The sequence below is a fragment of the Oncorhynchus nerka genome, linkage group LG15, assembly GCF_034236695.1.
Source record: "Oncorhynchus nerka isolate Pitt River linkage group LG15, Oner_Uvic_2.0, whole genome shotgun sequence".
In the NCBI taxonomy this organism is placed as follows: domain Eukaryota; kingdom Metazoa; phylum Chordata; class Actinopteri; order Salmoniformes; family Salmonidae; genus Oncorhynchus; species Oncorhynchus nerka.
The window spans coordinates 38,012,135-38,156,313 of record NC_088410.1 but is presented as its reverse complement, the minus strand read 5'-3'; the positions used below and the strand labels follow the sequence as shown (position 1 = coordinate 38,156,313).

At 44.2% G+C, this 144,179-nt stretch overlaps 4 protein-coding genes and 1 pseudogene across 4 annotated transcripts in view; 2 read left to right on the top strand and 3 right to left on the bottom strand.

Moving 5' to 3' along the window:
* Positions 1 to 33,702, bottom strand: part of LOC115104416 (cytoplasmic phosphatidylinositol transfer protein 1-like) — a 115,028-nt gene extending 81,326 nt beyond the window's left edge. The window contains exon 1 of the mRNA XM_065001569.1: positions 32,994 to 33,702. Coding sequence (XP_064857641.1) covers positions 32,994 to 33,041 — 48 coding nt within the window. The 5' untranslated portion in view covers positions 33,042 to 33,702. The remainder of the gene's footprint in view (positions 1 to 32,993) is intronic.
* Positions 33,703 to 39,208: 5,506 nt separating this feature from the next.
* Positions 39,209 to 46,584, top strand: LOC115103835 (26S proteasome non-ATPase regulatory subunit 12). The gene is made up of 11 exons (XM_029624815.2): positions 39,209 to 39,430; positions 40,080 to 40,139; positions 40,283 to 40,411; positions 40,726 to 40,833; positions 41,760 to 41,864; positions 42,656 to 42,805; positions 43,219 to 43,353; positions 43,632 to 43,744; positions 44,210 to 44,384; positions 44,637 to 44,714; positions 45,954 to 46,584. Exons 1-11 carry the CDS (start codon positions 39,305 to 39,307, stop codon positions 46,161 to 46,163), a joined length of 1,389 nt encoding a protein of 462 aa, XP_029480675.1. The 5' UTR covers positions 39,209 to 39,304; the 3' UTR covers positions 46,164 to 46,584.
* Positions 46,585 to 47,278: 694 nt separating this feature from the next.
* LOC115103833 (probable helicase with zinc finger domain) lies at positions 47,279 to 116,649 on the top strand. The gene is given in 35 exon segments (XM_029624814.2): positions 47,279 to 47,378; positions 49,194 to 49,222; positions 52,827 to 53,001; positions 53,004 to 53,056; positions 53,706 to 53,742; positions 56,900 to 57,024; positions 58,053 to 58,109; positions 58,296 to 58,344; positions 58,637 to 58,712; positions 59,098 to 59,296; positions 59,792 to 59,899; positions 61,801 to 62,107; positions 63,033 to 63,300; positions 66,492 to 66,828; positions 73,157 to 73,287; positions 78,395 to 78,574; positions 79,589 to 79,690; positions 80,757 to 80,935; positions 83,438 to 83,556; positions 88,410 to 88,555; positions 89,271 to 89,418; positions 90,526 to 90,709; positions 91,678 to 91,906; positions 95,135 to 95,271; positions 95,274 to 95,407; positions 99,754 to 99,805; positions 101,244 to 101,431; positions 103,710 to 103,932; positions 104,069 to 104,151; positions 104,889 to 105,390; positions 109,435 to 109,654; positions 109,831 to 110,006; positions 110,009 to 110,415; positions 112,316 to 112,601; positions 113,153 to 116,649. Coding segments are annotated over 33 exon segments (5,958 nt in total). The 5' UTR covers positions 47,279 to 47,378; positions 49,194 to 49,222; positions 52,827 to 52,844; the 3' UTR covers positions 113,512 to 116,649.
* LOC135560283 (toll-like receptor 13) lies at positions 105,582 to 106,710 on the bottom strand (annotated as a pseudogene).
* Positions 115,510 to 137,102, bottom strand: LOC115103562 (voltage-dependent calcium channel gamma-1 subunit-like). Its single transcript, XM_029624399.2, has 4 exons — positions 136,536 to 137,102; positions 129,847 to 129,921; positions 121,197 to 121,334; positions 115,510 to 121,025 (listed from the first exon to the last, which is right to left on the bottom strand). Exons 1-4 carry the CDS (start codon positions 136,768 to 136,770, stop codon positions 120,796 to 120,798), a joined length of 678 nt encoding a protein of 225 aa, XP_029480259.1. The 5' UTR covers positions 136,771 to 137,102; the 3' UTR covers positions 115,510 to 120,795.
* Positions 137,103 to 144,179: the final 7,077 nt, after the last annotated feature.

The following is a 144,179-nucleotide window of genomic DNA, read 5'->3' as shown; positions in this document are numbered from 1 at the left end:
GTTCTGCTATGTTCTTTAAGTTGGTTAGGGCAAGACAGAGTAGGAAGGTAATGCATGGTGTTAGGGAAGAAAATGGTAGTATAGTTAGAAAACCAGAGGATATGGTCAGGGTGACAACTGATCATTTCCAAGGTTTATTTAAGGAAAGGGAAATAGATGTAGAGCAGGGAAATGTGTTTTTAGAACACTTGTCCATGCGGTTGCCATTAGAGAAGTGATGGAGGCCCAGATCTCACTAGAAGAGGTTGAGAGCGCTCTTAGGAGGATGGGAAAAGGGAAGGTGCCCGGGATAGATGGGCTGCCGGCTGAGTTTTATCTCAAGTTTTGGGGTATACTTGGACCAGTGGTCCTCGAAGTCTTGAAGGCCATCCTTGAGACGGGGGTCCCGGGGGGATCAATGGCTGTTGGTGTGCTGTCACTTTTATATAAGAAGGGGGAAGTAACAGACCTTGGCAACTGGCGGCCGTTGACCATGCTGTGTGTAGATTACAAGCTACTTGCAAAGGTTTTAGCAGACCGGTTGCGCACAGCCCTTCCCTACGTCGTTCATGAGGATCAGACGTGCGGGGTAGAGGGCCGCTCTATTAGATGGAACCTACAGTTAATCAGGGACTCCATCGCTTGGGTTGAAGATAGAGGTCTGCCTTTAATGGTAGCAGCGCTAGATCAGGCGAAAGCCTTCGATCGCGTGAATAGATCCTTTTTATTCAGAGTGTTAGGTCGATTAGGATTTGGGGAGAAGTTTATAGGATGGATTCGTACATTATATGTCGGAGCGGGGTGCCGAGTTAGTGTAAATAGTCACTTGGGTGATGTTTTTGACCTCTCGTCTGGGGTCAGGCAGGGGTGCCCACTCTCGGCTCTCCTCTTCGTTCTGTACATGGAGCCTCTGGGGGCTGCCATTAGGGCAGACACAGGGGTGGAAGGTTTGCTGATCCCTGGAAGTGGTGGGCTGTGTGTTAAGATGACGCAGTACGCCGACGACACTTCCTTGCTGTTGTGCAAGGACTCGTGCCTGACAAGGTCCCTTGCCATCTTTGGGGATTTCACCCGAGCGTCGGAAGCAGTTCTGAACCATGCAGTCTTCTGTCAAGTTTTTCGGAAGATGGCGCGGTAGAACGGATGTGCCTGGTGGGTTATCTCTCTGTGAGGGGGCCCTGAGGATTCTCGGGGTCCATTTTGAGACCTCCGGCTCAGCGACGCTAAACTGGAACATGCGTATCGCAGTGGTACAGAGGAAGCTAGCAATGTGGAAAGCTAGGTATTTGTCTTTTATGGGCAAAGTCCTGGTCCTAAAGGTGGATGTGTTGCCGTCTCTTTTGTATTTGGCATACATCTACCCATTGCCGGCTTGTCTGAGGAGGCCTCTAGTGAGGGGTGTAGGGAGAGCGAGAGGGACGGATAGGGACAGGTTTCTGCTCTGGCTTCTCATGAGTCTCTTTAAACGGGGGCTGTGGGAAGCAAGGCAGAACATGGTGAAGACAGGGAAAGATTGGGGGGTGGAAGGGATAGTGAGGAGGGTGGAAGGAGATTTGAGGGGAGGATGAAGAGGGAGGAGAGGAAGTGGGGGCAGCATGCTGCTCGGGAGAGGTGGAAGGGGGGTTTAGGGCTGGGTGTCATTTAGATTTGTAAGAGGATAGATTAGGGACGGGGAGATAGGGAGAGGTATTTTGTAGGGTAACGGGGAGGGAAGATGCTCCCCTGAGGTTTTGTTTGGTTAATGTTTTAGTTTAATTAGTTTATTTAAAATACCATTATTTGTGTATGTATGTAAATTATGAGTTGTAAAGAATGAATGGTATTGAAGATAATAAACTATTTTTATAAAAAATATTTAAAAAATAGGGCTGTTTCGGTTTTTCACGGTTCTTGTTTTTTGTATATTGTTCATTTATCATCTTCATTAAAGATGTATAAAGATAACCACGCTGCATTTTGGTCCTCCTCTCTTTCACAGGAAGAAAACCGTAACAACGCTGTTACGGTGTGCTAGGTACGGGACCAAAACAGCAGGGAAGTTTAGCTTCGCGCTTCAACGCTATTAGTTGTTGCGGAAATTCACCCACTACGCTGTTAACTTTGTGCATAAAAACAAGCCAACTGTACCCTTCACTCTAAAATAGAGCCTATAAGCCAAGAGATATAGTGTACGTAGACTCCTGAGGTAGAGGTAAGTCTGGCCTTGGTGTTGAGTCTCTGTGTCTATGGTGTTTTACGTGGTCTTGGTTGTCTAGTCCTGAAGTGTGTCCCAAATGGCACCCTATTCCTTATTTAAAGCACTACATTTGTGGGCCCTTGGTGGGCCCTAGTCAAAAGTAGTGCAATATATACGGAATAGGGTGCCATTTGGAACGCAGGCCTGGTTCCCTTCCCAGTGGTCAACAAGGTGATATGATGGGCCTGGTTACAGTTACTGTAGCTGCTGTAGGGTCTTTGGCCAAGAATAATGGAAAGTATTAAGAGTGGAATGACTGGGCAGACAGACAGACATACAGACAGACTCCACCTTCAGTGCCCTCTCTCCTATTTGTTCATCGTCATCAAATTAACAATCTTCGTCATCAAAATAGCAGGAAGAATAACTTAAAACAACAAACTCCCCTTTGGAACAGTGATGTCACACAGGATAACATAAACTAACGTCCACTAGTAACACAAGGCTCTGCTCACAGCTCCAGTTCCCACTTCCTAAACTGGGGCTTGCGTCATCGATCGCAAACACAGAGCCAAGTGTGCTTTTCGCACATCTTGACCGGATCAGGGACAGACGCACATACACACAAATCCAAGAACACACACACACGCTAAGTGCACAGGCATGCACATACATATAGGCACGCACACAGACACACACACACGTTTTCTGCATTAGGTCAGGTATGTCCAACCTTTGCCAGCATCGTGGAATGCCAGTCTACGCAAACAACAGCTGGGCCTTACACAAACCGACCGTGTTGGCATTTAAAAGGGATTCACAATTCACTCATTCAGTCACGCCAGTCAAATACCCTCTGGCCCTCACAAAAATTCCCCTTCAACTCAAACCAGCCCAAAACACATAGAAACCCTCCAAGTATGCACGCACACACACGCACACACGAGCACACACGGCTCCAAGAAGGGCTTTTTCAGTCCAGTCTCGTTTGTCTCTGACGTCAAAACCCAGACTGACCACACATGAGTAGAACACCCTACTTAAACGTCCTCTGAGAAGGTTAACTCTTGTCCACAATCCCTGTGAGTGTGTGTATCTGTGTGTCGCCACATGTGAGTTTGTGTGCGCGGGTGTGTGCTTTTCTTGGATGGGCTCGGGAGTGATGGCGTCACGGCGTTCGCAGGGGAAGGAAGCGGGGGAGAGTCTGTTTGGAGAGCAAGCCAGCTCTTATTAATTACCAAGCAAAACATTCCTGGCTTGGAAACGGTCAGGGAGAAAAGAACCCGGCAGTTATGAAGTCAACAGTCGAAGCCCTGATCTCTCTCTCTCTCTCTCTCTCTCTCTCTCTCTCTCTGACTCTCTCTCTCACTTTCTCTGTCTCTGACTCTCCCTCTCTCTGGCTCTCTCTCTGTCTCTCTCTGTCTCTCTCTCTCACTCTGACTCTCTCTCACTCTCTCTCTCTCTCTCGCTGACTCTCTCACTCTCTCTCTGACTCTCTCTCTCACTCTCTCTGTCTCTGACTCTCTCTCTCTCTCTGTCAATTCAATTCAATTCAATTCAATTCAAGGGCTTTATTGGCATGGGAAACATGTGTTAACATTGCCAAAGCAAGTGAGGTAGACAACATACAAAGTGAATATATAAAGTGAAAAACAACAAAAATTAACAGTAAACATTACACATACAGAAGTTTCAAAACAGTAAAGACATTACAAATGTCATATTATATATATATACAATGTACAAATAGTTAAAGGACACAAGATAAAATGAATAAGCATAAATATGGGTTGTATTTACAATGGTGTTTGTTCTTCACTGGTTGCCCTTTTCTCGTGGCAACAGGTCACAAATCTTGCTGCTGTGATGGCACACTGTGGAATTTCACCCAAAAGATATGGGAGTTTTTCAAAATTGGATTTGTTTTCGAATTCTTTGTGGATCTGTGTAATCTGGGGGAAATATGTCTCTCTAATATGGTCATACATTGGGCAGGAGGTTAGGAAGTGCTGTCTCTGACTCTCTCTCTCTCTGTCTCTGACTCTCTCTCTCTCTCTCTCTCTCTGACTCTCTCTCTCTCTGTTTCTGACTCTCTCTCTCTGACTCTCTCTCTCTGACTCTCTCTCTCTCTCTCTCTCTCTGACTCTCTCTCTCTCTGTTTCTGACTCTCTCTCTCTGACTCTCTCTCTCTGACTCTCTCTCTGACTGACTCTGTCTCTGACTGTCTCTCTCTCTCTGACTCTCTCTCTAAGCAACAATTTCCAAGGACGAGACGGGAACAGACAGATCTAGACAGGACGTCAGGACTGATAAATCGGAGAGGGGCAAAGTTGAGTGGAGCTAGCACACACACAAACAAACACACGCTACGACAGAGACAATGGGAGAATGTAGTAAATATTGACAAAGGATGAGATCCTCTAAATCTGGCCATTGATCATTGGGGATGTTTTCTATAGCGCTGACTCATGCGTTTTATTAGCCAGGTTTAAATAGACACACATCCCAGACACACAGGCATACTGCAGAACACAGACACATGGACACTGATGCCTGGTACATCAAAGTCCATAAAAAGTGCTTACATGTGAACCATAAGGATGTACACTAGGATCAAACCAGGGTAATCTGATCTAGGCTCTGTGGTTACTGGTTAGGGGCATCGTCTACCTACTCTTCTCCAGAGGGCCCAATGGCTGAGATCCATTGAGGACGTCTAGCAGCCACACAAAATGAAGGGTTAGAATGGGCGGATTGGCTCCTCTGTACAAGTTAAATGGGTGTGGGGGCTCAGTTGGAAGGCTGAGGGTGTTGATGGGCTCCACAGCTGTGTACCAAAAGCCACCCTGCAACCCCTAATAAGAGGGAGTGAAGTGGGCAGCGAGAGATGTGTCCAAACCCCTCCATTGGATCATAATTACAGCCCTGTGTGTGTCCGTACATGTATATGTGCGTGCCTGTGTGTGCACCCACTGCCCACATACACTTGCCACAAAGCAGGTGGGGGGGGGGTGATGATGGGGTGGTGGCAAACCCAGCTGACATCTGCAGAGAGAGAGTCTGGGAGGGAGGCTAGCTAGCCTGTCACTGAGGTAGTCACGACGACGCTCACACAGCGGAGAGCTGGGCTGTAATCAAGCAGAAGGGGGAGGGGTCAACGCCCCCAGAGCATGCTGGGCAGGGAGCCAAGGGCTTTAAATACCAGCGTCTCCCTGGAGGGAATACATTTTCCAAAAACTATACATTTGGGGTCAGAGAGCACCGGGAAACCACACCGAATAATCAATGTGTAATGAGTCATCATGCTGTGTCAATACACTGGTACATCAGGACCTCTATATTAGATCACATAATCATTCCAACCCGCAACCCTGCATCTGTCATATAATATAACATAACATATAATGCTTATACATACAGACAGTAGTAAATCGGAACACAAAGCAGCTCAAATCAAGACGGCCCACGTAGAGAGAGGAGCTGAGAGGCGCTTTGAGGTCTTTTCCCGTAGCTCTGTGAATGTTTGTCGAGTGATTTGGATCTCAAATGCTATCGAGCAGGGAACCGCACACCACAGATTACAGTCTTATCAGTGTGTGTGTGTGTGACTGTGTGAGAGAGTGAGTGAGTGAGTGTGTGTGTGTGAGAGAGTGTGAGTGAGTGAGTGAGTGTGCGTGCGGGTGTGTGAGAGAGATAGCGTGAGAGTGCTCGTGCGTTTACCTGAGGTCAACTGGAATGAGGTAACTAATCCTGTGGGTTTGAAAGTCTAAAGACCGGTCTGTGTCGAGATAGCAGCAACAAGAGTTTTTAACTGTCGTCTTTGGCCATTCACTGTGATCTCAGACGGAGTTAAGAGCAGGTTTGCTGAGGCACGTTCAACCTCTGCTCAAACAATATCAGTGACCACATTAAAAAAAACATCTGAGGGCAACAATCTTTACTCTATAACTACAACCCATCCACGTCACAATCATCACCGTCCCGTATGTCTGGTGGGTGTCTGTCTGTCTGTGTCTGTCTGTGTGTGTCTCTGCCTGTTTGTCGGTACGATAAGTCAGTCTACTTAGGCTGCCTGTCCTGTCTGGCATTATGACCCCTTGTCTCTTCTCCAGCCCAGTCTGAAGCGGCCCTATTGTGTGAGGGCATTGCGAGGGGCAGCATGACTCTAATTTGAGTTGAATGCTCCTCATTGATGACCTCTCGCAGTCTATTTAAGCAGTTGCGGCACCTGTTTGCCTTTCCAGGGCCGTAGAGAGTTAAGAGGTCAAACTCTCTAACCCCAATGTTGTCAGTCCGGGCCATTGTCTCTCTTGTCTGCGAGTGTGTGTGTGTGTGTGTGTGTGTGTGTGTGTGTGTGCGTGCGTACGAGCGAGCAAGTGTATGCATGTGCATATGTGCATGTGTCCTGAATTAGACTGACCGAATGAATTGCGTTTTAATTGGGTTTGGGTTTTAATGTGCATGTTCTACCCAAGCATGTTCTACCTGTCAATCATGATACCACTCAAAGCTGCCCACCAACTAATCAACCAACCCCCACCTCCTGTCATCCATGGTCTCGTTCACTCCTAACAAGCCATGATACACACATCATACTAATAGGGGATCTTCATTCATTAGCTTTGTAAAAAGCCTCAACGAGAGGCTCAATGGGAAGCGCAATGAAAGGCTCAATCAAGGCACAATCTAGGCCCAATGCCATCTGGGCAACGCTAAGGCTCCCTCTTTGCTTCTGACCTTCTATACAGACTGGGACCTACCAGTGGATGGGATAGGCCTATTGTATGCTGACCAGTGTGTCAGTTACTAAGTTTACTAATACCGATTCAAGTCTTCTTCTCCTGTCTGATGTACTGCAGTTCAGTTCATCTGGTCTGAACTGACTCAAGTGGGATGGATTAATAGACACCCCAGGCATGTTCTACAGTAGGGGAGAGTGGGGTAAGTTGAGCCATTTTGTTTTTTACAATCAGCATCACTCCGTCAAGGGAAATATAGTTTTCTTTCTAACAAAGATATCTACAGTACCAGTCAAAAGTTTGGACACATCTACTCATTCAATGGTTTTTCTTTATTTTGACAATTTTCTACATTGTGGAATAATAGTGAAGACGTCAACACTATGAAATAACACATATGGAATCATGTAGTAACCAAAAAAGTCAAACCAAAATATATTTTATATTTGAGATTCTTCAAACTAGCCACCCTTTGCCTTAATGACAACTTTGCACAGTGGCTTTGCACAAGGCAAACACTCTGACTATATTATCCCACACAGCTACAAGGACCCACTTTCATGTTGGCTTTAGGACCTCATATTGAAGCTTATAGAGAACCCAACTGAAGCACAGTACAATCTTAAATCAGTTTTTTTGGACTTAACTTTCTTACCACTTTTTACATGTGGTTTGACCCTTCACAGACTCCATGAAATGATGCCTTTTTCCTAAATATTAGGTCAAATGATACATTTTGTGTACGGTTTCCTAGAAAGAAGGGAGGCTCAACTTACCCCATTCTCCCCTACAGTGTGTGTTCCTGCTTACACATCCTTCCTCCACGAACCAACAAGGATCCATCAAACCCAAACAAGCGTGACCAGATAGGACAACGTCAGCCCTCTTCCACATTCGTCAGAAACATGCACGCATGCACACTCACGCAAAGTTGATTATGTCTTTGAAACATGGACCAATTCCTGGAAACATTCACCCAAGCCACTTTTTTTGGGGCTTCATTACCATGGGAACCTGGTCACCAAACCTTTCAAGGGAATGACATTGACCGTCCCATTTCAAAGCTAAGCCACCAGAAAGTAACTGCCTCAGTCAGTACTTGAGACAATTGGGTACCACTTTATATAAAGGTAGCCTTTATTAAGGTTTTGTAAAGACTTTGGAATGGCACCTCATTGAACCAATCAAGGACTTGAAACATTTATCACACAACCGTTCTCAATAGAAGACTGTGCTCTTTTTAAATGGACTGTACTCAGGACCAGCGTCCAGGGGTTGGACTTGTACACCAAGCTGCCTCGTGCTACAGAAACAGAAGAAATGCTCCAGTCCTATTGGCCGTTCTGGCTCGGACAAGTCCCCCTTTCAGCTCATATTGCGCAAATGAACAGTAAACCTGGGTTTCAAAGAAACGATAAAACAACACCTCGTGGCACAACGCCTCTCCCCTATTTGACCTAGATAGTTTGTGTGTCTGTATTGATATCGAAGCTATGCGTGTACCATTTTTAAACTGATGTAGTTCTGTCCCTGTACTGTTGTCGTCTATTAACGTTCTGTATTACGGCATGTTTCGTGTTTTGCCCCACAAAGAGTAGCTGCTGCTTTCGCAAGGATCGGGGATCCTAATAAAGTGCAAAATACAAAACAAATACTTCATTACTATTCTAAAGGAGAGGATTTACAGTTAACCTTTCTTAGCGAGACCTCTATCCCCCTCTTTTCTGAATAAATAAACAGGCACTGCTCCCTCGCTCTCTGCTTCCCTCCCAGTCGATACATCTTAGCAGGCGTTTTCACTCCCTAATCCTCTAAATCACACTCCCAATCAGACAAGGATTCAGCTGAGTCAGCCAGAGAGGACATGGACCGACAAGCATGAAAACATGCACACATACACAAGCACACAGACACTTAAGGGGAGAGCACACCACACACACACACACACACACACACACACACACACACACACACACACCGGCTATGCAGTGACCCTGGCTATGCAGTAATTAAGACTAACAGTCTATTAGCTCCATTTGAGGAGGCTGACAGGACGGATGTAGGAAGATGATGATGTTGTTAACGCTCCTAAGTTGAATGAACCACAGCTAATGAACCACAGCTAAGTCAAAAGGGATAGTTCACTCCAAAATCAACATTTGACAAATGTGCCCAGACCTTAAAAGGTGGTTATATTGAGATGAGTCCATGTCTCAGCCATATGTATATCGAGCTATATGTTTCAATCACAAATGAATGGGAAAGATAGGGACTGTCTAATGTAATCATTTTAGTCAGTGCCTGCGTATTTTTCCCGTTCATTTCCAATTCTCCTTCCAGTCTGTATCAAATGTCCTTCTAAGCGTCTATCACAGCTACCGAGATCTCTATCAATGCTTTACCCCGCGACCTTGTGAAAGAATCTAAGCCAAACGCTTGGCGGTGTAGCGAAATACATCAATCTTTGCCGCGAACAAATCAGGACATCCATAAACTGACTAATGGAAATATTTACCCTGACAAACTACCCCCAGAGCCAACAAACATCCAAGCACATCAACTGCTCATGTCCTCAAAACTTGTTTACCGATTGAGCTTTGGGCGGCTTTGTAGAGGCGCACTAAATAAATGTACCACTGCTGTGACGCTAATTGCTACACAGTAGGTGGGCGAGAGCGAGAGCAAAAGGCATAACTTTTTCCTTTTGACGTTATTGTAAGACTCAATTTGGCTTGATTTCTCTGTAGGAAGCCTGACTGAAAAGCACAAGTGGGAGTGGTCCCCTGTAGCTCCCGTCTGTTCAGAAAGATAGTGTGCATTATTTTAGGAGATGAGGGGTTGACTATGAATTGGAATATGAATTGTAGCTATTGAGGGAATGATTTCTAGTCCTAACCAATCTCAGTCATTTTTTTGTTTGTGACAAAGTAGCCTACATTTGGGACTGGGAGCAATTTTTACGTAACATTCACTGTTCAAATGTTATAAGATAGATTTTTTTTCAAAAGGATGAGATGTGGCATGGATGCATTTCATTCTCAAGACCTCCATCATGGACTACTTGCAGTAGCAGTTCAGGTGTAAGATATGAAGCTAAAATCTACCACTTGGTTGTCAAAGACATTAGGGACTGGGTGACGACACACACACACACACACACACACACACACACACGGTTCGCTGGCCCCTGCTGTGAAGGCAGGCAGTGGCACTAACAAGCTCCTATACATGCCCTCCTATCAGGAGAGGGGTCCAGGACACGGCAACGACTCCAGCCAACCAGGGACTTGGGATTGCAGTGGCGATGTTCATTTTACCCATCAACCTCTGGGGTACTGTGGGATTACAGTCGCTTGAAAGGAATGGAACTGTAATCGGAAATGCAAGGACTTTTCTAGGAAGGACTTTTCTTGGAAGGATAGGGAATCATAGTGCTAGCAGTATGATATTATCGCTAACATCCCGTAGAGCAAACACAAACGGATGAAGTTAATGAAACACAAACTAAATTGTACTGTTTTATTTAAAAAGCACACATACACATGGGGCAATCATGAAACTGGATAGCATATGGGGTATTTGGGGATACTGACAAATACATACATCTTTATTTTTACAAATGTATATTTTGTAGAACGTGAGTGGAAGGAGCCAAAAACTCTGTATGTGAACAACAATTTACCCATAAGTAACACTGTTCTCTTCCATGATCCACCTGGTACAGTGTTGGATTTCACTCTGTATCCAAGTCTCCCCACTGGAGAGTAGAGCTCCCTACTAAATCCTGGCCTTTGGGGAATGTAAGACTATTAAATATCTCATTATTTGACAGCCCTGAAATAGTCTTAAATGATCAACTGTGTAATCCTATCATCTACTCTTGGAATGGATAAACTGCCGATGGTTGCCATAGAAACGGCAATGATGGTAACAGATCCAGGCAACATAGACAGTAGCTATCTATAGCCAGCTATCGATGGCCACTCCAATATCTTGGCTTTGTTGTCCTTAAGCTATTTTGCCACAACTTTGGAAGTATGCTTGGGGTCATTGTCCATTTTGAAGACCCATTTGCGACCAAGCTTTAACTTGATGTCTTGAGATGTTGCTTCAATATATCCACATAATTTTCCTTCTGCATGATGCCATCTATTTTGTGAAGTGCACCAGTCCCTCCTGCAGCAAAGCACCCCCACAACATGATGCTGCCAACCCCTGTGTTTCACGGTTGGAATGGTGATCTTCGGCTCGCAAGCCTCCCCCTTTCTCCTCCAAACACAACGATGATAATTATGGCCAAACAGTTCTATTTTTGTTTCATCAGACCAGAGGACATTTCTCCAAAAGAGTACGATCTTCGTCCCCATGTGCAGTTGAAAACCGTAGTCAGGCTTTTTATGGCGGTTTTTGGAGCAGTGGCTTCTTCCTTGCTGAGCGGCCTTTCATGTTATGTCGATATAGGACTCGTTTTACTGTGGATATAGATACTTTTGTACCTGTATCCTCCAGCATCTTCACAAGGTCCTTTGTTGTTCTGAGATTGATTTGCACTTTTCGCACCAAAGTCTGTTCATCTCTAGGAGACAGAACGCGTCTCCTTCCTGAGCGGTATGACGGCTGTGTGGTCCCATGGTGTTTATACTCGCGTACTATGTTTGTACAGATGAACGTGGTACCTTCAGGCATTTGGAAATTGCTCCCAAGGATGAACCAGACTTATGGAGGACTACAAAAAAATTCTGAGGTCTTGGCTGATTTCTTTTGATTTCCCCATGATGTCAAGCAAGGAGATACGGTGTTTGAAGGTAGGCCTTGAAATACATCCACAGGTACACCTCCAATTGACTCAAATGATCTCAATTAGCCTATCAGAAGCTTCTAAAGCCATTACATAATTTTATGGAATTTTCCAAGCTGTTTAATGGCAAAGTCAACTTAGTCTATGTGAACTTCAGACCCACTGGAATTGTGATACAGTGAATTTTCAGTGTAATAATCTGTCTGTAAACAATTGTTGGAAAAATTACTTGTGTCAGGCACAAAGTAGATATCCTAACCGACTTGTCAAAACTATAGTTTGTTAACAATACATTTGTGGAGTGGTTCAAAAACGAGTTTTAATGACTCCAACCTAAGTGTATGTAAACTTCTGACTTCAACTGTACATATTGGTTTGAAGCATATCAGAGTAGCATGTCATGTGTGTGTATGCGTGTTCATACGTATGTTTGTGTGTGCGTGACTCTGACTGCGACCCAAACGGTACCCTTTTCCCCATATAGTGTACTACTTTTGACCAGGGCCCAAACCTGCACAGGCGCACGCAAACATGCACCAACGGCACACGCAAACACAGACTGTCTCAGAGTCCATTACAGTTGTTAACATCACACTAGCGGAGTGCAGAGAAACATTCTCGCAATTATGCTTCAATTTGGTTTAATGGCCACTCTGCCAGACCCATCTGCTGCTGGAGAGGCCAGATGATGTTCTTTACAGCTGATACGGGGCCTGTGGGCAGGTGAATACGTCAAACATTCCACTCCAAGCTCTGGGGCTCAATACCTCCTTTTACTGCTGCTTATTCTCTGCATCTTCCTCTCTCTCGCCCTCTTTTTCTCTCTCTCTCTCTCTCTCTTCTTTTCTCTCTCTCTCTATGTAAATCGACATTTATGACAGCATCTGCAAAAATCTCTCTCTCTGTCCCTCCCCCTCTCGTCCTCCCTTCTTATGTCAGTCTCTCTATAGACTAGAGAGCATCTGCTTAAATCCCTCCATCTCTTTTCCTCTCTCGACAGAGAGATTAGAAAGCAGGAAAAGCCACAGAGGGTAGCTGAAAAGCAGGCAACCAATCCCCCTCCCCTCTACCTCGCGCTCTCTCCCTCCCTGCACAGGTTAAACTAGAGACCAACAGCTACCCGCGAGGCTTACAAAAACACCAACGATTCTCTCAATCCCATTAAGTCTGGGGAACACACACCCATTTCACTTTCAAAACACCCATCACCACGGGATTTTAAATCGACTGGGTAATAAAGGTGATGATAGAACAGGGGACCAAATGGAGTCAGTAGCCTTCACTCCATAACAAGTAGCCTGACGTCGACACTGTGTCAAAATACAAGAGAAGACCAAGCATGGGTTCGGGTTGACTCTGAGGCAATAGAATGATCAATGTGACATTTGTTGTTGAATAATGGTGGTATTATGCTACAGTCTACGCCAACTTTCGTTTCGTTCAAGTGGGCAGTGTGATAACAATTTCTCACCGCCCCCAACTGAAGGTCGAAACACTGGATGACTGTGACAAAGCTTACACACACCACACGCGCACGATGAAAGCCCGACACGGGAAAGGGTAGTGAGGCTCCCAGAAGATGCCTCGATGACAATACACAGCCCCGTGCTTGACTCTAAAGGGTTTAGCCTTTAAGATCCAGAGGAGGGGGGTCTGGGCTGAGTTCCACCAGAGCTGGGGAACAATAACCCCTCTGTCCTTAGGTCTAGATACAAGTACAGTCCTCGAGCAACGGTGGGGAGAAGCTTAACCAGGACAATACAGCAGCAGGAGAGCAGTCCTCCAAACCAAGCCTTGGGGATTCAGCCTCTCTGGAGCCATGGGTCACCTTGTGTGTATGTGTGTGATTGGGACACAGGAAGGGGACAATGGATATGGAGAGGGTAACAAAGCTCAGGTGGAGGGAGAGATGGGGAAGTGAGTGAGAGAAAGCGAGAGAGAGAGAGAATAAGAAAGACGAGAGGTGTGATGTAGAAAGTGTGTGAAAGAAAAAGCAAAAAGAGAGATGTGTGATAGAAAGTGGGTGATAGAGAAAGGGAGGGAAAAGAAAATAGGGATGTCACCGAATAAAAATAATATTGGTCGACTGGAAGTCGTCTGTTTAATAAAATCAACTATATGCATTGAGCTTGTCTGATGTTAAGCTCACTGTGTGATGAAATAAAACACACATGACTCAAGAGGGACCCAGAGATCAAGATAAAAAGGAAAACAACCTGACCCGACCATCCTCCTTCCGCCCCTGCTGGCTTCGGCAGATTCTGCCATCACTCTCCTGAAGTTGCCTGTAATAGGCTACATGAGGAGTCTGAAACCTTTCTCATGTGGAATGGGAATTTATCTTCCCATTTCTACCGATCTGCGTGCCAGTTATGGTTTTCATGTGCACATTTTCGTGGAACAGTTTCATTTATTTTATAACAATGTCTTCATATCTCAAGATTATTGTGCTGTGGTTAATCAAAATTCTATCCAAATCTAAATGAAAATGATACAAACCTAAAAACCAAAACGTTTCTCACAAGTGTAGCATAGGTTGGGCACTCTGCAAACAACGTGTCCACTCCGATGATAACGGTAAAAGACTGGAATAATAATATATTGAATGTATTAAATTAAATTACCATAACCAAACAAATATTGTAGATTAGAAATTATATGAATTAACGGTAAATGTACTACTGGGCTCCCAAGTGGCGCAACGGTCTAAGGCACTGCATCTCTGTGCAAGTGGCATCACTACAGTCACTGGTTCAATTCCAGGCTGTATCACATCCGGCTGTGATTCGGAGTCCCATAGGGCGGCGCACAATTGTCCCAGCGTTGTCCGGGTTGGGCCGGGGTAGGCAGTCATTGTAAATAAGAATTTGTTCTTAACTGACTTGTCTAGTTAAATAAAAGGTTAACTTAAATGTTAAAAGAATACTGGTGATATATGTAATGGGGAATTGATAGACACTAACAATCAAACAATTCACACAATGAAGTTATGAAACAATGAATGTGCCCAAATTGGCGGGAGAGAGCTCCACTCCTTCTTGGACTGTGCAATCTCCACGGATTGGTCTCAGCCTCCGCAATGGATTAGTTCACTAGATAGGCGCAAATCAGACAGGAGTCTCGCGTGCCAATTCTTTTTACATCTTGGTCGACCATCAGTATATCGACCAAAAAAATGGACTAAATGGGGTCAGCCTAAAAGAAAAGCAGAGAAAGACAGGGAGAAAAGGAGAAATGAGCGAGAAGAGACAGACAAACACAGAGAGAGAACAAGAACAAAAACAAGAGAACAGAGAGGCAACAATAGAAAAATGGAAGCTCCAAATGAACTCATCAAGCCAAAGGGCCCATCCCTCCTGTCCTAAATACTCTTTGAAGATGTGGCTTTAACCCGACTGTAATTACACTGCCAATGGCTACGGGTTGGGGCCAACATTTCTCAGAACGAGGACATGTTTATACATTTGTCTTCTCATATTCTATTAATTTCAATCCCAAAGCAACGGATTCAGCCTGTGTGTGTGTGTGTGTGTGTGTGTGTGTGTGTGTGTGTGTGTGTGTGTGTGTGTGTGTGGGGGGTGTGTGTGTGTCTGTGTGTTTACTTGTTCAGTTCCCAGCTCCCCTATAAACTCTTCTCAATAATTCATTAGGGAAAGTTGGCAGTTAAAATTCACCATGGTGCACAAATAATGAAATTGGGCATGGTATGACCCATTTAATATTACAAGGAAATCAGATGGCTCGTCAAAGTGGACTGTGATTTAAGGTAAAGTAAAATAACAACTTGGTTGGCTGCTTGATTGTCTTTAGGCAATACAAGAGTGCTGAATTATAAATGTGAATGATGTGATGTTTGTATTGGGGTTGATAATAAAGTCATTTTATATGAAAGTCTGACAGGAAAGGCTGCGGGAGTGAAAGGGAGACCTGTAATGGAAACGCTAAAGACAGACCACAGCTACTGTAGGATGTATGGACAGAGTAGGGAAACGCTAAAGACAGACCACAGCTACTGTAGGATGAATGGACAGAGTAGGGAAACGCTAAAGACAGACCACAGCTACTGTAGGATGTATGGACAGAGTAGGGAAACGCTAAAGACAGACCACAGCTACTGTAGGATGAATGGACAGAGTAGGGAAACGCTAAAGACAGACCACAGCTACTGTAGGATGAATGGACAGAGTAGGGAAACGCTAAAGACAGACCACAGCTACTGTAGGATGAATGGACAGAGTAGGGAAACGCTAAAGACAGACCACAGCTACTGTAGGATGAATGGACAGAGTAGGGAAACGCTAAAGACAGACCACAGCTACTGTAGGATGAATGGACAGAGTAGGGAAACGCTAAAGACAGGCCACAGCTACTGTAGGATGAATGGACAGAGTAGGGAAATGCTAAAGACAGACCACAGCTACTGTAGGATGAATGGACAGAGTAGGGAAATGCTAAAGACAGACCACAGCTACTGTAGGATGAATGGACAGAGTAGGGAAACGCTAAAGACAGACCACAGCTACTGTAGGATGAATGGACAGAGTAGGGAAACGCTAAAGACAGACCACAGCTACTGTAGGATGTATGGACAGAGTAGGGAAACGCTAAAGACAGACCACAGCTACTGTAGGATGAATGGACAGAGTAGGGAAACGCTAAAGACAGACCACAGCTACTGTAGGATGTATGGACAGAGTAGGGAAACGCTAAAGACAGACCACAGCTACTGTAGGATGTATGGACAGAGTAGGGAAACGCTAAAGACAGACCACAGCTACTGTAGGATGTATGGACAGAGTAGGGAAACGCTAAAGACAGACCACAGCTACTGTAGGATGTATGGACAGAGTAGAGAAACGCTAAAGACAGACCACAGCTACTGTAGGATGTATGGACAGAGTAGGGAAACGCTAAAGACAGGCCACAGCTACTGTAGGATGAATGGGTAGAGTAGGGAAATGCTAAAGACAGACCACAGCTACTGTATGATGTATGGACAGAGTAGGGAAATGCTAAAGACAGACCACAGCTACTGCAGGATGAATGGGCAGAGTAGGGAAACGCTAAAGACAGACCACAGCTACTGTAGGATGTATGGACAGAGTAGGGAAATGCTAAAGACAGGCCACAGCTACTGTAGGATGTATGGACAGAGTAGGGAAATGCTAAAGACAGACCACAGCTACTGTAGGATGAATGTGCAGAGTAGGGAAACCACAAGAATGTGCATCTGTGAGAATCAAATCAAATCGGATTTGTCACATGCACCGAATACAACCTTACAGTGAAAAGCTTACTTACAATCCCTTAACCAACAAGGCATGTTTAAGAAAAATAAGTGTTAAGAAAGTATTTACTAAATAAACTGAAGTACAAACATACGTGTGTGTGTGTGTGTGAGAGAGGGTGTGTGTGAGAGAGGGTGTGTGTGAGAGAGTGTGTGTGTGTGATAGTGTGTTCGCTCTCCAGTTAATTTAAATGGCTTCTGTCCAAGGAAGAGAGAGTGACTGTCAGCAATGCGTGACGATCTCACGTTTCAGTGGGGTTATGGAATGTGTGTGTGTGTGTGTGTAGTGTGTCTGCTACGTTATAGTATGGCCACTCGTGCATTCACATGTGTACAGATTGCATACATTCGTGATAGTATGCGTGTGTGTGTGTGTGTGTGTGTGTGTGTGTGTGTGTGTGTGTGCGTGCGTGCGTGTGTTCGCTCTCCAGTTAATTGAAATGGCTTCTGTCCAAGGAAGAGAGAGTGACTGTCAGCAATACGTGAAGAACTCATGTTGCAGTGGGGTTATGGAACAGCCTTCCGTAGGCTACGCTCACACACACCATCGAGGAAATGAGAGGAGGCCTCATCCGTGGATAACGGTCTATCAAAAGCCATGATGGTACTTCTGCTGGAGCAGCAAATAGCAACAAATGCCATCTTATCAAATCACAACACTGTCATCTACACCAGATGACAACTGTGTCTTGCACCGATCCACCCATGGAAAAATGTTAGGTCCATTTCCTCATCATCAACACAACATTGAATATCCACAATTAACTATTGATGGACAATTTCAAACCAGGCGCTGTATGTGTCAAGCGTCTCAGAGTAGGAGTGCTAATCTAGGATCAGGTCCCTCCCTGTCCATTTAATCTTATTCGTTATGATCTAAAAGGCCAAACTGATCTTAAAATCAGGACAATTCCATGGTAACGGAGTGATGCTGAAACTCACGTTTTCACTTTAAAATGTATGTCAAGGAAACACCATTGATTACGAAGTTGAACACTTATATGCAGAAGTATACTTTTAACAATTGCCACTGAAAATGTCAATAAAACACAACGTCTCCCTCAGTTTTTTGTGTGACCACGTTTTCCAATAACTCTGTTAAATATCTACTTTGAATTAAGATTCAAAGATGTCTGCAGAATGTGGTGTCCGCTATGACTTGAGTTGAACTACAGTCAGTGAAGTGGATCAACACCCGGTAACAGAATGACATCATGGGTCCTTGATCTGTACTAAACAGAAATGCAGAATTATGAATGTCACTCTCTTCATGGTGATGTATCCTAATTATGTACACAAAAGGTAGAAAAATGCAATATCCTCCTTATTCTAATGAGCTCTGACCCAAACAAGTCCAAATTTGTTTGGTTCAGACAAGACCAAATCTGTACCAATCATAGACGTCTATGTTTCACAAGTTTGGACTTCACAGTACAGCACAGTAGAGCACAAGGGGGTACAGTTCCGCACAGCCCAGTACAGGGGGCAGCAGGTAGCCTAGCGGTTAGAGAGGCGAGCCAGCAACCGGATGGTTTGCCAGTTCAAATTGTGCCCTTGAGAAATGCACTTATCCTTCCACAAGAACATCTCTCCAGGCACCCAGTGTGGCAGCCTCCCACACCTCTACAAAACTACTCTACTGTACTCTACTGTACTCTACTGCAACTGTGGTTTGTGACTACTATGATTTCTCCATTGTGGCTAATTCAATTGCAGTCATTCTGTTACAGATTTTCTTTCACTGTTACCGATTTGGAGTGATGCGTTTTAAACACTTAATAATTCATAAACATAATTATATCAGTATATAACACTATAATTAATGGGTAGGTCTACCTTTCCTTGTTACTTCTGTGAACTTTCATCATCCTCCCTCCTCATGAGGGAGAAGGATTAGAAAATATCTTAAAGATGTGTGGGTTTTTGGTAAACGAATGACAAGACACTAGGCAATATTTCTCCAATTTACAGAAAGCAAACTATTTCTGCAAAATTAAATATAAAATGTTGGCAGGGGCCTTTATCAACATTATTGAGTTTTGATGTATTTCTATACAGAACAAAAATATAAAAACACAACATGAGCTGAAATAAAAGATCCCAGAAATGTTCCATACTCACAAAAAGCTTATTTCTCTCAGATTTTGTCCACAAATTTGTTTACATCCCTGTTAGTGAGCATTTCTCATTTGCCAAGATAATTAATCCACCTGACAGGTCTGCCATATCAAGAAGCTGATGAAACAGCATGATCATTACATAGGTGCACCGTGTGCTGGGGACAATAAAAGGCCACTCTAAAATGTGCAGTTTTGTAACAACAATACGCCACAGATGTCTCAAGTTTTTGGGGAGCATGCAATTGGCATGCTGACTGCAGGAATCTCCAACAGAGAATTTAATAAGAATTTGAATATTTGGCAGTACATCCAACCTGCTTCACAAACACAGACCACGTTTAACCACGCCAGCCCAGGACTTCCACATCTGGCTTCTTCACCTTCGGGATCGTCTGAGGGGGGGTGCCGAGGATTATTTCTGTCTGTAATAAAGCCCTTTTGTGGGGAAAAATAATAATTCTGATTGTCTGGGCCCGGCTCCCCAGTGGGTGGGCCTATGCCCTCCCAGGCCCACCCATGGCTGCACCCCTACCCAGTCATGTGAAATCCATAGATTAAGGCCTAATGCGTGTATTTCAATTGACTGATTTCCTTCTATGAACTGTAACTCAGTAAAACCTTTGAAATTTCAAATATTTCATATTTTTATTCAGTATACCTTAAGACTTCATCTAGTATAAGTATTTTAAGACCCTTTGACCAGAAATCAAAGTCTTTGCTTATTCCACATTTTCAGGAATGAAAAATGGTTGGAAAATATATCTATACATTTCTTTCCAAAAAATATAGACTTGTAGCTTTCATTTGACACCAAATTTGATATGGTCCTATAAACTGGTTTGTGCTCATGGATCCTTTTACATGGAAATGACCATCAGTTTTCCTACTCTGGGACGCTTTATACACACAGCCTCAGGACACACTGCTTTTAAATGCTGGTAAAACTAAGTGCATGCTCTTCAACCGATTGCTGCCCGCACCCTCCCGCCCAACTAGCATCACTACTCTGGACGGTTCTGACCTAGAATAAGTGGACAACTACCTAGGTGTCTGGTTAGACTGTAAACTCTCCTTCCAGACTCACATTAAGCATCTCCAATCCAAATGTATATCTAGAATTGGCTTCCTATTTTGCAACAAAGCTTCCTTCGCCCATGCTGCCAAACATACCCTCGTAAAACTGACTATCCTACCGATCCTAGACTTCGGTGATGTCATTTACAAAATAGCCCCCACACTCTACTCAGCAAACTGGATGTAGTCTATGTCGTGGTAATTTCCTGTACTAAATGATGAGAGTTACAAACCACACACCAGTCAGAGTTATACTTAAACTTAATATTTTAATAATATGAGCTTTTGCAATAGCAGTTGACTTTCAACATTTCAGTATCTCTAATGAAAAGTTGAGAGGGGTCAACATAATGGCAACTGAGATCTTTTATAGCAAAGATCCACCCCCTAGTCGACATGACAAAACACATATAATAGGAACTGTTCACAAAGAAAGACTTTTACTTGAGAGAGGAGTATCCCATAGCCAGACAGCATTCGCTATAAATTATTGTTCATTTTGGTCTCCTAAACGAGGTTCTAATCTCGTTCTTGGTACTTCATAGTACCAAAACATTACCTCATCCAATGGCATATATCAATGGTCAATTCTAGATACTCCCATCTCAAATACACCCCCTCGTGGACAATCTCACGGAGGGGAGTGAGCCTCTAGGTCATATACTAGGTCAAGAGAAGGGCAACATCAGAGTGGACATACAATGGTTTCAGACACTGCCATACTCCTCCCAACAATGAGAAAAGGAGGGAGTGACTGGCGTACAGACATTGTGGAGATAACTAACTGGTTCCCCATTACTCACGCCATCCCTTCACATGGTTTAGGAATAGTTACAGACACATTCCCATAAGAAGACAATGATCCATTCTGTCCTCCTCCCCTTCTGATATTCTGCATAGCACCACATGGTTTAACAGATACATTCACATATGAAGACAAGCCTAACTTCTCCCCTCTCTGGGCCCCTAGTGACTAAGCCCTAGCTGAGAAGGGATAACTGCAAACTGCCAACCCTATAGTCCAAAGGAAAACATTCGAATGACAAGTATCTCACAAGCATTTTATGAAAATAAAACATCTATGTTACCCAGCTAATTATGATTCAGCTACGATATCTATCACAGTGCCATCCGTTTTGTCACCAAAGCCCAATATACTACCCACCACTGTGAACTGTATGCTCTCATTGGCTGGCCCTCACTACATATTTGGTCGCAAAACCCACTGGCTCCAGGTCATCTATAAGTAAATAGCAACACCCACCTGTAGCACGCACTCCAGCAGGTATATTTCACTGCAAAGCCAACACTTCCTTTGGCCGCCTTTACTTCCAGTTCTCTGCTGCCAATGACTGGAACGAATAGCAAAGTTTGTACATTTGCACACACTGTACATAGATTTTTCTATTGTGTACGTTTGTTTATGTGTAACTCTGTATTGTTGTTTTTGTCGCAGTGCTTTGCTTTATCTTCTCCAGGTCACAGTTGTAAATGAGAACTTGTTCTCAACTTCCTACTTGGTTAAATAAAGGTGAAATAAAAAAATAAAACACTCCCAAAAATCAGCGAGAAAGACAGACAACCTATTTTGAGTAGTGGGGGGGGATAATTTGGTTCTTAAACTTCTGAACACGCTTGACAACACCTTGTGATGTTCACAATATCGCTATTCTCATCTCACCCTGAAAGTAAACACCCACGGGAATAATATTTTTCAAGTTTGTGCCGTAAACTGACGACAGCCATGAAAGAGACTGACTTCCATTTCAATACGATCCTCTCTCTCTCTGCCTCTTGCTGTCGCTCTCTGTCGACCATTGTCTCCTTATCTCCGTCTCGCTCTCTCTCTCTCTCTCCTCATGTCTGTTTCTATTATTGTTTGCCTCTTTGGAGTAGCAGCATCGCAGCGAGATGTGAAATGAACTCCCGGCGTCATGGAAACAGGCTGGGGGATCTAACAATGGCAAGCCATCGAGTTAACGAGCCTTTAAAGGAAGTTGAACAAAGTCTTTACAGAAACTTGATGTGGAGGGAGACACATCATGATGAGGCAACTTGAGGCCACGGAACTACTTTCCAGACATTACATTTACATTTAAGTCATTTAGCAGACGCTCTTATCCAGAGCGACTTACAAATTGGTGCGTTCACCTTAAGACATCCAGTGGAACAGCCACTTTACAATAGTGCATCTAAATCTTTTAAGGGGGGTGAGAAGGATTACTTTATCCTATCCTAGGTATTCCTGAAAGAGGTGGGGTTTCAGGTGTCTCCGGAAGGTGGTGATTGACTCCGCTGTCCTGGCGTCGTGAGGGAGTTTGTTCCACCATTGGGGGGCCAGAGCAGCGAACAGTTTTGACTGGGCTGCGCGGGAACTGTACTTCCTCAGTGGTAGGGAGGCGAGCAGGCCAGAGGTGGATGAACGCAGTGCCCTTGTTTGGGTGTAGGGCCTGATCAGAGCCTGGAGGTACTGAGGTGCCGTTCCCCTCACAGCTCCGTAGGCAAGCACCATGGTCTTGTAGCGGATGCGAGCTTCAACTGGAAGCCAGTGGAGAGAGCGGAGGAGCGGGGTGACGTGAGAGAACTTGGGAAGGTTGAACACCAGACGGTAAACCCAGACATTAAACCCTCCCCCCTCATGGGCCTCATTGGACAAAGTAGTCCCTTGAGGTAACTGTATAAAAAATACTGTATGCCTACAATACACTCCTTTTTAATTTGTTTACTAACATTGCACCAATGGAACACATAACACTTGTTTCACATTACCGCAACGGTGGTGGCTAGTTATCAGCACAGGGCTGATTGGCAATGCCCAGGGGACTAGTATCCTACGCCAGGCTGGGACAAGACCGCAAGCAGGTAAATGCAGCAGCTTGCCGAGAGGGAGGCTAAATCCCAATTCAGACGGCAGATAAAGGAGCGACTGATTAACTCAACGTAGACAGCAGATGGGGCACAGAGAGCAGCGTTTGACACACCGACTGGGAGCCAGTTGAAATCCCCTTGCTAATTTCAGGGGATGTTAGTTTAAATGAAGCCAGGGTCATGTTCATTAGGGCATAGCGGGAATGCATTGGTTCTGTTGGCTCTGAAGGTTGGACTGTAGCTCTTCCAGAAGTTACGAGGTTTGATTCCCACATGGGTCACATTTTTTTTAATTTTTTTTTATTTCACCATTATTTAACCAGGTAGGCTAGTTGAGAACAAGTTCTCATTTGCAACTGCGACCTGGCCAAGATAAAGCATAGCAGTGTGAACAGACAACACAGAGTTACACATGGAGTAAACAATTAACAAGTCAATAACACAGTAGAAAAAAAAGGGGGAGTCTATATACAATGTGTGCAAAAGGCATGAGGAGGTAGGCGAATAATTACAATTTTGCAGAATAACACTGGAGTGATAAATGATCAGATGGTCATGTACAGGTAGAGATATTGGTGTGCAAAAGAGCAGAAAGGTAAATAAATAAAAAATAAATAAAAACAGTATGGGAATGAGGTAGGTGAAAATGGGTGGGCTATTTACCAATAGACTATGTACAGCTGCAGCGATCGGTTAGCTGCTCAGATAGCTGATGTTTGAATTTGGTGAGGGAGATAAAAGTCTCCAACTTCAGCGATTTTTGCAGTTCATTCCAGTCACAGGCAGCAGAGTACTGGAACGAAAGGCGGCCAAATGAGGTGTTGGCTTTAGGGATGATCAGTGAGATACACTTGCTGGAGCGCGTGCTACGGATGGGTGTTGCCATCGTGACCAGTGAACGGAGATAAGGCGGAGCTTTACCTAGCATGGACTTGTAGATGACCTGGAGCCAGTGGGTCTGGCGACGAATATGTAGCGAGGGCCAGCCGACTAGAGCATACAAGTCGCAGTGGTGGGTGGTATAAGGTGCTTTAGTGACAAAACGGATGGCAGTGTGATAGACTGCATCCAGTTTGCTGAGTAGAGTGTTGGAAGCCATTTTGTAGATGACATCGCCGAAGTCGAGGATCGGTAGGATAGTCAGTTTTACTAGGGTAAGCTTGGCGGCGTGAGTGAAGGAGGCTTTGTTGCGGAATAGAAAGCCGACTCTTGATTTGATTTTCGATTGGAGATGTTTGATATGAGCCTGGAAGGAGAGTTTGCAGTCTAGCCAGACACCTAGGTACTTATTTACTTAATGTGTGAACTGTAAATCACTTTGCATAAATGACTGCTAATGATGAATCGTCAGAAGACACCTAACACGCGTGGATGATGTTTGATCACACAGCCCTACCCACAACACTGACGGAGTGAGCGATTGTGAACGCGTGTGTGTGTGTGCCACTAAAGCAGAAAGACAGATGACCTCTCAAAGGGTCAGCAGAGAATTTCATCAACATTACAATTGCCTTTGCTAATTGACAGGCACAGATGCGTTCTATATCACCGTTTCGGGAATATCACATCAACTAACATAACATACACGAAAACAAATGAGCTTCTATCATCCACTTCTAGAGAGTACATTCCCTGTGATGGCTAGCAGCCATCCATATTCAAATTCCAACAGATATAGTCCACGACCTGAAATAACCTTCTCTGCCAGAGAGTAGAAATAGACAGTTGGGGGTAGAAATAGACAGTTGGGGGAAGAAATAGACAGTTGGGGGAAGAAATAGACAGTTGGGGGAAGAAATAGACAGTTGGGGGTAGAAATAGACAGTTGTTACACCTTTGGGCTTTACTCACATCTACTCACACAGATGGTCCTGAATACGAGCGTATGTCCCAAAACCAGAAAAAGGAATTGGATTCTATTTTTTGTTGTTGCAATGAATACCATCCACAGCCTTAGCATTAGTGAGGATTATAAGCTTTTCCGTCAGACCAGCGCTATAATCCCTTCAGTTATTGCCGAAGCTGGAAAGCAGAGAAATTTCAAGCACGGCAAAACGTATTTAATTTTTCACCCCCCCGAAATGGATAGAGAAAACTGCATCTCGGCTATTTTAAAACCTCCACAACGGGAGAGGAAACAGGCTGTTATGAGGTCACAAGGTGTGTTTGAATGATTCACTGCGGATGCATCACAAATGGCATCCTATTCCCTATACTGTTTGGGATGCATAGCATGTCTTTCTAAAGCTGTCCATGATCCTGAATCACTGTTCAGGGTAAAGGAAACAGGTTTCTGGCGAAGGCGGAAGTTGGCCCTAGACACTGCTCTGAGGTCAGTTAATCTTATTTCCTAATGATTCAGGAAATAAGAGACACCGTTTGGTGAATTTTGCCTAAATGCCTAAGATCATACACCCACAAGTATCACATATCTGCAACATTAGCAAGTGTTGAGTAATGGTGAAAATCAGGTGTGTTGCCCTAGGTAATAATGATGAATGAATCATCACCCTTTTAAATGCCAACAGATCTGTAGGAACTAGATGGGAGGAGTGACACCTTGAGAGATAGTTCATTAGTCGGTCTGTGTTCTCTGAAATGAATCACTATTCCATCCTCTGACTGGAATAAACAGGCGTGGTTGCTGATAAATTACTATGGGAAATGGCAAAGCATGACGTGAACGGCCTAGAATATGAGCCAAGGTCAATTTTGCATTTCCTCCCTAATGGTTAAAGTTAGGATTTGGAGTGGGTAAGCTGATCCAAGATCTGTGTCTATGGATGACAGGATCTGATTGGCATGGGGGATAAGATAGGAGTTGGGGTTCACAGAACTTTACTTATAGGTTATCCAAACGTTTTCAACCCACAGTAGTAACACATGAACATACATGCTTTCGTGAATTGAAACATGCTGTAAAAACAAGTTGTAAAATTCCACAATAATAATTTGTCACATTTCCAGTGTTACCATTTGCACTATGCTGAGGTAACATGTCACTAGAGGCCGGAGCCAGGCCAATCACTTCACAGAAAGAGACAATGCAAAGAGAGGGGTGATCTCGCATGTCCCCATTACCCCCCCCCCCCCCCCACACACACACACACACACACACACTTCATTAACCCAGTGGCCCTGGGGTTTTCAGACAAAACAGACTTGGCCGGAGAAGATATCTGGCCTGAAGACACTTCCTCCCCAAGCGAATACACCCCTCCCCCGGTCAGGAAGCAGCCATTCATGTTATCAGGGACACAGACGACTCCAAACTCAATATGCAGTCCCGATAAGTGCATTTTATTTGAATGAGAGAAGGAAAGAAAGCAATCTTCTTGACGCCAAGGTGAGAACTGAATGGTAGTAACAATGGGTGCCAACTGTCATTGTTGACAACGTTATGTGCCCTTCCAATGACTCCTTCACATGTGTTGAAAACTTCAAGAGACAAAGATAGCTCTCTCTTTATATTATCTCTGCCCTTACATATCATAGTACAGGCTCAATGTTAGTTGAGCCATACACACAAAGTTCAGAAGCAAGTATAAAAAATATTTTACTTTCTTACACCTTGCGGTTGTGCTGCTCTGTGTCCTAATGGCCTATTAGGAATAGGTACTCCTTCATACCTTGAGTGCCTTCAGTGACACTATTTTGCACATTAGTCAGCAAGCTATTAGTGTCTGATGTAATAAATAGATCATTGAAGAGAAAACACACAAACCTATCTTTTTAATCTCTTCCCAGACTCACACACACAACAAAACGATTCAGTCACTGTCTTAACTTTGACCATACTCTAGGTCAAAGTGACTGTTGAAATTACTAAGTGGGTGCTGATTTGAACCCATGCTGGAAGACAAAGTCTTGCTTAACGCCAAACTGAGAAATTGAGCCCTCAGTCAATGAACCTATGAACCTGTCCTTCTGTTATGAAACTGCTGATACCAAATAAAGTGTTTTGGCTGATACTCGTAATTAAATGTTGAGGGAGTTTATCGAAAGTACATGTTTTTTTATGAGGCCCGAGTTCCATTGGGTTGTAATTCTGAGAAGACCGGAGGCTTGTAATTGTGTTGAACTAAAAAGGCAATGGAATAGCAGTGTTCTAAGAAAACCGATCAACACTCAAGCATTTCTAACGGACAATGTGGCAATGATGAAGGCAGGAGGAATGCAGAAATGCCCGAGATGGCATAGCAGTTCAGACGTCTTTTGTCCTCGTCTTGTCGTGTATATATATATATTTACAACTTTTTTCACATACATTTTATTTTTATTTTCCATCAACTCATCTTCAATACACTCTCCTGCAACCTGCCTCACCAATTGATATGTATAAATACGTATTATTTACCTCAAATCTGCAATCCTCCAAGAAGCTAGCCAGAAGCTAGCCAGAAACTCCAAGAAGCTAGCCAGAAGCTAGCCAGAAGCTAATCAGAAGCTAGTTAGCTTCTTTACTGGCAACTCGTTAGTATTCAGCTAACCACGGTTTGTGGTCATCAGCTATCCTTTAACTCGAAAATCTATCGCCAGTTTTGTACGGCGCAGCGCGGCTCGGAACGGAACATACCGGACCGATTTTTCTCTCCATGTCCCTGGATTTCAACTGCTCTCTGGACATTCACTCCCGGATCTCACAGCTAGCTGGCTGCTATCCGTGTGTCTATCTGCTTTCGTCGATTCCGGAGCAAACATCAATTACTCCGGAGCTAGCCAGCTCCGTCAATCACTCCTGAGCTCCGTCAATCACTCCTGGGCTGCAGTCACCTATCCGGACCCGTTTTACTGCCTACGCGAGCCCCACCGGGCCTTCACAACTGGACTGCCGACGTTATCTACCCGAAGGAGATCCGGCTGGCTCCTCCGTCGCGACGTTACCTGAACGCCCATCTGCGGCCTGCTAACCGTTAGCTGTCTTACCGGCTGCTCTCAGAATAGACAATCGGACAATTTATTTATTTTTATTATTATTATGTTTCTTCTTGGGCCTCTATAACTATATCTATTGTTTTTATTTTTTTGTTGTTGTGTGATTTGGACTAATCCCCTCTACAACACGGAACTCCACTAATCTACTGACGGAACGCAAGAGGTGGCTAACAACAGACCTCCATCCTATGCTAGCTTGCTACCGATGTCCTGGCTAGCTGTCTAAATCGCCGTGACCCCCAAACCAACCTCTCCACTCCCTGGACCCTTTTGATCACTCGACTAAGGATGCCTCTCCTTAATGTCAATATGTCTTGTCCATTGCTGTTCTGGTTAGTGTTTATTGGCTTATTTCACTGTAGAGCCTCTAGTCCTGCTCACTATACCTTATCCAACTTATTAGTTCCACCACCCACACATGCAATGACATCTCCTGGTTTCAATGATGTTTCTAGAGACAATATCTCTCTCTTCATCACTCAATACCTAGGTTTACCTCCACTGTATTCACATCCTACCATACCTTTGTCTGTACATTATACCTTGATGCTATTTTATCGCCCCCAGAAACCTCCTTTTACTCTCTGTTCCAGACGTTCTAGACGACCAATTCTTATTGCTTTTAGCCGTACCCTTATTCTTCTCCTCCTATGTTCCTCTGGCGATGTAGAGGTGAATCCAGGCCCTGCAGTGCCTAGCTCCACTCCTATTCCCCAGGCGCTCTCTTTTGATGACTTCTGTAACCGTAATAGCCTTGGTTTCATGCATGTTAACATTAGAAGCCTCCTCCCTAAGTTTGTTCTTTTCACTGCTTTAGCACACTCTGCCAACCCAGATGTTCTAGCTGTGTCTGAATCCTGGCTTAGGAAGACCACCAAAAATTCAGAAATTTTAATTCCAAACTACAACATTTTCAGACAAGATAGAACTGCCAAAGGGGGCGGTGTTGCAATCTACTGCAAAGATAGCCTGCAGAGTTCTGTCCTACTATCCAGGTCTGTACCCAAACAATTTGAACTTCTACTTTTAAAAATCCACCTCTCTAAAAACAAGTCTCTCACCGTTGCCGCCTGCTATAGACCACCCTCTGCCCCCAGCTGTGCTCTGGACACCATATGTGAACTGATTGCCCCCCATCTATCTTCAGAGCTCGTGCTGCTAGGCGACCTAAACTGGAACATGCTTAACACCCCAGCCATCCTACAATCTAAACTTGATGCCCTCAATCTCACACAAATTATCAATGAACCTACCAGGTACCCCCCCAAAGCCTTAAACACGGGCACCCTCATAGATATCATCCTAACCAACTTCCCCTCTAAATACACCTCTGCTGTCTTCAACCAAGATCTCAGCGATCACTGCCTCATTGCCTGCATCCGTAATGGGTCAGCGGTCAAACGACCTCCACTCATCACTGTAAAACGCTCCCTGAAACACTTCAGCGAGCAGGCCTTTCTAATCGACCTGGCCGGGGTGTCCTGGAAGGATATTGATCTCATCCCGTCAGTAGAGGATGCCTGGATATTTTAAAAAAATGCCTTCCTAACAATCTTAAATAAACATGCCCCATTCAAGAAAATTAGAACCAGGAACAGATATAGCCCTTGGTTCTCCCCAGACCTGACTGCCCTTAACCAACACAAAAACATCCTATGGCGTTCTGCATTAGCATCGAACAGCCCCGTGATATGCAGCTGTTCAGGGAAGCTAGAAACCGTTATACACAGGCAGTTAGAAAAGCCAAGGCTAGCTTTTTCAAGCAGAAATTTGCTTCCTGCAACACTAACTCTAAAAGTTCTGGGACACTGTAAAGTCCATGGAGAATAAGAACACCTCCTCCCAGCTGCCCACTGCACTGAAGATAGGAAACACTGTCACCACTGATAAATCCACCATAATTGACAATTTCAATAAGCATTTTTCTACGGCTGGCCATGCTTTCCACCTGGCAACTCCTACCCCGGTCAACAGCACTGCACCCCCAACAGCAACTCGCCCAAGCCTTCCCCATTTCTCCTTCTCCCAAATCCATTCAGCTGAAGTTCTGAAAGAGCTGAAAAATCTGGACCCCTACAAATCAGCCGGGCTAGACAATCTGGACCCTTTCTTTCTAAAATTATCTGCCGAAATTGTTGCCACCCCTATTACTAGCCTGTTCAACCTCTCTTTCGTGTCATCTGAGATTCCCAAAGATTGGAAAGCAGCTGCGGTCATCCCCCTCTTCAAAGGGGGGGACACTCTTGACCCAAACTGCTACAGACCTATATCTATCCTACCATGCCTTTCTAAGGTCTTCGAAAGCCAAGTCAACAAACAGATTACCGACCATTTCGAATCTCACCATACCTTCTCTGCTATGCAATCTGGTTTCAGAGCTGGTCATGGGTGCACCTCAGCCACGCTCAAGGTCCTAAACGATATCTTAACCGCCATCGATAAGAAACATTACTGTGCAGCCGTATTCATTGATCTGGCCAAGGCTTTCGACTCTGTCAACCACCACATCCTCATCAGCAGACTCGACAGCCTTAGTTTCTCAAATGATTGCCTCGCCTGGTTCACCAACTACTTCTCTGATAGAGTTCAGTGTGTCAAATCGGAGGGTCTGCTGTCCGGACCTCTGGCAGTCTCTATGGGGGTGCCACAGGGTTCAATTCTTGGACCGACTCTCTTCTCTGTATACATCAATGAGGTCGCTCTTGCTGCTGGTGAGTCTCTGATCCACCTCTACGCAGACGACACCATTCTGTATACTTCCGGCCCTTCTTTGGACACTGTGTTAACAACCCTCCAGGCAAGCTTCAATGCCATACAACTCTCCTTCCGTGGCCTCCAATTGCTCTTAAATACAAGTAAAACTAAATGCATGCTCTTCAACCGATCGCTACCTGCACCTACCCGCCTGTCCAACATCACTACTCTGGACGGCTCTGACTTAGAATACGTGGACAACTACAAATACTTAGGTGTCTGGTTAGACTGTAAACTCTCCTTCCAGACCCATATCAAACATCTCCAATCCAAAGTTAAATCTAGAATTGGCTTCCTATTTCGCAACAAAGCATCCTTCACTCATGCTGCCAAACATACCCTTGTAAAATTGACCATCCTACCAATCCTCGACTTTGGCGATGTCATTTACAAAATAGCCTCCAATACCCTACTCAACAAATTGGATGCAGTCTATCACAGTGCAATCCGTTTTGTCACCAAAGCCCCATATACTACCCACCATTGCGACCTGTACGCTCTCGTTGGCTGGCCCTCGCTTCATACTCGTCGCCAAACCCACTGGCTCCATGTCATCTACAAGACCCTGCTAGGTAAAGTCCCCCCTTATCTCAGCTCGCTGGTCACCATAGCATCTCCCACCTGTAGCACACGCTCCAGCAGGTATATCTCTCTAGTCACCCCCAAAACCAATTCTTTCTTTGGCCGCCTCTCCTTCCAGTTCTCTGCTGCCAATGACTGGAACGAACTACAAAAATCTCTTAAATTGGAAACACTTATCTCCCTCACTAGCTTCAAGCACCAACTGTCAGAGCATCTTACAGATTACTGCACCTGTACATAGCCCACCTATAATTTAGCCCAAACAACTACCTCTTTCCCAACTGTATTTAATGAATTTATTTATTTTGCTCCTTTGCACCCCATTATTTTTATTTCTACTTTGCACATTCTTCCATTGCAAAACTACCATTCCAGTGTTTTACTTGCTATATTGTATTTACTTTGCCACCATGGCCTTTTTTGCCTTTACCTCCCTTCTCACCTAATTTGCTCACATTGTATATAGACTTGTTTTTTTTACTGTATTATTGACTGTATGTTTGTTTTACTCCATGTGTAACTCTGTGTCGTTGTATGTGTCGAACTGCTTTGCTTTATCTTGACCAGGTCGCAATTGTAAATGAGAACTTGTTCTCAACTTGCTTACCTGGTTAAATAAAGGTGAAATAAATAAAAATAAATAAAAAATGCAATCAACATGAGTGACAACAACACAAGGTGTTATGACCACAATTTACATTGAAGACCTCACGGGCATGACAGCTATGCAGGCCTATAACTATATTATCTCAGCAACGGTGGGGGTGGAGGACAAACTGGCACATTGACTGATCAGAGAAGAATGATTCCCCCTTGTCACCGAGACCTACAAGCATGCAGGGATGACTGGCTGAGAATTAAGTGTAACTGAACAGATTCTTAGGGGAGGTGCTGCTCATTCCTTTGAATAAAGACGAGCATTGTGCACCAAACAGTGCTCGAGGAGGAGCAGAATGATACTAGACCAGCAACCTAAAACAGCATTAGGCCTACAAAATAGTTCACAAATGATAGCAACCTATTATTAAGAATGTTCATAACAGTGGCCTATAAGATTATGGTTATGGTGCAATATTACAGTGTCATCATTCTTGATTTATTGATTTTAATTCACCACACATTACTAGGCTATACGCTATAAAACGGTAGTTACAACAGCCCCATCCAGTGGTACAGTATCAAAGCTATTGACAAATAACAGTCCTCTCAAAACTCATATACTATTTAATATAAAGTTTAAAGTTTGAGTCAATTGCCTTTGGATTGCTGAAAACACAAGTAGGTGTTTATATGTTCATCGCAGATTATAAGTGAGGTTAAAGGCTATCGTTTTTCTCAGGTGTCGTCTAATAAGAATATATTTGTGGGTGTTCATCACACATGGCACCTATGACATATGGACATGGAATTTACTTTCAAATAGACTGACGATAAAGGCTATGGGTGGATCGGTTAGGCGGGCTTACTGTACGACAAAACATATATATTTTCTAAAATGTTACACCCTGCCCTTCCCATCTGTTCTTTTCTCACACGAGAAAGTTAGCTGACAGTCAAATTGCATGTTGTTTGACAATATCTCATTAAGTCAAAATAAATATTAAACATCATCAAACAATTGCAATGATAGATAACTACATGCTAACGTTACAATGTAAGACAAAACTGTTTATACACTTACCTCCTCAACAGTCAGCGGCATGCATATCCTGTACTCCTTAAGCAACATCTTCTTTGATAAGTCTCTTCTTCTTCTTTGTTTACAATGTAGCCTGTCTAACAATTTATGACCGAGAAAGCTTTAGCTAATAAAAACGCAGAATTTGGAAATGCATGTGGATTGCCTTGAAAACAGATGACCACTGTGAGTTGTCTTGTCACATCGGAACGAATGGAATCTTAACTAGGAATTTCTCACGAGCAGCATTCAAAAACTAGCCGCTCCTTTTTTATTTGGGACAGGACGTGGGTAAAAGAAAAGCACAAAACAGGACCTAACTAGGATATGCCCTCACCGAAATACATGAGATTCGATTGAAAATCTGCCAACCAGATGTTGCTTTCAGGAGTGGGCGGTAACAAAACGGTGAAATTGCTTAAACTGCAGCTTTCTCAAACCAAAACAAACAAAAAAACGAGGTTTATCTATATAAAAAAAAAGAAGCGAGGGTCAAGTCTGTCCTTGCTTAGGCTGCTAGGCGAAAATGTGCTGTTCCTCACGCTTCTGTGTTCCTACACATACCAGTCTCCTCTAATAAGGCTTAGCTTTATGTTGCGGTGTCCTCTCTTAGGATGTGAAAAAAATGTAAGCAAATGCTACGGGTTCTCCCTTTGACTGTCGTTTCTCACTCAATGCAACGACGAGCTACTTTGTCGCTGCCACGGAAACATGCAGCCAACACAAACCACGCGGACAGGAAACAAGGAGCATGAAAGCAAGCACATCAGAGTTCACTCTCCCTTGCATTGTCTCGGGTTCTATTCAACCATGAGCTATTCTCTTGCCTAGAAAGTGCATGCAACCACGTCAAGAGATTGGGCTACATGAGTCGACTATGCAGCCTGAGTAGCATGTGTTATTTTACCTAGGCCTAAATAGCGTTTTTTTATTACTCTTGTGTCCATCATCCATAGACTGCCTGTTCATAGCTCTTTGCCCTGACTTGGCCATAACAGTGTTATAGGCCTTATGACAGAGATGTAGGCCCACAAAAAAATACAGATCAAATAAAATGCTTTTCTTAAAAACCTAGGTTTAATTGGAATTAAATAAATAATAATAACCGATGCAAATCATTTACTTAGCCTACAGGCTATTCTCCAACAAAACTATGGTGACAGAATTACCAATAATAATGTCTATAGTATTTTCTCTGGTGTGCAATTTGGTTTCCGCTCAGGTTATGGATGTGTCACCCCAATGATGTCGTGATGATGATGATGTCACCATTGCACTTGATTCTAAGCAATTTATTGACTTGGCCAAATCTTTTGATACGGTAGACCATGAGGGGTCTTTGGCCTGGTTTGCTAACTACCTCTCTCAAAGAGTGCAGTGCATAAAGTCAGAACGTCTGCTGTCTCAGCCACTGCCTGTCACCAAGGGTGTACCCCAAGGCTCGATCATAGGCCCCACGCTCTTCTCAATTTACATCAACAATATAGCTCAGGTAGTTGGAAGCTCTCTCATCCATTTATATGCAGATGATAGTCTTATACTCAGCTGGCCCCTCCCCGGATTTTGTGTTAAACGCTCTACAACAAGATTTCCCTGCCCTTAACCTTGTTCTGAACACCTCCAAAACAAAAGATATATGTTTTGGTAAGAAGAATGCCCCTCTCCCCACAGGTGTGATTACTACCTCTGAGGGTTTAGAGCTTGAGGTAGTCACCTCATACAAGTACTTGGGAGTATGGCTAGACAATACACTGTCCTTCTCTCAGCACACATCAGAGCTGCAGGCTAGAGTTAAATCTAGACTTGGTTTCCTCTATCGTAATCGCTCCTCTTTCACCCCAGCTGCCAACTAACCCTGATTCAGATGACCATCCTACCCATACTAGATTATGGAGACGTAATTTATAGATCAAGGGTGCACTCGAGCGGCTAGATATTCTTTACCATTCGTCCATCAGATTTGCCACCAATGCTCCTTATAGGACACATCACTGCACTCTATATTCTTCTGTAAACTGGTCATCTCCTTATACCCGTCGCAAGACCCACTGGTTTATGCTTATTTATAAAACCCTCTTAGGCCTCACTCCCCCCTATCTGAGATATTTACTGCAGCCCTCATCCTCCACATACAACACCCGTTCTGCCAGTCACATTCTGTGAAAGGTCCCCAAAGCACACACATCCCTGGGTCGCTCGTCTTTTCAGTTCACTGCAGCTAGCGACTGGAACAAGCTGCCACAAACACTCAAACTGGACACTCAAACTTTATCTCAATCTCTTCATTCAAAGACTCAATCATGGACACTTACTGACAGTTGTGGCTGCTTTGCGTGATGTATTGTTGTCTCTGCTGTTGTCTGTGCCCAATAATGTTTGTACCCTGTTTTGTGCTGCTACCATGTTGTGCTGCTGCCATGTTGTGTTGCTACCATGTTGTTGTCATGTTGTGTTGCTACCATGCTGTGTTGTCATGTGTTGCTGCCTTGCTATGTTGTTGTCTTACGTCTCTCTTTATGTAGTGTTGTGTTGTCTCTCTTGTCGTGATGTGTGTTTTGTCCTATATTTTTATTTAATTTATTTTTAATCCCAACCCCCGTCCCCGCAGGAGACCTTTGAACTTTTGGTAGGCCCTCATTGTAAATAAGAATTTGTTCTTAACTGACTTGCCTAGTTAAATAAAGGTTAAATAAACAATTTAAAATAGGGGGCAAACTGATCAAGCAATAAGAATTGAAATAAATGAACCAGTTGCATGTTTCATTAAATATGACTTGGTTTTATGAATCTTTTAGGATTTTATTCCAAGTTCCAATGTCAAAAGGGCTTTGTGACAATTTGGTTCAATGGACAAGAACCATGTCTGTGTCGCAAATGGCACCCCATTCCCTACACACTGCACAACTTTTTACAAGAGCCCTATGGGCCCTGGTCAAAAGTAGTGCACTATACAGGGGACAGGATGCCATTTGGGACACAGAATAGCTTTTCATGTGATCTAGTCTGTAATTTGACCAACATTACAATAATGATGTAACTCCAACATTTGAATAACGTCAGTTTTTTTTATTAAAAAGGGTATTAGGCTCCATGTCAGATATATGACCTTCTCAACACACACAATAGCCCTGTATGTAGGACTATCACTGTCGCAAATGGCACCCCATTCCCTACACACTGCACAACTTTTTACAAGAGCCCTATGGGCCCTGGTCAAAAGTAGTGCACTATACAGGGGACAGGATGCCATTTGGGACACAGAATAGCTTTTCATGTGATCTAGTCTGTAATTTGACCAACATTACAATAATGATGTAACTCCAACATTTGAATAACGTCAGTTTTTTTTATTAAAAAGGGTATTAGGCTCCATGTCAGATATATGACCTTCTCAACACACACAATAGCCCTGTATGTAGGACTATCGCTACATAAAGATCCAGCTCAGAACAGCACATTCTCAAATGAAGTCATGTTACGCAATACCTGTGGCCCACAGTGGACAATGGGCATGGGTTGGACTCAAGCTCTCACCTGTGTGTTTGATGAGAGTGCTGGACGTGGTTTCATCTTCAGTCTGTCAGTGGATCTCAGATCATTTCAGTTCAGGGTAACAAAGAGTGGATTCATTATGATTTGCATGGTCACACTCACAATTGATTTCTCATTCTCCATATAACTTTAAACATCATGCTTATAAAAGTGATCAAACGAGTTCTCAGGCAGTCTCTTCTTAGGCAGTTTATTGGAGACACAACTTCATCATAAAGATGACAAGGTTGTTATCGATGGAGGCTTGATCGGTACTGTTGATATTTGCCCTACATTACTTGAATGAGTGCTTTAGGATCCTGTAAATACTTGGATGCCTCTTCAACCCTGTTTTATTCATTATTATTTTCATTATTTCATACTTGGTCTCCTGTCTGAGCTGATACCGGCCATGTTTAATTTTCAAGCTGTTAAGGTTTAGACTGTGTTGGGGTAATCTGATCCTAGGCCAGCGCTTAGTGGCAGCCTCTCCCCGGAGCAGGAAAATCACTGACCTACATGAGTTGTATGTATTTCTCAGGGAAATCTTTCAAAGCAATGAACTGTGGGAATGAAACCAAATATCGAACAGTAATGTCCTAGTGACATCTGCTGGTAAACTAGAGTCAATACATGGAGATTAGGCCTACCCAATTCATTCATTGTTTCAGCCTAGTTGTCAGCAGCAACATGCTGCTAAATTCTTTGTTCACCATTCAAATCCAAGGTCCTAATCCAGGCACTTGTCATCTCCCATATGGACTACTGCAAATCTCTGTTGGCTGGGCTCCCCGCTTTTGCCATCAAACCACTGCAACTTATCCTGAACGCTGCAGCTCGCCTGGTGTTCAACCTTCCCAAGTTCTCCCGTGTCACCCCGCTCCTCCACGCACTCCACTGGCTTCCAGTAGGAGCTTGCATCCACTTCAATACCCCTTTCTTTACTTGCCTACGGAGCAGCAAGGGGAACTGCCCCTCCCTACTTTCAGCCAATGCTCAAACCCTACACCTCAACTCGAGCACTCCATTCTGCCACCTCTGGTCTCTTGGCCCTCTCACTCCTATGGGGGTCAGCTCGCGTACAGCCCAGTCAAAGATTTTCTCTGTCCTGGCACACCAATGGTGGAATTAGCAAGTTGCATGAACTGCAATAATAGTGCTTAACATGATTTTTCAATCACTACCTCATCTCTGTACCTCACATATACAATTATCTGTAAGGTCCCTCTGTCGAGCAGTGAATTTCAAGCACAGATTCAACCACAAAGACCAGGGAGGTTTTCCAATGCATTGCAAAGAAGGGCACCTACTGGTAGATGTGTAAAAATAAAAAAAGAAGACATTGGGTATCCCTTTGAGCATGGTGAAGTTATTAATTACCCTTTGGATGGTGTATCAATACACCCAGTCACTACAAAGATAGGCGTCCTTCCCAACTCAGTTGCCGGAGTGGAAGGAAACCGTTCAGGGATTTCACCATGAGCCAATGGCGACTTTAAAACAGCTACAGAGTTTATTGGCTGGATCAAGGATGGATCAACAACATTGTAGTTACTATACAATATTAACCTAAATGCAGAGTGAAAAAAAAGATTTATTGGGCTCCTGAGTGGCGCAGCAGTTTAAGGCACTGTATCTCAGTGCTAGAGGCATCACTATGAACCCTGGTTCAACTCCAGGCTGTATCACAACTGTCTGTGATTGGGCAGTGCACAATTGGCCCAGCGTAGTTAAATAAAGATATTTTAAAATATATGGGGTATTAAATAATATATAATATATGTTGTAACACAACAAAATGTGGAATAAGTCAAGTGGTATGAATACTTTCTCAAGGCACTATAAGTGGTGTTGACATTTCAAGCTCAGGAAAGGAACTTAATAAATATATTAATTTAGTGTGAATTATTCACAACATTGTGTCAATAGTGTGAAAGTGGGCAGTACTTTTCAGAATCATAACCACAATATGATAGGCTTCCTGAGGCAGGGTTCTCTCTATCCAGTTGGTTTGATAATAATAATAATTCATGACATTTGTAAAGCGCTTTTCATTATACAGAATAATCTCAAAGTGCATAGGGAGTTGTTTCCTGGGCAGGCGGGAAAATATTCTCATTCCACCATGGGTGTAAGCCATTTGCAAAGAAAACACATTCTTCACTATCTCTTCCTCAATGTTTTTAAAACAGGACTGTCTGTGTCTGAAATGGTACTCTATCACCAATAGTGCACAACTGTCTTGAAACTTTGATGGTTGAGTCAATGAGATGAGATATGGAAGGATGGCCTCGAGACTACATCATCATCATCATCATCGTCAATTAGACCATTTCTTACACAATTGGGTTTACATTCACTTTACTTAAAATCCCTCCTTCACAGACAGGGTTCTTTTTGTTTGTGGTCCACTATTGTAATGCTTAAAAAAAGATACCAGAATAATCTAGAAAATAATTCTGGAAATTATAACGTTTCAATCTGAGCACAGTTTCCCCCCATCAACAACCTATTAATGGGAGGGAAGCTGAAAAGGTTAAGTTGAGAGAGAGATGCTTTGTGAATAACTAAGTCTTGACTCTCAAAACGCCTGACACAAATAACGATATTTTTTTATGGTCCTTCTCTGGGTCCTTCTGGCAGCCTAGGTGGCCTTTGCAGTTCATTGTGATTGGCCGGTTTTCCTTCACTTCCTGTAGTTTTGACACAACAGCAGCAGGCTAGCAGTTCTTAGCACTTAGCAGACATTTCGCTTGTCAATTCGCCGTTGTATTCAACTTACGATGTCGGAAAACATGTCAGCAGAGGTGGAGCGATCAGAAAGATCAGATGGCAAGCTTGTGAAGATGGAGATTGACTACAGTTCAACTGTAGATACACGTCTACCGGAGTGTGCCAAAATGGCAAAAGTAAGTTGAGTATGAATGAGGCCAGCGCTGGCTGAGTCATGGTGCATCACGAATGTTAGCAAAATGGCTATCTAACTTGTTCGCAAATAAAGTGTTTTTAATCATATGCAACATTGCGGCTTTATTATAACAACGTATCACAAATATTGATTCGGTTTACTTGTAAGTTATATATATATTGATTAGTTATTTAGCTAGCTACGGTAATTGTTTTCGTCATGTAGCTTCTCTAGCTACCTACAGACTACTAATACAGTAGCTCTTGGTGTTATGTTATGCTAACCAGCTGCTTGGTCGTTTCAGTCGGGTTTTAGAATAATTTATCAACCAACTACTAACGTAGGTACCACAGTTATTGTTTTTCTTAGACCCCGTTACTTTACCTGTAACTTTAGTATATTTCTAACTAACGTTAGCTAGTGAAGTTTCCGTTTTAATCATGTGTCAAAGCTGACAGAAATGTGTTGTTGACATCTTTGGCTTTCTCAAATCAGACTCTGATCATCAACAACGTTATGGATGATCCAGTTTTAATTAGTATTTTTGGTCATCTGTCTTGTAATTTGATCGTGTGTGGTCATTCAATTGATCTTTGTAACGATTGTCTGTCATTTGTCCTGACTGTAAGATGTGTCTCCTGCTCTTTTAGGAAGGTAGGCTGCAGGAGGCCGTTGAAAGCCTCTTGTCGCTGGAGAAGCAAACAAGAACGGTGAGTGTGAATTCATAAATGTATTTCTAATTAAAAATCATACCCATTGAGATTAAACTATAATCTCTATGATCATACTCCTCTGACTAATCACATATCTATCTTTGTGAGTAACATTGTCCTCTTTCTATCCATCTACACAGGCTTCTGACATGGTGTCAACCTCCAGAATCCTGGTGGCCGTTGTGCAGATGTGCTATGAAGCGAAGGACATGGATGCCCTGAATGAAAACATCATGCTGCTCTCTAAAAGGAGGAGTCAGCTCAAAGGGGTGAGACTTGGGGCTCCTTCTTTGAGGGGATACTAAGGGAAGATAAAACATTGAGGCAGGGGTGTATTCATTAACTCAAAACGTCTTGCAACGCATCAACCATTTCTATTTGACAAATTAATGTATGTCCCTCCCTATTTCGTTCTGTTTGCCAACATTTGGTTTATTGTGAATACACCCCAGGTATGCACCAGTAGGTTAAGAAAGGTGCTTTACCATTAAAGCAATGTTTTCTTCATTCATGTAAAGTGTTGCCTGATGTTATCTCTTTCGATATATATACCTTCTCTTTTGCTTTGTTTCTCTCTTCTCAGGCTGTTGCTAAGATGGTGCAAGAATGTTACAAGTATGTAGATACCGTGACCGACCTGACCGTTAAACTGAGACTCATTGACACACTACGCACAGTGACCGCTGGAAAGGTACGTGGTGTCATGAACTTTCTCTGATTATCCTTACTTGGATCATCCTAAAATGACATTTTAAGATGATACCACCAATCATGCATATTTACATTTACATTTAAGTCATTTAGCAGACGCTCTTATCCAGAGCGACTTACAAATTGGTGCATTCACCTTAAGACATCCAGTGGAACAGCCACTTTACAATAGTGCATCTAAATCTTTTAAGGGGGGTGAGAAGGATTACTTTATCCTATCCTAGGTATTCCTGAAAGAGGTGGGGTTTCAGGTGTCTCCGGAAGGTGGTGATTGACTCCGCTGTCCTGGCGTCGTGAGGGAGTTTGTTCCACCATTGGGGGGCCAGAGCAGCGAACAGTTTTGACTGGGCTGCGCGGGAACTGTACTTCCTCAGTGGTAGGGAGGCGAGCAGGCCAGAGGTGGATGAACGCAGTGCCCTTGTTTGGGTGTAGGGCCTGATCAGAGCCTGGAGGTACTGAGGTGCCGTTCCCCTCACAGCTCCGTAGGCAAGCACCATGGTCTTGTAGCGGATGCGAGCTTCAACTGGAAGCCAGTGGAGAGAGCGGAGGAGCGGGGTGACGTGAGAGAACTTGGGAAGGTTGAACACCAGACGGGCTGCGGCGTTCTGGATGAGTTGTAGGGGTTTAATGGCACAGGCAGGGAGCCCAGCCAACAGCGAGTTGCAGTAATCCAGACGGGAGATGACAAGTGCCTGGATTAGGACCTGCGCCGCTTCCTGTGTGAGGCAGGGTCTTACTCTGCGGATGTTGTAGAGCATGAACCTACAAGAACGGGCCACCGCCTTGATTATATTTATATATTATATCATATTCAAATGGCATAAAACAAAATATTTTACTTTTGTGGGTCCAAGTCATGTCTCCATTCAATTCAAATGCGCTAACGACTTTGTTTCCCTCACTCAGATCTATGTGGAGATTGAGCGAGCCAGGCTGACAAAAACATTGGCAAACATCAAGGAGCAGCATGGTGAGGTCAAAGAGGCCGCAGCCATCCTCCAAGAGCTGCAGGTAATGGGCTTTCGCAGACATTACTTGGCAGTTTTCACAATTTCTTATAGACTGGAGGTAAGAGGTTTCAACCGTCCACGTTGATTGAAGCTCTTTGACTTACTGGACTGAACCTTCAGACATGAGCAGAACTCAAACTGGTGGCCAAATCCCCTTCACATCAAATAAAAGGAAATACATTTAAAAAATCAACCTCATATTCATCTCCAGCACCACCCCAACATATGTGAGCGTGGTGTGTTTCTATGTTTTGTAGTAAAAAAGAGAGAAGAAGAAGAAAAGTGTTTCCAATGATATCGGTGTCCATTGTGGGATTTTTTTTTTTTTTAAACCAATTATGAGTAGGCATTGCCTACTAATTGGTGGATGATGTCATTGGAAACACTTATCTTGTCTTCTCTTTTTACTACAAAACTTAGAAATGTGCCATTTTCACATATGTTGGGGTGGTGCTGGAGATGATGAATATGAAGTTGAAAAATTGTGAAATTTCCCTTTAATCATTTCATTGAAAGTTGACTGAGACACCATAATAAAATCTAGTGTCTGTAAAGTGTAGTGCACTCCATCATTATGTCCTTTATTGAGGGCAGAACCACTGCAACAGATGTTCACACACCATTTTTCTTCCGGTCCAGGCTGTGATGTAGCACAGCTGGGCTGTGTTCAGTAGGCACAAAATGGGAGTGGTATTATGAGAAACGTTTTGATACGATGTGCCCTAATGAACGTGACCCAGGGCTAGAGTAAAACATTCTGCCTCTCACAACATGCACTCTTTCACTCTACAGGTGGAGACATACGGCTCCATGGAGAAGAAAGAGAAGGTGGAGTTCATCCTGGAGCAAATGAGACTGTGCATCGCTGTCAAGGACTACATCCGCACCCAGATCATCAGCAAGAAGATCAACACCAAGTTCTTTACAGAGGATGGCACCGAGGTGAGAGAAGAGAGGAAAGCCAAATCATTTATTAAGGCTGGGTGTTATGATATGGCCTCCCTCCCAAATGGCGCCCTATTCTCTATATAGTGCACTACTTTTGACCAGGACCCATAGGGGTCTATGTATTGAATAGGGTGCCATTTGAGACGCAGCTATGGTTTTGTCTATAGGGGGGAGGTGGAACTACCTAAACGTTCAATGTTCCAATCAAAACGTTCACTTTTGTTTCCTATTCCTGGAACAGTTTTCTACAGAAAACAATATTTATTTCCTGCAAAATACTGAAATCAGATTTAATTTTTGTCTGGTTGGAAAAAATGACTGTTAGTTTTGGCTGTCTACGCTGCTCCCGATGAAGAAACATACAAGCTGCAATATTATTAACCATTTACGTCACTATTTTTCCATAGGAGTCTAAGCTGAAGTATTACAATCTGATGATCCAAGTAGACCAGCACGAGGGATCCTACTTGTCCATCTGCAAACACTACCGTGCCATCTATGATACCCCCTGCATTCTGGAGGATAGCTCCAAATGGCAACAGGTAAACACTGGTCTCAGAAGACTGTTTTAGGCATCAGGATGAGTCTTTTGATATGATTTGATGCCTTTTTAAAGGCACACGCTGTACATTTAGTTTCTGAGAGAAATATTGCTCTGGCAGCAGGACTTCGTTGGAGAGGGGTCTTAGCGAGTGGACTGCACACTGATTGGTGTAAATGGAACTAAGATTGGGTCTGCCTTCACGGGGGACTAAGACGTTACAGATTGCACCTCTTAAAATGCATAACGATACAACGCTAATGTTCTTTCCTGTTCCAGGCTCTGAAAAGTGTTGTTCTGTATGTGATACTGGCTCCCTACGACAACGAGCAGTCAGACCTGGTGCACAGAATCAACGAAGACAAGAAATTGGAAGAAATACCCAAATACAAGTAAGACATTCAATCACACTACATTCCGGTGCTTTCGTTTCTCCCTCAAATACCAAGAATGTAATCTAGCTTCAATGGTTCATTCCTTACAATCTTCAATGGTATAACACATTATTTCTCATCAGCAATGCCCAAATATTCCTCATCGGAACAATGTAACCTTGAGATGATTCATTCGTGAAAATCTTAGCATTCAATACTGTTTCACAATATTCCTCATCAACCTAGCACGACATCCAATTCTGTAACACAGTAATTAACTATATATTCACCAAGGTACCATATAACCTAGCCAATTCCCAGGGGTGAAACCTAGCTAAGCTACCAAAAGCATATGCTTGGTCTCTGTGGTACGGTGAAACCTAGGCTAAACTCTGGTGCCTCAACTTCATATCATTGTGAGGTGGCGCTATTGCCGTGCTGTGGTTCGTCTCATCGTGGTTTCCCTCTTACCTCTCCCTCCAGGGACCTCCTGAAGCAGTTCACCACCATGGAGCTGATGCGTTGGGCCTCCCTGGTGGAGGATTATGGGAAGGAGCTGAGGGAGGGCTCCCCCGACAGCCCGGCCACAGACGTATTCAACTGCTCAGAGGAGGGCGAGAAGAGGTGGAAGGACCTCAAGAATAGAGTGGTGGAGCACGTAAGTAGTTTATGGAACTGCTTTCTTGGAATATCTATAGCTAGAATATCACAATTACTTTAGTGGGTTTGTTTTAGCAAAGGGTCTGTGGTGGCATCGCAAAGCTGTCTTTCGTTGGAACATAGTTGCTGAAAAGATCTGGAAACATCCCTTTCCCATCTAGAATACTTTCATGTAATTGGTATTTTTGATTCCAACTGTGTTATGTTCCACCGTTGCTTATTTTTGTGTTTTTCTTAATCTCTTCTTTAGAATATAAGAATTATGGCCAAATATTACACAAGAATCACAATGAAGAGGATGGCTGGCCTCCTGGACCTCTCCATTGACGTAAGCACCACCGATCTACTCTTTACACCTGTTACATTTTTGTCAGGGGATGGAATACTTACTGGCCCTTAACCCTAATGAATGCAGCCTTAAAGGGATAGTTTTCCCTCCAAAATAAGGTTGAAACTTCTGTGCCGCTCCATATGATATGATGTGGCTCTGTTCACGTCAGGGGAACTGAACAGGAGTTAACGACTTCGGTGAAACTCCACACGATTGTTGCATTTCCGTTTCCGTGTGTGTTGCACTTGCATTCAATAGCATCTATGAATCGCATGATTATGCACAGTGTTGACGTCAAGTTTCAAGTTTTGTTAGTCGTATGTACGGGATACACCGTCCAACGAAATGCTTACGCAAGAACCAAGGACATGGATGGTTCCTGTTGTTGTGGGATTATCTCTGGTGTTTACAGAACAACTGGTGCTGTGAGATTAGGAAGCCAGAACCGGCTTAGACAAAGCCATTAGAACAGTAGAGCAAAGGAATGTATGAAAACCTGTATTCTTATTTTAAATATATGAAGTTCTGTCCCTGTGCTGTATTTGTCTACTCATGTTATGTATTACGTCATGTTTTGTCTGGACCTCAAGAAGAGTAGCTGCTGCTTTAGCAGTCAATCACCACCTTCCGGAGACACCTGAAACCCCACCTCTTTAAGGAATACCTAGGATAGGATAAAGTAATCCCTCTCACCCCCCCCCCCCCCCCTTAAAAGATTTAGATGCACTACTGTTCCACTGGATGTCATAAGGTGAATGCACCAATTTGTAAGTTGCTCTGGATAAGAGCGTCTGCTAAATGACTTAAATGTAATGTAAATGTAATGGGGAACCTAATAAAATACTAGAATTGTTCGTAGCTTAAAGGTCAAATCGAAGGTAGACTTAGAGATATGATGTAATGTATAAAGTAAACAGCATAGTGGGTCAATTTCCATAACAACTAAGAGCGTTTAAGTGCAAGGCTAAACTTCTTCCGCTGTTTTGGTCCCGTTGCCGTAACGGTGTGAAGCGAACCCGCGCACATGCGCAGCTACTGTGTGAGAGCGAGGTCTTTGCATCTCTCATCGCAATATCTGCAGCTCTCCTCGTGGCAACGTCATTTTCGCAGAGTGTGAAAAACATAATTTTTTTTGTAGAGTTATCTATAGATGTACTATAGTACCCTAAATGAAATATGTGATTAGTTATTGATGGTTTTTGAAGACACAGGTTCTGGCATCTCTATGTCTTGCAGGAGTCTGAGGAGTTCCTCTCCAACCTGGTGGTGAACAAGACCATCTACGCCAAGGTGGACAGGCTAGCCGGCATCATCAACTTCCAGAGGCCGAAGGACCCCAACGACCTGCTCAACGACTGGTCCCACAAACTGAACTCCCTCATGTCCCTGGTCAACAAAACCACACATCTCATCGCCAAAGAGGAGATGATACACAATCTGCAGTGATGAGGACCGAGTGCATTGTTTTCATAAAAAAATAAAATGTTCTTCTGAATTTATATTGATGAATGAACCGTTATTCCAATGTCAACTACTCCAATTTTTTTGGAATAACAAATACCACATCCCTTTCTGTTTCTTACGGTCAGCAAAGTTGAAGCATTTACAATAAACAAGTCTTACGGCCATATGTTGTTACTATCTCTTGTCCCACTGATGTAATGCAAATGACATTGTTTAGAGTGGTCTCCCAAGTTTATCTACTACAATCTGGGCATGTACTTTGTTCTAGAACCCAGACCACAGAGGGGCATACACTGTTAATGTTTTCTCTCCTGTTCCAACTCTCTTTTTCATGTAACCGTCATAAGGGATTTAGTGTTAGAGCATTTGCGTGCAACTTGCTGTATTAAAACATTTACTGTAAGTTCTTGATGTCTTTTTATGTCTACTTCGCAATGTAAACAAACTATTCTCACCTTGCATAATGAATATTATTTTGAGTATTGTAACAGAAAATTTGATTATTACAGAGTTGTATGTAACTGTTGTCAGATCAAGTTAAGAATACTTATTTAAAAGCTGTGAAATGCAAACCTGACATGCAGCTTTTTGTTGTTGGTTTGAAAGGTTCTGGATCCTCTGTAGCCATCTAGGGATGACTATAAATGTTACAGCACGCACAGCTGACACTAAATCAAGACTTATTTAGTGAGTTTATGCAAGATGCTGAATGTTTCTACCTTACTGTGTAGTTATATCCACATGAAAATAGAAAAACAGCAGTTATTCAAAAGTAAAGGCATTGAGATATTATGTAGAAATCATTTAAATGTAGTAATGTAAGATTAAACATTACCTTTCTATTGTTTGAATTATCCAAATCATCTATACGTCAAAATATCTCTGAAAATTGTCCACATAGTGGACAAAATACTCGACAGAATGTTTTGTTTGTGCATTACTGTTATATAATTGTCAGTGCTCAGCTAGGCAAACACTGGAAAACAGTTTGTGCAATTATCTAGGGAAATATATGAAAACTGGACTAATGACTTGCTATAAAGGCTGCTATATGACTAGGTTCGAAGTCCACAGTCGTCAAACCCCAACCTACACCAAAAATACCCAAATCCCCTCAACCTTCAGATGAGCTACATCCCACTATCCTTTGCGATGGGCTGATAAGTGGATCCAAGATGGCGTAGAAAGTAAAGCTAGGTAAGTGTAGACTTCCCATTTTCAGTCCTTTCAGTTGTCTTTTTTAGAGGCAAGGACACCGACTTGACTCCCGTCTGTAACACATTCCGAGAGTAATGAAGGTATAACATTTACGCCGAGACCACAATATAATGTCAATTCACTTTTATACGTCTGAAAACCGAGCCAAATTTACAGGCCCGGGCAATAACGCTAACGATAACGCGCTAGGTGTGAATCCATTCTGCATACGTTTTGGTCAGCTTGCTAGCCAGACGTAGCGTTAGCAAGCTAGCTTGGTGCCATAACCAAAGCGATGGGCCCTATTTTGGCTGATTTGCAAACTGCCTTTTCTCACTATGTACTCATGATGAATTCAGCGTCAATAATAATATGTTACTTTTTAATGTTTATTCTCGTAATGTTGTGCCAATGCAATGGTATTGGCTACCATCGCTCAGTGAGTCTTGAGTCTATCACAATTATTGCTAGCCCTCCTAGCTAGCAACATGTTTTGCCAATCTCATTAATTTGTTTTTAAAGTTAGAAGCAATACATTTCCATGGTTCAAATAACTCCGATATTTAATCATGTCGTTGCACACCGATATGTCGCAATCTGAAAGCTGAATGCCTTGATACAAGCTAATATGAGCCAACTAGCTAGATCGCGCCGCACGACTATTTCACCGTGGTCCCACCAAACATGATGCGAACGAACGCGGAGTCAGCCACAGCTAGCGTTGCTTCTACGGTGTTGTTTTAGCAAATACCTATGATGGACAAGTAACAAGCTAACGTTAGTGGCTTGCCAACAGACATGGTGCATCTATTATTAACTGACCCGGAATCTCAAAATAGACTTTTATATTTGTATTAGTCTATAGGAGTGCCCTTTTTTGGAGCGATCATGCCGAATAGGGCAATGTGTTTTGATCAAACTTGCCGTTAGGTAAGCATCTGCTAAACCATAGATGTAGTAACTAGCTATCTAACAGCCTAAATATCCAAGGTGTTAGTAGACTACTGCTGATGAGACTAATTTTACCTGGTATTAATGTCGCCCCTTCATTCATCTTTGTTTATTTGAAATGAGGCGTTTCATTTTACAGTAAAAGTATCATTCATACCACTTCTGGCCATTACTTGCAAGCCACATGGTTGTCATTTTGCTCTTAAAAACGGCCATAGCATGCTCATGTCATGTCTTTGGTTGTCTCAATTTCTTGTATATTGACTGATCCATAATAGTAAACAAGTTAAAGCTAATCGATTTAAGATGCCAAACAAAAAGTTTTGGCCCATATTTTGGTCATCATGCACTGTATTTGCATTACGTGTTCCAACGTGCTGTGAGGGATATTTCCACTACAGTAGTTGTAGAATTTCCTAACATGCTTTGATTGCTCTGGTAACCTGCCTCTGAACCTTGACCTTATCTGAGGTATTCCTTAAAAGATACTGTTACACACACATTCTGGGGGGTGGCCTTGGTGTTGGTTTAGGCTGGCACTATGGGATGACTAAAACACAGCCTACGTAAGTAACCTAGCTTATACACATCTTGGTCATCGTGAGGCAATTGAAATGTGATTCACTCTGTGGAAACTCTACGTAAGACACTGAGTGGGGTGTTCACTCACTTTGCCCAGAGTGGGTGAAAACGTGCTTCATTATGTTATAAAATACATTTTGCCAAGACAAATCTGATTCTTCGTGTTCTGAATTGCTCAGTTGGTCTTTCTCTAACATATCAATAACCTTTCCAAAAAGTCAGAGAATGCTACATGTCTCAAATTCGATATCGATCTTGCCTCTTTTGTTTTATGTCCTCCAGATTCAAGAAGAAAGATGACGAGTTCAACGGTGAGCCTGTCAATTTGCCTTAATTCTCGCACAGCATCCAGCCTAGCTGATGCAATTCTGTTTTACCACTTTTGTCCCCCTCTGGCCTCCATAGATGTTTAGTCACCCTAGGATACACAAGGGTTAAAACTCCAAAAACATTTGATCGGATTATGATAGAGACCGGTGGTTTGGGCCATTTTAATTAAAAAAATATGTTTTACCCATTGGTCAAAATATGCATTTTTGAGTGGACACTCTACACTGAGAGCTGACTCAGTCAATGATTGTCATTTTAACAAAGACTAGCCCCACGTCTGCTAAAGTAGAGGTGGTGTGTAGTAGGCTACTGTCCTTAGATATAACTGCTGTGGCGTAGTGTGTTTCACTATGGAAGAACTATATCAAACCCTGATAAGGAGAAATAGGGCATTTGTTATAAGTTGCTCCTTGATCCCGGAGGCCTTTTCTGTTTTTAGTCAAAGCAGAGGCTATCTCAAAGAGGGACGACCGTTCACCAGACACTGCATGTCAGGTTTAATTTCAAGCCTCTCCATGTTCCTCCCAATTTCTGGCTTTGTCTAACGTACATGAAAACAGATTGTTGACCATCAGCTAGTGGCCCCCTTCTCCCCTCCAGCTATTTGTCATTTCACTCTGTTGCGGGAGGGTAGCGTGTGTTTCTGTTATTGACACTGTATCCCTTGAATCCTCGGGCGCCATGGCCAGGCATAGTTCTGTGCTGTGAATAACGCTATAGGACACCACACTCTCTGCAGAGGACAGACACCACCACAAGTTTTAACAGCCGCAAGTGTCCGGTAGTGAACTCGACTGCCCTATTGCCTGTAGTTGTGCCTATATGCCTATTAGGTTCAGAAATACTCCAGTGTCACCTGTAGATAGCATAGAGTGCAGGCTATTTTGGAATTGATTTAGGTGACATTTTTGCGCGGCAAGTGTAGACCTCTCAATGCCCCTGTTGCCTGTGTGCTTATAGCCTAGGCTTATTGGGTGTAAAAGTACTCCAGTGTCACCTGTAGACAGCATACAGTAGTACCCAATGTCGCAGCTGCACACATTTCTTCTATTAAGTGCCCTTGATGGGTCCTTTGCTAACCATTCAATTGTGGCTTGACGCCGCCAATGGATAACTCCAGTGGCGTTGGCTGCGGGGCCTTTTTGGCGCCTATATGTTACTTTAAAAAACCTGCCTAAAACAAGCTTGTGATATGACTTGCGCTTTTATTATTGAGTCAACTGTATTAAAATGCCTTCGTCAACAACTAAGCCTATATATAGACTTACTGCCACAGAGGAAATACTGCTCGGCCTCTCATCACATTTGTGATGACATCAAAAGAGGATGTGGTTCTTGCTTTAGGGAACCCTACATAGTTATTTTTCTCTGACCATATTCCAGGCTGTATCACAACCGTCCGTGATTGGGAGTCCCATAGGGCGGCGCACAATTTGCCCAGCTTCGTCCGGGTTACTGTTTGGCTGGGGTAGGCCGTCATTGTAAATTAGTTTTCAAATCTTTCCTCATGGACCCCAAGACAGGTCACAATTTTGTTGTAGCCCTGAACCAGTTCGCTTGATGATTAGTTGACCATTTGAATCAGGTGTGCTAGCTGTGGGATAGTTAAAATATTTGACTACTATATTTGACAACCCTAAACTTTGAATCACTTAAAAAATTGCTGCCACTATATGACATAAGTACATGGCCTAGAATGCTGTGGTATTGTAAATAGTGCACACCACCTGTGCATTGCTGGTTGTTCCCTAAACCCGCCACTTTCAAAATCCTAACATCGCCAAGCCTCACGTTAAACAACAGTCTTAACTGTAGCTTTTTGTCTTGCCAACGTAGTGGTGCGCACCCTAAACCATGTGGCACAGACAAGAGCCACACTGTACACGATTCTTCAGTTGGTCGTAAGGATTCTCGAAACCACGCTGTTTTGCGAAAAACAATGTGATTGGATTGTAAACCTGTGGCTCAAAGCAGCCTCACATTTTCAGTCAGACATTTGCCCTTGCCATAACAGTTGAACTATATCTAGCCAACATTTTGAATTGATTATCACTGATTGTGAACTTCAGAACTGTAACGATTTGACACTTTGGTTAAAGGCAAGTTTAAATGCATTCTAGTAGTCATCGCCCCTGCTAGAGAGTCTACACATTCTGGTTGATTCCAAACAACGTCATCTCACTGGCTACTTCTCATTGGCTATTGCTATTGACCATTTTTTAATTTAACCTTTATTTAACTAGGCAAGTCAGTTGAGAACATTCTTATTTACAATGACGGCCTAGTAGCAGTGGGTTAACTGCCTTGTTCAGGGGCAGAACGACAGATTTTTACCTTGTCAGCTCGGGGATTTGATCTGGCAACCTTTCAGTTACTGGCCCAACTCTCTAACCACTGGGCTACCTGGTGTTGCACATCTCACATTACAAGAACAAATTGTAGATTTTGTCAAACGTGTTTGAAAATATTGGGATGATGGAACTGTTCAAAGACAGGATGGGTAGCCCTCAGATTGCATCTCTGACCTGCTCACATTAAACAAGCGTCAGTGACCACCGCACGGCCCAAGTTGCCAACGACATGGGGATTTTGTCTCTGATCTCAAACTTGTCTGGGACAGCTAAAGATTGTCATACCTTTTATACCGATCTTGTGCCATCCCAGGATATTCTGTAATACCGGCACTGAACACACATTTTCAAACCCCACTGAGCCTCTGTAATCCAAAGGTTAGCAATAACAAACAAGTCCATGTAAAATCTGCTGTTACCAAGAGAAGCATGATTTAGGAAGAAGCTAACCACTAAATTAGCAAACCAAATGCAGAACTGCAGAGCATTTAGCACAGTTAACTTAATAGTTCAAAGATATTAGTTGTATGGAATTCACATTTAGTTGTGAATTCCATACTGTAATTCGATCACCTGGCGCATGTTGCACGACAGATTGACTTACAAGGCTCTGGTCTCTTTGTGTGTTTGTAAACAAATACCATGTGACTGGGGACTACTGGTAAGCTTCATAATGAAAAATTGTGACGGGTTAAATTAAAAATGCGATCTTTATCTCCTAACGTATTCCACAAGTTGACTGCAGGTATTTACTTAAAAAGTAGCTACAAATATTCAAATGTATAAATAAAAAAAACTTAAGAAATAGTTTTAACGGTATTGAAAAAACACCACTTGGCTATTTCCAAATACGATATACCGCCCCAGCCTAGTGTACACCCAGCTTAGGAGCCAGTAGGACTGACTTAGGTTTGTAGTGCCACACATTACTACTTATTTTCTTTAGCTCTGTGAGGAGAATATAGGTCTATGAACCAATAGTTGGATTCCAAGATATTTCAACTCGTCAAAGCAAGTGTCTACAAATAGACCTACCAGTCCACTACCCCAAGTACCCATCACAGAAATAGCATTGCCTCCCATCTCCCCCTGTCTCTCACTCCGGGGTGAAGTTTTCACTAGGTACAGATCTAGAATCAGCGATTACCATTAGTGGGGAAAATGCTAAACTGACCCACGATTAGTGTCTAGGTGCGACTTAATCCCCATTTTTATCGCTCCCCCCTCTCTCCAGACATTCTGTCCCTGAGTCATGGCAGACAGGAGAGCGGAGAAGTCATGTGAAGAAGCCAGCGGATTGTTAGCCAGGCGGGAGTACGAGGCGGCAGTGAGCCACTGCACAGATGCGCTGCTGGCCCTCGCCCCTCCCAGCTCTGGACCCCCCGCATCCAACGCCCCCAACGACACGGTTACCCCCTCCGCAGCCGCGCCCTGCTCTACAGGATAGCCGCCCTGCTACAGCTGGTGAGGCATGAGACTGACCCGGGAGGCACACCTTTCGGCCCACACCCGTACCCACTCCCTCAGTGGGCATATGGTCCCCTGACCTCTACCCACACAAAAATGGCACTTGTGCACGCATCAAACACAAGTTAACTGATACAAACGCACTCACACCAGTTCTCTCTCACACGGAAAACTAAATTGTGGCCTGTTTTGCACAAGCAGTCATCTAAGTAAGGCAAGACGAGCCAGTAAGAAGTACTCTTTGCTCATATTCCTTCACATTATGACTTAACCAACATGTTTGAATTTGATAAGTGTGTTCAAGTCAAATGTCATAAGCCCACCTTGACTTCGATTTGTTTTCAGAGAACCAGATAAAACGACCAAGGTCCCGTCCCGCCTCCTTTCTCTGCCGCAAACTGCACTGTGCTGTTATCTCCTTCTAGCACTAAAATTATACCCCACTACTTAAGCCTCACGATTATAGAGACTACTTAAGTACTATAATTATATTGCGAGTGACTCTGCTCTGAGTAGCGAAGATATCCACTCTGCTCACTTATCTAAGACTCAGTCAGGACTTCTGTCATATTAAACCCTCCTTTATGAGGACAGTCATTCTGCTGCTTTGACTTTGTCTGTTTACTTGTTTTCTTTCTACCTCCAGAAAAACTATGATCAAGCAGATGAAGACTGCAAACATGGTGAGTTGGTAGAGTACTTATCATAGTGAGAACGTGACCCATTGTATTGAAGTCCCATCTCCCGGGTTACACAGTCATATACCAACTATAGAGTTGGATAGAGGATGCACTTGCCATAAAGCCTGTTTTTGCATGGGCTACGCCATGGCGGGCTTTCACCATTTTAAAACTCATAGAAGAAGATGACATTGACTACTTTACAATCTGGGCTGGGAATTGCCAGGAACCTAATGAGACGATGTTATCACAATACTTGGGTGCAGTTATATGTATTTTGATTCTCTATGTATTGTGATTTGAATACAATGATTTTATTGCGTTTCGTTGTTCCAAACGTATTGCTAAGCCTTTGTCAGCTGAAGAGAGAGCGTGAGAAAACACATTTTGATCCGTTAAGGAAATAAAAGTGCTAAAATCAAATTGGCTCCCTATTTTAATTTTTTTTATATATATAAGTAAAAAAGATAAGCTATGAAAAAAAAAATCCTGGTGTTTTGGTGCAGGTACAAAATTTTGTATTGAAATATTGTTAAAACACTAGGATATATCGTCAAATAATAGCCCAATATGTACAGTTGAAGTCGGATGTTTACATACACCTTGACCGTAATGACCATTGTTAGCCAAATACATTTAAACTCAGTTTTTCACAATTCCTGACATTTAAATCTTGGTAAAGAATTCCCTCTCTTAGGTCATTTAAGATCCCCACTTTATTTTAAGAATGTGAAATGTCAGAATAATAGTAGAGATAATCATTTATTTCAGCTTTTATTTCTTTCATCACATTCCCAGTGGGTCAGAAGTTCACATGCACTCAATTAGCATTTGGTAGCATTGCCTTTCAATTGTTTAACTTGGGTCAAATGTTTCAGGTAGCCTTCCACAAGCTTCCAACAATAAGTTGGGTGGATTTTGGCCCATTCCTCCTGACAGAGCTGGTGTAACTGAGTCAGGTTTGTAGGCCTCCTTGCTCGCACCTGCTTTTTCAGTTCTGCCCACAAATTTTCTATGGGATTGAGGTCGGGGCTTTGATGGCCACTCCAATACCTTGACTTTGTTGTCCTCAAGCCATTTTGTCACACCTTTGGAAGTATGCTTGGAGTCATTGTCCATTTGGAACACCCATTTGTGATCAAGCTTTAACTTCCTGACTGATGTCTTGAGATGTTGCTTCAATATGTACACATAATTTTCCTTCCTCATGATGCCATCTATTTTGTGAAGTGCACCAGTCCCTCCTGCAGCAAAGCACCTACCCAACATGACGCTGCCACCCGCGTGCTTCACGGTTGGGATGGTGTTCTTCGGCTTGCAAGCAACCCCCTTTTTCCTCCAAACATAACAATGGTCATTACGGTCAAACAGTTCAATTTTTGTTTCATCAGACCAGAGAACATTTCTCTAAAGTACGATCTTTGTCCCCATGTGCAGTTGCAAACTGTAGTCTGGCTTTTATGTCGGTTTTGGAGCAGTGGCTTCTTCCTTGCTGAGTGGCCTTTCAGGTTATGTCTATATAGGACTCGTTTTACTGTGGATGTAGATACTTTTGTACCCGTTTCCTCCAGCATCTTCACAAGGTCCTTTGCTGTTGTTCTGGGATTGATTTGCACTTTTCGCACCAAAGTACATTCATCTCTAGGAGACAGAACGTGTCTCCTTCTTGAGCGGTATGACTGCCGCGTGTTCCCATGGTGTTTATACTTGCATATTATTGTTTGAACAGATGAACATGGTACCTTCAGGCATTTGGAAATTGCTCCCAAGGATGAACCAGACTTGTGCAGGTTTTTTTCTGAGGTTTTGGCTGGTTTCTTTTGATTTTCCCATGATACCAAGCAAAGAGGCACTGAGTTTGAAGGTAGGCCTTGAAATCCATCCACAGGTAGACCTCCAATTGACTCAAATGATGTCAATTAGCCTATCGGAAGCTTCTAAAGACATGACATCATTTTCTGAAATTTTCCAAGCTGTTTAAAGGCACAGTCAACTTAGTGTATGTAGACTTTTGACCCACTGGAATTGTGATACAGTGAATTATAAGTGAAATAATCTGTCTGTAAACAGTTGTTGGAAAAATGACTTGTGTCATGCACAAAGTAGATGTCCTAACCGACTTGCCAAAACTATAGTTTAACAAGACATTTGTAGAGTGGTTGAAAAACGAGTTTTAATGACTCCAACCTAAGTGTATGTAAACTTCCGGATTCAACTGTAACTATCACCAACAACAACAAAAAAACACCATTTAAAATGGATGTAGCCCTGAATGTCATTTGCTCGGAGCCATTGCTGCAAAGATGCCTTCTATTCAAGTCTATAAGTATAACAGTCCTACTCAACAGACCTTACATTCTGTTTTTATTGGCAATTAGTGTCAGATAGTTTCATTGCTATTAAAATCATTCCAGACAAAATGATATGCTTAACAAATGTTACGGTTAGAAACGTGTCAACGTTTTGGGTAAATGTCAGCGCTAAGGTTCAGGCTTAAGTTAGAGAATTTACAAGACAAGCGGTTAGCATAACATTTGCATTCATAGCTGTGTTTTTTTATTTTAAATTTAACCTTTTATTTAACTAGGCAAGTCAGCTAAGAACAAATTCTTATTTACAATGACGGTCTACCAAAAGGCTTCCTGCGGGTGCTGGGATTAAAAATAAATCTAATTTAAATATAGGACAAGACACACATCACGACAAGAGACAACACAACACTACATAAAGAGAGACTTACTAAGAGAACATGGCAAGGCAGCAACACATGACAACACCGCATGGTAGCAGCACAAAACATGGTACAAACTTTATTGGGCACAGACAACAGCACAAAGGGCAAGAAGGTAGAGACAACAATACATCACGCAAAGCAGGCACAACTGTCGGTAAGAGTGTCCATGAGTGGGACTTCTCCATGCCTGCTTGCTGTACCCATGTCAAGACAAGCGGTTAGAATAACATTGGTGGTCATAGCCCTGTGTAGGAGGACTTTACCACACCATGCCTGCTTCAGTTCAGCAGTTATGCCCATGTCATGTGACTTGGGTGGAGAGAATGCAGTTTGACGTGAAAGGAGTGAGCAAACGTTCCATGCAATGTAGTGCGGTGCAATCATGCACAGTTACGTTCCCCGTCATTCTGTGTGTGTTTATTGCAGTTCTGGCTGAGGAGCTGGCCAAGGGAGACGGGTCGTTTCAGGCCAGCCTGCGCTGCATGCTGTTGGACGGCAGCCTGCACGAAGTGGCCGGCCTCCTCTCCAAGTCCCTGTTTGGGGAGCCTCTGGTAAGACTGGCTCCCGGCCTTGCTCCACTGTTAACTCTGCCTCTCCAACACCTTCATCTTTTTCACCCTCCTAGTTCATCACCTCCTCCTATTTCCCCCTCTTATTTTTCCCCACTCCCTTTTCTCCTCCTTTTTCACATCCCCCTCTTTCTCCTTCTGCCTTTCTCATTTTCCTCCTCTTCGCCTTTCCTCTTCTCCCTTCACCTCCTTTTTCCTCCTCCCTCCTATGACTGATCTATGGAGACAAACACAGCCATTTAGCTCTGGGAGCAGCTGGAACATTTTAGTTTATTTGACTTTTCCAGGAAATGTCCTCTGGGTTTTCTTTATGAAACAAGTTCTCTCAGCACAGAGTTGTTCATGTTGACTATTGAATCGATATGCTTTTAAGGGTTTGTTGCCATGTTAGTCTCCAGCGTATTTGCATGAGGGCAAATGCCAGAAAATAGCCAAATATTAGTGTTAAATCTCAATTGACTTAACTTTGTTTTTATTGCTAAAATATGAATTACTTTTCAGAATTAACTGACCGTTTCAATTTTATGATTTTATTTTGGCAGTGTGATTTGACATAAGTGTAGTTGAATGAATGGACAGCATTCTGGTGTCAGGAAACAAGTTTTCCTATCACACGAGGAGACTGTCCGTTAATTCAACTCCCAACAACAGATAACATTCAACTGTGAAACGCGAAGCCTGAACACTGGTGTCTTATCTGGCAACAAAAAAAGCATAGATATGAAATCAGTTTATTGTTCTCAAGTTGGCTGGAACCAGGGAGAAACAACCATGCTACTGCAGAAGGTATAAGAATCAGAAGCGGCACTTTTATTTACCCTTTTTAGCCCGCCTGTACATTTGGTTTTGGGATAAACAAATGCGTTATTCCGAGAATTTATTTATGGAAGAATATTTTGAATTGACCAGTGACTGTGCCAAGTCTCTTGATATAGTCTAAAAAACCTTTTGGATATGCTTGCCGATATTGTATGTGTTGTAATGTATTTCCTGTACCTTCTCTTCCTCAGAACGGCATCGTCACAAAGGACTTAACTAGATTAAAAATGCTTCTCTCAGAAATTGAAGTAAGTGTTTGTGTGAGGTGGTCTGGCCTTATGTTGGACTTTTGGCTATGAGTATTGATTATATTTAAAAGTGAATGACACTGCAGATGATTCACCTGTTGCAGTCCCCAGGAGGTCAACTAATTGTTTGAATAGACAATGAAATGTTATTGTCTTATGAATACAATACTTTCTCTCCACCCTCAGGCCATTCGTAGCGAGATGGCCACAGAATATACAGACGACAACGAGGAAGGTGAGCAAGTCATCCTCACTCGAAAAAATGATTTGGATGCATTTATTTATGTAAATGTTTGGACTTCACAACTTGTGCTCAACACACAGTCAGGCTTAATGCTCCGATTTGCTTCAAAAAGGAAAACTCATTTAACGCCTGGTTGCGGAATATTGAAAGACGAAGCCTTTTAAAGTTGGATTTCATTTTCACTTTGACTCAAGTCTCAAAAGCTTGACACTCAGTCCATATGTAGGTGGTTATGTACTGTGGGTGGGATGTTTTGTTGATGCAACGATGTCTTTGTGGTCAGAAGTACGGGATGGATGGCAGTTTCGCCCCCCGCCTAGAGGAGTCACCAGCAGTGAGGAGTACACGCTGTGTAAAAGGTAATGCTATTGTGCGTTGCTGACTACATGTTAACAGTGGCATAAGACCATAGTTCATATAATATATTACAAGACTAGTTTAACAAGTAATTGGCATGTTGTATGCAATCACTTAGTCACATATGTACATTGAGTGGCCTTCATTTAAAGCCATTGTTATTGTACCAGTATTATGTCCATGCTGCGAACATGGGTTTGCTTTACATGCAACTAAACATTAACACTGTTACCTAGCTAAGCAACTGACACAGGTTTTCAGTGTTGCTTCAGAGGGTGAGGCCCTTTGGCTTCAGGCCCTTGGGTTGGTTTCTCAGACACTATTAGAAATGAAAACCATGTAACAAGTTGACGCCACCTGGTTGAATATCCTGTTGTCCTCCTCCAGGTTCCTGGAGCAGGGCCTGTGTCGCTACGGTGCCCAGTGCACGTCGGCCCACTCCCAGGAGGAGCTGATGGAGTGGCAGAAGCGCTACGCCTCGCGCCTCATCCGCCTCAAGCAGCAGCAGGAGAGCAAGCACTTCACCGAGAACTACATGGAGGCGCTCATTGAGAAGTGGATGAACTCTCTCTCCCCTGAGAAAGTGGTGAGTTAACCCTAGTCTAGTCACTTATCTATGGCCCTGTTAGAATATTATTAAAATACACCCCCCTTACTGGAAGTAATCACTGATTTAACTAGTGGACGATAAGCCGAGAAGCTGGTCATTTTGGGTCTTGTTCAAATACATCAAAACAAGCGCTTCCTTCCTTCCTCCCTTGAAGTAATCACTGATCTAACACACATTGACAGGTGGTCAGATCAGGGATTAGTCCTTCAAAGAAGGCAGGAAGTAAAGATGCTTGTTTTGGAACAGAGCCCCCGAGGCTGATACAGGTGGTAGATGCAGTGCTGTACTTTCAGCATATATTGTTTTTTTAGACTCGTTGACCCTTTCATCTGTCTACTTATCTCAAATACACTGCCCATTTTAAATGTACATTCTATTAAGCTGTTATGTCCTCATTTTAGCCTGGCTTTTATTTTGTTAAAACTCTCCTTAACTTGGCATGGATGGTCTTGTGTTCTGTTCCTGCCGTAGCTGAGTGACTATTTGGACGGCGTCAGCGTGGAACACAGCTCCAACCTCTCCGTAACGGTCACCACCAAGAAATCAGCTCACTCCTGGACCTTCTCCCTGTTCTGCAAGGTAACAGGGGCTCTGTCTCACTCAATGTCAGTACCCCCAAATACCACCCTATTCCTTATACACGGCACACTATTCCCTATGTAGTGCACTAGGGAATAGAGTGCTGTTTGGGATTCATCCAATGGGTTCAAATCAAAAATATATTTCCAAAAGCACCTCACAAGTAGATTTTGATTTGAAATAGTCTGGCTGTTATCCGTAGGCCGTACACGGCCATATCATTATAAGCAGCTTTGATAAAGACTGCTCCCACACTTTTATTTATTTATTTTTATTTCACCTTTATTTAACCAGGTAAGCAAGTTGAGAACAAGTTCTCATTTACAATTGCGACCTGGCCAAGATAAAGCAAAGCAGTTCGACACATACAACGACACAGAGTTACACATGGGGTAAAACAAACATACAGTCAATAATACAGTAAAAAAAACAAGTCTATATACAATGTGAGCAAATTAGGTGAGAAGGGAGGTAAAGGCAAAAAAGGCCATGGTGGCAAAGTAAATACAATATAGCAAGTAAAACACTGGAATGGTAGTATTGCAATGGAAGAATGTGCAAAGTAGAAATAAAAATAATGGGGTGCAAAGGAGCAAAATAAATAAATAAATTAAATACAGTTAGGAAAGAGGTAGTTGTTTGGGCTAAATTATAGGTGGGCTATGTACAGGTGCAGTAATCTGTAAGATGCTCTGACAGTTGGTGTTTAAAGCTAGTGAGGGAGATAAGTGTTTCCAATTTAAGAGATTTTTGTAGTTCGTTCCAGTCATTGGCAGCAGAGAACTGGAAGGAGAGGCGGCCAAAGAAAGAATTGGTTTTGGGGGTGACTAGAGAGATATACCTGCTGGAGCGTGTGCTACAGGTGGGAGATGCTATGGTGACCAGCGAGCTGAGATAAGGGGGACTTTACCTAGCAGGGTCTTGTAGATGACATGGAGCCAGTGGGTTTGGCGACGAGTATGAAGCGAGGGCCAGCCAACGAGAGCGTACAGGTCGCAATGGTGGGTAGTATATGGGGCTTTGGTGACAAAACGGATAGCACTGTGATAGACTGCATCCAATTTGTTGAGTAGGGTATTGGAGGCTATTTTGTAAATGACATCGCCAAAGTCGAGGATTGGTAGGATGGTCAATTTTACAAGGGTATGTTTGGCAGCATGAGTGAAGGATGCTTTGTTGCGAAATAGGAAGCCAATTCTAGATTTAACTTTGGATTGGAGATGTTTGATATGGGTCTGGAAGGAGAGTTTACAGTCTAACCAGACACCTAAGTATTTGTAGTTGTCCACGTATTCTAAGTCAGAGCCGTCCAGAGTAGTGATGTTGGACAGGCGGGTAGGTGCAGGTAGCGATCGGTTGAAGAGCATGCATTTAGTTTTACTTGTATTTAAGAGCAATTGGAGGCCACGGAAGGAGAGTTGTATGGCATTGAAGCTTGCCTGGAGGGTTGTTAACACAGTGTCCAAAGAAGGGCCGGAAGTATACAGAATGGTGTCGTCTGCGTAGAGGTGGATCAGAGACTCACCAGCAGCAAGAGCCACACACAGGCAGGCTCTACATGTTGATTTTGCCGGCGGTCTGGTCATGTCGACCTTTATCAAGACTTTCTCATATCACAGAATAATTGTGCCGAGGTCGTGTGTGGGAGTAGTTTGTGGGAGTAGTTTGTATCATTGACTGTAGTAGTATTTTTTTTAAATTTTATTCCCAGCACCACAACAGGAGACCATGTACATGTGCGTCTGAACATTCCCTCTCACAGGCCAACGTTTTCATATATCCATTGATATACTCTTCGACTAACTGACTGACTATGCTTCCGAAGAGCACCCACATGAGACGGAAATGATCTGCCTTTTATTTGATTGCCCACTCACACTTTCTTCCCCCTCCCCACCCAGCCTGTGAGGAAGCTGTACCGCATCGCCCTGCTCTACGACGCCCACCGACCCCACTTTTCCATCACGGGCGTGTCTGTTGGCGATGCCGGCGCCCAGCGGCTGCAGGCGGCGGCCGAGGGCTGCCAGGAGTGGACGGCGGGCGAGGAGGCGCTGGCGGCCAACAACGGCATGGACCACTGCGTCTACACGGTGGTGGTGGGCTTCAGCACCGAGATCTTCGGCACCTTCCGCCAGACCATCGTCTTCGACTTTGGCTCGGAGCCCGTGCTGATGCAGCGCATCATGGTGGACGCAGCCTCCATAGAAGGTTTTCAGTTATGACATACAACCTCAGAGAACCTCCCACCCCCCCACCCTACCTCAGTAGTCCAAGTTTCTAACATCTAATAGAAAATAAAACTAAAATGACTTTCAAAGAGAAGTTTGGTTATATTGATAATGGGTTGCATTTATGACATTTCTTATAAGGCCTCAAAGTGCTTAGCAATGTAATAGGAGGTAACTGAACTCACCTGATCCACCTCATTGTGTAGCACCAACCTGAGAGATATGGCAGCCATGTACAGAGCCTTCTGAAAGTATTCAGACCCTTTACACCAGTACTTTGTTTAAGCACCTTTGGCAGCAATTACAGTCTTGAGTCTTCTTAGGTATGACACTACTAATTTAGACTTATTTTACTCACTATTTCAGAAGTGCAAATGCAATGTCCAATGTTCTTCTTATCCTTTGGTTATGTAAAAAAAAATCTGGTTACTGGCCAGTCCTCATAGCTTTAGTAGCAGGCCAATATTTCCCATGATTTGGGCCAGGTGGAATCTGCGTGGGCAGAATTTTCCTAAGCTCCTCTTCCTGAACTGGAAGAGGATTTGAAATAAAGTAATACTTGTATGAATCAAAACATTCATAACACTGTTAGACATTATGTTTACAGACAAATGCATGAAAGCTATTGATAAGGTTCTATAGGATTGGAATAACAATATCAGGATTATATAGATCTCTGTGTAAGAAACCTGCAGATTCTGTCTAGCCTTACCCAAAATCCCCTGTGACTTAGAGTAAAATGTATATATGGCCCATGCGGGAATCAAACGCACAACCCTGGTCTTACCAAGTGAGCCATCAGAACCACTCAAGTGCAGGCCAATATTTTCTGATAACCCTCATGATCAAGTGTCAATATTAATGTTGGAAGGTGTGGTTTTCACAATAAACCCTCCCCTCTCCAGACCTGGAGCACCTAATGCAAGCCAGGCAGCAGCTCCTGATGACAGCCAAGCGCTGGGACCCGTCCTGCAAGACCATCGTGGAGTTCAGCCCCAACGAGACGGTGGACCTGGACCGCAGCCTGCTGGCCCGCTACCAGATCCCCCTGTCGGCCGACCAGCTCTTCACGCAGTCGGTGCTGGACAAGACCCTGACCCGGGACAACTACCAGGCCCGCCTGCACGACCTGCTCTACATCGAGGAGATCGCCCAGTACAAAGAAGTCAGCAAGTGAGTGAGAGCCTCTTTGTTGTTGTAGTCTGTTTCCAATCGGTTCTATTCTGAAAACCTTCAAGCACTGACAATGGGTTGTATTACTAAAAATAAACTTTTTAAATAGCACTTCCATTGCTGATGATAATTGTCTTTTAATTGTAAGGAGTGTGTACTGATTTTTGAGTCTTTTCTCAGAAGGGTTGGAGGGTTATTCAGTCACACCTCTTGATACCTGCAAATAGACATTTTAGTGTAGGCAGTACAGAGCGACAGTCTGGATTGAGTGGAGACTGGCCCACCACAAGGTGTCAGAGTTGGTCTTCCACAGTGAAAGGGGTTGTGTGTGTGTGTGTGTGCATTGCACACGTGGCCAGGCACACAGCTAAAGCCCTTTTTAATAATGCATATCTCCTTGGCATCCCCAGAGATTTCCCCAGAGCAGGAAATTTGTTTTAGAATAGAAGTAATTTCTTGTGTATAAACTGAGGCGCCTCCCCAAAACCCCCCTGTAATTCAGCACCTGCTGCTCTCCTCAGTGGAAGGTGAGGAGGAGACCAGGTTATCACAGCAGTCCAACCCTGATTTAAGACCAAATCAAAGGCCCCCAAGCCTTTGGGTTGCCCTCCTCCACTCCGTCACTGTTCCCCCTCATCACTGTTATTGTCATTTGCCTGGGGCTGTGGAATGATAGGTTCCTTTTAATCTTCCAATTTAACATTGAGGGACGGTTTCCTGGGAAACAGATTAAGCTGAGTCGTGGACAAGAAGCATGTTCTATGAAGATTCTCTAGTTTAAGGGCTTTTATGTCCAGGACAGGGCTTAATCTGCTTTTGGGAAGTGTGGCTTCGTGGGGTGTTCTTCAAGGGGAATCTGTTCATCAGAATAATCTGATCTAGGACCTGTGAATTTCTTGACTTTTTCCACATTTTCTTACGTTTACAGCCTTATTCTAAAATTGATTGAATTGTTTCCCCCCCTCAATCTACACACACTAGCCCTTAACACGTTTTGACATTTTTTGCACATTTGGAAAAAATAAAACTGAAATATCACATTTTACAAAAGTATTCAGACCCATTACTCAGTACTTTGTTGAAGCGCCTTTGGCATAAATTACAGCCTCAAGTCTTCCTTCAGATGACGTGACATGCTTGACACACCTGTATTTGGGAAGTTTCTTCCATTCTTCTCTGCAGATCCTCTCAAGCTCTGTCAGGTTGGATGGGGACCACAGCTATTTTCAGGTCTCTCCAGAGATGTTTGATCGGCTTCCAAGTCCAGGCTCTGGCTGGGTCACTCAAGGACGTTCAGAGACTTGTCCCGGAGCCACTCCTGTGTTGTCTTGGCTGTGTGCTTAAGACATTGTCCTGTTGGAAGGTGAACTTTCACCCCAGTCTGAGGTCCTGAGCGCTCTGGAGCAGGTTCTCTCTGTACTTTGCTCTGTTCATCTTTCCCTCAATCCCGACTAGTCTCCCAAGTCCCTGCTGCTGAAAAACATCCCCGTGGCATGATGCTGCCACCATGCTTCACTGTAGGGATGGTGCCATGTTTCCTTCAGATGTGACGCTGGCATTCAGGCCAAAGAGTTGAATCTTGGTTTCATCAGACCGGAGAATCTTGTTTTCTCATGGTCTGGGAGTCCTTTAGGTGCCTTTTTGGTAAACGCCAGCGTGCTGTTATGTGTGTTTTACTGAGGAGAGGCTTCCACCTGGCCACTCTACCATAAAGGCTTGATTGGTAGAGTGCTGCAGAGATGGTTGTCCTTCTGGAAGGTTCTCCCATCTCCACAGAGGAACTCTGGAGCTCTGTCAGAATGATGATCGGGTTCTTGGTCACCTCCCTGATTAAGGCCTTCTCCCCTGATTGGCCAGTCGGACAGCTCTAGGAAGAGTCTTGGTGGTTCCAAACTTCTTCCATTTAAGAATGATGGAGGCCTCTGTGTTCTTGGGGACCTTCAATGCTGCAGAATTTTTTTTGGTACCCTTCTCCAGATCTGTGCCTCGACACAATCCTGTCTTACGGACAATTCCTTCGACCTCATGGCTTGGTTTTTGCTCTGACATGCAGGACATTATATGTAGATGGATGTGTTTGCCTTTCAAAATCATGTCCAATCAATTGAATTTACCACATTTTGGACTCCAATCAAGTTGTAGAAACATCTCAAGGGTGATCAATGGAAACAGGATACACCTGAGCTCAACTTCCAAGCCTCATAAAGGGTCTGAATACTTATGTAAATAAGTTTTTTTTTAGTTTGTTTTTTTGTCAACCTGTTTTCTCTGTCGTTATTGGGTGTTGTGTGTAGATTGATGTGGGGGGGTGTATTAAAACCGTTTTAGAATAACAAAATGGAAAAAGTTAAGGGGTCTGAATACTTTATGAATGAACTGTAATTGGTAATACACAATAATATTAGGCTATATAATATGAATATTGTATCTATAATATAGTCTAACGTCCCTGTCAAATACTCTCCCAGTATTGCTGTCTCGATAAGAGATCTTGATCTCTGAGAAAGTCATTTTGGCTGTCCATGAACCACCCATGACTACATGGCCCAACTCGTGTCCTCTTTCTCCTCAAACCAATGATTATTCAACAATCAATTTGCAATGCTCTCTAAGGGCCCGAGCTTACCTAAGGGGACACCTGAAGCTGAAACATATGGTCCAAGTCCGTGCCACTCTGCTAAAATCGAAAGTGATGAATTGGTAGATTTTCATGCCAAACAGAAGATACTTCTACCCAACACAAACATGTTTCTACCACTAACAGCTGTCTATGTGAATGCCTCTGGGCAAAAAGTTTGTCCTGTAAACCACATGGCAAAGTTAGGCCCTCTTCGGATCACAACAACTGCTGTTTACATTTAAATAATGTGAAATGGTCAAATTTCTAAAAGTGAAGCAGTTACATTGATTCCACCTTATTCCAGTTAAACATGGTGCATATTTTCGACACGACAACTCCAGTCCCATTTCATTGCTATCTATCTTTGCTACTGTCCCACCCTCTCCCCTCCCAAGTTCCAACATCAAAGTCGCCTCAGCACTGGATAACAAGGCTAATGTCCATTTCTGGTTAACTTCGCTTAGGCCTACTCTCCCCTTTCGTCAGTCACATTAGCCTTTTCGAACAATGCTAATGCTCCCATTCCTAACCTAATTTCTGGCTAATGACGCTAACTCTCCTCTCCCACCAGGTTCAACATCAAAGTCAACCTCCAGCTGGTCACCAGCTTCATGCTGACGGGCATCTCGGGTGGCGCCAAGTACGCCCAGAACGGGCAGCTCTTCGCCCGCTTCAAGCTGACTGAGACTCTGTCGGAGGACACGCTAGCGGGCCGCCTTGTCATGACCAAGGTGAACTCTGTCTTGCTGCTGCCCCTGGCCCGCCAGGAGTGGTGCAGCCAGCCCCCGGGGGTCAAGGAGCGGGTCTACGAGGCCTGCATTGAAGAGAAGACCAAGGACTACATCTTCCTGCGGATATGCAAGGACTGCTGCGAGGAGCTGGGCTTGATACCTGATAGGGAACTGCAGGTACAGACAAAATAAATTGTTGTATAACACTGTGTGATTGACATAGCAACAAGTTGCTACAGAAGAGTTGATTGGTTAGAATATATTTGATTTTTCAACTTAGATATATAAAATGGCAGCTGCCACAATAGGGGTTTGTCTATTTATTTTTGTGGGTAGGTTATTGGCTGAACGGATCCAAAGTCCAGTATGGAGTCAGTGCCATTCTAGCCTTGTTGCAATCTGAAGGATGTTTGTTACCTTTAGTTCAATACAACACACAATCACACGGGTGAGGTCTATGCTTTTGAGTCACAAGGACTTCTCCCTTGACATGGAGTCATACTCGAAAAGCTTGTTCATGTCCCATGTCACCACGGACAGAGGAGATGGCATAGAAATTATTCTCTGAGTCGGGTGAATGGTTTAAACTTCTTAAAGGCCCACCACCCCATCCTTTCAATCTCCCATTCCATTGTGTCCTCTGCCATTTTGAGAGTTGAGAAATCATTAATGAAAGCCTCACCTCTCCACCTCTCCAACGTCTGATGCTTTAGCGAAAGCAAACTCTCAGGGTGAAAGGTCCCCGTATCGATTACCACTTCACAAAGGTTAGCGCCGTCAACAGCAAGGCTGGCTCTCCAGGGAAAATTGCACTCTGCCAGCGCGGCGAGAGATCCAGATTACTTTGCCCAGTGGCGGCTGAAGGCTGATCTTTCTCTCCGGTGTGAATGATGGGTTGGCGGGGGGAAAGGAGACCCGGGCATGAGCAATTATCCAAACAAGCCTGTTGCTGGGAAAATAATCTGTCCGTCGTGTTTTGGAGCGAGCCGTTTGGTTGCCTTTCTATCTCTTTTCTCTTTGTCCTTATCTTCTTGCCATTTAGAATGTCTCTCTCTCTCTCCTCAATGTTTAAAAATATATATTTTTATTCATAAATCTTTCTCTTTCGGTGTCCTTTTATCCCTCATTCTCCACACTTTACTGCTGGCTACTGTACCTGTTAGCAGCTCATGTCTGGCTAAGTGATTAGGACAGGGCCTGTTGCGATGGGGGAATTAAAGCTAGCTCTCTAGCCACCCTGTGGAAACCCACGCTATTATGAAATGAAACAGCAGTTTGTCAGGGGGAGAACGTGCCACCTAGCCTTCCCTAGTTATCAACGAAGACCCTTGCTTGCCAAGCAGACTGACCGCAGATAAGGAACAAATGTAGGGACGGAATCACGGAACCTAGACAATATAACTGAAGTCAACAATAAAAACAATTGTTGAACTTTGTGTAGCTGTTAATCGACGACGCTAATGAAAAATATTTTGGTCGACGGAAAGGCTTTCCCCAAAAACCTTCTCAGTTAAGCACAAAGCAGCCTATGCTTACCTGGAAGAATATCATGATTATTTGCATTAATCCAGTAGGTATGTGTTTGGCAAATTCTACCATCACGTGTGCTCTACAAAAACACCCCCAGCCTCTTTCTATGTGCGCAAGGGAATTAAAGGGTAACTACACTAGGGCCGTATAAAATCCGCAATGCAGAGGGAGGACACGGAATCACAGAAGTGACCAAGTTTATCATAAGACATGAACAGAATGCATTAATGATTCGGTATGTAGCCGTTAGCAATGATGCTAATGAAAAGTATTCAGGTAGATGGGAAAGCCTTTCCCAAAAACCTTCTCAATTAAATGTTAACTACCCAAAGTAGCCTATGCTTACCTAACAAAATTATATCCAGTGGCTATTTCTTTTGCAAACTCTACCGTCACGTGCGCCACAAAAATATATCTAAGCAACAGCTTCTTCCTAGGTGCACACTGAAATTTAAAGGGTAATAAGTACACAAATCTAGGTTTCTCAATGTTTTTCCAGGACACAAAAGTAGTTACCTGATATGGTTTGAGTATTGTTGTGGACTTCAAACATCCAATTTAGTTGTTTTTCTATTAAAAAAAGAGTGAAAACCTGAAGAGAGAGAGAGGGGAGGGGGGGCTGTGAAACATTAGACAGATTTCATAGGCCCTTTATAAATGGCTGCTTGTCCATGAAAAGGAGCGAGGGAGATCAACAGTTTCAATTCGTAACAACCATTTTAGCATTGTGTTGATAGATCATTGAGTAATATTACATTTACATTACATTTAAGTCATTTAGCAGACGCTCTTATCCAGAGCGACTTACAAATTGGTGCATTCACCTTATGACATCCAGTGGAACAGTAGTGCATCTAAATCTTTAAGGGGGGGGGGTGAGAGGGATTACTTTATCCTATCCTAGGTATTCCTTAGAGGTGGGGTTTCAGGTGTCTCCGGAAGGTGGTGATTGACTCCGCTGTCCTGGCGTCGTGAGGGAGTTTGTTCCACCATTGGGGGCCAGAGCAGCGAACAGTTTTGACTGGGCTGAGCGGGAACTGTACTTCCTCAGTGGTAGGGAGGCGAGCAGGCCAGAGGTGGATGAACGCAGTGCCCTTGTTTGGGTGTAGGGCCTGATCAGAGCCTGGAGGTACTGAGGTGCCGTTCCCCTCACAGCTCCGTAGGCAAACACCATGGTCTTGTAGCGGATGCGAGCTTCAACTGGAAGCCAGTGGAGAGAGCGGAGGAGCGGGGTGACGTGAGAGAACTTGGGAAGGTTGAACACCAGACGGGCTGCGGCGTTCTGGATGAGTTGTAGGGGTTTAATGGCACAGGCAGGGAGCCCAGCCAACAGCGAGTTGCAGTAATCCAGACGGGAGATGACAAGTGCCTGGATTAGGACCTGCGCCGCTTCCTGTGTGAGGCAGGGTCGTACTCTGCGGATGTTGTAGAGCATGAACCTACAGGAACGGGCCACCGCCTTGATGTTAGTTGAGAACGACAGGGTGTTGTCCAGGATCACGCCAAGGTTCTTAGCGCTCTGGGAGGAGGACACAATGGAGTTGTCAACCGTGATGGCGAGATCATGGAACGGGCAGTCCTTCCCGGGAGGAAGAGCAGCTCCGTCTTGCCGAGGTTCAGCTTGAGGTGGTGAGCCGTCATCCACACTGATATGTCTGCCAGACATGCAGAGATGCGATTCGCCACCTGGTCATCAGAAGGGGGAAAGGAGAAGATTAATTGTGTGTCGTCTGCATAGCAATGATAGGAGAGACCATGTGAGGTTATGACAGAGCCAAGTGACTTGGTGTATAGCGAGAATAGGAGAGGCCCTAGAACAGAGCCCTGGGGGACACCAGTGGTGAGAGCACGTGGTGTGGAGACGGATTCTCGCCACGCCACCTGGTAGGAGCGACCTGTCAGGTAGGACGCAATCCAAGCGTGGGCCGCGCCGGAGATGCCCAACTCGGAGAGGGTGGAGAGGAGGATCTGATGGTTCACAGTATCGAAGGCAGCCGATAGGTCTAGAAGGATGAGAGCAGAGGAGAGAGAGTTAGCTTTAGCAGTGCGGAGTGCCTCCGTGATACAGAGGAGCAGTCTCAGTTGAATGACTAGTCTTGAAACCTGACTGATTTGGATCAAGAAGGTCATTCTGAGAGAGATAGCGGGAGAGCTGGCCAAGGACGGCACGTTCAAGAGTTTTGGAGAGAAAAGAAAGAAGGGATACTGGTCTGTAGTTGTTGACATCGGAGGGATCGAGTGTAGGTTTTTCAGAAGGGTGCAACTCTCGCTCTCTTGAAGACGGAAGGGACGTAGCCAGCGGTCAGGGATGAGTTGATGAGCGAGGTGAGGTAAGGGAGAAGGTCTCCGGAAATGGTCTGGAGAAGAGAGGAGGGGATAGGGTCAAGCGGGCAGGTTGTTGGGCGGCCGGCCGTCACAAGACGCGAGATTTCATCTGGAGAGAGAGGGGAGAAAGAGGTCAGAGCACAGGGTAGGGCAGTGTGAGCAGAGCCAGCGGTGTCGTTTGACTCTCCCACCAGGTGGGAGGAGGATTCAGGAGGGAGGAGAAGGTGGCAAAGAGCTTCCTAGGGTTAGAGGCAGATGCTTGGAATTTAGAGTGGTAGAAAGTGGCTTTAGCAGCAGAGAGAGAAGAGGAAAATGTAGAGAGGAGGGAGTGAAAGGATGCCAAGTCCGCAGGGAGGCGAGTTTTCCTCCATTTCCGCTCGGCTGCCCGGAGCCCTGTTCTGTGATCTCGCAATGAGTCGTCGAGCCACGGAGCGGGAGGGGAGGACCGAGCCGGCCTGGAGGATAGGGGACATAGAGAGTCAAAGGATGCAGAAAGGGAGGAGAGGAGGGTTGAGGAGGCAGAATCAGGAGATAGGTTGGAGAAGGTTTGAGCAGAGGGAAGAGATGATAGGATGGAAGAGGAGAGAGTAGCGGGGGAGAGAGAGCGAAGGTTGGGACGGCGCGATACCATCCGAGTAGGGGCAGTGTGGGAAGTGTTGGATGAGAGCGAGAGGGAAAAGGATACAAGGTAGTGGTCGGAGACTTGGAGGGGAGTTGCAATGAGGTTAGTGGAAGAACAGCATCTAGTAAAGATGAGGTCGAGCGTATTTCCTGCCTTGTGAGTAGGGGGGGAAGGTGAGAGGGTGAGGTCAAAAGAGGAGAGGAGTGGAAAGGAGGCGGCAGAGAGGAATGAGTCAAAGGTAGACGTGGGGAGGTTAAAGTCGCCCAGAACTGTGAGAGGTGAGCCGTCCTCAGGAAAGGAGCTTATCGAGGCATCAAGCTCATTGATGAACTCTCCGAGGGAACCTGGAGGGCGATAAATGATAAGGATGTTAAGCTTGAAAGGGCTGGTAACTGTGACAGCATGGAATTCAAAGGAGGCGATAGACAGATGGGTAAGGGGAGAAAGAGAGAATGATCACTTGGGAGAGATGAGGATCCCGGTGCCACCACCCCGCTGACCAGAAGCTCTCGGGGTGTGCGAGAACACGTGGGCAGACGAAGAGAGCGCAGTAGGAGTAGCAGTGTTGTCTGTGATGATCCATGTTTCCGTCAGTGCCAGGAAGTCGAGGGACTGGAGGGAGGCATAGGCTGAGATGAACTCTGCCTTGTTGGCCGCAGATCGGCAGTTCCAGAGGCTACCGGAGACCTGGAACTCCACGTGGGTCGTGCGCGCTGGGACCACCAGATTAGGGTGGCCGCGGCCACGCGGTGTGGAGCGTTTGTATGGTCTGTGCAGAGAGGAGAGAACAGGGATAGACAGACACATAGTTGACAGGCTACACAAGAGGCTACGCTAATGCAAAGGAGATTGGAATAACAAGTGGACTACACGTCTCGAGTGTTCAGAAAGTTAAGCTTACGTAGCAAGAATCTTATTGACTAAAATGATTAAAATGATACAGTACTGCTGAAGTAGGCTAGCTGGCAGAGGCTGCGTTGTTGACTATGTAGGCTAGCTAGCAGTGGCTGCGTTGTTGACACTACACTAATCAAGTCGTTCCGTTGAGTGTAATAGTTTCTACTGTGCTGCTATTCGGGGCTAGCTGGCTAGCTAGCCGTGTTGATTACGTTACGTTGCGTTAAAAGAACGACAATAGCTGGCTTGCTAACCTAGGAAATCGCTCTAGACTACACAATTATCTTTGATACAAAGACTGCTATGTAGCTAGCTATGTAGCTAGCTACGATCAAACAAATCAAGCCGTTGTACTGTAATGAAATGAAATGAAAAATGTGATACTACCTGTGGAGCGAAGCGAAATGCGACCGGATTGTTGAGTGCGGAAGTTCTGTTCGGTAGACGTTGGCTAGCTGTTGGCTAGCTAGCAGTGTCTCCTACGTTAAGGACGACAAATAGCTGGCTAGCTAACCTCGGTAAATTAAGATAATCACTCTAAAACTACACACTCTAAACTACACAATTATCTTGGATACGAAGACAGCAAAGACAACTATGTAGCTAGCTAACACTACACTAATCAAGTCGTTCAGTTGAGTGTAATAGTTGTGCTGCTAATCGGTAGACGGTGGACGTTAGCTAGCTGGCTAGCTGCAGGGCAGATAGGAGTGTAGACTGCGTTAGGACGACGAAATACGATAATTACGCAATTATCTATGATACAAAGACTGCTATGTAGCTAGCTAAGAAGAAATTGCTAAGATTAGACAAATCAAACCGTTGTACTATAATGAAATGTAATGAAATGTAATACTACCTGCGGACCGAGTGCAGATGCGACCGCTCGCTCCAAACCCGGAAGCTGGAAGTCCATAATATGTCAGTTGTGCAGTTGTTTAGAGCCAATTGTTTCCAGCTGAGCCTCTAAAATGGCTCTTTATTTAGTCTCAACACTTGGATTGAGTGACCTAAATAAGTGACCACACTGACTGCTTCTGACCTGACAACGACTAACCAAGACCAATTCTGTCTTCTGGCCGTGGCCACACTGTCCATGAGGATCCACTCCTGTGTTCCCCTCTGTCCCAGGTGGAGCTGCAGTTTCAGTTGAACCGCCTGCCCCTGTGTGAGATGCACTATGCTCTGGACCGCATCAAAGACAACGGCATCCTGTTCCCAGACACCAGCCTTACCCCCACCATTCCCTGGAGCCCCAACAGGTATGCATGCACGCGCACACACACATTTCCTGGAGCCCCAACAGGTACGCGCGCACACACATTTCCTGGAGCCCCAACAGGTACACTCGCACACACAATCCCTGGAGCCCCAACAGGTACGCTCACACACACACAATTCCTGGAGCCCCAACAGGTACGCTCACACACACACACAATTCCTGGAGCCCCAACAGGTACGCTCACACACACACAATTCCTGGAGCCCCAACAGGTACGCTCACACACACACAATTCCTGGAGCCCCAACGGGTACGCTCGCACACACAATTCCTGGAGCTCCAACGGGTACGCTCGCACACACAATTCCTGGAGCCCCAACGGGTACGCTCGCACACACAATTCCTGGAGCCCCAACGGGTACGCTCGCACACACAATTCCTGGAGCCCCAACGGGTACGCTCGCACACACAATTCCTGGAGCCCCAACGGGTACGCTCACACACACACAATTCCTGGAGCCCCAACGGGTACGCTCACACACACACAATTCCTGGAGCCCCAACGGGTACGCTCACACACACACAATTCCTGGAGCCCCAACGGGTACGCTCACACACACACAATTCCTGGAGCCCCAACGGGTACGCTCACACACACACAATTCCTGGAGCCCCAACGGGTACGCTCACACACACACAATTCCTGGAGCCCCAACGGGTACGCTCACACACACACAATTCCTGGAGCCCCAACGGGTACGCTCACACACACACAATTCCTGGAGCCCCAACGGGTACGCTCACACACACTCACAATTCCTGGAGCCCCAACAGGTGTACGCTCACACACACACAATTCCTGGAGCCCCAACAGGTACGCTCACACACACACACAATTCCTGGAGCCCCAACAGGTACGCTCACACACACACAATTCCTGGAGCCCCAACAGGTACGCTCACACACACACAATTCCTGGAGCCCCAACAGGTACGCTCACACACACACAATTCCTGGAGCCCCAACAGGTACGCTCACACACACACAATTCCTGGAGCCCCAACAGGTACGCTCACACACACACAATTCCTGGAGCCCCAACAGGTACGCTCACACACACACAATTCCTGGAGCCCCAACAGGTACGCTCACACACACAATTCCTGGAGCCCCAACAGGTACGCTCACACACACACAATTCCTGGAGCCCCAACAGGTACGCTCACACACACACAATTCCTGGAGCCCCAACAGGTACGCTCACACACACACAATTCCTGGAGCCCCAACAGGTACGCTCACACACACACAATTTACATTTACATTTACATTTAAGTCATTTAGCAGACGCTCTTATCCAGAGCGACTTACAAATTGGTGCGTTCACCTTAAGACATCCAGTGGAACAGCCACTTTACAATAGTGCATCTAAATCTTTTAAGGGGGGAGGGGGTGAGAAGGATTACTTTATCCTATCCTAGGTATTCCTGAAAGAGGTGGGGTTTCAGGTGTCTCCGGAAGGTGGTGATTGACTCCGCTGTCCTGGCGTCGTGAGGGAGTTTGTTCCACCATTGGGGGGCCAGAGCAGCGAACAGTTTTGACTGGGCTGCGCGGGAACTGTACTTCCTCAGTGGTAGGGAGGCGAGCAGGCCAGAGGTGGATGAACGCAGTGCCCTTGTTTGGGTGTAGGGCCTGATCAGAGCCTGGAGGTACTGAGGTGCCGTTCCCCTCACAGCTCCGTAGGCAAGCACCATGGTCTTGTAGCGGATGCGAGCTTCAACTGGAAGCCAGTGGAGAGAGCGGAGGAGCGGGGTGACGTGAGAGAACTTGGGAAGGTTGAACACCAGACGGGCTGCGGCGTTCTGGATGAGTTGTAGGGGTTTAATGGCACAGGCAGGAGCCCAGCCAACAGCGAGTTGCAGTAATCCAGACGGGAGATGACAAGTGCCTGGATTAGGACCTGCGCTGCTTCCTGTGTGAGGCAGGGTCGTACTCTACGGATGTTGTAGAGCATGAACCTACAAGAACGGGCCACCGCCTTGATGTTAGTTGAGAACGACAGGGTGTTGTCCAGGATCACGCCAAGGTTCTTAGCGCTCTGGGAGGAGGACACAATGGAGTTGTCAACCGTGATGGCGAGATCATGGAACGGGCAGTCCTTCCCCGGGAGGAAGAGCAGCTCCGTCTTGCCGAGGTTCAGCTTGAGGTGGTGATCCGTCATCCACACTGATATGTCTGCCAGACATGCAGAGATGCGATTCGCCACCTGGTCATCAGAAGGGGAAAGGAGAAGATTAATTGTGTGTCGTCTGCATAGCAATGATAGGAGAGACCATGTGAGGTTATGACAGAGCCAAGTGACTTGGTGTATAGCGAGAATAGGAGAGGGCCTAGAACAGAGCCCTGGGGGACGCCAGTGGTGAGAGCGCGTGGTGAGGAGACAGATTCTCGCCACGCCACCTGGTAGGAGCGACCTGTCAGGTAGGACGCAATCCAAGCGTGGGCCGCGCCGGAGATGCCCAACTCGGAGAGGGTGGAGAGGAGGATCTGATGGTTCACAGTATCGAAGGCAGCCGATAGGTCTAGAAGGATGAGAGCAGAGGAGAGAGAGTTAGCTTTAGCAGTGCGGAGTGCCTCCGTGATACAGAGAAGAGCAGTCTCAGTTGAATGACTAGTCTTGAAACCTGACTGATTTGGATCAAGAAGGTCATTCTGAGAGAGATAGCGGGAGAGCTGGCCAAGGACGGCACGTTCAAGAGTTTTGGAGAGAAAAGAAAGAAGGGATACTGGTCTGTAGTTGTTGACATCGGAGGGATCGAGTGTAGGTTTTTTCAGAAGGGGTGCAACTCTCGCTCTCTTGAAGACAGAAGGGACGTAGCCAGCGGTCAGGGATGAGTTGATGAGCGAGGTGAGGTAAGGGAGAAGGTCTCCGGAAATGGTCTGGAGAAGAGAGGAGGGAATAGGGTCAAGCGGGCAGGTTGTTGGGCGGCCGGCCGTCACAAGACGCGAGATTTCATCTGGAGAGAGAGGGGAGAAAGAGGTCAGAGCACAGGGTAGGGCAGTGTGAGCAGAACCAGCGGTGTCGTTTGACTTAGCAATTCCTGGAGCCCCAACAGGTACGCTCACACACACACAATTCCTGGAGCCCCAACAGGTACGCTCACACACACACAATTCCTGGAGCCCCAACAGGTACGCTCACACACACACAATTCCTGGAGCACCAACAGGTACGCTCACACACACACAATTCCTGGAGCCCCAACAGGTACGCTCACACACACACAATTCCTGGAGCCCCAACAGGTACGCTCACACACACACAATTCCTGGAGCCCCAACAGGTACGCTCACACACACACAATTCCTGGAGCCCCAACAGGTACGCTCACACACACACAATTCCTGGAGCCCCAACAGGTACGCTCACACACACACAATTCCTGGAGCCCCAACAGGTACTATCCAACCCACCCTAGACCAGGGGTATTCACATCTGAGCCTGGAGGTCTGCTGTTCTGTTGTACCTGATAATTAATTGCAACCATCTGGTGTCCCAGGTCCAAATCGGTCGTTGAGGGAAATAAAGAAAATCAGAAGTGGCACTGGCTCCGTGTTCCAGATTTGAATTTGCCTGACATAGATCCTTCAACCCCTGTTCCATGGTGTGTAAACAGGTTCAGGACAGCCATTGCTAATCAGCATCTGCCCAACAGGCCCCTTTACTCACCTCCATTGATCCATGTGAGGTTTTGATACATTTTGTCAGAGGACATTTTTTTTTTTAAGAATACGCTATAACCTACGTGTGTGTGTGTGTAAAATGTTATTCTAGCTTGCATACTCCTTTAGGTTAAATATAGAAGTCTCCCTAAAACATGCATGGTAAATTAGCTTTGCTAATACCTTCACATCGGAATGAGAAAGGAGACCGGGACTAGCTGCCCTCGCTGACTAGGTGGCCATTTTTTTTTAAAGCTGTTAGTTCTCCCGGCTAAAGTCGTACAACTAATCTTTATTGACATGAACCCAAGAGTCAACAAAGTCTAGCCTAATCTCATGCTTCCAAATAACTAATTTATCTGGTTTCCTGACTATGATTAACACAGTAGGCTTTGATTAAAGATTTAATGCGCTAGAACTTTTGCTACTGAAAGATCAACAAGTCAGGTTCTTCTTCCTGCGTTATATGTGTGTGTTGCAGTGGTGGCCACAATTTAAATGCATAAAGGGGAAACACTTACAACATTGCCAATGGTTATTAGTACAATCACCACCTTAACTAGCTCCATATGGAAGTAACCAATTTGGATAAAGTCCCTAAGTACTATGGGTCCATGTGTGCTTCACCTCATTAAGATAATGGTATGAGAATGAGTGGTGTTAAAAATGGGTTTGAAATAATATGGAAAGTGTTGCTTGTTAGAGTAAGTAGGTTATATTACTTGTTACTTGTTATGTAGGCCTAACAAAGCCCCTGCCTTGCCTGACTGCATGGTGGCTATTGACTGCCATGTTGATTGGCCATGAATAAGCTAATTGGCCAGGCCAATGTGCTCGTCTCCCGTGTCTGGGTTTCTCAGACCAGCTGTGCACCCTGTGTGTTTCTGTTTGTTTCACCCCCCCAATACACCGTGCTTTTGATCAGCCAGCCAGCCATTCCAAGACCTCAACCCTACTCACCCCTCCTCCCTCAGACCTCATTACTCTGTGGGTGAGCCTCCCAGCTCAGTTTTAAACCCTGACCCGGCTCTCCGTTCATCCCCACTGATCCCTGAATCCGTCCCTCTGCCCTACCTATTCACAGCCCATTCAGGGTGCTTACAGCTGCCTTTAGTATGGCTGGGCCTGTATACGATCGTCCGGGCGGGCTGTTCGACTCCACTTGGCCACCGCTTTCTAATGAGGACCGAGATGCTAGTAGACTGAGAGACTGGTCCACGGTTTATCAGACTTAAGAGGGTGTGTTGGTGTGCTTTGGCGGGGTTTGGTGTGTGTGTGGACCAATGTCCCCCTCCTTGTGTCAGAAACCCCATGAGCGATGATGCTTGTTCGCCAGCCAGCCGACTTAGTGACAATGTGAATCTCATCTTCCTCCTCCATTCTCCCTCCCGTATCTCATCCCCCCTCTCTCTGCCATCCTGCAGGCAGTGGGACGAACAGCTGGACCCGCGTCTCAACGCCAAGCAGAAGGAGGCCATCCTGGCCATCACCACGCCTCTAACCATCCCCCTGCCCCCTGTGCTCATCATCGGGCCCTACGGCACGGGCAAGACCTTCACCCTGGCACAGGCCGTCAAGCACATCCTCAAGCAGGACGACAGCAGGTGAGGCGGGAACCACACGCCAACTCCTCTACGGCCAGATGGGTTGCTCTAAAAGGGCGAAAGGGCAAAGGTTACTGCTGCTCCCGGGGCTTTAGGCAGCCTTGGAGTTGACACTCAGGGTGTCATTGTTAAGTTGGGTGTATCATCCGATCAGAATGTGTCACTGAAGGCAATTGGGGGGATGTGTGTGTGTGGATTAAGGGAATGTCAGTTGATTAGGATTGAGGCAGCGATTGTTTGGATGGTTAATCTCCATTCAAGTGAACCATGTGTTCAATTGAATTGTCATTACAATGGCCTGTTATCTCAGTTCCAACAGAATTCCATGTTGTAATAGAATGCAAAATGCCCTGAAGACTCCCGCTCTTCCACTTTTTGCCCCTTCTCTTGTTAGTACGGCGAGACGCTGACAGGATATGTATATTGGCTCGTGTAAAAATAGGAAACAACAATGTTTCCTGTGTTTTTATTTTTTTTTAAATCATAAATACATTGTGGCATTTGGCCTCGAACATAAGATATTTTTATTTTATAAAGCCTTCATACATAATACAAATATATGTAATGAAAAATGTGTAGGAATACAATATTCATCTGAAACCTTCCAACTGACTATGTTAAATATTATATGGTGGGAATGAATTATGGATGTTTTAAAAGCCGATACAAGGAGGGTGATTGACCCCTATAGACAGTTGTTCATCATGATGTTAACTTTCTGAGAAATAGGAACATGCGGTCAAGTGCACAACGTTCCTGCAACTCTGTTTAAGGGACGTGTTAACATGTTCACCTCAAAATAAATGTTCCAGAATTGTCTGTATTGCCTCAACGCAGAAACGGTAGGTGTTCTCACTTCTATTCAGTGATTCTCCGACATACCTACTTGTCTTTCATTGTTATGGCCTGGGAGTTTTTCCTTGGTCAGATCAGGTGGTCAACAAAATCTCCTGGCCATATTTATTTGGTAAAGATCTCTTAAGTCCTGACACATTTATCCCCGTTCTTTCGCAGGGTTCTCATTTGCACCCATTCCAACAGTGCAGCTGACCTGTACATAAAGGACTACCTTCATCCGTACGTAGAAGCGGGGAACGCGCACGCAAGACCTCTCAGGTAAGGGCCCGTAGAAAAGCTTTACAAGGGGTTTGCAGCACCTCTTCAGAACACCGAGACCCTCATAAGACACAATACTTGCTATATTCCAAGATATTCATTCTTTTTTTGCTGTTACAGTACCCAACCTGCCGCCTGAAATCAATCCACACCTCTTGTGAACAGTGTGCTTTCAGGCATTCAGTTCTCCCTGCTGGCTGTAGCCTGAGGCATCAACAAACCCAAATCCACTCGTAGTTGTATGGACTGCATGGAATCGCAGTCAAAATCAATAATCAATCAATCAAATGTATTTATAAAGCTCTTTTTACATCAGCAGATGTCACAAAGTGCTATACCCAAACCCAAACTATACCGAAACCCTCGGATCTTTCTGAGGAGACGTGTCCTGGCCTCACAACACAGCAGCTGTGACATAAAGACTCCTACATTCCTCCATTTCTCACCTACACTCAATCTCCTTCCCTCAACTACTGCTTCAGTGACTTCTAATCACAGTAACTGTAATCCAGCCCCCCCCAAAAATCAAAATGTATCCCTGACTTCTAGCCAGACCCCATGTTGCAGTGAAGGCCCAGAGGGGGAAACAAATGACTTGTTACACTTGACTGATGGCCTGATACCAAGGGCTGTGTTGGGAATCCCACTGTAATCGCCATGTAATTGGGCTATCAGCCAATTTCTCCCGGAGCATTGTGTGCTTAGCCAAGTGAGGAGGCCGTAAGTGTGCATGCTGAAGGCGATACCCAGACAGTTCTTTATGCCCGCTAAACCCTGTCGAGGCACACAACCCCGTAGGGAATGAGACCAGATGCAACCAATGGAGTGATATGAAAATGTTGGGACAGTTGCAAAATGCTAAAAGTATGAAAAGTTGAGATGTTGCTAATTTGTGTCACTACTTGTCAGTTGCAAGTTCAGGAATTAAAATGTAAAATAAATAAATAATTACAATCATATTAAAACCAGTAAATAGATACTTCTCAAAGTAAATATCTGCTATTTTGTCGGCCCAGTTTGTCTGGAATTAACCATCCCGCTGTGTCCTCTCTCTCTGCCCCCCCAGGGTATACTTCAGGAACCGCTGGGTGAAGACTGTCCACCCGTTGGTGCAGCAGTACTGTTTGATCTCTAACACACAGTACACTTTCCAGATGCCCGAGAGAGAGGACATCCTCCGGCACCGCGTGGTGGTGGTCACCCTCAGCACCTCCCAGTACCTCTGCCAGCTGGACCTGGAGCCAGGTGAGTGGCTACCCGCTGACGTAGCATATACAGCAAACGTATCATACACAGGTGCGATAACTACTTGACACAAGGAGCTGTAATAGCCAGGAACAAGTGAGCAATGCAACTGCAAACTGCCTGTTGAAATGGCTTAGGCTACATGCACATTTTATGCGTTTACCAAGCAGTTTTGTTTTAAAGTCAACGGAATGACAACGGGGCCTTAAAACGATCCAGACACCCCACGTCCCCGTAGCTACATGACACATCTCAAACCCGCCCCAGTGCGCCTTTAGATCAGCCGCCACCCCTTCCCCGTAACGGCAGGAGGTGGTGGAGAGAGGAAAGAAGTCATTTTAAGATGGAGTTAAAAAGACGATGAAAACAAACCAATTTGTCAGCGGCAAGCTAATAACCGTCTCTAATGTGTCAGCGGAGGGCTTTGTCTGTTTTTTAGGAACACCGTCTGCCTGTATTGCATGCACTTCACTTTATTACCCCCCCCCCCCCCGCGTTTCATCTGTCTCCCGCACTCGCCTTTGATGAAAACCGCCGACAAATGAGGCAATTGGGAGCCCCTCCCACTCCTTTGTAGTGATAACAAATCAACAATCCAGTACACATGTCGATCAGGTTGCGTTGACTCATCTGTTTTTGTTTGGGCTTGTTAATCCCCTCTCCTTCTCTATGGGCCAGGCTTTTGGCAGCCAATGGTTTGTCTGTGTGTGTGAGATGACCGAGAGAACTACATTTTTCTCCTAAATAGTCTCCCTCCTAACACCACCGCACCCCCCAGGGCTCTCCTTCCTCTCCCAGTTCAGGCCAAATTCCACAGCCCTCGTTAGACATATGATGATGGTATGGAGATTTGCAATTTGTCCCCTGGTTCTTAGACGGCCCAGTAAGGCATGTGCACGATTAAGTACAGCCTACCCCCCCCACCCACCCTCCTTTCATGTCCGACTGCCCCGATCATTAACAGAACCTGCCTTCCTACCCTCTTACGCCCAGCCTCGGTACAGACCCTTACGTAATTGTCACTGTACATCCTGTACATCCATTCCTGTCAATTATGCGCCTATTTATGCCTATTATTTATGCGCCTATTTTTGCCTATTTATGAGGGTGGAGCTGTGGCGCTAGCTTCACCTTAGGCTGGGGTTAGATGGCTGGGTTAGAGTTGTTAATAATGACTCCTATGACAATGGGAGGTGAATTTATGGCATTTTGGTGCCTTTGTAGACTCTTAACTGACATACAGGGTGCCGTACACAAACAGCCCTACTACAATATATTGCCAAATGTGCTTTATATTTAATCTCTTGCTCAAGTGCAACTGCAGTTCCAATGCTCAACATGAATACAAACTTTGTTGTGCATTTTGCAAAATAATTTGTTGTAAAGATAAATATTGTAAATATGGGCTTACACTACACAGAACGTGAATGCATTCCACTCCTGTCTGGTTTTTAAAATATATTCTGAAGTATGCTAGTACTTAACATTAAAGAAAAATCCATGAAACCCTCTAACGCCCTCAATTGATCCGTTTCTCCAGCACCATATTGTACTATTCTTGTGGAGATGTTGTGGCGTTTGGACGCGGCTGTACAGTGGTTGTTTCTTCCACCTCTCCCTGCCTGCTCTGCTCCGACAGTCCTCGACTATGCCGTTTCATCCTCATGTGCCAAGCAGCGTTTGAGACTTTTTTTATTTTTAAATCAGGGTTACCGCTCGATACCTTTCAAACGTCTGCAATACCAGCTTTAGTGTGTATAGCGGCTACTGTCTGAAGTTGAGAAAGAGACGGAGAGATGTGGCAGAAGACAGGACCGCATTTATCTTTTTCCTGTTTTTTTTTTTTTTTTTTTTTGCTGTCTGTGCAATCACAAAGCCAGACGGACTAGAAAACAACAACGACAAAAAACAGTCTGTACATAATCTTCTCCTCGTGGACTGAGAAATGTTTGAGTATTTTAAATCCGGGATGCCACCGCTCAAACCCTTTCAAACGTCCGCAAAACCAGCATTGGTGTGTAGTGGCTACTGTTGAAGATGGATAGACAGAAGGGGTAGAAGATAAACAAACCTTTTTTGCTGGAACAATAAGCACAGCTAAAGTAGGCCTACAAGTTTACAGAACGAATAGTACATGAGAGCATTCGTCATTAGTTTGTTTGGGGTTAGAAAGTTAATGTTTGTCAATTTTGAATATTTTAAAGTGCATAGCACTAGTCACAAATAAGACCATCGCATTGGGAACGTTGGACCCCGATCCAAAAGGACCAAACTGCAAAACTACATAGCAGATCTATACCACACGATATCGAAATCAATCATTATCCAATGAGGTTGTGATGTTACATGTGTCAGTGGGTATTACCGACGGCATTCACCATAAGCACCGCCACAGAACAAGACCGTTTGTTTCAAGGTGTCTAATGAATCCTCACCTCGTGGTAATTAATGGGCCATCTAACGGTGCTCTGACTGAAATGGTTTTTTCTTCTGTGTCCGCAGGGCTCTTCTCTCACATCCTATTGGACGAGGCGGCCCAGGCCATGGAGTGTGAGACCATCATGCCTTTCGCGCTGGCCAGCAAAAGCACCCGCATCGTGCTGGCTGGAGACCACATGCAGGTAAAACTGCGGTTTAGGATGATGTCATTGGTTTGAACAAACTCTGACCTTTTGAAACAAACTCTCACTGTAACTCCTTTTTTTTAGGGTCAGGTCACAGAGTGGAAAAACTTGCAGCCTTACTTCTATTCTCTCATGCAAATGACCTCCGAGTTCTGCAGGCCTTTGCCAAGCCAGCAAATAAAAACCAGTGTATCGCCAAAGTCCTTTACATTTCCGTGTGCTTTGGACTCCGTCGTTAGCCTGAGGCTAACTTCACGTTGACCGCGAGTGAAACAGACGTAGGAAAGAAAGAACTTGGCCGAGAGAGCATGTTTACCATTCACAGTCCAGTCAGACGAGGTAAACTAAACTCCCCCTGTCAGTCAAGCTTTGTGGAACACTCCAAAGTAGCCCCTCATTTCCGTTTCTTTTTGTGTTCTGGACATTGTTTTTATTGAGTGCGACAGGACTAAGAGTAGTCATTAGATGAATAAACCTCGCGGGAGTTTAACCATACGATAACGGTTGTAATTTATTTTTCTACTCATTCTTGCGCTCTCTCTCAGAAGGAGCAACGCCTCGGAACATGCTCATTCCCTTCTCCTGCCTTTCCTCCTGCCATTTTCTTTCTCTCTTGCTCTCTCTCTCGGTCTCCCTCTGTCTGCCTCTCTCTCGCTCTCCCTCTACATCTAAATCTGTTGCACATTGTCTGTGCGCTGCGCGTCTGTTACCGAGGAGGATTTCTTTGCCCCTCATCCTACTCTCTTCTCTGTTATCACTGTTCATTATCGGATGTTTTTTTTGTCTCGCAGCTGAATGAAGTAGGCTGAGAATAGTGAATGAAGGTTCACGGCTCCTATTGACTTCAGGTCTTCTATTCACTGTGTGGGCCTGGTTCAGCCGGGCTTTTAAAATTTCCCCTGAGACTGGGAGGTCCAACCTTGAGCTAAATTACCACAAACACAAAACAATCTAGTTCAGCCAGTGTCAGATTAGAGATAATTGCTATTGGGGGGTTTTGTGCGTCTTAAGCGTATCTTAATCAAATCAAACTTTATTTGTCACATGCGCCGAATACAACAAGTGTAGACCTTACCGTGAAATGCTTACTTACAAGTCCTTAATCAACATTGCCATTCAAGAAATATTTCTATAGAACTGAAGTAAAAAATAATAAAAAGTAACACAATACAATAACGAACCTATATACTGGTGGTACTGGTACCGAGTCAGTGTACATGTTAGTTGAGGTCATTTGTAGGTAGGGGTGAAGTGACTGCATAGATAATTGACATTGAGTAGCAGCAGTGTACACAATAAATGGAGAGGGGGTGTCAATGTAAATAGTAAGTCTTATGACTTGGGGGTAGAAGCTGTTGAGTTTTTTTTTCCTAGACTTGGCGCTCCGGTACCGCTTGCCGTGCAGTAGCAGAGAACACAGTCTATAACTTGGGTGACTGGAGTCTCTGATTTTATGGGCTTTCCTCTGACACGTCTATTCTATAGGTCCTGGATGGCAGGAAGTTTGGCCCCAGTGATGTACTGGGTTGTTCGCACTACCCTCTGTAGCGCCTTTAGGTCAGATGCCGAACAGTTGCCATACCAGGCAGTGATGCAACCGATCAGGATGCTCTCGATGGTGCAGCTGTAGAACCTTTTGAGAATCTGGGGACCCATGCCAAATCTTTTCAGTCTCCTGAGGGAAAAGGCTTTGTCGTGCCCTCTTCACGACTGTCTTGGTCTGTTTGGACCATGATAGTTCGTTGGTGATGTGGACACCAAGGAACTTAACTCTCATCCCGCTCCACTACAGCCCCGTCAATGTTAATGGGGGCCTGTTCGGCCTGTATTATCCTTTACTCTATGATCAGCTCCTTTTTATCTTGCTCACATTGAGGGAGATGTTGTTGTCCTGGCACCACACTGCCAGGTCTCTGACCTCCTTCCTATAGGCTGTCTCATCGTTGTCGGTGATCAAGCCTACCACTGTTGTGTCGTCAGCAAACTTCAGTCATGTTTGGCCACTTAGCCGTGGGTGAACAAGGAGTACAGGACGGGACTAAGTACACACCCCTGAGGGGCCCCAGTGTTGAAGATCAGTGTCGCAGACATGTTGTTGCCTACCCTTACCACCTGGGGGCGGCCGGTCAAGAAGTCCATGATCCAGTTGCAGAGGGAGGTGTTTAGTCCCAGGGTCCTTAGCTTAGTGATGAGCTTTGTGGTCACTGTGGTGTTGAACGCTGAGCTGTAGTCAATGAACAACTTTCTCATATAGGTGTTATTTTTGTCTAGGTGGGAAAGGGCAGTGTGAAGTTAGATTGAGATTGCGTCATCTGTTGGGGCGGTATGCGAATTGGAGTGGGTCTAGGGTGTCCGGAGGAGGCTCTTGATGTGAGCCATGACCAGGCTTTCAAGGCACTTCATGGCTACTGATGTGAGTGCCACGGGGCGGTAATCATTTAGGCAAGTTACCTTCACCTCCTTGGGCACAGGGACTAAGGTGGTCTGCTTGAAACATGTTGGTATTACAGACTCGGTCAAGGAGAGGTTGAATGCATGCTTTTGTCCATGCATGCTTTGAGTACATGTCCTGGTAATCCGTCTGACCCCGCAGCTTTGTGAATGTTGACCTGTCTAAAGGTCTTGCTCTAATCTGCTACCGAGAGCGTTATCACACAGTCGTCCAAAATAGCTGGTGTTCTCGTGCATGCTTCAGTGTTGCTTGCCTCGAAGCGAGCCTAAAAGGCATTTAGCTTGTCTGGTAGGCTCGCATCACTGGGCAGCTCGTGTCTGGGTTTCCCTTTGTAGTCTGTAATAGTTTTCAAAGATGCTGCTGAGGATGTCTTTCGGAGTTTTAACTATTTTATTATTTGTTATTGTTGCATTGTCGAAGTGACCTGCAAGTTAGCAATTTAGTTGGACAGTGTATACTAGAGGTCAACAGATTTTAATTGGAATGGCCAATTTCAAGTTTTCATAACAATCGGTATCGGCATTTTTGGATGCCCATTTTATTTTGCAATCCATGACGAGACTGCGTGGCAGGCTGACCCTGTTACGCGAGTGCACGCAGCAAGGAGCCATGTTAAGTTGCTTGCTAGCATTAAACTTATCTTATAGAAACAATCCATCTTAACATCACTAGTTAACTACACATGGTTGATGATATTACTAGTTTAACTAGCTTATCCTGTGTTGCATATAATCAATGCCTGAAGTTGTCACTTCTCTTGCGTTCAGTGTAAGCAGAGTCAGGGTATAAGCGGCAGTTTGGTTTGCATGGCTCGTTGCGAACTGTGTGAAGACCATATGTTCCTAACAAAGACCGTAATTAATTTGCCAGAATTTTACATAATTATGACATAACATTGAAGGTTGTGCAATATTTAAACTTGGGGTTTCCACCCATTCGATAAAATACGGAACGGTTCCGTATTTCACTGAAAGAATAAATGTTTTGTTTTCGAAATTATCGTTTCCGGAGTTGATCATATTAATGACCAATGGCTCGTATTTCTGTGTTATTATATGATTTGATAGAGCAGTCTGACTGAGCGGTGGTAGGCAGCAGCAGGCTCATAAGCATTCATTCAAACCGCACATTCCTCCGTTTGCCAGCAGCATTTCGCAATGCCTGAAGCACAGCATTGTTTGTGTCTTCAAGCCTATCAACTCCCGAGATTAGGCTGGCAATACTAAATTGCCTATAAGAACATCCAATAGTCAAAGGTATATGAAATACAAATGGTATATAGAGAAATAGTCCTATAATAACTACAACCTAAAACTTAACTGGGAATATTGAATTCTCATGTTAAGAGTAACCACCGGCTTTCATATTTACATTTACATTTAAGTCATTTAGCAGACGCTCTTATCCAGAGCGACTTACAAATTGGTGCATTCACCTTATGACATCCAGTGGAGCAGCCACTTTACAATAGTGCATCTAAATCTTTTAAGGGGGGGGGGGGGGTGAGAAGGATTACTTTATCCTTTTCATATGTTGTCATGTTCTGAGCAAGGAACTTAAACGTTAGCTTTTTGACATGGCACATATTGCACTTTTACTTTCTTCTCCAACACTTTGTTTTTGCATTATTTAAACCAAATTGAACATGTTTCATTATTTGTTTGAGACTTAATTGATTTTATTGATGTATTATTTTAAAATAAGTGTTCATTCAGTATTGTTGTTATTGTCGTTATTACAAATATATATCTAATATATATATATATCGGCCGGTTTTAATTGGTATCTGCTTTTTTTTGGTTCTCCAATAATCGGTATTGGCGTTGAGAAATCCTAATCGGCCGATCTCTAGTGTATACCATGTGTACATACGACTAATCAAATTCAACTTGACAAATCACACTAATGGCAAAACATCTCGGCAGAAATGTAGCTACCGATGGTAGGATACCGGTCACTTTGGTTTTGGAGCCACAAGTCAATCTTTTCGATTCGTTTGGACGGGAACTTATTGATTTGGAGTATTGCGTTGTCTACACAGACTACGTGACATGAGCTGTCGGAAGAAATTGATTTAGCCTTTTTGAGTGCAGCAAGATGTCTGTTCCACAAGACTATGTACAGTATCTGAAACCAAAGTAGATGTAGAATGAATTTGGGTCAAAACAAATATTGCCACTAAACATGTACAGCTCCAGTTTTTTTTTTTTTACTACAAATGCAGAAAAGACCACTCCAGTCAGGCTATATCACCACCTGCACACCCCTGTTGCATTGAAAAGAAACAAAATAAAAAATAAATTGACTATGTTACTCAAGATTCATTTTACTCAATGCTTTTGGGTTGCCCTCACTTCTCTACCTCCATCCCGCTCTTTTCCCCTTTCCCTCCCTCCAGCTCAGTCCGTTTGTGTACAGCGAGTTTTCTCGAGAGCGGAACCTGCATGTGTCGCTGTTGGACCGGCTGTACGAGCACTACCCAGCCGAGTTCCCCTGCCGCATCCTGCTCTGTGAAAACTACCGCTCCCACGAAGCGATCATCAGGTAGGTGTGAACTTTTATCACACCACCAGGAGGGGGTGGGAGGAGGAGAGGGTGAAGGATGGGGAGATGGAGAGAGAGAAGGGGGAGGGGAGGGCGGTACAGTGAACGCATCATGAAAAAACACTCTGCAATAGTGATGGTGGGAAATTGATAGTTAGAATAGTTTGGATGAAATAACATTTGACCCCGACTCAGCAACATGGTTTAAAAATGGGAGATTTTATGCAGGCAGGATACTTGACAGAGTTGATAGTCCCTCTTGGCTGTTGACAGAAATAGAAGCCCAATGTGCACTCTTGAGTCCCATGACCACAATGTTAATTCTGGGGAGGCTGACATTTTTAGGTGGTGGTTTATGAAAGAAGCTTACGCGATGGGTTTGAAGTGGTTTCTCCACTTTATTAAAGTGGTTTTGTTATTTTCTATAGTTGAGATGTTCAAATGCTTTTCACTCACACACATTTATATTGGGAATGCACATTCTTTACAAGAATCTCGAAAGTCACTAGGAACGGCGAGGACCGTGTGGAATGGAAAACTAACCAAACAGACGGCACCTTTTGTCGGAGAATAGCCACCCACAATGCACCCAACCGTATCCATATACAATGCACGCCCGTTCAACCATGCCTTTCTCAACTGACACCTGTCGCAACTGTGACATTTGGGTTGACCCACTGATGTTAAGTCTCCCACCCTCCCTACCGACCTTCAGCTACACGTCAGAACTGTTCTACGACGGGAAGCTGATGGCCAGCGGGAAGCAGCCGTCTCACAAGGACTTCTACCCGCTGACCTTCTTCACGGCGCGCGGCGAGGACGTCCAGGAGAAGAACAGCACGGCCTACTACAACAACGCAGAGGTATAAACCTTTTGTTCCCTGTACGCCACTGACTTAGGACTGCAGCGATAGAATGAATTGGTTCATTGAATGTTGATGCTATTAGTGCGTTCATGGTGAATTGAAATGGTTTATCATTCAATGGAATTGAGTTGAAATGCACACGCAGACAAAACTCACCCCATACAGTCAATACTGTGATGTATTACTTATGCCTCATACTATTTACTGCACTTCACAACCAGACAGGTATTTGGAAAATACCTAAATGCAAATTCCTCATGAAGCCCAGCATTCAAAACCAGGCACTCCAGCCACTGAGTTTGAAATTCAGAGGTGCCTCTGCTAAATCTGAGGGGAAACTTGCTAAGTTGACCCCTGAACCCAGCTGACAGAAGCTGCCCAATTAAATTGGACCTAGTCCTATCACAGCGCTGTGCCAACCTGTCATAGACGCCACAGGAATTACCCTGCCTCCCTTTGATGATACTGCACCTGTGTCAAACGGCTCGGGACATTAGCATAATGTCATAGGTTTAGGTTGCCTTGATTATGTGTGTGTCCTGTTTGTCTGCCGATGTGACGTCTGGATTCTCCTAGTTTTTTCTTCTTCGCTCGGCTGAAAAGGCCCCTTGGGCAGCTGTCATTTCCACCGTCTCTTTAGTTCTGCTTTCTCTTTGATGGTTTTAGGCCCTGGTTAAGTACTTTGATGACTCGTAAATAATGGCAAAAACTTGATTAAAATTGACTGTCTCCTGTGTTGCCCTTGTAAAGATTCAATTGACACCAATAGAAGATGAAAAGGTTTTTTCGGGAGGCAACAGAGCTAGGCAGGGCGCCCGGCCTTCCAGGACAATTGTTTCTATCCAGCTCAAAGGATCATGAAAAAGCACACCACCTTGTAGTCAGTGTGGACTGGGGAGTAGGGTGAAGTTGCCCCTAGACGCTGATCTTGGGTCCTCTTAGCATTTCCCCCATTTATGTTTAAGGCTAGTATTGGGGGAGGGGAAGCTGATCCTAGATCTGTACCTAGGGGAAACTTCACCCCGGAGAGATGTCGGTTTTTGGACATGATCTATGAGAAACACTGGCACTTGAAACCCTTCTCTCCCTCCTGTGTTACCCGAGGTGTTTGAGATCGTGGAGCGGGTGGAGGAGATGCGTAAGAAGTGGCCGGTGGCGTGGGGCAAGCTGGACGAGGGCAGCATCGGCGTGGTGTCGCCCTACGCCGACCAGGTATTCCGCATCCGCGCCGAGCTCCGAAAGAAGAGGATGCACGAGGTCAGCGTGGAACGGGTGCTCAACGTCCAAGGTGAGAAGAATACTTTGTTGATCCATTTCCTTCCAATTAGATCTGTGTTTATTTCATTTAACTTATGACACTACATTCCACTGTCACCCATGGCACAGACGGCCATTTGGCACATATTTGCTGTCAAATAGAATAAGAATGTCAATACTGCAATCACAATGGAATTGTAAAGATCAAATCCCATATTACTCATACACAGAACTTTCACTGTGGAACTTTCCCATTCTAAGAGAGCCAGCGATTTTAAAGTGTGACCCTTCCCGTTTCTACCCGACATCTGAGACTCTGTCTCTCAGTGACTGTGTGTGAGATGTGGGGCCGGGGCAGTTGGCAGCAGCACTTCACATCCTCTCTCCTAACGTAGTCTGTCTCTCATCTCCCAGCTCCTCTCCTCTCCGGGACGAGGCTAATGCTCCCACTGGCAACACACTCTCTCGCTCTCTCTTTCACACACACACACACACACTCCCAGCCATACGCTGCTGCTTCCAGCTCGTTAACTCTCTCATTAAGGAGAAGATGCAGCGATCAGGACGGGTCTCTCTGTTTCTCAATGTGGTGTTGGTGTACAGTACACACACACACACTACCTGGAGTTTGAGAGGGTGTGAATAGTGTTTTTTTGTATTGCAAACGCTTAAGCTTTATCATGAATTTCTGCCGTAATTGGATCGTATTTTGGGTCATGACATGAATGATATCAGCGCCTAGTCGAGGTACTTGGATCATATAATGGTTATAATGTAATTGAATTAGTCATTATGTTTCTGTTAGATGAATATCCACGAAAGCAAGCAAGCTGAATATGACCAGTAGCGCTTAGTGACCTAATGAAAAAGCGTTGTGTGAATGCAATTCATTACTGTTAACGTTTGCCATACCACACACTAGCTCCTCATTGCTCAATGGCTGAAAACTAAGGTCTAAACTGGCCTTGTATGTTCCCCCCTTCCCCTCCCTCTCTCCAGGTAAGCAGTTCCGGGTGCTCTTCCTGAGCACTGTGCGCACGCGGCACACCTGCAAGCACAAACAGACGGCCATCAAGCGGAAGGAGCAGCTGGTGGAGGACTCGACAGAGGACCTGGACTATGGCTTCCTGTCCAACTACAAGCTGCTCAACACGGCTATCACTCGCGCCCAGTCCCTGGTGGCCGTGGTGGGAGACCCCATAGCGCTCTGTTCGGTGGGCCGCTGCAGGTATGAAAAACGGATCAGGAAGTGTTGTTGTCATGGGTTAGGGCCCTGTTTTGAATACTTAAATGAATCCTTCCTTGAAGAAATCCCTGATCTGACATGATTGGCGACAGCTATATGGTAGAACTGTTGCTTACACTTATCAATTTGGGTTAGATCAGTGAATTACTCCAAGGGATGAAGGAAGGATGGGTGTGTTTTTATAGCATTCAAACGGGGCCTGGAGTTTTCCCTGGTCACGTCCTAGTCATCGAAGTACTGCTCTTGACTGGGTTTGAAATCTCACTGTTTTCATGTTCCAATACATGTTCTGAAGTCTCACAGTAAATATGTTACGTGTGTGTGTGTGGAAGGGGCACAGTCAGTGTGCCAGCTGTGCAGGAAGAAGTAGCAGAGTTGGGTTATGTCTCCCTGCCAGGCAGGCTCGCTCTACCTCTGCCCCACACTCATTCACACACCCTCCCCAAGCCCTCACCAATGCACGCCCGCTGACTGTCCGCTTAGGATGACATCATAACGCCAGAGCCGTTGACATCAGCAATGTGCTGTGTTTCTGGGGTGTGTTTGTTTTGATAATGCTGTCATATTGTAGAAGGGGTGCGTCAAGGGGGCATTACTTTCAGAAATCATATTTTAGGAGTTTAGTTTTTCTCCAATGGAACTGAAATATGAGGGGGTTATTGAATTTGGTGCAGCTATTTGTGACCTAAGGAGTTCTCATCTCTGCCCTGACTAGAATTAAGCTCAAATCGACACTTTGTCTAGTTCTGTGTTGATTACGTCCAAATATTTTCCCCATATTCAAAACATCTTGCGATTCTGCTAGCCCATTCCCCATTACACACACACACACACCCCCGACCCCAGCTGCAGCCCCTCTCTCCCGTCGCCATGGCAACTGTTGAGCATCAGCCAATCGCGGCATCCGGCTGCGGCAGTTTAGAAAATGTCTCCCCCAGTTAAATCAATGGCGCTAACGAGGAAGAAGCTCTTTTTAGATGGACTGTCTTAATGCCTGGAGAGGGGGGGAGACTGTCAGACTGTCACCTTTAAAAAGAACAGACCAGTGGGCTGGTCATGGCCCCATAGAGTAGGCTGCACAGTACATGCGCGTGTGACGTGCATACACACTCGCTCATACACGTTTACACTCAAGCACGCATATGACACACACATGGAGGGTGGGTAAGAGGAGCATGAAAGCGAGAGGGAGAGATGATTGGGGTGTTGACTCATTTTCGATATGTCACAGACCCCCCCTCCCTCCCCATGTTGGTAAGAACACGGCACTGGACACACACTCACACCACTCTGCTGTGCCTGTCAGATAAACCAGCGGGTAGCCACAAAGGTTAAGCGGTCTGACTACAGAGAGCGGCCATAGCAGTTCTATATACACATACCCCTCCACAGTGAAATGTCACCAGGCATGTTATGATCTCTCTATCTTTTTAGACGCTTCTATTGCTCATGTGATCCACACTGAGCGTCACTTGACGTGTGGAATACAGTCGCGCTCTTGATAAAATGCACATTGAATAAACAAGCAAGTTGGCAGTGAACTTACCAATTCAGATTTGTTTTACGGTTTGTGTGCAATTGATAGAATTTGGGCTTGAAACTCAGAATGAAACTTAGTCAGAACAGTAGTCTCTGTCCATGCTGCCCGTTTGGGCTTGATGTGGGTCATGGAAGCGATGCCTTTAAACGTGAGTAATCGGAGGAGATGGGATAGCGGTGGTCTCGTCTGGGCGCGGGGGGGGGGGCTGATTTAACGCCTGATTAGCGACAACCACTGTACCACACCAGCCATACTTGTGAGGTGCCCTCAATTTGATACCAGCACAAAAGCCTTGCATTTGCTTTCAGAGTAAAGCTAGAGATTCATAGAAATTAAAATTAAATTCCAGAAGGATTTTTCAATTGACTCCATAAATGGAACTGACCCTGTTGGGGAGTAGAGTGAATCTCGCAAGCTTTTTTCATAGAGACGTCTACTCTAGATGCGGTCATTTTCAAGTCGCAAACTCTGACCCCTTCTTTGAATATTTCTCGTTGGGTTTGCCACGAGTATGCGTTGTCATTTGAAAGCACCTGTAGCTGTCGCATACTGGTGATGTAAGGGACAGTTGTGAATAGGAACCCCGTCTCATTTTGATGACGTAATTTCACAAAGGGGACAGTTGTGAATAGGTGACAGTTGTGAATAGGGTCTCTGTTCCTTAATGGGCTGACAGCTTATTTTCCCCTCGGTCGCAGGTTCTGCAGTTAATATGCAAATCTGTGAGTAATTTCCGGAAATGTTTGTTCACCCGGACATTATGCAAGCTGTGTTGTTTCCGTACACACTCGTATACACACACACACACACACACAAACATGCAAATCATAGACACACACACACGGTCTACTCGTCAGAACTGAGATGTTATGAACATGCCAACCCCACTAAAGACATTTCTTTTCAACTTAATTTGCTTTGGTGTTGCTGCCTACAATAGGCCTTTTTTTAAATGGACCATGGTTTATTCATTTATGCTACACTACATGATTTGGAGTCATATCTACCGTCGTGGGTGGTTTAATAATTGAATTCTGAAAGTAGGAGCCTTTCACATGAAGATTCTGTGCAAGATTTGACTTTTTGTTTCATTTCAACTTTATTTTGACATCGTCTTTTCCAGATGAGCCCTGTATAGCATCCCAATACACATTCAGCTACACATTCATGCATACCCTTAAAATACATGTTATTATATACACGAAAAGCAAAACAGAATCATAAAAAACAGACATTATTCAGTAAAGATGTCCCTTAATAACAGTCTGAAATGCCCTAGAGGCACCAATTCCTCAAATTTTAAGGCGTGTTGTAGATCGTTCCACATGTAAGGTGCAAGGAAATTTCAGGTTGATTTACCTAAAAGAGTCTCCAGAGTTAACCAACCCTGTGAACGGGTTTGATAACTTGTCATTTTACATCTTAACAGTGATGTTCGGTAAGTCAGAAGTTTGTAGAGCAGGGCTTTGTAAACAAAAAGAGCGTAATGATGTGAGTTACGCGACTTCAAACTGAAGGGGGGGGGGTGTGTGCGTGCACTATGCATTTCTTGAAATAGTAATGACTTAAGTTGGCGTGTGAACAAGTGTGCAACCGCTCGTTCGAGAGTCAAGATAAAGTGCATGTATGTCCATGCCACTCTAATCACTCCCTCTCCTCCCTTCTCACAGAAAGTTCTGGGAGAAGTTCATCTCCATCTGCCACGAGAACGCCAGCCTGCACGGCATCACCTTTGAGCAGATCAAGGCCCAGCTGGAGGCCCTTGAGCTCAAGAAGACCTACGTGCTCAACCCGCTGGCGCCCGAGTTCATCCCCGCGCCCTGCGGCCCCAGCCTGCCCAGCACCCCCATCATCACCAACACCATCACCAACACCCACACCCCCAGGGACACACGGCCATCAAGCAGCCCCAGCAGCAGCAACCACAGCAGTCTCCCCCGAAGGTAAGTGTGTTAAGCCTGGGGAGGGGTGGCAGAGCAGCTGGGCACTTGGGTCTTGGGGCTATGGGTCTTGGGTGTGGATATGTACTAGGATACTGAAGGCTGGAGGTACTGTGAATTGAGGTCTTTGTTGCACTAGGTTTTTGTGTCAAGAACTGCAACGCTGCTGGGTTTTTCACACTCAACAGTTTCCCGTGTGTATCAAGAATGGTCTACCACCCAAAGGACATCCAGCCAACTTGACACGACTGTGGGAAGCATTAGAGTCAACGTGGGCCAGCATCCCTGTGGAACGCTTCCGACACCTTATAGAGTCCATGCCCCAACGAATTGAGGCTCTTCTGTGGGCGAAAGGGGGTACAACTCAATATTGGGAAGGTCTTCCTAATGTGTTGTACACTAAGTGTATATTAAGTGAACCGTGATGAGAGGGCTGTCACAATTACCTTATAACCGTGTAACCGACAGTTATGGATGAAGACCGTCATGGAAATAAACTAGCCATACATTTTTTATTTATTATAATTTTGTGTCAAACAAACATCTGATTGAATACAGGACTGATGGGCATTTGTGCATTTGAGTCTGTTTCTGCTGTAACATGGCCTCTACAACATGATAAAACGTTGTTGCTCGTTGCTGATACAATCAAGTTGTTGTAGCAAACAAGTCCTGGTTTGCCTAGGCAACGCCCCCTTCCTGCAGCAGCACATGCAGTCAAGCGCGGAGGAGAAAATGTCAGTCTTAACAAAAAATAGGATTAGGACTGGCCACTTCAGAGCCTAGTTCCTCTTTAGGTTTCTTCCTACAGTAGGTTCCTGTCTTCCTAGGGAGTTTTTCCCTAGCCACCGTGCCTCTACATCTGCATTGCTTGCTCTCTGGGGGTTTAGGCTCTGTTTCTGTGTAAGCGGTTTGTGACAACTGCTGTTGTAAAAAGGCTCTCATTTGATTTAGATATAGTGTTTTGGTGGAGGGGAATGCAATCATTTGGCTGATCAATTACCTTCTAAAATTCCATGCCTTTGTCACAGCCCTAATGAGAGGGATGCATGGCTCTGGCTATCCAGCGTCTTTGTCTTGGTGTTAGTAGTACAAGAGTACACTCACATAGTCAGTGGTTTTAGGGCTCAAGGAATGAATCTTATTTTCAATTAAATTAACTTCAGTTCAATACAATGTAATTGGTTCCCTCGTGGGCCTTTTGGTAGAAAAAAATGTTTTTTTTTTGTGGTTGCAGCAACAGTAGTTTCCTGTCTAAGTCCTCTAGGTAGTTTTTATTATTATCGCAAAACCTGGCGTTTTACTTTTCGAAAGTGTTTATTTTTATTTTTTTTGGTGTCTCGCCCTGTGAAAATGTTAACTGTTTTTCTGCTGTCCTCGCTACTGGCATAAAGGTGAACTAAATCACCACAGCTGCCAAGCCCCTCTATCGCCCACTGCGTCTAATGAGGTGGATATCCACATCTCACACACGTGCGTGCAGACAGTCGCACACACGCTAACACACATAATAGCACACACTGGCACGCATACTGGCTCACACACACACACACACAGTGGGTTGGTTACAGGCTCTTACTCTTTTTAAAATACTACTCCAAACAGAAAGGTCAGTAGTAAGCCTCGCTGTCTCCTGCCATGTAGGGCTGGGCGGTAAACAGTATCGGTATTCATTCATGGACCGGTTTGGATTTTTACTTTACCTTCTATAACGTTGTTTTAATGTCACAAATTAAATGTTAAATTATTCAGTAATGCCTCAAAAAAATCATATAATCATCTGTTTTTTTTTGCCAGTGACGGCTAACAGTTGAGAACTACTAGTTAACTTGCAAGCACAACAGTCAACAACTGAGTACAGACCCCCAGAAATTGTCTGACTGCCACTAGTGAAAGAGAAAAAGAGAAAAAATAACCTAGTGGTTAGAGAGTTGGACCAGTAACCGGTTGCAAGTTCGAATCCCCGAGCTGACACGGTAAAAATCTGTCCTTCTGCCCCTGAACAAGGCAGTTAACCCACTGTTCCTAGGCTGTCATTGTAAATAAGAAGTTGTTCTTAACTGACTTGCCTAGTTAAAGGTTAAATAAAAACATTTAAACCACTTAATTTGTTGCCGTGCACTATGAACTTTTTTTATTATTCACAAACGAATGGTATTTTGGCCATATCGTATGACATACACATACATTCTTGTATACACAGTACACATACTCAAATACCAACTTGCACCTAGGCGCGCGCACATACTCACATGTGACAAACACACACATCCTTACAGGGATTTTCACCTCTCGTCTGCTACAGTTGACACTCAAAGTATATTTTCCATTCTGCCCTCACCAAAAAAAGACTTGCTGTAATCTATCTTATGTATGTTAAAAGGCTGCTGATAAAAGCATCTTCTAAAGACACTGCTGCAGAGAAATGTGGCCAGACCTCTTCGGCAAAGTTTGTTTGCCATGTTGTGTGAGCTGACTGATAACCGTGTGTGTGTGAGAGCGCGTGAGCCCGTCTTGATCAGGTATTCATCCTCCAGGTGCATCTGACATTGCTGTCACTTTGCGTAGACTCGTTCCGAGCTCCCAATATCACTGGTCCAATATGGCTGCTAAGTAGGAAATGCTGCTGCCATCACCCTGGTCTGAAGGTGTCCTCCTCCAGCTCTGTCTCAATCTCCCCCTCTAGCTGTGTGGCACTGGTCATCTGGCCTGGCATGGACTTAGAAGGATCTATGCCAGGCAGATGCAATGGAGCTATCATTAGCCACTGTATTGCACCTGTGACAGAGGTTGGCTTGGCAGGAGTGACATTGAGAGTAGAGGTCGACCGATTTTCAAGTTTTCATAACAATTGGAAATCTGCCTTTTTGGACGCCGATAATGACCGATTACATTGCAATCCACGAGGAGACTGCGTGGCAGGCTGACCACCTGCTGCGTGAGTGCAGCATCAAAAGGATCTTGTGGCTGCAAGAAGCCAAGGTAAGTTGCTAGCTAGCATTAAACTTGTCTTTTAGAAAACAATCAATCTTCACTTAATCACTAGCTAACCTAGTAATATCATCAACCATGTTAACTAGCTTGTCCTGCGTTGACTTTATTTAACTAGGCAATGTTATATTTAATAGTGAAAGACTCACACTTTTAATAGTTTAACACAACTACAAGAATCATTCCCTGAGTGTCTAAACCCATAAAGGGAACCCAAACCAACCATCTAACCTATCATGAGGCGCATCCCTCCCAAGGGAAACCATGTCAAGTGTTATCAGTTAACACCACCACCTAGGGGGAATGCATGCCTCAGCTCGGCTACGCTAAGACACGCTAAAGTCGATGATTGTGTACATTCCTCCATGCATCAATAAGGCAACAGGTTTCAATCCACCAAAAGTCAATTGGATCGAGAACTTCCATGTTGTTGGTCACATAACAATCAATGTCAGACTTTGTTGTTGTTTGAAAATAGTTACGGCCCAACGTTGTGAGGGTGTTAAAATGGAACCTGGGGGCACAGAATTACCTCTCCCTTCTGTATGGAGAGAGAGGAGATAGATAATTAAGACTTATTGGTGCGTGCTTGTGTAAGTTGCGTTGGGTTAAAGTGTCTGCTAAATTGGGTATTGTGTTTGCTTGTGCACTCCAGTTAGTGTCAGTCCTCATTAGCAGAGAAACTGATGAAAAACGTGCATAGTGTATGCTAGCCTTTTAATACAGTAATAATGTAAGGAAGCGCTTCTGTGTGCGACCATCATAACAGCAAAAGAACACCCAGTTCCAGCTGAAGAGTTTATTAAATGACACGCCAGTGTAGGATGGACATTTTTCAATGAGCACAGAATTGGTCAAATTATTTTAAATAAGGAAGCGAGGAGTGGGAAAATAGGAAACCTACGGCGTTTTGATCTCTTAGGGCCAGTAGTATTTCTGCCCACATGACTTGACCGCATGAAAGCGAAGAAGTAGGCGAAGAACTGAGTTCTTGCAGGATGTTTGAAATGTGTTGACCCATTGCTTATTCTTTCTATCAGCGGTTCCCCTAATCCGGTCACGTTAGGTAAAACTCCTGGCCCTAGTCTACTATAGCTGCCTCCCTCATGAATCCGCACGGTGGCTTTATATTCAAGAGCTGCAGTGAATGCATTATCCTCTTAAGAGTGTTATTGCCTTTTTAGATTCAACAGGGTTGGCTATTTTAAAGTGTTTTGGAAGCGTTAGCCATGTAGCCATTGTGACATATGTGGGCCATCGCCTGCCCACCGCTTCATATAGGGAGCCTTGCACTCCTCCACTTCTCTCGCTCCAGCGCTTTCTAAGGGTGCTTCCCTCTCTCTCTCATTCTCTTCCAGGGGAAAGGTCAACATGCGAACCACACGGAGCACTTCCCACCTGAAGGATTTGGTGAGTGTCTATCTTTTCTCTTCCTTCAATCATTTGAGTGTTGACTTGTCTATTTGTATCCACTTCGGGATACTCTTTCTGGAGTCCACACGAATCCCAATACAAACCACTCGCACACAGTTAGTGTAAGGGTGAACAAGTCAAGAACACCATACTCTAGCTGTATGTAGTTTGAGCCTGAAGCACTGTCCAAGTCTTAAACTTCCATCTCTCCACAAACATACTCAATGTGTTTCCCTCTTCTCCAAAAACAACAACTTGTTATTCATAATACAGGAAGGACACCATATTTCTTTATTTTCCATTGATTGGATTCACTTCTCAATGGTTCACGTTCCACTGGGATGTGAATATTCACTATTAGAGAGCTGTAGCACAGAGCACAGTGTACCCTGCTGTGTAGGAGCTCTGTCACCATGAATCTAGTCACCCCGTATGGAGAAAGCACCAGGCGCGCAGGGGAGAGATGGACAGGAGGAGGAAGGAGGCAACGAGAACAGGGAAGCGTACCAGTGTACATGTTATTACTATCATCATCGCAGTAATCACTGCCAGCATAATCAACATAATCATGCAACAGAACTGAGCGCTCCGTCACCATCCTGTCCCCCATCACCCACCCCGACATTAGCTGCAGAACTTTAGGCCCACATCTACTGTGGCAGTTTCTATAAGGTTAACTGTTCTTTATCCCTGTCTGGGGGTCAAGGAATTATCATTCTAGCTAGATCGTCACAGGAGCTGTCTACACTTGAAGACCAACATGGTGCAATTGTTGTTGTGAAAAAGAATACAATACAGTATTAAGTTAAGACCTCTTAAGTACCAGTTGTTTGAAAATACAATAACTTATTATCTCATGGGGAAATTAGCTTGGTCTGCATAGGCACAAATAACACAGACCAAAACAGTGATTTGGTCTAGATAATAAAATCCTTAGCAACAAGACTAGCCACTGCTGAAATGAATATCACATAGGAGTAGCAAATCATTAGCAGATATGAACTATGATGTTTTATTCTACTATTCTCTTCTACTTCTAAGAGTTGCACATTGTTAGCAGATATAAACTATGATGTTTTATTCTACTGTTCTCTTCTACTTCTAAGAGTTGCACATTGTTAGCAGATATAAACTATGATGTTTTATTCTACTGTTCTCTTCTACTTCTAAGAGTTGCACATTGTTAGCAGATATAAACTATGATGTTTTATTCTACTGTTCTCTTCTACTTCTAAGAGTTGCACATTGTTAGCAGATATAAACTATGATGTTTATTCTACTGTTCTCTTCTACTTCTAAGAGTTGCACATTGTTAGCAGATATGAACTATGATGTTTATTCTACTATTCTCTTCTACTTCTAAGAGTTGCACATTGTTAGCAGATATGAACTTTTCTTTTCCTCTTCTTCTTCTTCCTCCCCCAACTCTCTCCAGTTCAACCCAACCCCGCGGTGTTGATGGGCAACACCATCCGGGCGTTCACGCCGCCCTTAGGGGGCACACCTGGCGGCATGGGCAAGTCCCCCAGTCCCGTGCAGAGGATAGACCCCCACACGGGTGCCAGCATCCTCTACGTGCCCGCCGTCTACGGAGGCAACATGGTCATGTCCATGCCACTGCCCGTAAGTATACTGCTACTGGGAATTGTAGTTGTTTATTGTTGAGGGAAGACTCAAAATGTGTGGGTTTTGGTTTGAATTCATGCATTTTTGTAAGTGTATTACTTTGAGTTGGAAGGGGTTAACTGTGTGCGCAAGAGCATACAGCATACAGCGTACCGTACACTCTTATGCATGCTAGCACACACACACTGACTTACACAAGTCTTTCAGTTGGTGTTCGTTCTTGGTCTAAATGCACTGTTTATTTGAGTTTCAAAGAAAACTAGATTTCTTTGGGTTGTAACGTGATGAATCAGTCGAGGAAAAAATACGGACCCCTTATGCAATACTGCATTTAATTCAGACTTGTCAGTTGGGCTGTGGTGTTACGCCGAGTTGTTAACGAAAACTCAGCAGCGCGTAACGATTGCTAATAGAGTGTCAAAATCCCCATAAGCTTGATTGCAAAATGTTATTTTTGTGTTTGGGCCCTCGGTCTCCGTCCGTCTCCTCCTTGTCTGAAAACAAGACAGAGAACAACACGTTAATTGAGAATAATGACTTCTGTTAGTCTGAACATTTTCAGCTCGGCCCGCGGGGTGATATTTCATGCTCGTTATTCCTCGTTCAGTAATGGAAAGAAAGTCAACTCTCCGTCTAACCCAACCTAGGCTGTTTATTTCCCCATTAAACCATAATGGCACAGGGCTGATAGAATGAGTTGTATTTTTTTTAATCAGGAGTATGATTTGCCACGGCAAATAGCTAAGTGTCGACACACGGAGGGAAGACTGTTTCAAATGTTGTTCTCATTAGATACATGGCATCCTTTTTTTCAGTTTCATCATTTTGGGAAGCAGAAGATTGTTTTACTGTTTTCAGGGCCCTTTTCTTTATATTTGAGGAGGATTTTATTGGCCTACTTTTTTTTGATAAATACATTTTATATAGGAGTTAGTTTATTATATGCACCATGCAAACAATTGGAGAGCCTTCATTCCTTCGCATACCAATGCCTCTTTTTTTGGGGGGGTGGATGAATGTGCTTTGTTCAAAATGGCCTTTATTTAAATGTTCATTGTATTTCTGCTCACTGTTGTCAATCAATTTGCATCCACTGCAATAAAGGGATATGTTTCACTCACCAGCCGGTCTGACAGGTGGCAGACACCGATCCAACATCAAACTGCTCTCCCTCACCGAAACAGATGAATATTTTAACACACTGTCTGTTTCCTCCGACCTGCATCAGCCACTGTGCTTTTCACATAGACCATCTGCACATGGGTGGGGGGTGGTGGTGGTATATAAACCAGTTTATAATAGCAATAAGGCACCTCCTGGGGGGTTGTGGTATATAAACCAGTTTATAATAGCAATAAGGCACCTCCTGGGGGGGTTGTGGTATATAAACCAGTTTATAATAGCAATAAGGCACCTCCTGGGGGGTTGCGGTATATAAACCAGTTTATAATAGCAATAAGGCACCTCCTGGGGGGTTGCGGTATATAAACCAGTTTATAATAGCAATAAGGCACCTCCTGGGGGGGTTGTGGTATATAAACCAGTTTATAATAGCAATAAGGCACCTCCTGGGGGGTTGTGGTATATAAACCAGTTTATAATAGCAATAAGGCACCTCCTGGGGGTTGTGGTATATAAACCAGTTTATAATAGCAATAAGGCACCTCCTGGGGGGTTGTGGTATATAAACCAGTTTATAATAGCAATAAGGCACCTCCTGGGGGGTTGCGGTATATAAACCAGTTTATAATAGCAATAAGGCACCTCCTGGGGGGGGTTGTGGTATATAAACCAGTTTATAATAGCAATAAGGCACCTCCTGGGGGGGTTGTGGTATTTAAAACCAGTTTATAATAGCAATAAATATCTTCAATATGCTTAAATATCTAGCATGGTAGTTCAGCTCGACGCATCAAGGCAAGCTGCGTTCACTCTTCAACACAGTATCTCCTGCATATGTATTTACTTGTCAGTTGTGAAAGTCTTAATGCATTTTACCAGGATGTCCATGGGGAAAGAGGGATCATTGCATAAATTGGCCTAGGTATCAAGATCACTCTTTAGGAATGATCTGTTCCCTAGACTTGCACTTATTTGGTTCTACTGATATTTTAATTGATTTAACAGGGAGAATGCACTGTAGTCAACATTTTAGAATGAATTTCGATAGAACACCACTGGAATTAGCTGACCTGCATCCTGTCAAGCCTGTCTGCTCTGACTAGGCATATTGCATGGATTGATTTATATTGACTCGTATTGATGGGATGTCCAGTCTGTCCCCATCCAGCTGCCGTGGCCCGGCTACCAGAACCGCTTTGCCATGGACCCACGCATCATGAGCCACCAGGCGGCCATGGCCTACAACCTGAACCTGCTGCAGGCCCAGAACCGGGGCTCGCCCATCCCCTACGGCGGAGTCACACACCCCTCCCCCTTGGGCATGGGCCAGCAGACCAGTCCCGACAAGGAGCTTCAGGCTGATTCCGTCAGAAACGGTGTGTAGCACATAAGTTGAAGTGCTTTAATGTGGAAATTGCTAGAAACTGTGTGAAGTTGGTGTTTTAGCACAGTAACTCAAACACAGCACAGTAGCTGAAAAGGTGCATGCATTTTTGAACCCCCCTCCCTCAGGTAAAATGGACGGGTGTGCAAAGTCCGAGCAGAGTCTGCTGCAGACACCAGAGAGGAAGACCTCGGAGATGAAGGACAAACCGGTATGTTGTTGACTCGCTCTGTAATCACGCTGTGGGCTTGGTGCTTTATCACAATGAGAAAAAGGACTTTTACTAGTCTCCATTAAAGTCTCTATTTAGCAATAATTCAAATAATACATGATTTCAAAAAGGAGTTTTTTTGCTCACACGTATTTACAGAAATAAGTATTGATATTAGAGTGGTTGGTTGTTTAGCAACAAAACCGACGGGTGTACAACTATGGGGCGAAACAGACTGGGTTGGCTTGATTGTTGACAACATGTAAACTATATTTAGTCTCCAATGTTTTTGAAAACATAAATACATTTGCACAATCAGCACTTGTTTTCTCTCAAATGCGTTGTTGCAATTGTTGTTTAGCGAGCTAGCGAATTTTAGCCATATTAGCATAAATGTGACATCAGTCAAAACACAAAACAACACATGGTATCAAGAACAAGATACAACTGGCTGAAACGAGCCACCTGCGATTTCCCCACCTGGCAGTTTCTTGTCATCGTTTCTGGCCATCCAGAATCACAACAATACACAGACTTCTGCCCGAATGAAGCATCGTTGTCTTGACGTTGTCAGCTAACCAACCCATTTATAGTTAATGAACAATTTAGAATTGATACATGTATAAATGAATATGTATATAAGTTAATATAGTGTAATTTATTCTGTAGAATTGCTATATGGCTAAATGAGCAATGTGATTGTAGCCCTGTTCACACTTTGTTTTCAACTGCTCCAGGGAGAGTGTGATCCGGGCGGTGGTCGGAGTCTGGACTCTCAGACGGACGGACTGGGCTTCCCCAATGCCATGCTCCACCGCAAGGACAACTCAAGCCAAAGACCCCTTAACTACCACCTGGCGCCCCCCAACCCGGCCTTTGCCCCCCATCCCGTGGGTCGGGCCTTCCCCCCACAGTACCCCGGCGTGTCCAGGCTCCCCTTTAGGGTGCCGACCCAGCACCCAGGTGGGGGCCCGGGCATGGGCCAGCCTAACCAGCATCACTCGGCCCAGCTATCCCCAGCCTACGCCAGCGGCAGCCACAACCCCTCCTTCTTTGGTGGGGCCATGGCCTCCCACAGGGGTGTGCCGGAGACTGAGGAGGAGGGGCCGGAGGAGATTGGGAATTCCATCAGGTCCCAGATGAGCCACCAGGTGGGGCACCACCCGGCCCTGTCGCAGCCCAGCCGAGTTAACAGCTTCGGAGAGGAGAACCAGGAAGGAGGCCTGGGAGATGGGATGGGTGAGTTCTACCATAGAGTTCAAATTCTACGAGTGCTACTTTTTTTCCCTTTTTTTTTTGTCCCCTCTAACCGGGAAGTTTATTCAAAGCAAGGGAACGATAATAACAACAAAATAGCAAACAAGAATCTGTAAATGTTGAATACTCTTGTTGTGATACAGGTAGGTATACAGGTGTAAATGTGTGTTGCGTTAGTCTGGAAGGGCCAGTTTGGTCCACAGATGGTCCCAGAAGGCAGGCTGTGTGACGGGGCCAGTCCAGGTAGGTCCTGGTCTTGACCATTCTGGCCAGACGGTGGTGGGCAGACATCTGCCTATGTGGGATGTCCTCCAGGATACCAGGATGAGGAAGTCCCTGTGCTCCACCAGCATACAGAGAGTGGCCAGTTACTGCTCAGGAAGTGGTGGCTGGCATAGAGGCTCGCTGTAATGTTGTCCACGATGTCTTTCCCTCGTTGTAAGTCCCTGCTGTGCAGACAGAGACATAGGAAGGGAAGCCCCAAGACTTGTCCTTCTGCTGTACGACACATAGGCATCATAGCGGTACCTGGGGTTGGGCCTCCGCAATCCTTCCTCCAGCCAGCCTCAGACAATGTCGAAGAGGGCCAGCTGATGGAGCAGGACCACCAGCATGAAGAGGAGCAGGGCCAAGGAGGTGCAGAGGACCAGGACAAATCCCAGGTCCAGGGTCCAGTTGGCCTCCAAGTTCTGGATATCGTTAGCAGTCTTGCATGTCAGCTCCACTTCTCCGGCCTGAAACAAGATGACCTGGACTTGTTTTTGTCTCAGGTCATTAGCCAAGCTGCAGTACAGGTGAGGATCTGCGAATAGCGTGTACCTCAGGCTGGTCAGGGGTTCTGGGAAGCTTCCCATCGTGGTGAACTCATCGATTCGCACAGCCAGCTGCCTGAGGGAGTGCAGGTTTCTGCTCAGGTCCTCCTCTAGACTTAGGGTTCCACAGTCGTTAAGGTTCAGGCTCTCCAGCCTGGTCAGGTTGTGGAACATGGCCCTGGCTGCAGGTAAAGGTCCAGTTCTTCCAGCTTCAGAAATCTCAACTGCACAAGCCTGTTCAGGTCAGTCATGTCTGTAAACTTGGCATAGAGCTTTGACTGGAAGTCAAACTCCTGCAGGGAGGGGAAGTACTTTGCGGCAAAGTGAGACCCACTCTGTCTTGGCCGCGAGGCTGACGACAGATTGGAAGAACAGCCTCCAGCAGTCTTGGAAGGACACGGTTGGGACACGGAGTCGAAGGGCCATGCCTGGTTTTGGGGTCGCTGCCAATGATAATGGATAGGTTGTGACACACTGAGAAAATTGTCATGTGCATCAACCCCTGAGGGAAGATTCACACTATTCTGTGACTCAATGGTTGGAGGGAGAAAGTTTCCTGAATCTATACTCTTTAGGGAAGTAAGGTGGATTAATGTATGAGCTTTAACTGGGTTATCTTCCAGTGTTATGGTCTCCAAGCTTCGCAGGCCCAAGAAAACGTGCTTGGTAATCTGTGAAATATTGTTACTACGTAGGTCTAGGAACCTCAATTGACCATGTCCATTAAATGTAAAGTCGACAATAGTGGTGATTTGATTGATTGCTAAATCCAGCCCCTCCAAATGTGTGAAACAACAGAACTGCTCTGCGATGTTATGTTATGTTGAGCCATTTCATAGACAGTGTCTTCAGCCAGGTGACGGGTCTCTTTTGAGTGTAGGTCACAAAGAACACCAAGCTCAGCTTTGTCAAAAAGGGAAACTCATCTTGGTGACATTCTTCAGATAATGTATCAAGCTCAAGTTTATGCTGGCATGAAATCCAAAGCCAACAAGAATTATCGTCTTTATACCCAAGCAAATTTTGACTGTGGATGTGGAGTAGTTCCTGAATTTACAGTGATCTAATTCAGGTTGTGTGATTGACAGTTTGAATATACCGTCTCGCCAAAGGGAAAATAACCTAATCCGTTGATACCAGACTGCAGAAGCTGTTTCTGTACCTCATCGATAGCGGGCAAAGACCGAGATGAGATGTTTTCAAAGCATTTGAATGCTCCTTTTTCTCAACGACGTGCATTAGTGAATGTAAGAAACACCTCTTGAAGACGATAGAAGTAAGGAAGCTCAAGAATGGCTCCCTTTTTGGTTTCGGGGCAGTTCAATGACTATCTCGTCTGATGTAAAGTCCAGGCTCGAAAGCCTATAATTATTAATAGACTTCCTCCAGGTTAGTCAGGTCAGTAAAGGTGTTAGATAGAAGTGATGAATTGTAACACTTATGGCAGTACAGAGAGAGTTTCTTCACCCTGGACAGCCCCTTGGAAGGTCTCAGGAAGAATTGTGGGCAGACACCCCTGTATTTAAAGGCTCTTGAGGTTGTCAAATCGAGACAGAGCGCCAGACAGCAGGACAGACCCTTCTCTTATCTCAAGACAGAGGGCACGGTAGTTTTACAGAATGATGGAGAGGTTGAGGACACATACATCCCAGCACGTGGCACTGAGGTTGCCGTATGGGCATTTAGGGTGAATGAACTCCCAATAGTCAAGTCTTCTCATAGAGAATGTGTCACTCAATCAACCTCAGGAACCAACCATCCATGCTGCAAATAGTCCAAACTGGAAGCCTCGTTTTTTTTTTGTGAAGTAGACACTGGTTTGATCAAATTAGTTGATTATCACACTATAGTTTGTCTAAGCACATAAATGTCTTGTCCAGAAATGTTTCTTGTCATTCAGTGACAAATAAAGGCCTGCGCATAAAGAAGGAAGCACCTTTTTCCAAACGGGACAAGATGTTGTGAGATGACTTGTCCAGTGGAATGATCACCTGGAGTTATTTCACTGCTGTGTTGTAGCTGTGTGCATTTCCTGTTGATCTATTTACTGTATGCATGTATAGCTTTTGCTGCAGTCTCTTCCTAGTCTGTATTTTTATGGCTTGGGACACAGATAAGGTTATAATTGGTCAACACTTCAATTAGTTTTTCTTCAGAATCCCTGAGAGGAGGAGGTGGTGGTGGTGGTGGTAGTGGGTGTGTGGTCTGTATCTTTTGACATGCAACAGTCTGAGGTCACCTTAGACTAAACTGATGGTTCTGGGCACTTCGGTGAGTGCCTCCTGTTGATGTGGGAGATCCAGTAATCAGTTTTGCCCCTCACTTTTTGTTTTAAAGTTGATGCCGGTATCACTTTCACATAATTACACAAAAGGTCAGGTAATTAGCTATAGGGAACAACGTTTTTGAACTTTGAATGGTTCAAATCATGGTTAATCCAGAGAAAATAGTGTTTGACTGGAATTCTTTATTCGAAATGGCTTTCTGAAAACAACTATTTTCCCTTCGAGTGGCTGGATTTCAATACCGACCTTAGGCAAACTTCCAAGTTCTTTTTCACCCAGAAAGGATAACATTACACTGTCAACCTTACTCTTTCACTGAAATATATAATCCGTTCTCTGAGGAAATGGGAAGTTTAATAAAAGGTGTTTTTTTTTGTTAATTAAACCTAACGCGTGACTCTACAGCATTCATCTGGGTTTAATTATACCGACATATATGAATTTAATAATTAAACACCTTTTATTGAAATTATTCTCTCTGAACAACTCCTGTAGTTCCAGTTTGCTCTTTGTTTCACACACCTTGGTTGGGCTGTGAGGTAGCGACCGTAGGCTATGGCTTGTTTTTAATTTGAGTCTTTGACTGGGTCCAGAAACAACCCCTTGTCACTACAACTTTGATATTTTCATATCTAAAGACACTTGGACAGGCCTATAGGTTTAAGCAATCTGGCGATGACTCCTAGTCTTCCGATGCTTCTACCTAGGCAAACAAATTATCTTTTGGTATTTGTTAGTCCACTGTTGATACACTCCCAAAATGTTTTGCATGTCAGCAATTACACTTTCAATATATAGAACTTTCAAAATACAGCAAGTGTCACAGAATGATGTTTTTTGCATCATATGATGTGACACTAAAATAATAGTTTTTTGATACAGTATCAAACCATAATCTAACAATCTCGCTCCCTCTTTCCCTACAACAGACTCCCTAACTCTGGAGGCCCTGAGCCAGCAGGCGCGGCTGGGCCAGTGGGGTGAGCCCGGGCCCTTCCTCCAGGGCGGTGTGGCCTTCCCTCTGCCCCAGCAGCTGGCCCATCTGGCCCAGCCCGGCCTAGCCCGCTTCCCCCCTCAGCTGCTGGCACGGGCCAACTGGAGAATGAGCGCCGGCATGGAGGACGAGGCTGGCGGACCGCCTTTCACTAGGTAACCTTCAGGGCCGACAACGGCTTTGTCTTGTTCTCTTTCTCTCTCCCTCGCGCTCTCCCTCGCGCTCTTTCTCGGGCTGTTTTTCCTCTCACTCTCCGCTCACACCCTCTCTTTCTACCGACTTGACTGCCTTTGGATATGAAGGGTATATATCCGTCTTCTGTCCTCCGTAGGTTCCCAGGCCTCCTAAGAGAGATGCCCCCCCAGGATCAGCCCGATCCCAGGGACCCGGTTGAGATGCAGCCCCCTCCCCAGTCCCGCCTGCTCCAGTACCGCCAGGTCCAGTCCCGCTCTCCGGGAGACCCCTCCTCCCCCTCGTCTGTAACCTCCAACCACACCGGCCCCTTCCCCCTGGCCCCTATCCCGGCCGAGACCCCACCAGCCACGAGCTGGAGCTCCTCAATAACCCGGGTCTCCATCAGCACCCGGGGAACCAGCTCTACAACCCCAACGCCTACCCCCACCAGCTGGGCAACTCCACTACCCCGCCCCCGCAGGTCAAGTACCTCCTCCAGGAGGCCCAGTGGCCTCACGGCGGAGCTGGCATGGCCCAGAACCACATGCTGGGCCAGGGCTTCCCCTATGGGCTGCCCGTCATGGCCCACCCCAGTAGACAGGAGCAGGTCCACCTCATGCAGCTCCACCACCAGCAGCAGCAGCACCAACAGCAGCAGCAGGGTCAAGGCCCAGGCCAGGAGCCCTACCACCCTCTCTCCCCCAGAACAACAGGTGCCACCGCCCTTCACAATGTAGAAGAGGTAAGGACCATGCTCCATCCATGTGTGTGTGTGAAGAATAGAGTTGCTGTGACTATTATACTAGTACGGCCCCGTCTGTCACCGTTACTAGTATGCCCTGTCTGTCACAGTTTTGTGCGACAGTATACTGTCTTTTCACCTCACTTCCAATGCTACGTTTTAGCACGGACGGGTGCATGTAAATGTATTTCTAGATTTTAATACATAAATGTTTGGAGAGAAATTCTCACCATGACATCACAGGAAATGGAAGCTGTGACTTTCTCACTCTCTGTAATGAGTTTTTCTGACCTAAAAATTACTGTGAGAAAAGGAGACATGTATCAGTTAAAGCGCAGCATATTGCTCAGAAGCTCTCCTAACGCTGGGAAAATAATTTCCTAACTTTGTCGGAGTAGAAAGTTAAAGCCAGGTGACTGAGGACAGGAGATGCTAGGGCATTAAGGATTTCTGTGGATGAAGGTGTAGTCCAGGGTTTGGGCAAGCCTTGTCCTGGAGAGCTACTGTGTGTGTGTGTGCATGGTTGTTCATTAGGCACCAAATGGACAAACGAGCAGGGACTACATGGGACTTGTCCAACACTCATTTTCATTTCCCAGTGCAAAATGTTTGAAAACATTTCCCGTTGCGGGTCCCTAATGAACACGACCAAGGCATTTGGTCCTACCCAGCTGGGTCAGACCACAGAGTGATTAAGCAGCCCTCTCCATCCTATGTATGTGTTATTGTCTAGCCTGTTCGATTAACGTGGCACCCTAGTCGACCTCGTGGCATTTTCCTTTATTAGATTTTAACAGGCAATTAACGTTATTGGAAGACATTGCTCTTTTCGGGTGCCAATATCCGATCTGAAAAGGATATTCGCCCACAGTGTATCCAGTTGAAGTGTTAGGACTCCAGTGTTTTCGCTGCGTTCATTTAGCTGTGGCGCTGCGCCACGGTAAATCATAGTATTTTTACCAAACATATTTTCGATAATTTGTCCAGGTGCAACATCGTTCTAAAGGTTATTTAGCTCTTTGCGCCGGTGTGGCAGTCAATCCTGCCTGAGCAGGAAACGCAGGGTGGCTAGTCAGACCTGGAGAGACGGCACACCACCTCACCTAGTCAAGTTTCAATACTGCACTAGTCAAGTCTCACCCCTCCACCTAAAACAAATATGTTTTAGGGGGAAAACGGCTAACTTCTAGCAATTCTACACATGGGGAAGAAAAAATTGCAGTTTTATAGCTAATCTAAAAAATATATATTTTACCCCCTTTCTCTCCAATTTTTTGATATCCAATTACTATATTGTCTCATCGCTGCAACTCCCCAACAGGCTTGGGAGAGGTGAATGTCGAGTCATGCGTCCCCCGAAACATGACCCGCCAAGCCGCGCTTCTTAACACCCGCACGCATAACCCGGAATCAACGTTCAACTGATGATTGACGTTAGTCCTTTTGGAAAATCTGACCGTTTCAGTAAAAAACAGTTTTTGCCACCAACATGCAACCAATATTTCCAGAGACGAAAGGGTCTCTCACAGGGCTCAGCTCAGCTCACCACAGTCATCAACACCTTTGAATGGTGTTCTGGTCCGAGGGCTGTTCTGTTTTCATACCACTGTCCAATTTCAGTTTTTTTCTCGACTGCTCTTCGGAATGCTCAGCCTGTCCCCTCACGTGGCTCTTATCACGTCTTATTGGTATTCCCTTGAGATTTCCAGGATTTTATTCATGATTCCCTGCATCTTCCCAGCTTAAGGGAACTGAAATGGGCACTCTGGCAGAAGAGTGAATGTGTTGTATAAGTGAAATGAGAACCTTGTGATTGACCTAGATTGTCTTTTTTTCTCTCTCCTTCCTTGCCTCCTTTCTGTGTCCCACCTGTCTGTTATTTTCTTTCTCCCTCTCTCAGTATGAACCCAGGGGTCCCGGGCGGCCCCTCTACCAGCGGCGGATCTCCTCCAGCTACCCAGACGAGGGATCCCCCGCCAACGCTGCCGCCTTGGCCCAGCAGCAGCCACAGCCCTGCCCGCCAGACCCCCAGGAGCACCCTCACACACACCAACACCCTCACCCCCACGCCCCCTACGGCTACCCCCCGCCCGAGCTATGGCCCGGCAACGGGGGCGGCCCCGGCCCGTTCCAGAACATTCCATGCAACGGAGCCAGCACACTCATTCAACACCGGGACCTCCTAGGTATGTATCAGAAGCACCACAAATGACTTTTTAAACCGTTATCAAACTGTTATGCTAATTATTCACCATTCTATTGACTATGTACCCGAACGAGGTACAGTGCAGATCAAGTGTAACCTACTGCACTCATTGTACTTGGCAGTGATAACTCTAGCAGTGGCAGAGTTGTGACAGGTGAGAGCCAGTCGGGGTTGTCATTAGGGTTTGACCTAGTGAATACAATTTGAAGGCTGTTGGCTTGTTGGCCACTGTAAGGTTGATGAATCCTCCTGCTGAAATGCCTGTCATGTTTCTGCCATTGTCAATGATTCCAACAATGCAAGCGTGACTAAAGCAAATGTGTCAGTTTCCTTCCCACGTGTGACTATTTGTTCTCTTGACATTGACAAGTAACCCCCAACGTATTGTATATTTTGGAAGTTGAACGTAATCTCTTCATCCCTAATTTCTCCTCTTTCCCTTCTTCCTACTCTTTCCCCTCTTGCTCTGCTGCCTCTCGTCTTTCCCCTCCACCTCATCCTTCTTCCTTCCTCCTTCTCCCTCTCCAGTAGCTTCCAAGGCCCTGCGGCAGGCAGCAGAGGAGCAGATGAAGGCTGAAGCGGCAGCAGCAGTAGCTGCGGCCCAGCCTCCCGCCCACTCCCTCCAGCACCTCGGACAGTTCCCCCCTCTCATGCCCAACAGCAAGCAGCAGCAGCCGCAGGCCGCCCCAGAGCCCGGCCAAGTCTCTGGGGGCCCCCAAAACCCTGGCAAACCCCCCACCATGTCCTACGCCAGTGCCCTCCGCGCCCCACCCAAACCCAGAGCTCGTCCCGAACAGGTCAAAAAGCACAGCGACCCACTTTCCCTTCTCCAAGAGCTGAGCATAGGAAGTTCAAATGGTAGCAACGGATACTATTCCTATTTTAAATGAGTTTCACCCCTGAGAAATACCCCCTAGAAAAATATTAAGAAAAAAAACATGTAAAATATAAAGAGAAAAAAAAGATAAATGGCAAAACTAAAAAAAACGGTACAAGTGCTTTTACAAATCGTTTCTATTCATCGTTTTTGTTTCCCGCTTTTTTGTTTTGTTTTAAACTTTTATTTGTAACAGTCAAATCTTTCTTCTGTTTCACATATCTGACATAAAAAATATAAAAAAATATGTAAAACATAAGTATATATAATGGATGCATTACTGGTATATATACATACACATTATGTATATATGAATATATGCTTATATTATGTACACTTATATATGTACGTAATGCACAAAAAAAAAAAGAGGAAAAAAATGAACTAAAATGATTTTAAAAACACAAAATTTGGTTGACCACTTGGCTGCCTGTCTGTTTTCCCTTTTTTTTTGTTTTTTTCCTTTAAAAAAAAATGTTTTAGTGGAATTCTATGTCTTGATTTTCATCATAGTTGTGTTAACAGGGAAAAAGCTAAGTGGTCAACTAATTTCATATAAAATATATGGAACATTGTATAGAAGTAGATGCATTTTCCTCTAATCTGTACATATAGAGAAAATAAATGACCGAGTTGTATGCCACAGACATGTACCTAAATTCCTGTATCATGTTAGAATTTACATTTAGACTTCATTTGGTTTGCTTTTAATCCTTAACCTTAGACATTCTCACCTGAAAATCATCTTCAGTAACAGATTAGTGGAGTAAATGGGATTTTTACATACATGCAAACACACACGATTCAGAATAAAACTATTACTTTATTATACATTTATACAAATGTGTTGGTTGCACGTCGATTCCTTTATTTCACTGGCCCCCTCTCGTTTAAAAGATAAAAATAGAGCATAGATGATTGATGATAAGCATGCAAAGCCGCATCGAAGTGAGGTCTACTGTTGTCTGATTCCAACTTGGAAAAACTAGTTTCAGGAAGAACCATGGTACGCGTCCTCTGCCGTTTCATCTGAGGCCCAAAGATAGTTGTTCGATTGGCTTTCCCATTTGTCAGTTAACCACTGTCTTTGAAGTAGGCATATTGCGTGATGGGGTTAAATTCCAAAGTGTTACATGTCCAATCACATGTCGACCAAACATCTAATCAGTTAAGCAAAACTGCAGATAAAAATGAGAAAGTATGTTGAGAATCTTGAGACAAACTGTATGAATGAGTGGCTGGGTAAACGTGGGTCATAACTAAGGCTCGGCTGCTGAGGGAGTCTGAAGGTATAGAGAGGGATGACGGCCAAGTTTTAAAGATTTTGATTCACGTTGAGTGAGATGTTGGGTCTACGTCAGTTATCTCCTTGTTTTTCTTTGACCTACTTCAGAGCTTTACGGTCATTTTAGAAAGGCTTGAGAAAGATCCTGTCACCAACTTTCCCCAACATTCCCTGGTATTTCTGAAATCCCGGTTTGACGTTTTCTGGAATCAGCAAGGGAGTAAGCAACTAGGGAATCGTCTGACTTGGAATTCTTCAACCAGGATTTCAAAAAAATAAAAACTGGGAATTTGGGGAAATTTGCAACCCTAGACTATTTTTTGCAACCCTAGACTTGTGTAGGACTTCAGCCCGAAAGAATACCGTCTGGTTTAGACCAGCACTATCAGTTACCATTTGGTTCTGTCTTATCATCTGAGTTGTACTGGTACTGCAATTAACAGTCTTTTTCACCGATATTCCATGTACTCTTGTCATCAGTGGACATCACTTTTAGCTACCAACCTCTTGCTCTGATTAGATCGATGCTTAGATGACAGAACTCATTCTGTCTGTTTGCCCTGGCAATTTGCCTGGAAATTTAGACAGAAAAAAAAGATGATGCTTTTATTTTGACGACTCAAAATGTTTCAATTGTTAGCAAATAAAATGCAATCAGTGTGGGTTATTTTAACCACAACATTTTTTAAAACTTGTTCAGGCGTTTGTAGGATTTTTCTGACATGCATTCCCATTCAGTGATGTATTTTGTTTTTAGGGTGACACGTATCTTGTGAGTGAAATCGATTTGCATTTTTGTAAAATAATTTGCTAACAACCATCAAGCTGTCAAATCTTTATACATTTGTATGGTGTGCACACTCAAAAAATAAATGGCCTGTAGGATAAAATGATAATGACAATTATTGACGATTATCAAATGCAAATTTGTGACTGATTTTGATTGACTTGGTAGATTATTTTTTGTGTGTAATAGCCACTGTTATCACATTTACTGGAAACCATCTTCTCTCAACTTTTCATTATTCATTTATTTTTAATTGATTAATCGTATGTTTCAGTATATTTTAATAAAATACCCTTGGATTCTAACTGGTACATTTTATGTAACTATTTAGTCATTCATTTTAATGTATGAGCCCGTCAATCAGAAGTTTAATTTTTTTTTTTTTTTTTTTAAGAGTCAAACATTGCTGTCAGCTATTCAGGAAACAAATCTAGTTGGAATGAAAAACATCTCTTAAACATAGTTGAAACAATCATTCAAAACATTTACGTGGGACTTCAGTTTATTTGAATTTTCCAAGGTCCAGATTCAAGAGGTTGTGAATTTTAGGTTCATCACAACAAAAAACATACTTGTAAATATGCATTTTCTAGGTATTAACAAACAAGGTTTAGGGAGTGCCTCAATTTTGTAGAAGCTGTTTAAAAGAAGAGGTATGCCCTTTTTAATTATGCAAATTCACAAAATCAACTCACAAAAATGGACATGGACCGTGTTGGCAGTCACAGCATCTTATAGTAATATAACTTTTTAAATTCATTTTTATAAGATGGTGTCTGGCTGCTTTTACAAAGTGTTTTTGTTGCAGGCATATAAAATGTTATTTTACTGTAGAATACTTATTTTTAAAAGCAATGTTGCAGGAATTATTTGTCCTTGGTTCAGTTTTTCTGCTAAATCCATTTAAAAGATATTTTAATTTCAGCGGTGCTTTGTGGTTCGACAATTATTTTTCATGTAAGACTGTACATTCATTCTGTGCATGCCAAGATGACATGGCTTGTTTATGTCCCCGATTTTTATCAAATAGTTTATTGATTTGTGCAACAACAATAAAAAATGTTTTTGTTCTCTCCCTACCAAGTAACATTTTGGTATATTATTTGATCTGTACAATGACTTGTGACATTAACAAAAAAGTATGATATTTTACTAACATGTCAATGAATTGGAGATGAATGAATTGAAGATGTAATGCTCATGTAAGAGTTGTTTTTCCTCCAAATTATTTTGCTGGGCAAAAGTTGCTCCCAGCCACACGGGGCACATTATTATAAGCTTTGAACGTCTTTACAAAGAAGTGGAAATCAAATTTGAATCAGTTTTCCGCAAATTAGTTGTTGGTTATCTTGCCTGACTTATTCCTCACAATTTCTGCAGTATCTGATCTGTATTTGTGTAAAATCCAAACCGTAAGCGATTGTTCTTAACAATCTTGTCCAGGAGTAAGTAATACAAGGTCTGTGCTTGTGTCCATACCGGGCCTTTTTCGGGCCTTTATTATTGCTTACTCACTATCAAAATCTCCATTTTGTGCCGTGTCATGACTTGACCTGACTGACTTTGCATCGAGACTGAAGCTTTTAATTTTGTTTGTAGACAACCAAGTTTGAATGTCAGTTAGCCTCCACCCAGACCCAGTCACATATTCTTGCGTGTAAGTGGCTTATGAAGGTTCCTCACGTTGCTTTCGTAAAACAACCTTAACTTGAACGGATGGTTTTTGTGGTGGGAGCAGCCTTTTGCCCAGCCAGTAGAGAGCACTGTGTTCAGCCATTTGTAAAACCACATCTCCTGTTGTCATCCATCTTGTCTCCAGTCTCTTTCTTCCCCTCCCACAGTAAATCAATGGCACGCCTGTTAACTGTTATCCCTCCACTGGATCCACACAGGTGGGCTACATAATGATGAATATTTCCCTTTCACTCTTTTCAATTCAATTGGTGGTGGTCATAATAAAGGATTTAGACTTTGTTTCAAAGGTTTTATTTAATTTTTATTATTTTTTTAAAATGTGTTTCTCTATTAAAGTGTCTTATTGAATCAGTTACTCTTGTTGTTATTGCAGAGACATACTTCAATTGTTGGATTGGATGAGGTAGAGTGATTTCCCTGTGGAAAGGAAGTGCACACCATGTGGCTCAATATCCCAAAAGGAACACGAAGGGTTACGCAACTGACTTTACTCTCATTAAGTCGCTGGGTGTCTTGTTTGCCATTGAAGTTATGACTTGTCGTTATCTCACTCAGAAGTCATGTGGCCCCTGAGGAACACAACCCCAACACTGTATCCGTCTTGGGACCGGTTTATCCTACCCATAACTGCTGCTAGTGGTTTACAGTACCCCAACAGGTTGCACTCAAGACCCAAGGAAAATAGACTTGCGTCTTGTGCATTTGATGCTACTATTGGCTTAGAATCAACCGAGGGAGCTCTGAAGTATTTTCCTCAATGTTTCTATTTTTGATCCATTCTCCATGCGGTTGCTCCCTCTCTTCCACCTTCTCTGCCACCAAACTAACTCCGGCTGTGAGTTTTTGGAATCTAAATTAACCCACCAAGGGAGCGTAGACTGAAAATGTCTGGTTCAATAGCCTGGACTCTTTCTGATGTGGGGAAGGACAGGGAGGGTGCTCTTGCTCCTCTTTCATCATCCCCCTACACACACAGTGAGGGGACGCTTCCACAGACCATGCTGTCATTCCTGCCAGTGACCAGCGCAGGTTCCCGGCAGGGTTTCCAGCAACAGTAACCATTTCACAAATCCCCTCTTTGACCATGCTGCAAGGCTTTTTTCCTCACCGCAGGTTTGTGTTCATCGGGACACGCAAAGGAAAACCTTTTGCAACCAAGAACCAAATTAGCCTTTCTTATTGGGGAAGTCCAGGTAGTCCGTTTTGTGCCTAAATGAACACGACCCAGGTGTCTTGTATACAGGAGACAAGGATGAAAGAGAGCGGCAGGTAGCCTAGTGGTTAGAGTAGTGAGCCAGTAACCAAAAGGTTGCTGGATCAAATCCCTGAGCTGACGAGGTAAAAATCTGTCATTCTGCCCCTGAACAAGACGGTTAACCCACTGTTCCTAGGCCGTCAGTGTAAATAAGAATTTGTTCTCAACTGACTTGCCTAATTAAATTTTTAAAAGATGCAGGAAACTGGCTTTCATCAAAGCTAGATATCAGTGAATTTATTTTCATTAGAAATGCATGGTTTTATGGTTATAACATGTACACAGAGCTAAAGACAACCACTCTACTGTAATCCATCATTGCATACCAAAAGCTGGTTCTAACAGGCAAGGACGGATGACATGGCTAAGCAAGTTTTAATCTGCTACATTCATGAGGTCTTATGTAGCGTTTAAGTACGATAGTGCCAATACCTTTATCAACTGCCCTCATCTATTCAATCAAATATCAAATGGGGAAAGTAATGGTCTTAGCTCAAGCTTGTTTTGAGATTATCAAAGCTTATCAAAAAGAATCCTAGTTTAACACTTCCACTGAGTAAATACAAAAGCAGTATCATCCATAACAGAAAGAATGTACACCTAATTCCTGCCTGTCCATAGAAGCCAAAGATGAACGGTAACATGAGAGAGCAGTCCAGTTTAGTTTGGCTGAAAAGACGACATTAGGAAAAAATATATATATATATTAAAGCCGTATACTGGATCTAGATGGTACATATTAAGGCTCTGAGTTTTTCCCTGACCATTTGAACTGAAAGACCCTGAAAGTGTTGGCTACTGAATACCTTGTGAGATCTAAGTTAAATGCATCAGACACTAACTAAAATCAGAAAATTATACCTTGATTAAAAATAGAGCGCTTGGTTCCCCTAAATTGAATGGGATCAAATAGTCAAAGAAATTGGGCTGCCATGTGCTCAGCTCTAAAAAATATATATATTCAAAAAAGAGAAATTGGGAGGTTTTTAGTGTTTCGTGTACACCTGCTAGAACTGAACTTTTTCCATCATGGCAACCCACACATTCAGTGGTTCAGAGACTGTTGGTGTTTAGCATTCTGCATTGGTATGCACACTAAACCCACCAGACAGCATTATTTGCTTCTCCAATTTACTGTCACACCCATGTATTATTCTTATAAAAGTAAGTCTGTTTGAAAACTGAAAATATATATTTTTTCACTCTGTCTAACATGACCTAAATTCTAGAATTAAAACAGATCATTTTGATAACACTTCTTTACATCACAATTAGTGTTATGTATGCTGTGAATACTTTTTTTAAATGAGTTGTAATACTATTAAATACTTAATCATGACGTAATAATTTGGCATCTGACACTAACAATTTCCTGGTTTAGCTTAATCTTGCCTGAATTTGACATAAATTCAATGCAAGTGCTTGATGCACTGAAAATAACAGGAGAACCATCTCAGTTATAAATTGATTGACTTATGTACATAATTATCATACAAAACACACAGTACAGAAAAGGTGAATGCATAGGTTAAATGTCAATCCATTACTATTTATACCATTAAATAACATGTGAAAATGTGTAATTAACCAGGTTTCCAACCAACCATTTCATGCTGATGAATTACCTGACACTTGAAAAAAGTCATGACTGGGCTGATGGAAACAAATAATGCCTCTACAATTTTATAAAACAGACAATTTGCTCGTTGGACATGGTGGGATGTTTTTGTGTCAGAAATGAATTATGTGAGAAATGGTGGTGGAAATGCCTTCATCTGCAAATGTGTATATAATAACCATCATATCGAAGTAAACTTGGGAGTCACACGATGATACTGTATGTTGTGTAGTCCTCCCACTATGACTTGGGAAAGCATGCAGTTTATTAGGCTACAGACGGAATAAGTTATGAGATTCACATGGTCGTGAAAGTGCCATTTGACAAATAAAAATTGTATCGCTCTTATCCATAATAATCTTAAAATGTAGGTAGCCTACCCGCACTGTATCTGCGACGTGTTGGTTCGAGGGCACGTGCCAAGACCAGATCGGCATATTTGCTATATAATGCAACAATTTTTTGTCGTCATTAGAGTTGAAAATGCGATGGAAACCCATTTAACTTGTATTTTTCATTCGGTACATTGGACTGCTCCCAAGCACTGTGTGAAAGAACCCTCTGGTTCCACTATAGAACGACACAAAGTTGATCTTGATCGTGATCGTATTGCTTTTAAAGAAAGTGTCACTCTTCTTCCTCTCATCCCTCTGTCTATTACTCCACTTCGTGTTCAGCGTCCATGCAGGACTCCCAGGGGTTTTGGGGCATGCGGGGCATGGAGAGCAGGAGGAGGCCCAGGCCACTGAGGAAGAGGAGGCAGAAGCCAGCGCAGGCACAGGCAAAGGACCAGGAGTAGGAGTAGTCTATCCAGATGGTGTCCTCGCTCTCGATCATCCGCTTTACCGACTGACGCATCACCTCCACTGAGATGACGGCGCACAGGCCTGCGATTGGGGCGAAGAGGGAGAGAGGAGGATGGGTTAACGGCGATGACCTCCAATTAATTTGCTCTACTACATTATGATTTTAGTACTGTATCTGTTCCCTTAACCCATTGATAACAGTACAACCAAAAGATTAAAAAGGTCATGCGTTATCTGCTTGTCTGGTCTCACCTGCAAAAGCGAAGAACATTCCGGCAGGTTTAAGGATGTAGTCATTCCCCTTCTTGAAGGAGCACATGAGACACAAGGTGCCCAGGATCATAAAGGCCAGGCTGAAGATGGCGATGGCCGCTGCCGAGATATTGTACTCTGAAAAGAAAGCAAATAGAGGTCACTTCAAGATGTCCCCTGACCTATGAAAATAATATATTTATATAAAATATAGTGTGCCATTTAGCAGACATTTTACATATGGGTGGTCCTGGGAATAAAACCCACTATCTTGGCGTTACAAACGCCATGCTCTACTAACCGAGTTACAAAGTACATAATTACACAACATAGGTTAAAGTTGCTCCTAACCACTGATACAGGGTCAGACATTTTTACCCATCCCCATGGTTTAGGTTAGGATTGAGGGAAGGGTAATCTGATCCTAGATCTGTGGAAAAGGGCAACTTCTGTCTTAAGCAATTGTACAACCTGTAAAGTTGTAGAGTGCTACTTTCCTCCCTCCTAAACTGGATCTGCATGAATTAACTTTCAATACTCTAATTTGTTTTCATTTTACGTTACAGTACACTAAAAGGTAAGCAAAAGTCATTATGGTGGGTTGTGGGGATTCATTTATTTGTATGTTTATATAAATCAGCCATAAACCGATAGGAGGCTTACCAAGAAATATTGTTTTATTCCAGAGCAGCATGAGTCCATATGCCTCCAGCTGAATTATATAAATGATATTTCATTACATTGCAGCGCTGGGCGTAACTGGATGTGCAAACGCTTATGTGGATTTTTTAATTAGGCTTTAATTTCTGCCTGAGAAAATAGTTGACGGGGCCTAACTGAATTGCTACGTTTGCAGACCAATTTAGTTTTCCACCTCATTGTACAATACATGAGGTTGTGTACAGTCACAGAAAGGACAATTAAATATGTATTTTTTTAATTATCAGCTCTCTCTGAACAGGAGTGTGAAGTATGATAAGGAAGACGGAATTTCACTTGGTTGGTGGAATCTGCCATCACTCAAACTACCTAAATCAATCAAACTAACTAACAGAACGAAATAACTAGGCTACATTTGAAATTACATTGCGCTTTAAGTCAAAATTGTTGTGTGAAATGAGAGCCATGTTACCCAGTGAAAAGGTTCCTCTGGCAGTAAGGCAGCCATCTTTATTCAACCAAAGGAGAGAAATACGCTTGGCATTACTGTAAGTTGTTTACTGGCTTGTTATTCCAAGCTGCTTAACCAGCCATTCCAGTTATGTTGTTGTTGTGATGTGGATGGAGGAGCTAGGTTTTGATCTTCCGCCTGCTCTCCTAGAATCGGTGCCCAGGGGAGAGCCTCGCCTCGGGGGCTCCCCTTCATCTCAAGCTGGGGGAGGATGGTGGCTCTCACCCCTTGAGTAGTTCTGGAATCATGCTACATCCCGCTGGAGTGCTAGCTCTCTTCCTCTTGAAAACCCAAAGAGAGGGGTGAGTGGTGTCAGAGTAGGTTGGATCAGTGGTTTAATGTCTGAAGGGGCTAAAATATCCATTTTGCGCTCTATTGGTGCTTTAGTGATTGTTATCCCAGGGTCACTTTCAGTTTAGCTCTGTGTACGCTGCTCAGCTGGATCTGCCTGTGGCCAGTCGTACTGAAAGCACTGGAGCGTAATTCTATGGCCATGTTCCATATAAATGGTAACCATTGGTTTATTGATGAGTGAAGAATACCAAATGGGCATGTGGAGTGGGCCAGTGCTACATTTCAAGTAAGGGCTATTTCTGTCTCTGGGGCTAGCCATTAGCATTTGCATGAGATGTGTGTGTGTAAATATATTATGAGTTCACACAAATATTAAGTGTCATAGCTTTTATTGCAGGACTTTTGATTGTGATAAATTACCTCCACGGTCAACCTATTAAATATTAATATTGGAATGTGCAGCCTTACCTCGAGTGTGCACCCATGAAATGGGGTATCAGCCTACTCAGTGACACCCATAGATTACAATCCCATAGAGTTTACACAAATATTAGCGTCATAATACTATTGCAGGACTTTACAGTCCATTATGAATGTTCAATACACACAATAGATTGACTGGCGATGTGATTTCTCACAGTCAAAGTCCTGCAATAAGATCTATGGTGCTAATATTTGTGTAAAATCTTTGGAATTGTAATCTGTGGTTGTTACTCGCTGGGCTGATACCCCATTTCATCGGTGCACACTTCAAAAGTAAGGCAGTACATTGCAATATTCATTTCCAATACACACAACCGACTGACTGGGAAGGTGATTTCTCATCCCGCAATACACTGCATCCTTCTCCCTCTTAAATGCTGCACCTCTCTCCTGAACCTGCTGCAGCCACACTCTGCTTGTTGCTTTAAACAGATGTAGTATTTTGTCATAAACCGTGTTTTAGACATGTACTCATGTAATTCAACAAACACCATGTTGTTAGTCCTCAAACCATGTTTTTTGCAGGACTTTAGAGAGCGACTTCCTATAAAAAACAACAAATCCTTTTTATAAAAACGGCCTATGTGGCATCGGTATGAGTCAGAAACAGTTATTTTAGTGTCAAAATTGACAAAAGAAATGTAAATAGGATCATTTTATTCAAACGTCTGGTCTAAAACGGAGTTTGGAACATCCGTACGCCACAACGGGTAAATGAAGGTTGGGTTTTGATTTGACGATGTCCATTTTCCCACTAACATGGGGTGAAAAGCAGCGGTGATTGCTCTCTATCCATCTACATTACATTTAAGTCATTTAGCAGACGCTCTTATCCAGAGCGACTTACAAATTGGTGCGTTCACCTTAAGACATCCAGTGGAACAGCCACTTTACAATAGTGCATCTAAATCTTTTAAGGGGGTGAGAAGGATTACTTTATCCTATCCTAGGTATTCCTGAAAGAGGTGGGGTTTCAGGTGTCTCCGGAAGGTGGTGATTGACTCCGCTGTCCTGGCGTTGTGAGGGAGTTTGTTCCACCATTGGGGGGCCAGAGCAGCGAACAGTTTTGACTGGGCTGCGCGGGAACTGTACTTCCTCAGTGGTAGGGAGGCGAGCAGGCCAGAGGTGGATGAACGCAGTGCCCTTGTTTTGGGTGTAGGGCCTGATCAGAGCCTGGAGGTTCTATCCAATATCCAATAACACTATCCAATAGTAGACAGTGAGACAGACCGGCCCAGCAGCTTCGACTGTGTTTACATAAGACAACACGTCATGCATTGTTTTAACTTGAGAAATACTGCACCAAACACCTTAGTTCGATGTAAAATTGCACAACTAAAACATCCTCTGCAAAAAAACGTCAAAATTAAATACAGATTTCTTGAGTTCTTAGATTCATTCTGGGAATTTTGAGGAAGTGAAATAGGCTTCCTATTGTCTCATGATGGACAAACATCATTAACCAAATGCAGAATCGCTCAGGAAACACACCACCAAGACTGAAATAAATGTTTTCTAATGAGCAACAGAAAAATACATGTGCCAATCGGTGTGTTCAGTGGCTCTTTAACTGTGTTTAACCACACTATTCAGCCTATTGTATGTATTAAACATTCATATAGCTTTACCTATAGTGTGCGCACCCATGAAATGGTGCATCAGCCTACTCACTGACACCCACATATTAAAATTCGGAAGAGTTTACACAAATATTAGCATCATAGCACTTATTGCAGGACTCCCCAGTGACCCAGGCAAACAAAAAGGAGACGTTAGGACGTCTTCGGAACATCAAAAGGTTTTTGTCGTGGTCACCTGGACGTCAAAAACAGTGACATGCTCGTATCTCCTGATCTATGCGAACTGATTTTACGTTTCTTTCCAGAAAAGGTTGAAAATATTACATCACAGATTGGCAGTAGCCAGTTTTAAACCAGCAATGCTCATTCAGAAGCACAAGAGGCAATTGCTACAGTCTACTGCTTCTTATTGCTCATTTGAGCAAATATCCATTACATCTCTCCTTATATGTACTCATATACACAATGTCCTTATAAACCACAGTATGAATGTATGTCCTTATAAACCATATGTCCCTTGCAAACCTGAGAATGTACAGGTATATTATTTCAATATGATCCGATGAACAAATGTGAAATAAGATGTATCTTCTATATATAACATTTTTTAAATGTGATGTGTACATTTAATTGACAGGACCATGGGAAAGGTGGGTCCCTATAAACCATGTTATAAACTGACTGACATCATAAACTATAAAAACGTGTGTGTGTGTGTGTGTGTGTAAATATATTCTGATTTATACCCTACTGATTGGGTCTGACAAGGCCCTGCATGTGCTTAGCAGTCCTGTCATATGTGAGTGTACATTGAATGGGCCAAACGTGCACAGTACTGGCAGGGTCACAGAGGGGGCTAGTGGAGAGATGGGGGGAAGGAAAATGTCCAAGAGAGAAGGGAGTGGGCATTGAGCCGGATTAGCTCTGTCACATGGAGTTCCATTGATGCTACCTGCCAGATCGGATACCCAGCTAACACATAACATTCTGAGAACCATATGTTTTTTGATTGGGAATTTCACTACTTCCGCGTAACGTTTTCGCACGTCATGTTCTTTCCATAAAAAACACGAGAAAACATTAGTAACGTTGTCACGATACCAGTATCCCGATACTAGGAAGTAAGGAATAAGAGGAAACAAATTATGAAGCAGACTACATTTCTTGAGGGAAACCTTCCTAATGTTGGATACAAGAAGTCTTATGTTGTCACCCAGAGTCACATTTGCTTATTCTCCAAGCAATAGCACACAATATTTAACAAAAGTAGGATTTAAAGGTCCATAGAGTTGAGTCTGCTTTGTGTTTTCTTTTCTTGCCATGGAAAATCTGGGATTGTAGTATCGCGATACTGGTATCGTGACAACACTAGTTCAAAGAACATTCTAAGAATGTTTAAAAAAACAAAACATATACAGTCTGTTCTCAGCGTCAACATAACGCTCTCTATCCTCTAACGTGCTAAGTGTGTTCAAGTGTGTTGTCCATCTCCACTATCTGGCCACACCTGATGTTAATGAGTGCTTGTTTCATTTGAAATGGGGTCTGTTTGAATAGACTAAAATGAACAGCTTTGTAAACAGCTGAGTAAAAAACAAACAAACATGGCATGCTAGCTCTGTCCTGGTGACGCAGTGGACTAATGCCATGGATAGAGAACAGAAGATCATAGGTTTGAATCTCACTGACGCCGTGCATTAATTAAAAATAAAAATAAACATTTGCATGATTAATGCCCAAGCAAGTTCTCCATGTTCTTGAAACATTCAGGGAAAGTTTTAAGGAAGTTATTCAAAATAACCTATAATTTCTGTTCTCAGAACGTAAGTAAAAACATTCCAGGAAAAATTTCAGGGAACCATATTAAAACGTTCCCAGAACCTCCCTGCAACCTAAACTAACATTCCCAGAACAGGCTAAATTATCATTCAATTTTCAGAACATTTAAAAAGAAATGTCAGTTCCACCGGTCAGGAAACATATGGCTTCGTTCGCAGAACCAATGAGAAATCAAAAATGTACGTTTCCACAATTTCCTAGGATGTGCTAGCTGGCTATCCATTCAGTTGACTTGGCCTCGTCCCTTGGTATACTGGGAAAACTCCATATACTTCAATGTTTCTGCTTGTGTTGAAACCAAGGCTGATGGACAAATGCTAACAAAGACCAAGGGCCCCATTCAGTCCGTAGTGCTGAAGAGATGCGCTACAGCGCATTAGGAAAGGAAAGGCAATCTTCCCGCATCAGTGGAGACTGCATTGACAGTTAGGACTCCATAAGTCGGCTCAATCGGAAATTACCTTGAAATTTCCATCGCGCTGTAGCGCTAAACTTTGGCGATGCGGATTGTATCCAGCCCCAAGGCACCATTGGTTATGTGTGCAAAGCTGTGCAAAGGTGTGCAAAGTCTGGCTCTTTGTGCTTTGGTCTTTGTTAGCATTTGTCCATAATACTTAGGACACAATGGGCAGCCCTGCCTTGCGCCTAGCATGGAGTTGAGATGTATCCAATTTGGCTTGTACTATTCACCACTGTAATGGTTTTCCTCCTTTTCGTCTGAAGAGGAGAGGCGAGAAGGATCGGAGGACCAATATGCGGCGTGGTAAGTGTCCATGGTATTTATTTAAACACATAAACTGAACACTCCATACAAAAACAATAAACGTAACGTGAATAACCGAAACCGAAAACAGTACCGTGTGGTGAATAAACACAGACACGGAAACAATCACCCCCCAACAAACAGTGAAACCCAGGCTACCTAAGTATGATTCTCAATCAGAGACAACTAACGACACCTGCCTCTGATTGAGAACCATACTAGGCCGAACACAGAAAAACCTAGACACACAAAACATAGAATGCCCACCCAACTCACGTCCTGACCAACTAAAACAAACAATTAACACAATAACTAGGGTCAGAACGTGACAAACACCCATGTCCCAGGTTGCTTATTTGTTTTTATGACTCTCCCTTTGAATCTTCTCTTATGAAACATTTGTCAAAAGGACTTCAAAGAATACACATATTTTGTTCTTGAAGAGTATAAACCAATATACAGGTAACTGCCAAAATAAAGGAAACACTTGTGTAAATGAAGGATATAAAGTATATTAAAAGCAAGTGCTACCACACAGGTGTGGTTTCTGAGTTAATTAAGCAATTAAAACATTCCACCATGCTTAGGGTTCATGTTAGGTAAAGTCCCCCCTTATCTCAGCTCGCTGGTCACCATAGCATCTCCCACCTGTTGTAGCACACGCTCCAGCAGGTATATCTCTCTAGTCACCCCCAAAACCAATTCTTTCTTTGGCCGCCTCTCCTTCCAGTTCTCTGCTGCCAATGACTGGAACGAACTACAAAAATCTCTGAAACTGGAAACAATTATCTCCCTCACTAGCTTTAAGCACCAACTGTCAGAGCAGCTCACAGATTACTGCACCTGTACATAGCCCACCTATAATTTATCCCAAACAACTACCTCTTTCCCAACTGTATTTCATTTATTTATTTATTTTGCTCCTTTGCACCCCATTATTTTTATTTCTACTTTGCACATTCTTCCATTGCAAAACTACCATTCCAGTGTTTTACTTGCTATATTGTATTTACTTTGCCACCATGGCCTTTTTTGCCTTTACCTCCCTTCTCACCTCATTTGCTCACATTGTATATAGACTTGTTTATACTGTATTATTGACTGTATGTTTGTTTTACTCCATGTGTAACTCTGTGTCGTTGTATCTGTCGAACTGCTTTGCTTTATCTTGGCCAGGTCGCAATTGTAAATGAGAACTTGTTCTCAACTTGCCTACCTGGTTAAATAAAGGTGAAATAAAAAAAATTAAAATGTATAAAAATGCCCAGTTGCCCATTATTTTGGCTACTATGGTTAGAAGAGATCTCAGTGACTTTGAAAGAGGGTCCTCAAAGGACCATAAGGGGCTTAAAGGGTGTGTGTGTGTGTGTGTGTGTGTGTGTGTGTGTGTGTGTGTGTGTGTGTGTGTGTGTGTGTGTGTGTGTGTGTGTGTGTGTGTGTGTGTGTGTGTGTGTGTGTGTGTGTGTGTGCGTGTGTGTGTGTGTGCGTGTAAGTCCATTTTGATTTACACCCTACTGATTGGATCTGACAAGGCGCTGCATGTGCTTGGCGCCCTTGCGTGCATCACATGAAGTCCTGTCATATGTGAGAGTACATGTCTCTAATGGGCCAAGCATGTGCACAGTACTGGCAGGGTCACCAATGGGGCTAGAGGGGAGATGGGAGAAGGAAAATACCCAGGAGAGAAGGGAATGGGCAGTGACAGGGATTAGCTCTGTCACATGGAGGTCCATTGACGCTACCTGCCGGAGCTTATATCCACTCAGTTGACTTGGTATCCTGGGAAAACTCTAAATACTTAAACATTTCTGCTTGTGTTGAAATTAATTCAAGGCTGATGGACACATTCACATGTCTATGGAGATTGAATGGCTGTGTGCTTGATTATATACACCTGTCAGCAACAGGTGTGGTTGAAATAGCCTATTCCACTAACTTGAAGGGGTGTCCACATACTTTTGTATTTATAGTGTATAACCAAGTGTACAAAATATTAAGAACACCTGCTCTTTCCATGAAGTAGACTGAACAGTGAAATCCAGTTGAAAGCTATGATCCTGTATCACCTGTTAAATCCACTTCAATCAGTGTAGATGAAGGAGAGGAGACAGGTTAAAGGATTTTTAAGCCTTGAGACAAGTGAGACAAATTGTGTATGTGTGCCATTTGAACGGGGTAGGGTAGTAGGTGACAGGCGCACTGATTTGAGTGTGTCAAGAACTGCAATGCTGCTGAGTTTTTCACACTCAAAAGTTTCCCATGTGTATCAAGAATGGTCCATCACCCAAAGGTCATCCAACCAACTCATCACAACTGTGGGAAGCATTGGAGTCACCATGGGCCAGAATCCCTGTGGAACGCTTTTTTCGATACCTTGTAGAGTCCATGCCCTGACGAATTAAGGCTGTTCTGAGGGCTAAAGGGGGTGCAACGCAATAGTAGGAAGGTGTTCCTAATGTTTTGTACATTCAGTGTACGTGAAAGTTACAAAACAGAATCATGGCACAAAAGAAACCTTACCTTTCTGGGTTTTGACTTCAAAAATCTCAGACTCGTCCCCTGGAGTGAAGTGTTTGAAGTAAGTGCAGTTCTCCGCTGTGGGAGACATGAAAACACAGTTAGGTGAAGGTTCAGATCGTAGCACTTCAGGGCAATGTGTAGTTTCTCATCAATACGCGGAACATCACAGAAGTTACTAAACAATCGTGAAAATAGCTATATTTACTTCATAATAGATGCATAACACTTTGGAAATATAGTAGCATAATAGACCAACGTGTTTACCAAGAACTGTTTCACGAGTCTTCCACAAATGTAAAGACGCTAACTTCATAAAAATAAAAAATAAATTGGATGAATTTTACCTGGACTACCTTTAAACTACTTTTATATGGTGCCGATGAATAAGCATTCTGTAGTTGCGATGTAACAGTTAATCAACACGGATCAACATTTAGGCGCGCAACTTTCATTGTATGGTTTGCGCTGAGTTTACATAAAAACCCTTCTCTATCTGCACCATTGTTGATTGACAGTGTCAGATTTGTTGTTAGTGTAGGTTATGTTGGGCATCTATAAGCGGCGCATCCAATAGGAGGTACATTTAATTGAACTTGCCAAAATGATATAATTACTCCTGTGTATAGAAAAATAAATACATTCCTTCAAAACACTACACCAGAGGTATGATTTAGACACAGAGGATGACTCGCTTTTTTGTTTTAAATCACAAGGCCTGGGTATAACCTACAGTTGGGAAGCGCGCAATTTTGGCAGGCTGCGCAGCATATCAAATAGCTGATTGTTGATTTGCGGCTGTCAGTGAAGTTAGGCTATTCTCAACTCACAGTAGGCTATTGAGCGAACAGTAGCCTATTTTATTGTCACTCTATAGCGGAGACCATCGGCCATATCCCCGGTTAGTGCGCATATTCAGTGTCTTATTCATTGGGTCCCTGCACCTGTAGGGACAATAATTTCCTCCTCCAGGCTAGTTGAAAGTCATAGCCTGTGTCTCCCCTTTTCATAGGCCTCGATTAGATGGTTGCAGTCCAGACGTTTTTATTGATCTGAGTTTGTCAGAGTAGCCTGTCATTTTTGTGGCATTAAAGATTCTGCTAGTCCCCAGTTATGGAGACGAAAGTGTCGTAGAATTGCATGAAATATGTTTTTAAAAGGCCAATTTTCTTCAGATTTTTTAGGATCCTCATTAAAATGAACATCTAGCTGGGGCCAGGCTCTGGAAGTGTGCAAAGAAATTAAAAGAAAAGCAGAAGGGTATTTTTTTTGCGAACAGTGAGTTGGTTATATTATTAGCCTAGTTTATGACTATCCAATCTACTCATCATATTACGAATATAAATCTATTTTACGTTAGTCTGCAAATAGATAGATGCATGAGATTCTTTATCATTTTTAGCTTCCCCAAACTTGAAACAGCCGATAGGGGCATCCCATTCACTTGGGCCCAATGTGCTCACCACCGGGGATCCGTGCTAAGCACAAGTACAAGCTGATCCACAGAATACGATCACAGCGATTGCAGAGGGCTATGAGTATCGCCCTAAGCTTTGATGCTAAGCCAGAACGTCAAAACATCCATTCGCCAGGGAAACTATATTTGTAAACCGCGACGGCAGACCGCTGTGTGTCTCGTCTCTCAGACGTCAGGGGAAACTTCAGAGTCGCTCAACTCTGTTCTGTCACCGGAGAGGCCTGCTCTGCATCAGATACGTGGCATCTAATGTGCTGGGCCAACTACAGGGACCACGGGGGAGTAAGTGACAGGCTTTCATGTAGAATTATGTGAGCTAAGCATGTTATCACATCGGCTCCAGCGTTCCTCATATCCACACATACACATGGGCTGGAGATAATTCTCCCCCCCCCCCAGGACACCCAGGAAGATAGAGTTAGTGGTGGGTGGGGTTGCCAGTTTGGATGCATTACTCAGAGAAGGCTAATAAAGAAAGATACACAAAGTATGTGCAAATTCAATTACCTGGATTTGGCGCCCATACATGGCACCAGCAAAGCACTCTTTATTAAGTAGAACCCAGCAGACCCAAATTTGGAACATGTTTTAATGACTTAATTTTCTCGGTGTAAACTGGTTTTCTGGTTGAGAAGACATCATATAAATCAGAGTACAACCAACTGGTCTTTGTTACAACCGGGTAAACATGTATTTCTCAGGACAGAATGAAAACCTGAAGTTAAATATGTCACATTTAGGTTGTTATCTAGTCAAATCACCAGATTTCCACCAGATAAAGATGTATTTTTCTGGTTACTTAAAAAGCTGCTCACAAAACAATCTTATACAACTAGTATACAACCTGACAATGATGTCATAAAAACTTGGTTTTGGAAACTTGGAAAACCTTGGTTTTGGTAAGGTAAAAGACCATGAAAAGGGATCTAAATGTTTTAATGTTTTGACTCTCACACATAGAGGATGTTTTTGTGAATGAGGACAGGGACTGGCCATCAAGGGAAAACCCAGAGGTGGTTACTTAGCAACTGGCTTGTCTGCTCTTTTTATTGAGTAAAGGCGGGCAGGAGAATGAAAAGGAGGCAGAATTCAATGTTTTGGTTTGGAGAGAGAGAGAGTTCATTTATAGAAGAGTCAGAGTACATTCAGTCCATAAAAGGTAAATTGCTGAGTCACCTCAGCTCAACCCAGCCATTTGAAGTCGTTCACCCCTTAAAACCAAACGCCTCGGCTCTAGCTTCGGTAGTATCTCTGCGCACCACAAACTCCTTTGTTAATAACCATAATGGACCAGAAGTGATTCTTGTCATCATGCTGAAGACCAAGTGCCCCTTCATTGCGCTGAGAGGAGAGATAGCCCACGCTGCATTATGAGATACTTGAACAGACATTGGGGCTGTGTTGTTGTCTTTCTGTGTTTGTTAATTGAAACACTAAATCCAGGGATTATGCCAATTATGCGGAGGCGTTGCTCGCCTCATTAGTTTTTGATGTCCTCATTACGGCACTCCCATCCTCACCTTTAGAGACACACACACGGTCTGTGCCGCTGTGCACTCTAATGGCATTGGAGGCCACTCAAAAAGTCTCTAATGATGGGTAGAAAAGACCCAGGCCTTCCAGGAACTGTCTTACAGTATATGTGCTTGGTATTCAAACCCAGGTCTCTATAAGGACTTGCTCCCCCATGTCTATCCACATCCATGAATATTGCCCCACACTACCAGATGCCGTGGCTCTCTTTGTGTTGTATTAATTCCACCCTGGAACCTTATCACTTGGCACATGTCCAGACAATGCTCTGTCTGTCAGTGAGTGGATTTGTACTGCCAGTGTTGTCCCACCGTGTAACATCCAGGTGACACCCAAGGCCTCTCCACACCAACAGGGTATATATAGATTTCAGTGCGAATGGAGGAGTCCAAAACCCCACGCTAACTAGGAGCCACTTCGTCGACGTCAACATCTCAAGGAGACGACAAGTAATAGCACCCGGTGGAACTCAACAGCGTATCAATTAGCTGACTTGCTCAAAACAGAAACTCTACGCGCTACTAAAACAATCCTATACCCGTCTTTAGGAAGGTGAGGGCATCAGAATAAGCCTCGACTCTTGTTGCACTGAGGTGCTTCACAGTGAGTTTGTCTGCCTGTATATTAACAGCCATGTCATCAACATAAGGTGTTAGGCATCTCTCTGAGCCCGTGTTTTCATTCTCTTTGCCATGTCACATAGGCTATAGCTAGCAGCATGTGTTGTGTTGTAGACCAAAATGACCCACCCAGAAAAATCCCCCCAGACCACTCTAGCTTCTATCCGATGGTGCCAACTAGGATGAATGAGACACAAGTTAAATACAAACATTTCAGCTCACGCCTAAAATCGAAATAAGGAAATACAACCCACCATTAGATAGTCGACCCATTGAGATCGTTCTATACAGAAAGGCAAACCAGAAAGACCAACATGCAACATTGGGAACAAGTTATCATTGGCGCTTCCACAGCCAGGTTGCCCCTCCCAGGACTGGTATGTGGTTGAAGTTCCCGGTTGCCTTACATGCCAGGGCTTTGACTAGCCCACCCCAGGACCCTTTGTAGCCCACCCCCCAGGGGACAGGAAATAACTTTGAACGGTGGGCAACAGGGCAGCGCCAGGGAGGGGGTTAGGGGTTGAAGGGCTATGCCTGGCTTGTGCAGGTGGCCTTGTCACTCAGTAGGGCTCTGAAGGTGTGCACACACTTGACTCCCTCACAGCTCTTACCCCGGGACAGCTGGGTATTTACACAGCCTATATTTATCCTCCGTAGTGCTGCGCACAACAGAAAATCCCGCCGATATCTTTGTTTCTGTAACAGTTGCTATATTGGCTTCGGGCTGAACATCTCGCCACATCCCTGACCTAGAATGTGTGTTTGCTGTTCATAGGAAGTCCATCATATCAATATCCTGTTTCACAGTCATTCTTATTTTCTAACTATCTGTTATGATTATTGAGGAAGGCAAACGAGATGAGCAACAAGTGGGGAGCAACCTACATGTACATATATACAGAGATCTCCATTTCTCCTCACAGAATTTGATCTTTGTAGACTACCAGATAAAGTATATGTACACATTTTTTATTCCAACTCGGATGGCAAAACTCAGAGAGGGTCACTTCGACAGTGTCATCATCTTAGAGACGAGAGTGGTTGGTATTTCTCTCATTAAAGATGTGGGGCTATAATAAATATTGCTATTCATTCGCAAATAGAGCTAGCGATACCAAATGAAACCCTGGTGTCTGGCTTTGTACATACTAGAAAGGTTATATTCATCTTGGCACCTATCCACTGCATTACTTCTCACACGCAACGCCATTACTCACTGCGTGTGTGGCATTAGCAATGTAGTCAAATTCGGTTGTTAGCTACAAGGGAGTTTTAGCGACATGATATTCATTGAGTTTTTCCCCATAAAGACTATTTGAAAAGAAGTTTAGGCTTTTTCATTTGTGATCAGAGTTAAGGAGTGTGAGATGTCTGTAGTTTCGCCAATGAGTTATCAGTCAAAAATGTAAAAGCCAAGAGCATCTCACCCACACTGACCACAAAATGTATCCATGATAGACCTACGTCTGATGGCACGTAACACCATGTATCTAATAAGACAATGCAAGTTTGGGTATCTCTAAATAGCCTGCCCAACACTGTTCCTTACATTACCACTATCTGATGTGCTGTTGGTTCGGGAATGCCCCAAGCTTAACATTATAAATCCCTTGATTCTTTCAAGCTAGGAGGGGTCAGCCAAGAATGTTTACAAAATGAGCCTCAACCAGGCATTTCCATCTGTTCATGAACGTGCGTGCCTGCACCAGTCGACATATGAATTTCCCAGAAGCCCATAGCTGAGCTAACTATGGAGGGGGCACATTTGCTTCAGTGAATCTATCCAAGATTGTTGGGAAGGTGTGTATGTTCGGGCTTTGGGACCTTTGGGGCGATGGAAGCGTTCAAATGGCGGAGCAGCCAGAAAGACCTCAAGAAACGCAGGGCAGAATGTATCATAAGTCATCAGAAAGTGTGTTTCCTTCATTCTGCTTTGTATCAGACCAGTACTAAAGCAACGTGTTGTATTGCTTTTACAAGCTCCACTCAATTAGTCCCCTTCCTGTCTGTGCGTTCATTTCTCACTCAATGTGATATTGACTCACAGCCTTTAGTGTGAGTCATCACAAGTTAGTGTAGCGGGATCAAAGCATTTAGTTGTCATTCAAAGGTCGGATAAAGCCGGGATTCAATCCGATCGGCCCTTTTTGGCTATGCTCCATTTAAAGGCAATGTCGCGGAGGTCGCATTCAAAGTAAACAGTGCAGATGTCGGCTAAATGAGAAATGACCTTTTAAATGTCAACCGCGCTACAAAATGGATCATCTTTGGTCCAGATTGAATCCTGCCCTGGGTCATGTTTTGATTGGAGTAAATGACAACTGCAGTCATTATAGAGTGTATTTTAAGGCATTGGAGCTAGACTTGTGAGAGCTGGCACTCAGGGGATACTGCAGCTTCAAGAGTTCTTAGTTGCTAAGAGCTGGGGGACAGACACCTCGTCATTTAATTACTGTGGGGAAGTAGCTGGATTGGGACTTTAAAGGTTAAGATTAGTCTGAAAGTGTTGTGGTCAGTCTGAAATTGCTTGACTTAGCTTAGTTTATCTTATTGTTGTGCTATTTATTGTAGCATAGGCTAATTCCCGCACTGTTGGGTAGTTACCCCTTGTTTCCTGGCTTCTGAAGCCCCAATATCTCAATGAAATAATTGTCTGACAAGCAGTTTTCCACACCAGGAGGGCTTGTGGTTAAGAGGAACATTAGCTGGCCACATTGCAAAGATGACTGGTGCTTGATGACAATGGTCAAGTGTTGAACCATGCCCTTAACAAGAGTTAACTGACCCCCTTCCACAAAACCCAATCTCTCAGGCCTGTTATAACAATCCAAATACTGTTTTTTTATACTGTGTGATAGCACATATTTCTTGATCAGCAGTTAGTGTGTATCTGCTTTAACACTAGTTATAACAGACAATGTTTTAAAGTACCAAATTGGTCAGTGTTACATTTAGGTAACATTAGGTAGGTAGCCTCAGACATTGGACAGAGAGGTTCGGGATTAGGATGGACACAGACAGTGCAGATTTTCAGGTCCAAGCTATAAGCCGCCTCGTCTTACCTCCAGGTAAGCTGATGGGGCCACAACCCTTTCCATTGTAGTCCGCCTCACTGATGTAGATGGCCTTCTTACACAGCCTCCAGAGGCCAAAGTGGGCCGCTTCACACGTCGCGTTCACCTGCTCCACCCGCGGGCTCAGCACGGCCCAATGGTCCGTCACCACCGCCGTAAACATGGACGCCATACCCACCAGGATCACAAAGAAGGTGATCTTCACCTTCGTACGTTTGTGCATGGTGTAGTTTGTACGTGGAAACACTGACAAGAAGATGTCCAAAGAAGAAGAAATGCGTAGCACCGAGGTCCTCGCTTGGATCAGACTTGAAGGGACAACAAACTTGTGGAGGCGTCGGTGGTGGATTTTCGCGGGCTTCACTCCTTAACAGCCAACACAGCCGTCCACAAATGTCTCTCTCTTCCCCAGCCTACACCCTATCACTCTTTGTCTCTCTCTCTCTCTGTTGGATGTGTGCCTCTAGTTTGAGGGAAAGGGGTCAGTTTAGCTGTGCCCTAGTTTTCACGGCCCTCTCCCTTCTCTGACTGTGTCGACTGAGGGGGGCCTGTGTGCCTCAGACTACAGCTGTTAAGGTGGATCAGGAAAGTTGATGACCAAACTGACTGCCATGGTGGGGTATGGGAGTGGCGGCGGGGGGAGGGGGGCTGCTGCTATAAATGTGTGCAGTGATTCAAGAGGTCAGGCTTTCTTTATCGGGTTACATCCGAGTGGGTGGGAATGTGTAAATGCCATGATAAGGGACTTAGTTACGTAAATGATTTTTATCTCCCGATACTTACCGTAATATATTCAACACACTTTATTTGGCAAACATCACATAACTACTATATGTGCTGTGACAGAGTAAGTCTAGGACCTACCATTTTCACCAGTTCATTTACAACTGCATTGGTGTACTGACCTCTCATGTCCATGCGATGACAATTAGTGGATGCTGTTTTAAAAGGATTTGTGTTGTTACTATCCTCAAACTGCTTGGTCCAAGTTTCTATGTATCTGTAAACTATTTATAAGGACTAAATGTGTTTGTAAACAGCAGCTGTCTCGCTGTAGGCCTGAGAATGGCTTTGACATCCCCTCAAGGGACCAGACTCAGACGCATTACTATTACTGCCATTACTGACTCTGTGCCAAACTCAGGCACATAGATTGACAATACATGGAAGTGAGCTTCACCAATGTCCCAAAAACGAATAATACTTGAAAGTCTTACTTTTACTCACCACATTCGTACAGAAAATATGTAGGGGAGAGCAAGGTATGTTGTCACACTTTTCACGCTGTCTAACATGTACTGGGCACAATACATCACAATGGTATAAATGTCATACTTAATGAAAGCTGGAACACTTGGGCATATATTTTGTATTCTTTACATCTTCATATCTTATTTCAGTACGGAGTTGTAGACTTGTGACAATTTGCCCCATCAGCGGGTCAGTTGTCACACTACGTCGGGTAAGTTGTCACACTATGTCGGGTAAGTTGTCACACTATGTCGGGTCAGTTGTCACACTACGTCGGGTAAGTTGTCACACTACGTCGGGTAAGTTGTCACACTACGTCGGGTAAGTTGTCACACTACGTCGGGTAAGTTGTCACACTATGTCGGGTAAGTTGTCACACTACGTCGGGTCAGTTGTCACACTACGTCGGGTAAGTTGTCACACTACGTCGGGTAAGTTGTCACACTACGTCGGGTAAGTTGTCACACTACGTCGGGTAAGTTGTCACACTACGTCGGGTAAGTTGTCACACTACGTCGGGTAAGTTGTCACACTACCTCGGGTAAGTTGTCACACTACGTCGGGTAAGTTGTCACACTACGTCGGGTCAGTTGTCACACTACGTCGGGTCAGTTGTCACACTACGTCGGGTAAGTTGTCACACTACGTCGGGTAAGTTGTCACACTACGTCGGGTAAGTTGTCACACTACGTCGGGTAAGTTGTCACACTACCTCGGGTAAGTTGTCACACTACGTCGGGTAAGTTGTCACACTACGTCGGGTAAGTTGTCACACTACGTCGGGTCAGTTGTCACACTACGTCGGGTAAGTTGTCACACTACGTCGGGTAAGTTGTACACTACGTCGGGTAAGTTGTCACACTACGTCGGGTCAGTTGTCACACTACGTCGGGTAAGTTGTCACACTACGTCGGGTAAGTTGTCACACTACGTCGGGTCAGTTGTCACACTACGTCGGGTAAGTTGTCACACTACGTCGGGTAAGTTGTCACACTACGTCGGGTAAGTTGTCACACTACGTCGGGTCAGTTGTCACACTACCTCGGGTAAGTTGTCACACTACGTCGGGTCAGTTGTCACACTACGTCGGGTAAGTTGTCACACTACGTCGGGTAAGTTGTCACACTACGTCGGGTAAGTTGTCACACTACGTCGGGTCAGTTGTCACACTACGTCGGGTAAGTTGTCACACTACGTCGGGTCAGTTGTCACACTACGTCGGGTAAGTTGTCACACTACGTCGGGTAAGTTGTCACACTACGTCGGGTAAGTTGTCACACTACGTCGGGTCAGTTGTCACACTACGTCGGGTCAGTTGTCACACTACGTCGGGTAAGTTGTCACACTACGTCGGGTAAGTTGTCACACTACGTCGGGTAAGTTGTCACACTACGTCGGGTAAGTTGTCACACTACGTCGGGTAAGTTGTCACACTACGTCGGGTCAGTTGTCACACTACGTCGGGTCAGTTGTCACACTACGTCGGGTCAGTTGTCACACTACGTCGGGTCAGTTGTCACACTACGTCGGGTAAGTTGTCACACTACGTCGGGTAAGTTGTCACATTGGATTATCAACAAATAAGAACGCAACTAATTCTTTGTGAATATTGATTTTAATTTCAAAACTAAATTCAACTTCATTAAAGAACTCAAAATAAAAACAATCATGCCTAGAGAATCTGGCAAATCATGCCTTTCAATCAAAACAATAATGCTGGCAGAGCACACATTAATTAAGTGGCACGACCACCTTGAAATCGAACATTCTGTGGCGTGCACATAGATCCATAATTATTGGAATCGGAATAGAATGTAATGCTGCAGATAACTTGCTTAATTAACAAAACAAAACACGTGTTGTTTAAAAACACAGTTTTGTAACAGCCTATTTTTTACCTTTATTTAACCAGGCAAGTCAGTTAAGAACAAATTCTTATTGTCAATGACGGTCTAGGAACAGTGGGTTAACTGCCTGTTCAGGGGCAGAACAACAGATGTCAGGTTGGGGATTTGAACTTGCAACCTTTCGGTTACTAGTCCAACGCTCTAACCACTAGGCTACGCTGCCGACCCTATAAGACATACATCCGTATCTGACTAATCAGACTCATCCTTCAGAGTCACAGTTCTGGCACACATAAATTGCCTGGCCTGAGGTGCAAACATCATGGGCCCATTTGTTGCCTCTCACGCACTTCACTCAAGTCTCCTTTGGAAGGATGTTTGAAAATGGCTCCACACAGACGAGGCAGAAGCTCTCCTCTTCATCTGATGATGACTCTTCTACCATTTCTCTTTTTTTCAGCTGCCTTCTTGTTCTGTGCAGATCCAGATTTTGCCTCCCCCCCTTGTTTCCCTTTCTTCGGAAACAGCCCTTTGCTAGGTTGTGCCTTATTCTTTTCCATTTCTAGTGCCTGCTTCACTGGTATGTCAGTTAGAATTGCTGTTTTGCGCCGTTTTCTTCCTTTGCAAGCTGGTTTTCGGGCCAGATGTCTTCTGGAGTTGGTAGTCCGCTGTCAGCAATGACATTGCTGGGCAAAAGGGTGAGCTGGTGCTAGCATAAGAACTGGGCAGGTCTGTGTCTAAGCTTGTGCTAGGCAGGGCTGGAACGGTGCTGGGGCCTGGCAGGGCTGGAATGGTGCTGGGTCTGGCAGGGCAGGAATGGTGCTGGGGCCTGGCAGGTTGGTGCTGAGACTGGCAGGACTGGAATGGTGCTGGGGCCTGGCAGGTTGGTGCTGGGTCTGGAAGGCTGGAATAGTGCTAGGGCCTAGCAGGGCTGAAATGGTGCTGTGGCCTGGCAGGGCTGGAATGTTGCTAGGGCCTGGCAGGGTTGGTGCTGGGGCCTGGCAGGGCAGGGTTGGTGCAGGGTTGGGTTCTGAATGGGGCGATCTGTAACGTAGGATGGCGCAAACTCGGTTTCCAGAAATACATCCCTGTTGTAAGGTTGTACCCCAGCCACCCTAAAGCCAACACGCTGTGTTGATGTGCCTCTTTAGCGGCCCGTAGACAGACCTGTCTAAGGGTTGAAGCCGATGAGAGGAATTGGGTGGGAATGACAGCATAATTATGCCATTTTCTTTGGCATAATTGAGTCCATCACTGGACAGATGAGACTCGTGGGTTTTGTCCAAAAGGAGTAAACAGGGCTTCTCCTTTGAACACTTCGTATGCTCGACGAAATGTTTCAGGAAGTCAACAAAGTGCACATCTTTCATCCACCCAGAGGGATTTGCCCCTATGGAGGTATACTATTCCCTGTGGCTGAGACAGGCCAGTTTAACGAGGGTTCCCCTTTCAGCGGAGGTCAGTGACCCTACTTGTTTGAATCCACGTCTGTCAGGTTTATGTACAGTGGTCACCCCAGTTTCATCGACATTCCATATGTCTCCTGGTCCAAATTGACGTTTCTGTAGCACTTCTGCTACATTGTTGAAGAAAGCATGAACATTTTTTCTGTTGAAGCTACTTGCCAGGGCAAGGCTAGTTGCCTCTGGTTTTCTCATCGACAGCGTTGGGTGCCGCTTTAAGAAGCCTGTAAACCACTCCGAGCTGGCCTTTTCTTTTTCTGCCCACAGTGGCGCGAACATCAGCAGGTGTGCCCCAGCAAACTGGTAGGCAAGTCTTTTGACCTCACTTGGCGACAGACCAAAATAAATGTCAGCTGACCTAGTAATATACTGGACAAGCTGCAACTCCAAATCAGGTGAAAAAACCTGCCGTTGCTTTGACTAGCCAACCAATGTTGTTGGCATGGCTGTCTGACTTTCAACTACTTCTCTGGTAACCTTTTGACAATACCGAGTTAGAGTATGGTCATTTATGTCGAAATCCTTCGCTGTACTCCTGATTGATTTGTTCTGCAACTTCACCTGCCTCACATCCTTTAACATTATGCCAGGTGGTGTGCTGCCATTCTCTGTCTTTCTTTTATCTTTTCTAACCTTCTTTCTCTCCTTCCCCTCTTCCTTCCTTCCTTCCTTCCTTCCTTCCAACACATTTCCTCATTGCAATTGCATATTCATTACAGGCTTATTACGCCCACCTCCCTGTCTACAATCCTTGTTGTCACAATACAATTCACAACACCACACTAAATTCATGACACTGTATGAAGTAGTGTGTGTGGATACTCTCATCGAGTAGGTATGTAGTGTGTTAGTAGACACACACACACACACACACACACACACACACACACACACACACACACACACACACACACACACACACACACACACACACACACACACACCAGAGCCTGTCTTGTGTAGTCCAGGGATATGTCTGCTGCTCTAAACTATACGCATATATACTATTCCATTTACAGTAGCATTTAATACTATTATCAGAGCTGATTACACAATATCAAAATGTTTATTGAGCATGTTCTATGTGTCTATGTATACTGGGGCAAGTTGTCACATGAAGACTTTCCCCAAGGTCATTGAGACAACTTGCCCCAAACTGACATGTGTGCTAATGTTGGCTAAAGCTCAAGGTTAGCTCAACATAGGACTGCAGCTGAAGTATCCAAAGGCATGTTATTGTCTCCTCTACTCTACTATCATTTTGAACATTCATAACTAAAAAAAAGCTGTATTGCATAAAATGTAAAGTGCCATTGTTTTACTTTTGAAGGGGGAAAAAAATCAACTTGCGCTCACCTCAGATTAGAGTGACCTTGACCAAGGTCACTTGACAGGAAGTTGAACATGTAGTCACACAAAGTAGCTGTTTAGTTTTTGAGATAGCGCCTCTAGTGTTGAAGGTATGAACAGTTTGACAACTTATCCATGTGACAACATATCTCGCTCTCCCCCTACTTTTTACTCCCATACATTTTCCTTGAAACAAAAAGTACTTGTTTAATATCAAATGCTCAGGTAGGAAAGCAATATGGTCCAATTTAAGTACCTATCAATATAACACGTTGTCATCGCTACTGCCTCTGATTTGGCGGACTCAATAAACACAAATACTGCGTTTGCAAATGATGTTGGAGTGTGTGCCCCTGTCTGTCCGTCAGAGGTGTAAGCAGAAAATGCTGTGTCTGGGGCCGAGTAAAAGTGACTGGAGCTGGGCCAACATTTTCCAGCAAAAACATCCCGACATAGTAAGTGAAAATTTGTGCAAATGCATCATTTAACACATAAAACATGATAAATCTGCCTAAGAAACACCACAAATTTCCCTTGTCAAACAAACCCGTAATTAGGCCTATTGCCAAGTAGGCAGCACAAGTTAAAACCGCATACAACAACACCTCTGACAAAACAAGCTGACCATCCAAGTTCGACAGTAAACAAACATAATTAAATACACATCATGTCTGGGGTAGCAGCTCAACCCGAACTAGAATGCATTTATTTTAATTGAATCTAGGCCTGCGAAAAGGGGAGACACATTGTACAACATGACATCCATCTAGACAGGAGGAGGAAAGTATCCTCCTAAACTTTCCAGTGGCACTGACTCACCCAATGAAGACAGTGAATATGCGCACTCACCGGGGATCTGTCCAACGCTCTCTGCTAGTGCAAAGAGATTAGTCCTGGTGTAGCCTACGAATGGGAATAAACTACAGTACGTTTTACAGTTAAATCATTTTAAAGGATCACCCAGAAAATATGTGACTTGTGTTTATCCTGCCATTGAATAAATCTAGAATCGGCTTCCTATTTTGCAACAAAGCATCCTTCACTCATGCTGCCAAACATACCGTCGTAAAACGGACTATCCTACCGATTCTTGACTTCAGCGGTCATTTACAAAATAGCCTCCAATACTCTACTCAGCAAGCTGGATGTAGTCTATCACAGTGCCATCTGTTTTGTCACCAAAGCCCCATATACTAGCCCAGTCACGGACCAGGATGTCTTGCTCCCAGGCAGACTAAATAACTTTTTTGCCCGCTTTGAGGACAATACAGTGCCACTGACACGGCCTGCAACGAAAACATGCGGTCTCTCCTTCACTGCAGCCGAGGTGAGTAAGACATTTAAACGTGTTAACCCTCGCAAGGCTGCAGGCCCAGACGGCATCCCCAGCCGCGCCCTCAGAGCATGCGCAGACCAGCTGGCCGGTGTGTTTACGGACATATTCAATCAATCCCTATACCAGTCTGCTGTTCCCACATGCTTCAAGAGGGCCACCATTGTTCCTGTTCCCAAGAAAGCTAAGGAAACTGAGCTAAACGACTACCGCCCCGTTGCACTCACTTCCGTCATCATGAAGTGCTTTGAGAGACTAGTCAAGGACCATATCACCTCCACCCTACCTGACACCCTAGACCCACTCCAATTTGCTTACCGCCCAAATAGGTCCACAGACGATGCAATCTCAACCACACTGCACACTGCCCTAACTCATCGGGACAAGA

Excerpts from the sequence above, each read along its gene's own strand:
- LOC115103835 (XM_029624815.2), top strand. The coding sequence starts at position 39,305 with ATGTCGGAAAACATGTCAGCAGAGGTGGAGCGATCAGAAAGATCAGAT. Across the intron at positions 42,806-43,218 it reads TTACAGAGGATGGCACCGAG|GAGTCTAAGCTGAAGTATTA; the intron begins GTGAGAGAAGAG and ends ATTTTTCCATAG. Across the intron at positions 43,745-44,209 it reads GAAGAAATACCCAAATACAA|GGACCTCCTGAAGCAGTTCA; the intron begins GTAAGACATTCA and ends CTCTCCCTCCAG.
- LOC115103562 (XM_029624399.2), bottom strand. The coding sequence starts at position 136,770 with ATGCACAAACGTACGAAGGTGAAGATCACCTTCTTTGTGATCCTGGTG. Across the intron at positions 129,922-136,535 it reads CCCCATCAGCTTACCTGGAG|CGGAGAACTGCACTTACTTC; the intron begins GTAAGACGAGGC and ends TGTCTCCCACAG. Across the intron at positions 121,026-121,196 it reads AATGTTCTTCGCTTTTGCAG|GCCTGTGCGCCGTCATCTCA; the intron begins GTGAGACCAGAC and ends CCCCAATCGCAG.